This window comes from Musca vetustissima, unplaced genomic scaffold (assembly GCF_032173495.1).
Source record: "Musca vetustissima isolate MV318-11 ecotype Yass unplaced genomic scaffold, APGP_CSIRO_Mvet_v1 utg45649, whole genome shotgun sequence".
Lineage (NCBI taxonomy): Eukaryota > Metazoa > Arthropoda > Insecta > Diptera > Muscidae > Musca > Musca vetustissima.
In genome coordinates this window covers 22,905-167,083 of record NW_026876730.1, presented here as the reverse complement: position 1 = coordinate 167,083, position 144,179 = coordinate 22,905, and the positions used below count along the sequence as shown (strand labels likewise).

The window sequence follows — 144,179 nt, the reverse complement described above, 5'->3', positions numbered from 1 at the left end:
AAAAAAGGAGGCTCCATACCCACTTAAATCCTGAAGTGTCATATTGTAGGAAATTTAAAGTTCAGATAAGAAACCGAAAGAAGGTCAACAAATAACTTAAAAATAAGTGATATAGCTATACCGACATTGTTCACCCACTATCTTGATTATGTGAAAGTCCCCGATTGTTGGGATCAAATGTGTTTATCCGAAAAATGATAAGAGTTCATCTAAGGTTCCGTACCCTTTGAGAAAAACAAAGAATAAATAACCGGCAGGGTTGAATATTGAATTATAAAGTCACTTTAATTTAAAAATGTGGCGAGAACGCACATTACTCTATTAATATCACTTCGATTGAAAATGAGCACCACGCAATGGTGTAGGGAAAATCTAATTGTTATTTTAATTATCTCCCATTGCTATACCTATAGTCTTGTGGCTAAAGAGGGAATATACACTTTGCTACGGCAAAAATGTGCCTCATTGAAAAATTGTTTTTTTCTGTGAACCAAATCCGTTTCAGACAATTTGGAGTGGACTTACAAATGTCCATCCTTCCGTCCGTCCGCCTGTCTGACAGGCCGGCTGGTGTGCACGATACTCTTGAAGGAAGTATCCGATTTCTTCCAAACTCTGCACATCGTAATATTTATTCCAAATTCAGTTCGGGTTCGAAGATGGGACCCATTGGTCCACTCCTCACAAATTTTTTAATATTTTTAAAATGTATATTAAGCGAATGGAATTCGAACCAAACGTGGCACAACTTATTATCTTAAGTATGCCCAGACCCAGACCGGAGGTGGGACACATTGGTCAACTCCTTCTGGTAACTTCCCCACAAATAGTCAAAATGTTCACTATTTATAAGAAATATCCGATTTGAACAAAACGTTGCAGGATCTTTTATCTTTACAAACCCTAGATCAGGTCCTCCCCAAAAAGGGGCAATATTTTATAAACTTGTAAATTTTATTAAATTAAAGCAAATTTGACTGATTTGATCAACATTAAATCTGAAACGTCTTTGAAATATACCTAATATAAAGCGAATAATAAAACCTGTGTGTAATTCCGAAGAGGGTATATATCTGTCGGCAACATAGACTGACACTTTTTACTTGTCACTTTACAAACCAATTGTAATTTTTGGAAACATTGAAGGTCAGGGTGTCCTAGTACCTCAATTGAACATTAGGCTATAAAAGCCGCGATATTCAATTCGAAATTAGCCAAACACATCGTGAACGAGTAAAATTGGCCGGGCCGAACTTTTTATCCACTATATGGTGAGTATTTAAAATAAATTAAATTGGTCCGGAGCATACTGAATATGCACTGAAAAAATTTAACAACAATTTGGACACCCTGGGAAGGAAATTCAAAATTTGTTGAATGAAAACTTTTTAATGCACTTGCTATAGCAGTGACGAGCAAAAGTCTGCGTATTTTGAGAAATTCCTTCATTTAACCGTTACAAAATCTTTAATGTAAATGTTTCTTATTTATTATAATACATTTTAAATATAAAATATTAAAAAATACAATACTTTAGGAATATAATTAAAATGAACAAGTGAAAAAAGCGATAAGTTCTGTCGGCCCGAACCTTACTTGAACTGAAAATATAGGGAACATACCAAAAAGTAGACCTATACCGACAATTCTAAAAATCGATTTATGTAAACCATAATATACACCAAATAAAAATTTCAGCAATTTTTAAATGGGATTTTTCCTAAATATTTCAAAACCCCAAAACGTAGACCGATATTGATAACGCGTGATAGGGAGGAACATGTGTACAAAATCCTCAAAATACTGAAGACAAACTTATATGAGCGAGACCAATATTAATTGCATCGTATAGGAATTAGCGAATATTTGGGGTCATTAACGACCGATATAGCTCAGTTTTTAAACCTAATATTTTAGTTTTGTATCTAAATATTAAAAATAACGAAAATCGGGATTTATCGGTTAGGTTCGAGTGTTTTATCTCTATATCCTCTGCGTATATGGGGACAACCCAATCACAGAGAACAAATCAGTTATATAAATGCAACTGAAGATAGATGAATTTGGCATTGGGATCTACGAATAGTCCAATCGCTAGCATGTTTATTTATCGCCTTTGCAACTTCTTCATAAAACTTCAATATGTCGAGCATCTGCGTCTGTTAACAATATTGAGTGACTAGATGTCAAATATTTCGAGGATAGATTTCGCCTTTTTCGAACAAATGGTCCAATTATGGACTATTTCTTAAATATTTATATTTCCTTAAAGTACACACAATGTCAATATCTAACAAAAACTCAATAAATTGTTCGAGTTACCATTTTTCGATCGCTTAAGATAATAAGAGTTGTAATTGTTATTTTTATTATTTTGTATATAATTCAACAAATATTGAATAAACATTTCAATTTTCGTTGAAATATCTCAGTAAAAAATTACCAATATTCATAAACTTTTGCACGCCACTGTATATGTCATATTCAGTTCCCATAACCATTCAACAATTCCATCACCAAACATCCCTCAGGATTCACAAAATTTCCCCCCGAACTATAATCTATCTAATCGATAAAATAATATCCTTTCGCCAAAAATCGAACAAATCATTAAAATATTGAAAATTTCATTTCATTTGGCGATATCGTATTTGTTTGTAAACATTTTTTATGACTCTTTCGGTCGAAGGGCAACAAAAATTTCTCTTTTAAAATAAATAATTTATTAAATAAGGTCGCAAAACACAATTGACATTGTTTTATGGTTAAACATTTTATGAGCATTGGTGATGGTGATGGTGACGGCGGCAACAGCGGCGGTTTTTTAAAAGCCATCAAAATAACCAAAATAGAAACATTCATTCAATGTGAAAATAAAAATACATCAGAGAGAATAAACCGATGTATGTCTTTGTCTTCTTGGGTTGGCATTTTTGCAATGCTTTTTTATGAGCCACCAACAACAAAACAGTCAAACTCTCCCAAGGATTGACAGGAGTATTTGTGAAGGACTTAAGTTTACGACTTAAACGTGTGTGTTGCTTAAGGTGAGAATTCACTCCCACTACTGTTACATTTAATATCAACACATGCACACATATACATGAATACATTACATATATTTATCTGAAGGTGTGCGTGTGTGTTTTTGTGGTAGTCATACATGTCTGATGAATTCTATTCACCAATAACAATACCATTTCACCCACAAATTCATTGCCCTGCTGCACAGCATTCAATTATATTAAAGGGGAACGAGTGATGGGTGTTGGAATAATATCAAATCGAATAAAATGCGCTGTTAACCTTTGTGGAGTTCAAAATGTTCACATGTTGATTTATGACATTGTAAAATAAAATAAAAACATATCCATTTGGATATAAATGCAAGGAGATGCCCTAGGTGAATGGACGAATGTTAAGGTGTTTCTTTTTTATATCCTACACCTAATTGTAAACTGTCATGGATTTGTACATATGGTTGAAACATTCAATGGGATTATTACATAGATATTTAAAGAAAAAATATAATAATTTTATACCCAACCAAATTAAACCATATAAAAATACGTATACCTCCTTAGATATCAATAGATATGATATCATGTATTCCGGCATTGAACATATACACAATCTTTGGTCCATTTGATTATGATGAAAAGGGTCATTCTAGTCCGGTAGCAAGATCCCCTTCTATATGTACAATTTCGTGACATATGGGTCATAATTGTGACTTTTTGAAAAATATATACAATAATAAAGTTTTCGGGCAATTGCATATCCAAAATATCATCTCATCACCATCGAAAACTATAGTTGTCGTACTTGACAATAACAGAAACTTCATGCTAAATTTTATAGATACCACCGCGACATTTCCGCCTCCATTGGCTAGCATTCTTGGTTAGAGCGATAGTATAAAAATTTGTTTTTGTCCATTTCATGCCCTATGTATTAACCGATCATTATCAAAAATAATAGGGGTATTCGTTGACTAGAATCGGACTTACATGAAAAATGTCATTGTGATTGGCCCATAACTATTTCATATACTTTGTTTACAAATTATAATGGACAGACGATATATGTCATTACATCGCATAATGTGGGATTTTAGGGATTTTTGCATTTTATGAAGGCAATTCATAAAATAGAGAAAGTGAAAAACAACTTTCGGAGGAAAACCTTTGTTTTTGTAAAAAAAGAGAAAGATAGAGAGGACAAAATTTTTCTGTGAAAGTCAATACATGGTTGCACGTCTAAGATTTTCTGCAACTATGCATTTCACACTCCAGGAACTACCAAAAATGAGACACGATTTCTTCTGCAAAGTGGGTTTTCATCTTCCATGCACTCAGAATACCAAGTTACAGTTACTTCCTCGAGAAAATGCGGCTAAACCTTTTTAAATTCTCGAAATTTCATTTAGGGACTTTTATATGTCAAACCCTGTATTAAACTCGAAAACCATTTCCGCCTTAAAAAAATCCATATTGTCGAATTACAGCCATATCGGTGAGGAAATGCGGCACAATCCTTCTAAACAAGGAACATTGCGAAAAGTTTCTGCAAATCCGTTAATGTGTTAAAATTGATAAAGATCGCAATATTTAATATAGAGTTTTCTGCATTTTATGGACTTTTTGTTCGCATCAACACATGTCTGATAAATTGTGCTTTGGATTTATATCGAAATAATTTGGATAATGCATATGCGAATTTTGTAATATTTTCTTGGGATGAATACATTTGCTTTTACCAAAAAAAGAGAGAAAGACGGAGGAGAAATGAGAGAAAATAGTTTTACATTTTTTGGGATTCAAAGCGAGGTACATTAGTTTTGACTGAAATTATAAAATAATCATTAAACATTTATAACGGATTCTTTGCCGAACATTCAATACAAGGAGCTATAGTGTGGCATTCCGAGTTCTTGAAGATTGAAAAACATCCCTGTAGAAAATTTTCTATACAGATCTATATATTCTATCCATACAAATATACCACTCTATTTTAGATATTTTAATAAATATAAACGGTTTGACTGTAATTTGGCGTTCCAGCTTCTTCGAGGGCGAGACTGGCAAGAAAAGCTACATCAAGACTAAGGTCTTCAAAAAATATCTATAATTATGTGGGGACTATTCTTGAAGGGATGTCTGTCTTCTACCATTTAGGAACTGCGGGGGTCAGAGTCGATGTGTCGGGGTCGAGAAATTGTCCATTTCTTCGCCTTATTTAAAATAGACAAATAAATTACTATTTTTCACACTGAAAGAAAAATATATCAGATAAGGATGATGCCTTTATCTAGGATTCCGCCTTATGAGATTAATGAAGTTTCATATTGTTTACCATTTTTGGGAGAAGACATAGGAAGAAATGGATCAAAGGTTTCATGTTTTGTACGCACCTAGGTTTGGCGTGTAAATAAAGCTTCACATGAGATATATAAGGTTTCAAACTAAGGAGGCAACTAAAGGTGCGGTCTGAGAGGCCTAACTTCTTTGGATTTTAATGCTCCATTCTGGAGTTATGGTGAAATGTTGAACTTTCGCCATAAGAAAGCTAAACCCCAGAATTCAGATGCATTGAAAATGCTGCAAAAGCCTTCGAAATATCTAGCTTTGGCATAGGTAAATTAAAAAAAAATAGATCGTTATTAAATATTTATTGTGAGGAGTTTTCTACTCATTGAAAATCGGATACGCCAATATAAAGCCACTTCAGATAAAAAATGCGACAAGGAACTTAAAATTGTCCAAAAATGTATGCTACCGTTATTTGGAAAAATTTGGATCAATAACAAAAACTTCATGCGAGGGTGACTTTTTCTCCATATGTATCATCCACTCCGATTAAAACTTCAAATAATCTAAAATCGGGATGCACAATTATGTGCGGGATATTCTGTGGAAATTTGGTAATACCTAAAGATATACCGATGAGGCCCACCAAATGTCGAATATTTTATTTGGTCTAATAATCACTTTTCAACTTATCACAAAATCTCACATTCGCTGTACTTTTATCCTCAATTACTCACCTTCATCACAACTGTCCTTCGCTCATAGTGTCCATAATGATCTTATCATTTAATTGAAGCTAATAAATATGATAAACAAGATTTTGTCATTCATCCATCCGTTCCATTGTCAAAAAATCATCAACATAATTTATGATGAAATCTCTTTTTGCTAAGCCCAAATGCAAACAGCTCAGGTGAATTCATTATTTGGTAAACTGGACAATATTTGTCGAAGAAATTGACAGAAATATTTTGTTACTCGTCAGGATAAACAAACAAAGATTACGAACAAATAATTTGGCTAGGTATACAGATTTATGAAATTATGTTTGACCGTGGAGGAAAATATTCAGGAAATATTAGGAATGTGATTATGGGTGAGTGCAGTGAAATATTGGAATGAATTAGGAAGAAATTATATTACGATGAAAAAAAAACTTGTACAGTACTCCAAGCCAAATTCCGAGTTCTTGGAGGGTTTATGGCATTTGCAGAAATGTTCATAATTCTCACATAATCCAATCTCATACATTTGTCAATTTTGAAATATTAACTCAAACCAAACACCTCTTTATGAATTACATACTATTATTATCTTAAATACAATACGACAATAAACACTTAATTATTTTTGATTCATTTGATAGTGTGTCTGTGTGTGCGTATGTATGTATTTGTCTCTGCATGTTATCTTTTTGTCAAATTGAAGAATGATTTACTGCCACAATTTCCATTCAAATCTACAAATCTATCTTTAATAATGAACATCTTGATTCTCATTTGCAAAAACCAAAAACCTTAAGACAATTTATCTCAATTTTTTCTTCTTCTTCTGTTGTACACAAAGTCACAATTCCTCATACCTGCTAGCCAGACAGACATGTTGCATGCAACAGAGTCAAATATACAGATAGATATGTATATGAAGACTTATGATGATGTGTGACTATTGTTAAAAATCCTTATGATGATTATATATCACTAATCAAAATGACACACTGACAACCACACATACATGTGTATACGTAGGACATGTAAGCTAACACGCATCCTGCCGCACACACACACAAACACCATGCAAAATTTGTTGTTCATAGAATATTTTGTTGACAAATGACAAAATAAAATTGTGTTTAACATTTTCTAGATGTAAGACAAGATAATGCCATACATCACACATACACAGACATAGCACACAACAACATACAGCATCACATGCAAAAATATAAATGTAAGGGATTCTAAGGTAAGGTGTAATAGATGTGTTTTTTTTTTAATTTAAGGAAAGAGCTTTCTAAAATAATATTCGGAATATAAAAAATTAAAAAAATATTTTTAAAAAAATCCACGCCTAGAAAAAATGTTTCTTAAAAAATCCACGCCTAGAAAAATATTTTAAAACCAGTAAGGAAAGTAGTAAAGTCGTACGGGGCCGACTATACGATACCCTTCACCATTTTGGGTATATCCAACAGATGGAATCCTAACAGACGTCGCATTTTTGAAGGACCATAATTTTAAAGCAAAATATCGAAATCTAAACCGATTTCATCGAAACTTTTTGGCTACACTTATTTCAGGATGTTTTTGCATTCGGCCACATTTTGAGTTCTTCATAAAACACATCTTTGTAGACTTAATTCAGAATGTTATGTCAAATTTCGTGCAAATCGAAGGATATATAGGGACTTTGGTGCCCCATTTACCTTAAATCGGACGAAAATATATATGGGAGCTATATCTAAATCTGAACCGATTTTTCCCAATTTCAATAGGGTTCGTCCTTCAGCCATATAAGCGAACTGTGCCAAATTTCATCCAAATCGGATCACAAATGCGACCTGTACTTTGTTAACAAAAATACATGGACGGGCAGACGGGCGGACAGACAGACATGCATAAATAGAAACCAGTAAGGAAAGTAGTAAAGTCGGACGGGGCCGACTATATGATACCCTTCACCACTTTGGGTATATTCAACAGATGAATCCTAACAGACGTCGCATTTTAAAAGGACCATCAAAATGAAATTGGATCCATAAAAATGTCATTCTGCAACCTATACTAATTTTTTCATTTGGTCAGATATAGAAACTATATCTAAATCTGAACCGATTTCAAGAAATTTAACATACATCATTCTAGACCTAATTCATAACGCTGTGCCAAATTTCGTGCAAACCGAAAGATATTAAGGGACTTTGGTACACCATTTACCTTAAATTGGACGAAAATATATATGGGAGCTATATCTAAATCTGAACCGATTTTCACGAAACTTAGCACACATCATTCTAGACTTAATTGAATACGATATGCTAAATTTCGTGCAAATCGAAAGATATATAGGGACTTTGGTGGACCATTTACATTAAATCGGACGAAAATATATATGGGAGCTATATCTAAATCTGAACCGATTTTAATCAAACTCAGCACACATCATTCTACGCCTAATTCATTACGTTGTGCCAAATTTCGTGCAAATCGAATGATATATAGGGACTTTGGTGCACCATTTACATTAAATCGGACGAATATATATATATATATATATATATATATGGGAGTTATATCTAAATCTGAACCGATTTTCACCAAACTCAGCACACATCATTCTAGGCCTAATTCATTACGCTGTGCCAAATTTCGTGCAAATCGAAAGATATATAGGGACTTTGGTGGACCATTTACATAAAATCGGACGAAACTATATATGGGAGCTATATCTAAATCTGAACCGATTTTAATGAAACTCAGCACAAATCATTCTAGACTTAATTGAATACGATATGCTTAATTTCGTGCAAATCTAAAGATATATAGGGACTTTGGTGGACCATTTACATAAAATCGGACGAAACTATATATGGGAGCTATATCTCAATCTGAACCGATTTTAATGAAACTCAGCACAGATCATTCTAGACCTAATTCATTACGCTGTGCCAAATTTCGTGCAAATCGAATGATATATAGGGACTTTGGTGCACCATTTACCTTAAATCGGACGAAACTATATATATCGGAGCTATATCTAAATCTGAACCGATTTTCTCGAAACTTGGCACACATCATTCCGCACCTAATTTAGTACTCTGTGCCGAATTTCGTGCAAATCGAAAGATATAGAGGGACTTTGGTGCCCCATTTACCTTAAATCGGACGAAAATATATATGGGAGCTATATCTAAATCTGAACCGATTTTTCCCAATTTCAATAGGGTTCGTCCTTGGGCCAAATAAGTGACTTGTGCCAAATTTCATCCAAATCGGATCATAAATGCGACCTGTACTTTGTTAACAAAAATACATGGACGGACGGACAGACGGACATGCATAAATCGACTCAGAAAGTGATTCTATGCATATTCCCAAAAGGAACCATGGGTCTGTCTCGATTATTTTTGCCTGTTACAAACATATGCACAAAGACATAATACCCTGTACCACAGTGTGGTGAAGGGTATAAAAATCCAAAAAATCCAAAACCATAAATCGAAAAAATCCACGCCTAGAACAAATATTTTTTAAAAAATCAATGCCTAGAAAAAATATTTTTTAAAAAATACATGCCTAAAAAAATATTTTTTAAAAAATCCACGCCTAGAAAAAATATTTTTTTTAATATATCCACGCCTAGAAAAATATTTTTTAAAAAATCCACGCCTAGAAAAAATATTTTTTAAAAAATCCACGTCTAGAAAAAATATTTTTTTTAATATATCCACGCCTAGAAAAAATATTTTTTAAAAAATCCACGCCTAGAAAAAATATTTTTTAAAAAATCCACGTCTAGAAAAAATGTTTTTTAAGAAATCCACGCCTAGGAAAATATTTTTTAAAAAATCCACGCCTAGAAAAAATATTTTTTTAAAAAATCCACGCCTAGAAAAAATATTTTTTTAAAAAATCCACGCCTAGAAAAAATATTTTATTAAAATTCACGCCTAGAAAAAATCCACGCCTACAAAAAAATATTTTTTTAAAAATCCACGCCTAGAAAAAATATTTTTTTAAATCGACGCCTAAGAAAAATATTTTTTAAAAAATCCACGCCTACTACTAGTCACTGAAAAAATATTTTTTTTTAAAAATCGACGCCTAGAAAAAATATTTTTTTTCAAAAAATCCACGCCTAGAAAAAAATATTTTTTAAAAAATCCACGCCTTGAAAAAATATTTTTTTAGAAAACCTACGCCTAGAAAAAATATTTTTTAAAAAACCCACGCCTAGAAAAAATATTTTTTAAAAAATCCACGCCTTGAAAAAATATTTTTTTAGAAATATCCATGCCTAGAAAAAATATTTTTTAAAAAATCCACGCCTAGAAAAATATGTTTAAAAAAATCCACTCCTAAATCCAGGGGTTGAAAATATTTGAGAAAAAAACACACCTATTATCTAAAGATAAATGAATCCATATAACATTCTACCGCACACTTATCTTATATAACCAAGCAACCTGGGGTTGAGGGAAGGATGGCTAACTGAATAAAGAAATTAACATAAGCAAAGTCAAGGTATTAAATTGATTTATTATTTGACAAAACATGTTTAAAACCGACAAAAACCCCACAGCAATAACATATTCATCAACAACAGCAACAACAATAAGATTTGCCAAATCTTTAGCTGCGACAACATAAATTACCCTCTTGCTTGTATTCTGACAGACGAACGGACGGACAGACCCCCGAAAATCCAAACTAATTCTTCTACTCTTGGAGAATATATAAATATGTCACCTGCTTCTGCTCGTTGCTACCAGTACTCCGGGGGGTATAGATCAATATTTTAAGGCAGCCCCTTCCCCCTTTCTCGGCTTGTGTGATGGGTACTCCAAATAGCAAAGGTGAATTATTTTTAATACGAAAATGGAATATGCGTTTTAATATTTTAAACACGTTTTTATGCAAAGACATGGGATTTTAGAGCAAAATATGAAAATATACATAAACATTGTGGTCATAATTATGAGAGTATATTGTATGGTTTTGAACTATGTGGGATATTTTTGTTCGGCGAAATAAAAAAATATTTAAAAATAGGTTATAGGCGGAATAATTATCATTAATACCATGGGAATGTGGGAGTTGTTACATCGACATAACTTATACAGAAGTTGGTCAATGTTGAAAAAATTTAAATGTTACGAGAATACGCTCTTAAAGCCTTGCTGTATGTGTCACAATGGATATTGATAAAATTTTGCAATTTTAAAAATTATAGTTCCGTTCCAGAAAAATAAATTTACATTATTACAAGATTTGCAACTCTATTATTAACCAGTAAGGAAAGTTCAAAAGTCGGACGGAGCCGACTATATGGTACCCTTCACCACTATGGGTACATGCAAGACATGTTAATATCTACAATATCCTGTAGTTATAGAAATTTCGCATACATCAGTCGGGACCTAATTCAGTACTCTGTGCAAAATTTTTTCTCAATCGGATAAATATTGGCAGTATGGAGCTTCATTTACATAAAATGGGACGAAACTATATATAGCAGCTATATCTAAATCTGAACCGATTCCAACAAAATTTCACATACATCAATCGGGACCTAATTCAGTACTCTGTGCAATATTTTGTTTTAGTCGGACCACTATTGGGAATTTGGTGCACTATTTACATTAAATCGGAAACTATAAATCGGAGCTATATCTAAATCTGAACCTATTTCATCAAAACTTGGCATATAACTATCTAGACCTAATTCAATACTCTGTGCAAAATTTTGTTTCAATCGGATCACTATTGGCAGTTTGGTGCATCAATAAGTTAAAATCGGACGAAAATATATATGGGAGCCATATATAAATCTGAACCGATTTTCTCCAATTTCAATAGGGTTCGTCCTTGAGCCTATTAAGTGATCTGTGCCAAATTTCATCCAAATAGGATCATAAATGGAACCCGTACTTTGTTAACAAAAATACATGGACGGACAGACGGACGGACATGCATAAATCGACTCAGAAAGTGATTCTATGCATATTCTCAAAGGAACCATGGGTCTATTTCAATTTTTTTCCTGTTACAAACATATACACAAAGACACAATACGCTGTACCACAGTGTGGTGAAGGGTATAAAAAGGGAGTTATATGTGGACAAAATAAGTGGAGAATATTAATAATTTTTGGGAGGGAGATTTGTTACCATATACGACTACAAAAAATCAAATTACAAAGAATTTGGTTGAAAAACGCGCTCAAGAACCCCAAAATACCGAAAATTGGGGGGTACCCTTATATGGGGGCTACCCACAAAAATGGACCTATATTTATAATTTATAGTGGAGAGATTTGCTACCTAATAAGAACTCGACGTATTGAATTACAGGCAATTCGGTCGAAAAATACGATCAGAACCCCCAAAATACCAAAAATTTGGGGGTAGCGTTATATGGGCGCTACAGAAAAACTGTACCTATATTTATAATTTGGAGTGGAGTAAGAACCCAATAAGAACCCAATGTACAAAATTTCAGAAAATTCAGTTATAAAACGAGCTCAAGAACCCCAAAATACCGACATTTGGGGGTACCCTTATATGAGGACTATCCGAAAAAATTAACCTTTATTTATAATTTTTAGTAGGAAGATTTGTTACCCAATAAGAACCCAAAATACCAAATTTCAGCGAATGCAGCTAAAAAACGCGCTAAATAACCTCAAAATACCGAAAATTGGGGGGTACCCTTATATGGGAGCTATGCCTAAACGTGGACCGATTTTCTCCAATTCAATCAATAGGGTTCGTCCTTGGGCCAATTAAGTGACTTGCGCCAAATTTCATCCAAATCGGTTCATAAATGCGGCCTGTACTTTGTTAACAAAAATACATGGACGGACGGACGGACAGACGGACATGCATAAATCGACTCAGAAAGTGATTCTATGCTTATTCTCAAAAGGAACCATGGGTCTATCTCGATTATTTTTGCCTGTTACAAACATATGCACAAAGACATAATACCCTGCACCACAGTGTGGTGAAGGGTATAAATATATACGGAATGAACCACGATATTTCTTAAAACCAAATTTTGGTGACCTAATGGTCTTGGGAGCATTTTATAGCGACGGAATGCTTGACTTTGCATTTCCTATTTGTCGGATGAGTTCAATGGAGTACCTTCAAGTCTTGGAAGACAAGTTATTGCCATTTTGGGAAAGCAGCAACAATGAAGAACTCGTTTCTCAGCAGGACAACGTGTCAGTTCATAAAAATCGCAATACTCAAAATGGTTACAATCAAAAATCAGTAAGGAAAGTAGTAAAGTCGGACTGGGCGGACTATATGATACCCTTCAACACTTTGTGTATATTGTACATATGTATTCTTACAATTGTATGTCAATGTTCCCTCGAAAGAACATACCCATATCTTTCTGCTACCTATGACAAATTTAATTTCATTCGGGCTGATTTAGAGTCGTCTGCGTATCATGGGACAAATTTATGAAAAACGATTTATAGCAAAATTGATACACGCTACTCGGTACGCCGCAGTGTTAAATATATATGGAAGCTATGGCTGCATCTGCACCAATTTCAATAAAATGCAATAACGTCGTTTAAGTCTCAATTCGATACGTTGTGCTAATCGTGTTAATCGGACAAATATTAGGAGTTTGGTGCACCAATTATGTAAAATCGGACGAATATATATGTATATGTGGGAGCTACATCGAAATCTGAACCGATTTTACGCAAGTTAGCACTCATCATTCTATACTCAATTCAGTACGCCATACCGATTTTCGTGCGAATTTGGTGCACTATTTACCTAAAATCGGACGAATATATATATATATATATATATATATTGGAGCTATATCTAAATCTGAACAGATTTTTACTAAATTTGACACAAATCGTTTTAGACTTAATTCAGCACGGTATGCAAAATTTCGTGCAAATCGAAAGATATATAGGGACTTTAGTGCAATATTTACCTAAAATCGAACGTAAATATGTATGGGAACTATATCTATATCTGAACAGATTTTCACGAAATTTAACACGAATCGTTCTACACTCAATTCAGTACGCTGTGCCAAATTTCGTGCAAATCGAATGATATATAGGGACATTGGTGCATCATTTATATAAAATCGGACGAAAATATATATGGGAGCTATATCTAAATCTGAACCGATTTTCGCGAAACTTCACACACATCATTCCAGACTCAATTCAGTTCGCTATACCAAATTTCATGCAAATCGAATGATATATAGGGACAATGGTGCACCATTTACATAAAATCGGACGAAAATATATATGGGAGCTATATCTAAACCGATTTTCTCCAATTTCAATAGGGTTCATCCTTGTGCCAATTAAGTGACCTGTGCCAAATTTCATCCAATTCGGATCATAAATGCGACCTGTACTTTGTTAAAAAAATACATGGACGGACGGACAGACGGACATGCATAAATCAACTCAGGAAGTGATTCTATGCATATTCTCAAAAGGAGCCATGGGTCTATCTCGATTCTTTTTGCCTGTTACAAACATATCCACAAAGTCATAATACCCTGTACCACAGTGCGGTGAAGGGTATAAAAATAATCACGCCATATCTCCAGACTTTGACCTATGGAGAATTTTTCCTTCTGGAGTTTTTGTATACTTACCAAGGCCGTTCGTGCCCGATAGGAATTTTTCATTCCCCAAAATCTGGTTGCACAGTGTAATCCAAACCCATAGCACAACTTTTTTCAGAAAAAGTACCTTTTTTAGATCCCTGCTTAGAACTTTTCTTTAGAAATATTATTATAAAAATATATTTCGACAAATAAAATTCTTTGACATACATGTAAATGAAGTATTTACATAAATTTACTCTCAATTTCTTAAAAACGTATCTACGAATCGGAGGCTATAATAAAAATAAAATAATCAGATTGTTAGGCTGTACCCTCAACTAACCTTCGAACCTTATGCATGATTTCATCTTCTACAATCTATGTCTAATGGAAATTTGGTTGTAAAGAACAAACAGCAACACGATTGAGGCCTAAAGGTTAACAAGGGGGAGTTGCAATATGGAGTGGGGGTGGCAGAAAATCGACGGCATAAAGAAAAAAGCAACAAGAAAAACATTTTACCATACTGACGAAAAAAAAGAAAATCTTCCATTTTTCTGGGATGGAAAATTATACCAAAAAAAAAAGAAAATGTTCTTTTATCAGATAAATGGTATTTTTCCAGCTATGGCAATATTTGTCGTTTATATAAAACAAAGGGAAGTTTTACGCACACATACATACGTGCGTGTGTGTGTGACTATAATTGTGGGTATGTATGTAAGGGGAGGTTGTAGTTAAAGTATTTCTCGCACCCACTTTTTATACCACATTAAGCCACTAGAAAACACTTTTGATACGCAACATATGTAATGTTGTTGTTTCGGTTTTTATGTGCGTGTGTGTGCGTGCGCGTTTGTGTGTGGTGGAACAAGGAAACGGAAATGTAGAAAAAGTGTGTAACACCAGGCAGCCTGTTGTGAACGTTGGATGAATAGATGGATATGCATGTGTGGGAGTAAGTAATGTCTAGAAAATTTGATAATTTATAGTATGTTGATGTGCGAGTAATTTAAAAAACGTGCGTAAAAACGTTGAACATCCATAGCAAACAAAAGGCCTAAAGTGATAGACAGATTAGACAAGTCGAGCGGACATGACTTTATGTTCGGTATTGGCTTTGATGTTACAAAACTGTAGTCGAAAGGAATTTTTGAACGTTGAGCATTTTGTCTTTAAGCAAAACTGGGAATCTAAATCAATTATTGTTGTCTTGAAGAGAACAATTAATCAAATTGTTATCAGGATATCAGGGATATTAAGGAATATGTGACCGAAGTGTATGTTTGGTATAAAAGTGGAAAGACAAAAAATCGATTTCTAGAATATCTGAGCCTAACAAACAAACAGCATAATGTTAAATACAAGGTATATAAGTATATTTATATTATAATTGACAGTCCAACGTTGCTTAAGCGGAACAGACACCATAACACCCGTCTGCCGAAAAACAGGCAATCATTTACTTCGAAGTGTTTCCACCACAAAATAATTTTACTTAATTTGGTCATATTCGAAGACCCACAAGCTTGATTACGGGTTTTTTCCTTTTTAGATGCCTTTCCTGTTTCATATAATTTTTTAAAAATGTGTTGCTCTAAATCCCGTTTGCATTGTTGGAAAAATGCATGTTTAAGCGCCATAAAATAATAATGCCAACCTCTCTTTCTTACCAACACATACCTTCGCACATTTTGAGTTGTGTGTGTGTGGGAGACATAAGCAACTCAAAATGTGCGAATATGTGAAAATATTTACGATGACAACTGATAATGGATCGAATTATATGAACGGAAAACATGTTTTCAAAATGGCAAAATAACATTTCGTGATGTATGAAAACAAAAATAAGAAGAACAAAAAATTTACTTATCCACTCTCACCATATTCAAATATATTGCCATATTATATTTACACGAACGAACGAAATGGAGGCATTAACAAGAGACAACTTCGATGAAAATTTTAAGAAAAACTAAATTCTTTAAGACGTGCTGAAACTAGCGAACCCAGTAGAATGTTTTAAGAAATTTTTTTCTAACAGTTTTTTTACAAAAAAAAATCTGTACGGATCCATGGTTATAAATTAGCGTTTACACATCTAAATGCTTAAACAAAAATTTACATTACAAATTTTTTTTATTGTCATTGCAAAATCGAATAGAAGGTAGATTGATGCTACGTAAATGTTATCATTTCCTTGCTTCAGTTAAACAGTGCAAGGTTCCCGTGTTAACCCGATGTGTATATTAGCTTTAATTATTCTTTCCATCAGATCCAGAGATGCAATTTCACTTCGATGGATGTTTACCTGGATGTCCTCTGTCAATAGTCCTCCAGTAAACGATCCTCTTGGAAGTTGGTTAACTTCTCCTCGGCTCCCTCACTCCTGATCCTGGGTGTTTTTTAGCCGCCGGTACTGTGTTATTTAGACTCTGCACCTTAACTTTATCTATATTTCCCTACTATGTTTTTTTATACCCTTCACCACACTGTGGTACAGGGAATTATGTCTTTGTGCATATGTTTGTAACAGGCAAAAGGAATCGAGATAGACCCACAATTCCTTTTGAGAATATGCATAGAATCACTTTCTGAGTCGATTTATGCATGTCCTTCCGTCTGTCCATGTTAAATTGTAAACAAAGTACAGGTCGCATTTATGATCCGAATTGGATGAAATTTGGCACAAGTCACTTATTTGGCGCAAGGACGAACCCTATTGAAATTGGAGAAAATCGGTTCAGATTTAGATATAGCTCCCATATATATTTTCGTCCAATATAGGCATCTAAGTCCGTATATATCTCTCGAAATTTGGTATAGAGTAGTGAATTATGCCCAGAATGATGTGTGCTAAGTTTCGTGAAAATCGGTTCAGATTTAAATATAGCTCCCATATATAGTTTCGCCCGATTTTAGGTAAATGGTGCACCAAAGCCCCTATATTTCATTTACGCGAATTTTGACATAGCGTACTGAATTAATTCTAGAATGACGTGTGCTAAGTTTCGTGAAAATCGGTTCAGATTTAGATATAGCTCCCATATATATTTTCGTCCGATGTTATGTAATTGGTGCACTAATGTCCCTATATATCTTCCGATTTTCACGAAATTTGGCATAGCTTACTGACTTGAGTCTATAATGATGTATATAAATTTTCTTGAAAATCGGTTCAGAGTTCAATATAGCTCCCATATATATTTTCGACCGATTTAATTTAAATGGTGGACCAAAGTTCCTATATTTCTTTTGATTTGCACATCATTTGGCAAAATGTATGGGAGCTATATGTAAGCTCCCATACATTTTTGCCCGATTTAATTTTAATTTTGAACGAAATTTTACATAGCGTTCTGAATTGAGTCTAGAATGATGTGTGTAAAATTTCCTGAAAATTGTCATATTTTAAAACCCAAAGTAAGGCAGTTTGCCACACAATTTTTGTTGAAATCCGTCCAAATTTAGATATAGCTCCCATATTGTTTCATCCGATTTTAAGTAGGACACAAAATATGTCCATTAGGAACAAAATTAGTCTGAATTAGTTTATGATCTATGTCGATTCACATTTAGATAAAGGTCACATATTTTAGTTCGTCCAATTTCATGTTAATTGAATTTTTTGTAATTGAGGAAGGTCCCTTTTCCTCACCAGCTTAAGTTTGGTTTTCTCCTTTATTGGGACAATATCTGTCACTAGTTTTTTTTCAGTGATTTTATGACTCAAACTCTAGCATTAGATAGCCCCCCTTCAAACTGCAGCTGTCAAGATATATGGGATCGATCCCTTGCGTAGGCTCTCCAATATCTTATTGTTGACCATGCGGTCCATCTCCTTTTAGTTTTCCAACAGTGCTCGTCTCTGTTGTGGCTCCTGGTAACCTTTGCATAAGATGGCGGCTCCTTACCATTCCTTGCCACTGTCTTTTTCTTTCGTTATTTCTGGTTAGTCATTTTGGAGTAACCGGAATTCATGGAAGATTTGTATGCAGCGTTCGTCTATTGATACTAGAGCATCGTCCGCCTCAGTCAGTGGATGTTGTCAGCCTAACTTGATTTCGGGTAGGCAATGCCTTGGTATCAGCCAATGGGAAGCTCGTTTTCGAATTTGGCAATGTCCTTGCTCATTTCCTCAGCCATCTTAGCAGTCTTTACGCTCCTTCAGCTTTCTAGAACAGTTGTATTAAACGTGTCTTCACATTCAGACTCAGCATTTGAGTCCACTCCTGTCTCTAAAGGTTGGGTATAGGTGATCTTCCCCTGTAGCTCTTAAACTTATATAAAGTTTTGCTCATTGGCTGCGTGATTGTAGCGATACCCTCGACAACAAATGCCAAGGCACCCACACTTGTTGGAGATGTTTCCCCACGATTGGGGCTTGACTCCTGGGCAGAACAACGACACTCGTCGGTACTGAGTTATTTAGACTATTCACCTTAACTTTATCTACCTTCTTGATTTTCATACTATGTTTTTTTAGTTTTAGGGGAACACCCCTATATATACTTTTATATCAAAATATATTCTTGTCAAATTCATGCTTCAAAATTAAATAAATAAATTCTATTATTCATTAAATTATATATTTCTGAACATCCAAATGGTCGCTGGGTTATCACATTATAGTCCACATTATACATTCCCTACAATGCTATATAATACAATTACCATACTCAGAACTTAAACACAAGAAAAAATAGAACTTTTGGCATTTGACACCAAATACGAAATGAGTACAAGAATCCAGCAGAAGAGCAGTTGTCGTTCACATAAAAAAGTGGAAAATACTTTTTAAACAAATCCATCCATAAAACACATGCATTTCTCTATCACTCTCGAACATCAAGAAAACGGAACACAAATGAAAATGCAGAAAATTGTGGAACATATCCTTCCATTAAAAATCCAAGACAATTGTTGTAGCAGTACACGAATAAAAAAAGAAAAAATTGCGATGAAGAATGAAAAAAAGAAATTGCCAAGCCTTCCGGTAAACAGTAGTACTAGCAGCAGCAGCAGCGACACATCATCATAGGAATATTTTATGTTAAGGCTAAAAGACGTCGAAACCTAAGAAATGTGTTGAATGGAAATTCTTTAAGGCCTAATACAGATGCCAATGATGTTGTCTCTTGAATTCAAATGCTGACACTGGCTGGCGACTTGCAAAGGGATAAGCTGAACATGGTGTAAGGCATTGAGCCTCCTACAGATGATTACGATTTCCAACAGCCTTCATTCAACATTCTTCGCATCTTCTGACACAAAATAACGGCAACAACAAAGTTCAAATCACGTATGATAAAATACCAAAAAGAAAAAATTAAAAACAAAAATGAAAATGGTAGAAAATTTATAAATGATGTACGAAAAAGAATTTTTCCTCTTTATTTTCTTACAGCCCTACGGGATGTCAAGCATTTACATGTAGTCGATGGGAAAATTGAAGGAACTGGCGAAGAAACTTCACCAACATATGTCCATATGTCGCATGGATTTAAGAATGACAAAATGCAAGGGCCGTAAAAGAAAATAAATGGGTTCTATGATCAAGTCAAAGAGGAAACAATGGAAGCATTAAATATTTAAAAAATTTTTGTTTAAAAATCAATCATCAACGCTTATGATATTTTTTCAAAAATACTTCTGTGATAGTTTCTGAAAATTATATTTTTATAAATCCACGCTTGTGATAGTCTCTGAATTTTTTTTTATAAATCCACGCTTGTGATAGTCGCTGCAAATTATTTTTTATAAATCCACGATTGCGATAAATTTTCAAAAATATTTTTATATAAATCCACGCTTGTGATATTTTGTGATAGTCTCTGAAAAAAAACTTTTTTTATAAATCCGCGCTTGGAATAGTTTATCAAAAATTTATTTCTTATAAATCCACGCTGTGATAGTCTCTAGTCTCACATTTTTTATAATTCCACACTTGTGGTAGTCTCTGAAAAATAATTTGTAAAAATCCACGCTTGTGATAGCCTCTGAAAAGCAATATTTTAAAAATGTACTTTTGTGGTAGTCTCTCAAAAATATTGGTTTCATAAATTTATTTATTTTTTTTTAATTCCACGCTTGTGATAGTCTTCTAAAAAATTTTTAATAATTCCTCGCTTGTGATAGTCTTCTAAATATATATTTTTATAAATCCTAAAAATATATATTTTTATAAATCCATGCTAGTAATAGTTACCTAAAAACGTACTTGCTTACTTAGCTGGCTTGTTACAGAACGGCTGTTCCATAAGCCGAGCTTAAAAAAGATTCCCAAGCGCGTCGGTCTTGTGCGCATGTGCGTTGTGTTCTACTTGGTCTTTTCATCTAATTCGTGGCCTTCCTCTTCTGCGTGAACCATCAGTAAGCTCGTTTTTATATGCCTTTTGAGCTGGGGCATTCGTATTCGCTGCAGCTCAATACGACGCCGATATTCACCGTTGATGCAGATCGGCTCGTAGATCTTTAGGATAATTTTTCTCTCAAACACTCCAAGAGCTGCCTTATCAGCTTGCACGTGTACCTATGCTTCAGATCCATTTAACAGCACGGGTAATATCAGCGTCTTGTAAATTGTGAGTTTGGTCTGGCGGAAGGGGGCCTTGTTTCTAAACTGCTTACTTAGACCATAGTAGCATCTGTTGGTTATTACTATCCTTCTCCGTTGGGTCAGAGTGAAAATCTGGTCAATGGTGGATTTTCCAGGTCTGAAGCCGCATTGGTATATTCCCATAATGTCATTGACCAAGGCATATAAAAACGAGCCTACTGATGGTTCCCGTAGAAGGGGAAGGCCACGAATTAGATGGAAAGACCAAGTAGAAAACAACATCTTGGAACGTGGTCTTCCAAAATGGTGGACTTGCGCACAAGACCGACGCACTTGGAAAACTTTTTTAAGCTCGGCTTATGGAACAGCCGTTCTGTAACAAGCCAGCTAAGTAAGTAAGTAAGTCATTGACCATTGGCTTCAGTCGTCCACACAGCACACTGGATAACACTTTATATGCGATGGAAAGAAGACTAATTCCTCTATAATTGGCACATATCGTCTTGACTCCTTTTTTGTGCACGGAACACAGGATGCTGATGTTCCAATCATTGGGCATGGATTCCTTTAGCCAAATTGTACTAATCAGCTGGTGCATGCTCCTTACCAGCATCTGACCACCAGTCTTGAATAGTTCGGCCTGTAACCCATCGGCACCTGCTTTACTATTCTTCAGCCGATTAATTGCTATTCTGACCTCATCTTGGCTAGGTGGTATACATTCTATACCGTCATCTCTTATTGGTTCTGGGGAATCTTCTTCACCGCCACTATTTGATACCAGAAGCTTTTCAAAATGCTCCTTCCAGATCGTGAACACGCTGTCTGTATCTGTTGCCAGGTTTCCTTCTTCATATTTACAGGAAGATTTGCCTGCACTAAAGACTTCGGGTTGGTGTTTTACTCGTTGGTAAAATTTGCGGACTTCATTCCGACACCTGTACATCTCGATTTGCTCACGCTCACGTTTTTCTTGTTCTTTTTTCTGAAAATATGGTTCTCCTCTCCTACTGTCTGCAGGGTTGCCCTATACGCTGCCTTTTTCACATCGGTAGCATTACGACACTCCTTATCGTACCATGGGTTTCTTGGTGGTGCTTTTTGGTATCCAAGTGCTGCTTTTGCTGCAGTTTGTAGTTCTTTGTCATTGTGCTTCTATACTATTATCGGGACGAGAAGTGCTTTCGTCAAGCAGGTGGGTAAGTTGAGCGGAGTAGGCTTCTGCTAACTGTTGTGTTTGCAGTTCTTCGACGTCGAGTTTCCGTGTTGTATTAGATCGCACATATGCTGCTACATTTACACGAGTGAGAACCTTGGCTGCTACAAGGTGGTGGTCCGAATCGATATTCGTTCCTCTGATCCATCGAATGACTAATACACTGGATGAATGCCTTCCGTCTATCACAACATGGTCAATTTGATTTCTCGTTGCCATGTTTTTTGCTGCGGCGAAGTCAATCAACCTCATGCCATTGTCGGATGTTTCTTCATGGAGGCTGAATTTTCCGACGGTGGGGCCAAAAACATTTTCCCTTCCGAGCAGAATTTTAATTTCATGGCCAATGCAGCGGTCATATGCTATTTCTAGGGGCTCGTAAAATATGTCTTAGGTCTGCTCATCTTTGTCTTCGTTCGGACAATGGGCGGCTTTGTACTTCAAAGCGAAAACTGCGCCTGTTCTGTACAACGTGCGAACATTCCAAGCGCAGATTCGCAAATCGTCGTCAACATTAGGGGGGTTTGGTTTTTTTCTTAGCTTTTTCATAGTAGGTTGGGTTTTCCTAAAAGTCTAAATATCCACTTTTTGGTCAGTGGCAAAAATTGAAAAGTCTACAAGTCGACTTTTACGCTCAACTACATATCCCTATGTGTCCTCACTCAATTTCTGTAAAAGTCAAAAGGATTTATTGAAAATTAAATTTCATTTCATTTAAAATGCTGTGATGACAGTCACTACGAAGAGGAACACGATGTTTTCACAAGGATAACAACAAAGATAAACAACTGTCATTCGTTGACAGTTCAGTTAAAACCAAACGATATTTGTAGACAACCAAACTAATGATTTTTTCTTCTTCAATGTGCAACTCAAACCCGACAGTGGCAGGAGCAGCAGCAACAATTGTTATTGCCACATTACAAGTGATGTAGTGGCAGGAAGAGGTGCGGAAGGGTAGCAGAACAAGTCAATGGTATAAAATGAATTTTAAATTGTAGTTAACCTGTGCTAAGATGTTGAATGGATAATAAATCCTTTTTTTCGGAAAATTTTCAAGGAAAGGGATAAAAATTGTTTAATAGGGAGAGGGTGGAAGAGTGTGTGTAAGAAAGGATTCTGTTTCCAGTAATGTACAGGTGCTGTTCTCCCATATGAATTGCCTTTCAACATGCATATGTTTTGCCAAAAAAAACACATTTTAGATCCTTTCACATTTCGCATTCCGCTCAATGGCAATTGTCCCCAAACGCCGACGATGTCATGTAGCTTTCGCTGCTATTTGAGGAGGTTTTTTCGTATGTTTTCTTGGATTAGTAGTGAAATCCTTGGTATATTTCATGGAATAGGTAATGACAGAGATCATATATCTTATTTAACAGCAGCACCTAATGTTATGCAGCGACAGCCGCAGAGTGAGTGAGGCCCAAAGTGAGAGGTAACAGGTGAAAGCATTACAACAAGGCTGCCAACCAAACATGATGCCTCTGAGCTCACGAAAAATACATGAAGAAGCCAAAATTTTGGCAAAGGAGTTTTTCAAAAAACATTACAATCCCATTTTGCCTCATGGACCCATTTCCAAAACTGTACGGAAGACTTCTTGGCACTCGTACACATGCCAAGATGCTGACATGTCGTTACATTGTTCGAATTGTGAAAAACTTATGTTTTCCAATGTAGATATCGTCATCGTCGATGTTGTGGAAGTGGGGGTGATGGGTAGGACAATAATACAAATTACTTTAACGACAGTGCACAAATGCAATTTACTGAGGCCAGGCAATAACGAAGAAATATATTACACTCACCCACACTTTCGATGCATTCCATGCGCAGCATCCACAGAGAGGGAATGAGGGAGACAGTGAAATATTCGCATAAAAATAATGTCCTTCGTATTGTAATGTGCCTTTCGTTTATAGACGCAACACTTCTTCGTGTTCGTATAACTATATGAGCCTTAGATTTTCGCATTGCCATTCAACTCCTTCGATTTTCTTTTTCTCTCATCATCAATTCATTGAAAGGAATATTATTTCTTACTGCTTCTTTTTTTTTAAGGAGACTATATTCGACTGAAGAATATATTCGCAGATGTACCATGGTGTCAGTCAGTCAGCCTTATGGCTTTAGCATTTATAATGATGACTTTGCCCAAATGCCATATGTTGACAGTTGTAAGTTATGTGTCCATCGCAAATGCCACAGTAATAGATTGTTACTGCAAATCAGGATTTTTTATCATGGCTATTATTTTTCGTTTTCACATACATACATATTATCAAAAGGACAATGACAGGTAATTTTTTGCTAATGGGTTATTGTTCGATTATATTGAGGGATATTTAAAAGAAATTGTAATTATTTGAGGATATTTTTTAAGGGCGACAGAGTTTAGGTCTTTTTTATAGCCTGAAGACCTTCCCAAAGTCTTGTACAGCTGGGCGAGCTTTAAGGGACATGTATGAAACCAAAGTCCTTTAGAAGCCTTGTATTTCCAGAAGAGGTATTTTAAAAGCAGATGCCCTAGCAGGTTGTGTTTCCAGTGAACAGACTTTTTATACATTTTCTCAGTCAGAGTCTTTTATAAATCGTGTACTTCCAGGTGATTTATTTAGGGGTTTGTGATAGTTTGTCAAAAATATTTTTTTTTATAAATTCTTGTTTGTGATACTTTCCCAAAAATATTCTTTTAAAAATACACGCATCTAATAGTTTATCAAAATATTGTTTGTCAATCCGCGCTTGTGATAGTTTGGCAATAATGATTTTTTATAAACACAGGCTTGTGATATTTTGCCGAAAATAATGATATTCTATGAAAAATATTATTTTTATAAATACACGTTTGTAATAGTCTCTGGAAATATTTTTTATAAATCCAAGCTTGTGATGGCCTCTGAAATTTTTTTACTCCACACTTGTGATAGTCTCTCAAAAATATTTTTTGTTTTTATACCCTCCACCATAGGTATGGAGGGTATATTAATTTTGTTTTTCCGTTTGTAACTCATCGAAATAATCATCTCCGACCCTATAAAGTATATATATTCTTGATCAGCGTAAAATTCTATGACGATATAACCATGTCCGTCTGTCCGTCTGTCTGTTGTAATCACTCTAGCGTCTAAACGAATGGAGATAGATCGCCAAAATTTTGCATAGAGTCGTCTTTTGTCTGCAGGCAGGTCAAGTTTGAAGATGGGCTTTATCGGTCCATGTTTAGGCATAGCTCCCATATAACAGTACCCCCCAATTTTCGGTATTTTGGGGTTCTTGAGCGTGGTTTTCAACCGAATACGCTGAAATTTGGTACATTGAGTTCTTTTTGGGTACTAAATGTCTCCACAAAAAATTATAAATATAGGTCCACTTTTTCTGGTAGCCCCCATATAACGGTACCTCCTAATTTACAGTATTTTGGGGATTTTGATCGTATTTTTGTGCAGAATTAGCTGTAATTTAGTATTTTGAGTTCTTAATAGGTCCCAAAACTCTCCACAAAAATTATGAATATAGGTCCATTTTTCGGATAGCCCCCATATAAGGGTACCCCCAATTTTCCGTATTTTGGGGTTCTTGAGCGCGTTTTTCAACCGAATTTGTTGCAAATTGGTATTTTGTAGTCGTATATGGTACCGAATCTCCCTACCAAAAATGATTAATATTCGCCCCCATTTTGGGGTAGTCCCCATATATCCCCCTTTTTTATATTAAAATGGTTATCTGATTTGTTCCGCGTTTTGAGTTTGGTTCTAAGACTCTGATGTAATCATTTCACCTGCGGAGGATATCGAGATAAAAAAGTAGAACGTAAGGTTCGATAATGAACTATAACCCGGAGGTTCCAGACAAAGTGGATCGATCTTCGAATTTGAACTAAGATTGAAAGAAATAATAAGATGAACAAAGTTTGGATGAAATCTAAATTTTTTGAAGCGGATTTGGTCCAAAGAAACATGGTGTCTAGAATCGATATTTCAATTAGCCACCGTGTATAATTATCCATTAAAAATTACTGAATTTTTTATTATGGTTTAAATAATCCCTTTTTAGAAATGTCGGTATAGGTCCACTTTTTGGTATGTTCTCCATATTTTCATTTCTAGTACCTGTCGGTATATCTATGGTGGAGGGTATCCAAAGTTCGGCCCGGCCGAACTTAATGCTTTTTCACTTGTTTTATTTTAAAGGAATTTTTTAATTTCTTGTGCGTTAAGAGATATTCTATTGACAGCACAGGTTTTTGGTTCTTCTATAGACAGACAACGATTCCAAAGTTTTATAAGGCTAGGAAGCTTTCAGAGGCATTTTGGAGACAAAACTCCTTTTTAGAATAATTGTATTTCCAGAAGAGGCATTTTAAAATCAGATGCCCTAGCAGGTTGTGGTTTTAGTGGACAGACTTTTTTGCATATCTTCTCAATCAGAGTCAGAAGCCCATTTTTGTGACAAAACTCTTTCAGGGCCAGTAGTCCTAACATTCTTGTATTTCCAGGGGCTGGAGCCAAACTCTAAATCCCTTTCAAAGAAACTGAAAAAGAGCTTTCAGAGATGTTTTAAAGAGAATTTTAATTTTAACGGCCTTCTATTTGAAGGAAACATTTCACAGTTTATCAAGATCTATTTCAAAGGCAGAATTTTTATTGGGGCCAATGATCTTTCAAAAATCATCAATAAGAGCGAGAGAGAATTCCTACGACCAGAAGATTTTCAGACGTATATTTAGAGGTTTTAGTTAGTCTGTGCTATTTTCAGCCTTCTATATCTTCTAAATTTAGAATACTATTCATAAGAGGAACTATCCAACATTGATCATTCAGAAGCTTTTTTGGTACACTTTATTGCTTAAAACCTTTCTACGATAATCTTTCACAATATTGATGTTGTTATTTTATAGACCATTTACAACTTGCAATTTTTTTTGAAAGTCATCAACAACCGTTCAAAAGTTTCCTATACTTTGAAGACTTTTTAGAGGTCATAGAAAGTCAGAGCTATTTATAGAGGTAAATGCGTAACAATGACAATTTTTGGCGAGCAGACATTTTTATACCCTTCAACACTCTGTGGTACAGGGTATTATGTGTTTGTGCATATGTTTGTAATAGGCAAAAGGAATCGAGATAGACCCATGGTTCCTTCTAAGAATTTGCATAGAATCACTTTCTGAGTCAATTTATGCATGTCCGTCCATGTATTTTTGTGAACAAAGTACAGGTCGCATTTAAGATCCGATTTTGAAATTTGGCATATGTCACTTATTTGGATAAAATCGGTTCAGATTTAGATTTATCTCTAAATATAGTTTCGTCCGATTTTCTGTAAATGTTGCACAAAACTCCCAATATTTGTCCGATTAAGACAACATTTTGCACAGAGTACTAAATGAGGTCTAGATTGATATATGCCAAGTTTTGCTGAAATCGGTTCAGATTTAGATATAGCTCCCATATATAGTTTCGTCCGATTTTATGTAAATGGAGCACCATACTAAATTAGGCCTTTATTGATATATGCCAAAGTTTTGTTGAAATCGGTTCAGATTTACATATAGCTCCCATATATAGTTTCGTCCGATCTTATGTAAATGGAGCACCATACTGCCAATATTGGCCCGATTTAGACAAAATTTTGCACAGAGTAATAACTTAGGTCTAGATTGATATATGTCAAGTTTTGTTAAAAGCGGTTCAGATTTAGTTATAGTTTCCATATATAGTTTCGTCCGATTTGATGAATTTGGAGCAAAATACTGCCAATATTGGTCCGATTTTGACAAAATTTTACACAGACTACTGAATAAGGTCCAGACTGATGTAGGCGAAGTTTTGTTGGAAACGGTTCAAATTTAGATATAGTTTCCATATATAGTTTCGTCCAATTTTACGTAAATGCTACACCAAACTCCCAATATTGGTCCGATTTAGGCAGAGAAAGTCAGAATAGCAATCAATCGGCTGAAGAATAATATAACAGCAGGTGCCGATGGGTTACAAGCCGAACTATTCAAGACTGGTGGTCAGATGCTGGTAAGGAGCATGCACCAGCTGATTAGTACAATTTGGCTAGAAAAATGCATGCCCAATGATTGGAAGCTCAGCATCCTGTGTCCCGTGCACAAACAAGGAGACAAGACAAGATATGCGCCAACTATAGAGGAATAAGGCTCCTTCCCATCGCATATAAAGTGCTATCCAGCGTACTGTGTGAACGACTGAAGCCAATGGTCAATGACATTATTGGACCATACCAATGCGGCTTCAGACCTGGCAAATCCACCATTGACCAGATTTTCACTCTGCGAATAATCCTATTCGAAAAATCCACATTCGACAGCCCTATCCGCTCAGATGGCGAGAAGACCAAGCTGATGGCATCAACGCGCAAGACGTCCAGTAGACTCGGACCAACTGCGAAACTTGAGAACTACAGCTTCGAGGTATGGATCTGAAGCATGGGTACTTACTTAATTTCCTCGAAAGATCTATGGGCAGATCTGCGTTGACGGTGAATATCGCCGTCGAATGAACCAGCTATTCTCGGACACAGACATTGTAAGACGTATTGAGTTGCAGCGACTACGTTGGCTAGATCATGTTGTGAGAATGGATAAAGATGCCCCAGCCCAGAAGGCATATAAAAGCGAACCAGCTGATAGTTCACGCAGATGGGGAAGGTCACGAATAAGATGGAAAGATCAAGTGGAAGACAACATTGCCGAAAATGGTCTTTCAAATTGGAAAAACTGCGCAAAAGACCGACGCGCCTGGAAATCTTTTTAAGCTCGGCTTATGGTACGAAAGTTTTGTCAAAAGCCAGCTAAGTAAGTAAGTATTGAATTGATCTTTTGATCTTTCCTTACTGGTTTTAAAGATAATCTATGAGGAAACAATATAAACTTAATTGCATAATAGCTGATAGCGAATTCCAAACGTTCCATGCAGGTATTTACCTTTCCTACCTATATTACATCTTCTTATATTCAGATGATATAGATTTTTCTTGTAGAAAGAAATTTAAAGTGTCAGGGGAAAAAAGTTCGATAGGGGTTCGCCATAGGCTACTAAATATTCCAGCATTAATGACCCTATTATTCCCCGGACCATTATATGACAACTTATTTCAGAAAAATTCAAACTTTTGGCCTTTTCAAATAACATATTAAAACGTTTTGTTTTCCATTTTGAAAAAAAGTATTGTCAACTAATTTGAATGTATTTTCCTTGAAATGAAAGCCAGTATAAATAAAAAACATTTTAATTATACACAAACTATTTACAACAATATATGACAATTTGCCAATGATACCATATGCATGTTCTTCCCCTTTGTTGTCTTCAAAATGTATATATATTTTTATATATGAGATTCCAAAAATGAACAAAACAAGAAGCCAAAACAAATATGGCCAAGTATATTTTCTTTTCATCTTCTTGTGAATAATAAAGCCTTAAGGCAAATATTGGCTTTGATACAAAGAACAAAAAAGACAGGCAAACTAGTCACGGAAAATAAAGAACTCGGAGTGCATGGCGTACAAAGTCCATATCCTTTTAGTCAAGCCTCTAGCCTGATTTCAACGCCAACTCACTCCTCGAGAAATGAGCCCCGGCAGCTAGGGATGTGGCTTTCCAAGGATGTGCATGTGGGTGTGTTTGTGTATGTTTACCGCATGCACACATATGCTATTTAAAAATTTTTCGTATGCAAAAAGGACATTCAGTCCTTGATTTTTTTCTTTTGCTTTCATTCTTCATTTTCGTTTCAAATTCTTTGGTTGTTTGTTTTTCTTGGCTTAGAGGATGCTTTTTCGTTTGGTTCGTTGGGTTTTCGAAGAGAGAAAGAAAAGGAACTTCTGTGCCTTGGCCATTTTAACTGCTAATTCAAAGAAGAAGGCAATTTATCATAGAAAAATATTTGACAATAAAGACAAGTAAAGATAATGATGTTATATAAACTACTCATACTTAAGGTTTGCGGGAGATAAAGGGGAGGAGGAGAACACTTGCCAGGCGGCTTATATGTCTTGGCAGCAAGAAAAAGGACAGATTTCCTATATATGAACACTAACAAGAAACAACCATTAGAAAAGGATGTTTATTTTTGTCCAACACACACACAAACACATATACTAATACACAAACACACATGTATCTCTTGCACACGCACATTTCGTTCCTTGTCCAAGTCTCCTTTTTTCTTGTAGACGGCAAGAAGCTTATTTTACGCTTCAAATACCATATGTAAGCATAAACATCATCAGCAGTAGCAGCATCAACATCTCGTTTCTCATATATAAGAATGCAATCTGGACGGAAGTGCAGCTGGGAATATAAATAATAATGAAGCTGCCATCATCACCACCACCACCACTACGACGACGACGATTTGGACAAATCCAATGCAATGAGCGATGAGCACGCTGCCATAAAAAGGACATTTCTAACGATGACATCAGCCAGCCAAAGCTCATTTGGGAACAGAAAACTGAAGAAAACAAATAACCTCTGAAAGATTTTGAGATGATTTCTGTTGGTGTTGTTGTAATTTTTTTCGGTACGGTTGCCAAATCATAATGATGCATAACCGGCTAAGAAGCGAAAATAGCAAATGTAACCATTTTTGAAGGAGGTTGACAGGAGGGTATCTATGACAATCAAGGCCGTGATTTCTTTCTATACAGATAATTGCAAATTATTTAAAGCGGGACTCAATAGGCAAAGAAACACACAAAATAACCAATTTTTGGAAACAGGAAGGAGAGAACGTATTACACTCCGGACCGTAAAAAAATTATCTACATATAATTTGTGTTCGGCTAAAATCCTTGTCCGAAAAAATAGGCCGGGTCTAGTTGACTCTTAAGCAGAAATATTCAGCATTCATATGAGTCTAACCGTTAAATTAAAATCGGTACTAAAGTTGGGTATATTAACTGAAAATCCCGTTTTCCGGATTCGCCATTCAGATTTATTTCCCGCTTTCAAATCCATTTGGCGTCTTTAGCATATATATATTAAATACTTCAAATGCGACGGTTTTTGATAATGTACAATTTTGTAGAAATTTATTAGTCTTTGCAGATATAAGATTTTTGAGCAAGGTTCGGGTTAAAGTGGAAATGGATGATGAAAAAATGCGAATATCGATTTATTGTCATTGCTCTTGAGCGATATTTTATATAATATTTGGAGGTGAAAAATGGATACCATTCTCCCAGTGGTGTCCATTCAAATCTCCTTAAATTGATCGGAAACGTAATATGAAAATTATATTATTACATTGTGCAATTGTAGGATGCTTATGCTCTGGAATGTTCTGAATAACTTCTGGAAAGACATTTTTTATTCACCACTTCGGTATGAAATTCTACTAAAAACTTCAAATTATCGAAAAATACACGAAAATTGTTGGGGATTTTGAACATATTCTTCAACCGAATTGGATGCAATTTCCTATTGATATTTTCAGGTTAGCCCCCATATAACTTATAAAAAACAAAATTTATTTTTCTTCGGACTGTATAATGAATTCATGATATCAAGCTGTATAAATTTTGTTATATTACGGGAAAGAAAATAAGTAAGATTTCGAATATGAGCAAAATAAAAAATCGGTTAAAAATGGATGACACACCCATTTTGTATTTTAACTTCTTAGTTCCTTATTGAGAAATATACTAAAATAAGTGAAATATGCATTTTTATATAAAAATTAACAAAGTGACCCAAAAAAACCAAAGGAATTTTCGTGGTCCAGGGACCCCAACTAAAACCCCCGGATTTTTTTTTTTTTTTTTTTTTGTCACAGTGTTATTATTAGTGACCCATGTCGGTATTTTAGGAATTTTGACGCGTTTTTCAACTGAATTGGCTGTAATTTGGAAATTTGTATTTTCGTTGGCTGTCAAATCTCACTACTAAAAATGTTTAATATCGATTACCGTATCGGTGTAGCATTTTTTAACGGTAGCTCCTCTATTAGGTATTTTGAGAATTTAAATACTATGTTCCTCACGACTTTTCTGTATGTGCAATGTCCTATCATAACACGAGGAGCTCCCATTTGTTTCATATATTTTGAATTCTCCAGATTCATTCTCCATTCGTTCACAACCTATTAACCAGTAAGGAAAGTAGTCAAGTCGGACGGGGCCGACTATATGATACCCTTCACCACTTTGGGTATATCCAACAGAATATACCAAATTATGTGCAAATCGAAAGATATATAGGGACTTTGGTGCACTATTTACCTAAAATCGAAGGAAATGTATGGGAGCTATATCTAATTTGAACCGATTTTCATGAAACTTGGCAGACATCACATCAGGCTCAATTAAGTACGTTATGCCAAATTTCGTGCAAATCGAAAGATATATAGGGACTTTGCTGCACCATTTGCATAAAATCGGACGAAACTATATATGGGAGCTATATCTAAATCTGGACCGATTTTCACGAAACTTGGCAGACATCACACTAGGCTCTATTCAGTACGTTATGCCAAATTTCGTGCAAATCGAATAATATTTAGGGACTTTGATACACCATTTACCTTAAATCGGACGAAAATATATATGGGAGTTATATCTAAATCTGAACCGATTTTTCCCAATTTCAATAGGGTTCGTCCTTGGGCCAAATAAGTGACCTGTGCCAAATTTCATCCAATTCGGATCATAAATGCTACAGGTCGCATTTGTTTACAATTTAACATGGACAGACAGACGGACGGACGGACATGCATAAATCGACTTAGAAAGTGATTCTATGCATATTCTCAAAAGGAACCATGTGTCTATCTCGTTTCCTTTTGCCTGTTACAAACATATGCACAAAGACATAATACCCTGTACCACAGTGTGGTGAAGGGTATAAAAACTGAAGTAGCTATTTTTCGAAACTGATACCATTCCTAAGGCCAGGTGCACTAAATTTATTCCAATTTAGTACACCAACCAAGCTATAGCGATTCCCTCATCTATGTTTAAGATTCAAGCTAAACTACTAAATGTATCCATTTTTCGTTATCTTTATTACAAATAACCGCACACGCCAATAAAATTTTCACCAATTCTGTTCTATTAATTCGTAATGTACTAAATATACTTCTCCTACACCTTTAGCACGAATCTCTAAAATCGCCTTCCTACTATAAGCGTACCCTCAAAACAGTACACCGCATACAATCTTCGACATTTATTCCAATACCAATGGTAGCTGCTTTAGTGCAATTCATACACATTGAGTACGAGTTTCTGCATATCGTTTGGGCTTTAAGATCATATATCTTTCATGGACCTATATTGTAATTTATCCGTAAGAGGGATATTAATCCTCTGATAAAATGAAATAGCAAATTACAAACACAATGTTGGAAAATGCGACTAAGACTTTAAACATATAAAATATGGGACAGGACTTTAATGTGGATGCTATGCCAAAACATGGACCTATAGAACTGTTTTTGTTCAGAAGTTTTTCTTTTTTAAAACTTCATGTGAAACACATTAATGTGTCTAGGACCACAAAACCTTTCTATGGGGGCTATGTCAAAACACGGGCCTATATCAATGTTTCACATTGCAGTTAATACCTTCAAAATACCGAAAATGAGGTTTTTTCACAGATCATGAGGTTAGATCACACATTGAAAACTCTTTGCCAAGAGGTCTTTAATCCTCTGAAACCCCGAAATTTGCAAAGAATGGGACTCTAATAAGGATGGGCTAAGTCTGAACATGGTTCTTTATTGAATTGGACTAAAACCACGCGGCACAGAGCGTGGACCAAATGGTGAGCCACGGATATGGCTAAACCGTCCCTTATTCTGATACTTTTTGGGTCTTTGATGCAAATTATGCGATATTTGAAATGAAATGACAAATTAAAAAAACCCTCCGTAAGATGGATGTTAGAAACATGCGCAACCATCCCGATTAGTCCCAATAAAATATAATACACACTAAGAGCCTCAAGATATTAACCCTATTCGAAATTGTGCACTGATGCGCCTGACAACAAAGTACACTTCTTATCACCCTGCAAGTGTCGTTGTTTTCGATACTCTGTAGGTTAAAAAATAATTTTGAATTTTTATTATATAGAAAAGCTCCTGTAACATAAGGCCTTCGATTAGACACTGCTTAAATTCCGATGCTAACATCCCTGTCCACTGTAATGTAAGAAAAAAACTAAATCTCTGACAACAGCCATGGTTAACAAACCGTAAAAAATATAATCTTACACAAACACCTACCCTCCAATCAATTACCAAAATAACTCAATTTCTTCTAGTTGTTGTTGTTCTCCTTACACAATAAGTAGTATATTTAATTTCAAAATAATTTAATATAAATTTAAGACACATAAAAAAAGAAAAACTAAAAAATAATAAAAAAAACTCTTCTTAATACAAATAATGCCAAATTAACCAAATGGCAAAAACGGCACCCAATACCAAATCCATTGGTAGCGAGAATTTCCCCCGTTGGGATTCTTCGATGCGGGCATTTTCGAATATTTTACGGGCACAACGTAGCCATTGTGTTACCGATATGGCTTCGGGGGCAGAGAATTCATATTCCTCTTTAATGGAATTATCACGGGAACTTTTACCACTACCGCTACTACTACTGCCCGTGGATGGTGTCGGACTACCACCATTGGAGCCAGCTCCATGTGTAGATTTCATTAGGAGTGATACACTTTTTGAAGAATTCAATTTCAGTTCTATGCTACCCCAGGAGTAGTGATTGCGATAGGCAAGGCGACGTTTGCGTATCTCTACACAAAGTAAAAACTGATCGAAAAGGAATACTTTGGCTTTGAATTTTTTGCGTGATCGACAACTGTACGCTTCGAATTCGGTGGAGCGGCGGAAGGCACCAAAGTGGCCGATTGTGAGCTGTAAATAAAAAATATTAATTTACGAAAAATAAATTGAATGTATTTAACATTTTTCTCTTACCTCAGATGGCAATTCCTCTATGTTGAGAACTTCTTCGGATTGATTCACTACTTCAAGTAGCCGGCGCATGCGTGTCTCCAATTTACACACTGAAACCAATACTGGTTTACAATTTATACCACTTTTATAGAATTCCTGGAACAAGGGAGGATGAGTTGGAATTAGTAAACATTTAATTGAAAAGGTATGTGTGTGTGTTCTACTCACCGATATAAATTGTGATAGTAGTAGCGGATATCTAGTCAGTCTTTGTATGGGTTGTACCAGAAAACTATCAATGCCCAGCCGATCATTGATTTCATTTTGATAGTTCTGTAAAAGAAAATGAGAACAACAACAATCAAAAATCAATGTATAAAAGAAATTGAAAGTATCGGAGACGTCCCCCGTGTATAGATGACACTCAAAATGTCTTCAGGGTATGGAAGACCCTCAAACGGTTATTAATGTAATGATAACCTTCAGAAGGTCTTCTATTTAAAGAAGAGCCTTGCAAGGTTTTATACCTTAGAAGTATTTCTATGTAAAGAAGAGCTTCAGATGGTCTACAAACCCTCAAAAGATCTTATTTGTATGGGAGGCCGTCAGAAGTTGTTCTATGTATATACGGACCTCAGATATATGATACCATCAGAATGTCATCCATAATATGTTTCATATATAGCAAATTCGACATAGGGGTTCCCTTGTGCAAAAGGCCCACAGAACACCTTCTATGTTTGGAAGTCTTCTTCTCAGCGTTCTATGTATAGAATACCTCTTGCGGCGGATCTGACAAAAATCATGGGTGTAATCTATTCATTTTCAGTTTGGAAGTCTGAAGTAATATGCAATACCAACTTGCATACACTTCGGTTGAAAAATTAGCCTATGCCCTATGTTATATCCAAATGTTGACCACTATTGAAAAATATTCATCATCAATATGTCTTCTAGCGATAGAAGACCATCCGAATGACTCCCAGACATATTTCGATTTTATATATAAAGAAAATATACACAGGGTGTTCAGGGCAAGATATGTAGAAGACCCACAGAAGGCTTCTATACAGCGAAGAGAGCATAATCTGCAATTTCAACATATCTGTTGGAAATGAGGCTGCGACCCTCAAAATATATAAAATGAGGTCGGGGCCGTTATACATTACAGCCACATTAGCTGGAGAATGCAGCTGGGTTCTTTAAAAGATATTGACCTTTATAGAGGAGATTTGTCAAAATATGGACTTATATTGATATTTTTCTTATCCTTTTGACAATGACAACTAAAATTTACGGCCCTTTATATGGATGTGTAACCGAATTGAAACCTATATTGAAGATCTTGGACCTAGGAGTATGTAAATGCTCTAAGAACCGTAAATTCCATATTACGACCACGTTTTTTTAAAAACTGCGGCCAGAATGTTAAAAATATTTCAAATCGTGCAGATCTGTGGCCATTAATGTGATCTATTTTTAAAATGACAGGGGGTATTTTGTCCTCTTTAAACCCCAACTGCTAAATTACAGACTGTTTTATCCTCATAGAAACCCAAATACCAATTATGGACATTTCGTTTGTAAAATCTGTAGAACCGTTTAATATACCAAAATTAAACAGTCTCGTATATATTAATTACGTCTAGACAAAAACCCGTATAGAATTTTTTCCTTGATGCCAAATACCTAATTACAGGCACTACGGCTGAAAAATAGTTCTTGTACCTTCAAAATATTTGAAAAGGAGTGGGACTCTTATAAGGACCAGCTAAGTCTGAACATGTACCTATTTTGGAAATTTTCTTCCAGGGAATATTTTATCCTTGGACATACCTCATATGCCAAATTAGAACAACTTCGGCTGTAAAATGCACCTTTAACCTTCCAAGTACTTAAAATGGGGACTATGACAAAACTTGGACCTATATTGAAATTAGTTTGCCTTGAGTAATTTTATCCTCAAAAAACAGTAATGCGATCTTATAGCCAAGGTTTATCTTCTAAAGAGCTAAAATGTCTAATTACAGCCACCTAGGTTGAAATATACTGCTGGACTTTCAAAATATTTGAAAAGAAGTGGTGGGGGCTACATTTTAACATACGCTCGTATGCTGTGAATTTCGGGAGGTATTTTATATTATGACCACATCAATTTCAGTTATGTGAAATTATTAAAACATCTGTTGGAAAATGCGATTAAAACCCTTGAACTGGATGAAATGTTAATAATAATCTCCTTAGAATCCGAAGTTCCCAATTTCATTGAATACAGCTGTTAAGATCTTCGAAATACCAAAGTGGGCGGGGCTATGACCACAGATAGACAATTTATTTGTACTACACTTTGAGAATCCGAAATGTCACTTTGGTTGGAAATACTACTATAACCTCTCCCCCTATCGTGGGACTTTAAAAAAAAACGATGAGGTCAAGCATAACATTAACATTTTTCAGGAAGGAAAATGTGAATCATCTCAGGATCCTAAATGTAAACAGTGATTTCGTTTGAAAATTCGGTTCCGACCTCGTAAATAACTAACATTTGCCCAGCACGTATCTGGCGCTGTCAAAATATGATATGACATGAATCGATATGATAATATACTAGGAAACGATATTTTAACCTCTGAGTGCAATAGAGGTCGAATTACTGGTACATCTTATGGAAAATGGACCATAAACCTGTAAAATACCAACAATGGTATGGGTTTCGTTATATGGAACCATTTCCAAAAGTGAACTGATCTATTCCTTTTTTTCAAAAATCCAAACTGTCTTGAGATTTCAACAGCCAGATGGAAGTAGAAGACGCAGTGGTCAATGGAATTATCTTTTTATGCCCATAACCACATTGTGGTTCAATGTGGTGATGGGTGGAATGTTTGTAACATCCGGAAGGAAATGAGATGGACCCATGTTTTTTTTTTTGTGTTTGTCCGTCCGTTCATTTATATTTGTGAGCAAAGTGCAAATCGCAAGGACGAACCCTATTGAAATCGAAGAAAATCGGTTCAGATTATATATATCTTCCATGCTATGTCTTTGCTATCTACATATATACCATGGAATATTTCTGGATTTAATATAAATTTTTGTTATGGCAATGGAGTTAACTTCCGATTTTTCCAAATATAAACTTTAAATGATTAAATTTTTAATCTTCCCATTGATAGCCATGTTGGACCGAGAGAACTGTCCTGAAATGATAACGTTAACAAGTTGCTCTTTTAACAGTGATCTGTAGCATTAACAGCGCTGTGTTAAGATCACAGATGTATATACAACTTATCCCATCAAACATGATGCTGGAGTCAGTTTGTCAACCCTTTAACTGATTGATGTTGTTCCTCTAATCAGATATTTTCCTAAATAAATATGAAATTTATCTTCAAGGACATTGGAAACGCTAAAATAATGAACATTTATTTAATAATTACCTGAAACCATTCGCGATTATCCTTTCGTAATTGCATTGATGTCTGTTTATGCATCGTAAACGTCACATAACAATAAAATTGATTTTTCTGTAAAACAAAGAAGAGGATAACAGAAATATTAGTAAAATTATTATTATTATTTTTATAAAATATTATACTTTTATTTTACATCAATGTAGGAATTAAAAAAATAAAAATAATATTATAGAGACCCTACCTTAATATACAGTTTTTTTTTAAATTTATTATGGACATAATATCTCAGGCAATCGAGGAATTCAATTTAATGAATATGTGAATATATGTAGGACTCTATGGATATAAAACTTATTGAAGATACAAAGAGTAAAATAATCTCCTTCATTATTTATTGTTCTATTTATAAATAATAACCCCCTTATCCTTAATCTCCCATCCAACTTAATATTCACATCGATATTTCGAGAAATGTCCCTGAAATATTAGGCTTTATTAAAAAAACACCTTCATTGCCAAATATTGAAATTCATAAAACGTGTACTATTTTATTGTAGAAAAATCCATATGTCATTTAAGTTGTCATGTCATGGAACTATGCATAGCTGTCACAAAACAGGGCTCATCATAAATTTCATATATATATATATATATATATATGCAAAAATAAAAAAATATATTTAAATTTGTAAATATTTATTACTGAAACTTCAGACAATCAACAAAGCTTTAAAAATTCCAATCACATCGAAGAGGAGTGCTGCTGCTATTCACAAAAAAATCTGGGAAAATTTGTAAAACAAAAAAAAAATTAACACAATAACTATGAGTATCCGCCGAAGGCACACACACATAAGTAAATACATAATATTTATGAGTTTTGATTAAACTAACATTTCCCATACAAAGTAAAGATTACAAAAGAGAACAAGTAAAAATGGAGAGGAGAGGATCAAAGGCTGAAGAAAAACTTCAAAATAGCATGGGATGGGATTTTGTTTAGCTCGAAATCGAAATCTGATTATAATTCATTATGGTCTGAAGGTGACTATTTTAAATCCAATCTCCCTCATACCTGGATACCGGTACATAAATAATGTGTGTTCATACATGTATGCGTGATTACACATTAATCGAGTTAATTAAAAAACAGAATTTTAAAAAAATAAACACACAGACAAAAGCTTCATTGAAAAGCAACAATTTGCTTCATTATCTGTCCATAGGTATAAGAGAATACAATAGCCCCAACAATGGTCCCTCATGACTTTCCCATGTCAAATTTTCCCTTAGTCGCCAATATTCAGCAAAACGTAAAAAACATCATCACATGTTTATATTACATCATTGTTGGCATGGCGTTTTAAAATAAAAACGTTACAATTTTTACGTACGTTTTTTTTTGAAAAAATACAAATTTGAATTTGAAAGTCACTGCAAAATGTGTGTGTTTGTAAGTTTTGTGTGCCATAAATTTGCCCTCAACTAACTGTTGATGCCTGTGGAATTTCAATTACCCAGTAAACATAAAAAATGTTTGCATACGAATTTTGTTGTAACAAAATAAAAACACTAGGCAAATGATGACGATATTATCGTGGGAGTGTTTAACAATCAATTTGCCTTATTTTTCAGAGTTTTCAACCATTTTGGATTTTTTGATAATATTTACACGTGCAAAATTTAAACATTGCCGAGTACTCAAGGTGACACAATTAATGTTAAGGTGGTTACACTATCGGATTGCTAGCTAGTGACCTCAATTAAGTTCAGACTATATAAGTGGGATATTAGTTCAATATTATGGAAGGACTTCAGTTGGCCTAAGTAAACCCAACAGAGCAGTCGGAATTTTATAAATATAATGGAAATTTTGGTTCAAGATATTTAACAATTTGTTCAATAAATTCCAGCCACCAATATTGAATAGCTTTGTCAGCCAATAGATAAAAGTTTCCACGACAGAGGAGTCTGCGATCCGAAACTAGTCTTACTCGATCAATATGTGTTACCGCAGGCCGTTGTGTAAAGGCAGTATAGCTACTAAACAACTTAAACTTCTATAAGACATCTGCAAATAAAAGTGCTCCCAAACTTCTTCCGATCAAATTTTTTTTATTATTTTATATATTCCCCAAAATTGTTTCCTGGGTTATTCCCTTTATCAGTTATTCGTTATTATTCGTGCTGCAGGCAACAATGCATTCCATTTTACCATTTTTTTTTACATTTTCCATCATTATTACCGTAGTAGCTTAATACAGTTATATTATTGTCATAATGTCATTTTTTAAATAACACAAATACACATCTACACATATTTACAAATATAACCCAGTAGTTCGAGTAACTGGTTATGAACTGATTATTTTACTAATTACCTGTAACTACCACTAGTTACCTCTTCATGCCCTAGACTGGTGAATTTAACATGGGTATGTCATTGGGGAAGTCAATTGTCCCCTGCCTGCGTTACCAGTATACAGTCATTTCGGTAGTAAAAAATTGTTGTATATTTGACTAGTTACTTATGTATAGAAAATTCGATGTATAACAGTTTGAAAAATTACAATTTATTCTGTACAAAAATATTTGTTATAACATAGTATTGTATACATATATATTGTTTGATCCATCTGAAAGTCACTAGTTCACGATTCTTTTGTCGGCGGGGGCTTTGCAAATATGTCTCCCTGGCTAAATTGATTTATCTGAAAAAGACGATTAGACGATAGAAACAGTTGAAGTTAGAAGTCCTACATAAAGTTTTTATGTTATAGAAAACTTACCTATAGAAAATCAGCATTTCGTGATGCGTTGAGGACCTCTATGGAGCGACACCTCTTCGTGTATCGCTATTAAATGTTCACAGAAGGCATGTCAATACTCCTTTAGGAATATATTTAATTTGAAGAATCTGTTAATCTGTGGGGACTTCTGAAATCTGGAAATGAAGCCTGTAGAAGGATTACATTGGTATATATTGTGTTACAAAAAACTTACCTCCGATTTATCATCTGTATTTTATTTGAATATTGAAATTATATTTTTGCGGAAAACACATTTCTATTCGATTTTTGCTTTTAAAATTCCGAAAATTTCTAAAATGTCTAAACAAAATGACAAAACAATTGTTCTGTTTTGTTTTGTATTCATACTCGATTCATTACCCTTTGCATTACCAGTAACTACTGAATTGGAATGATATACCTAGACAACTTTTTCAATCGACAAATAAATCCAACAGTCAATTTTGTGTCCCTTTTTGGGGTATAAAGTAACTAGATCTCCAAGTAACTAGTTATATAACTATATATCAGCAGACAATTGATATTTTTTGAACAACTGGGAATTTACAACATTCCAGAACAAGTGAGGGAGAACACACATTATAACTGGGTGGGGTGAAACTCGTTGTGGACATATTACACGAATTTATTAAAAAAAATTTGTGTATTTTTAACACCAATATTAGCATAATTTGTAATTACTACCGAAGTAAGACATTACATATAGATATACATGTCTGTCTGAACATACATAGGTTGACAGAGTGTTTAATGGAAAATAATTTTAATATTTTTAACATTATTTATCAGCAATTATAATCGGGTCTGAATCGCCAAGTTTTAAAAAATTATAACTCACCCAACCAAAAAATGTATTTAAATGTATTTCAAAATTGTATTTTATTATCAAAATACGTCCTCTGTTAAGAATGTTCAAATTCTGTTCATTCATTTGGAGTGAAGATCACCCAGAAGCATTGCAAAACCTATCAATACCCCAAAAAAGTTCACAGATTGGTGCGGTTTATGGGCTAGTGGAATTATTGAACCGTACCTCTTCAAAGATGCTGCCAAAATTGGGTTAAGCGGATGAACTATTTTGAGATGCAGTCGTGATCAACATTTGCACGAAAAAATCTTCAAACATTTATTTAAATTATATGGACCGTCGAACTATCGATTAAATTTTTGTTTGCTCTTAACAAACCACCTTGTAAATGAATGTCCCAGTTTCTTTTGCGGAGACCCCAAAAGCGTGGAAGTTTTTTAATAATTTTTGGAGGACCAATAAAGGACCCGAAGACGTAATTTTTTTAAATCATTTTTTGAACACAATAAAGGCCCAATGGCGTGGATTTTTTAAATAATTTTTTGAACACCAATAAAGGCCCAAATGTGTGATTTTTTTCAATAAATTTCTGAGCACCAATAAATAATTTTTTGAACATCAGTAAATATCAGAAGGAGTGGATTTTTTAAATAGTTTTTGAGCACCAATTAATGCCCGAAGGCGTGGATTTTTCAAATAATTTTTTGAGCACCAATTAATGCCCGAAGGCGTGGATTTTTCAAATAATTTTTTGAGCACCAATAAAGGCCCGATTTTTATGCCCGAAGGCGTGGATTTTTCAAATAATTTTTTGAGCACCAATTAATGCCCGAAGGCGTGGATTTTTCAAACAATTTTTTGAGCACCAATTAATGCCCGAAGGCGTGGATTTTTCAAATAATTTTTTGAGCACCAATTAATGCCCGAAGGCGTGGATTTTTCAAATAATTTTTTGAGCACCAATTAATGCCCGAAGGCGTGGATTTTTCAAATAATTTTTTGAGCACCAATTAATGCCCGAAGGCGTGGATTTTTCAAATAATTTTTTGAGCACCAATTAATGCCCGAAGGCGTGGATTTTTCAAATAATTTTTTGAGCACCAATAAAGGCCCGATTTTTATGTTCAAAAGAATTTTATATAATTCTGAAAATAACCAAATCTCAAAAATGGCACCCAATTTTATATCCATTGGCAATGAGAATTTCCCCCCAATATGACTATTCACTTCGGATGATTTTGAATATTTGACGGCAACATTGTAGCAACTATGTTTCAGATATGGCTTCGGATATTTGACGGCAACATCGTAGCCACTGTATTTCATATACTTCTTGATGGTGTGGAATTGTGGAATACCCTACACAACTATGTTTTAAGGGTAGTTTATGCCCAAGAGTTTCCAACGCCAAAATATATTGGCCCTAGTCCCATATTTTAGTTACCGATCGCTATATCTGTACTATCATAACTGATCTGGATATGTATGTGTGCCCGTATGTTACTTATAATTTCAAATCAAAACACAGGACGCAGATAATATGGTCCAATTGGAACTAAATTTTGCATGCAGATTGGTTCTAGCCAAACATGAAACCTATTTATTATACCCTACGCAACTATGTTGTCGGGGTATTACAGTTTTTTGCATCCCCAAAAGTTTGTAAACACGATACAGGCTTCAGTTATGGACCAATCTTCACAAAATTTTGCATGTAGGATGGGTTCTGACCAATGAAGACCCCATCTTTGGTAAAGATCGGTTAATATTTAGGGGTGAAATGGACCAAAAACTTTGTTTTTGTCTGGTCGCTCCAGCGGCCGCAATTATGGCTCAAACATCGCGAGAAGGAGAAGGGAATCGGGCTAAAGAATCAACATTCCTGTTTTGATAAAAATCGGTCAATACTTAGCGGGTCAAATGGACCCTGACTTTTGTGTGAAAAATGGCAAATTTTATATTCTATGAAGTATATTTTTACTCCTGAAGGACATAGAACTCGAGAAGTTGAAAGTGTATCAAAGTGGAGTTGTTGACATTTAAATTGGTACCAATTATGTTGTTGTATGTACTAGTATGTGGGAGCTATGTGTTAATATACAGGGGTCTACATATTCTTATATTGATTAGCTTTACCATTACCACACTAGAGGCCGGAAATGTAGCGCGTATGGCTTGGAAACTTTGCATATGGTTCAAGGACGTCAGAATATAAGGTCCGGAAATTTTTAACACATTTTGAAGGCACTAAGTGGAACTAAACTACTTACCCTACATAGCTCTGTTTTCAGGGTAGTATAAATTTGTGTATCCCCAAGAGTTTGCAACGCCAGAATATATTGGTCCTAGTTCCATAGAATCGATGTGGATACGTATGTGTGCTCGTCTTTTCCTTACAATTTCTTATCTTATTTTGCATGTAGGTTGGTTCTGGCCGAAGATGAAACCTATTTATTTTTGTCTGTTTTCATGGTCGCTATAAGATATTTCCATATTATGGCCAATATGTTCACTTTGAGCAGACATGATCCGTATGTCAGGGTATGGAAGCCGGAATATTTATCTATAATATTGTGTAAATTCTATTGATGTTAAAGGACGGTTATGGTAAATACACAAACATTTGTAGAGTGGTCTACATATAACAATATGGTTTAATATGACCATTAGCACACACGGGAATGTGAATATAGTGAAGTTTTGCTAAGCTCCCAATTTAGCTCTTAGCTTTTCTTTAAATAATATATGTTTTTTCTCATTGTCTTCCAAAATACAATCTGCTGTTTTATGATATTGCCAAATCACATGTCTCAAGTCAACCCGCACTCTTAATTGACCTCAAAATAGAGGAGGGCATTGTCATCGTTGTCATAAATAAAACTTTATAATAATAACAACACAACTTTGTTATACGAGAATAATTTATTAATTTTAATTTTTGTTTATTCTACACATGGCTGGCTGGTTGGGCTCTATTCGAATATTCCTGAACGTGATAATTGTTAAAAAAAAGCGAAACTAAGTGACAAAGTACACACAACAGCTATCACAGCGATAATAGCTACAACAATCAAAACTAATAATAATAAAATTAAAATTATGACACTGATGACGTTGTACAATGTTATCTACACATCTTTGTTTTCTTTGAAGAGATTTTCGAAAAAATTCATTTTTTTTGAAAAATAATTTCTTACAGCCAAAAAAATTGGTTTGCCATTAAAAATAATTACCACCAAATATTGAAATTAATATTTATTTTTCTTATTACCAGCACTTAGCATAAAAAGAAATATAAAGAATATTTCTGTTTTTGGTTTCTTTAAAACGCCAGATACTTTTTTGTGAATTTGCTTTTTTCAAATATGGACTTAATGCTTTTTCCACTTTATATGGTTGTACAATATTATTACGTTCCATTACTAACCTAATAACATGGTCGTCTGCGTCTGGCATGGTGTGATTAGGGGGGCCATATCTTAATATTAAAGTTTGTTTTTTTATTACCGATATTGTTGTTGTTGCTGCTAGTGTTGTTGTTCTACAACAAATAGTACTACATCACTCTCAGTTTGTCATTTCAATTAGCGCCGTTCTTTTTTTACGATATTCGTTGTTCCCCCCATGTCTGACGTCATTTTTGTTTTGTGTGGCTCAGTCAAAGCCAAAGAAAAACCCTCAAAATTTCGAGATTGTATTTTTTTCATTTTTATCAACAGCAATTTGTTTAATGATCGGTTTTCATTAGCATTGTGTTGTAGTTGTTGTTTGTTTTGAAAACAGAAACCGGAATGCCATTCTGTTTTGCATTGAAATTAGTTTTTTTTTGTTTTGATAGGGAATGAAATGGATATCATTGATACATAGATTGGATTATATTAAGGGTTAAGAGAACTGAGGTCATTCGAAGTTTCCATACAATCCTCACATGCAATAAAAAACTAATTAAGAATTAATAACCAGTGTTGGATACTTAGACCCTTAGACTATAACATTTAATCTGTATTTTTGTACTCCGTGATACCCTTCATAACTTTAAACATATACAAGAAATTATCTTATGATCCGATATTCACGAAACTTAGTACACATCATTCTAGATTCAATTCAGCACGCCAAATTTCGTACAAATCGAAAGGTGTGTCGGGTCTGATGACAATATATATTGGAGCTTTATATAAATCTGAACCGATATTCACCAAATCGAATAATATATAGGGACTTTGGTGGACCATTTACATAAAATCGGACAAAAATATATATGGGAGCCATATCAAATTCTGAACCGATTTTTCGCAATTTCAAAGGGGGACGATATTGGCGATTTTTTTATACCTAGCCATAAGGCTAATGAGGGTATTTACTCCTTGATACGACAAAAATGTGCCTCATCGAAATGTTGGTTATAGGCAACATGTTTCTTTGGGTCAAATCAGTTTATACAGTTTGGATTCAGTTTACGCATGTCCATCCGTCTCTCTGTCCAGCCAGTTGGTGCGCACGTTAACTCTCGAAAGGATTTCGATTTCAACCAAACTTTTGATATCGTAATATTTCTCCCAATCTTAGTTCAAATTCGAAAATGGGGAATATTGTTTCACTCCGACGGGTACCTCCCCCACAAATGGTCAACAAGCAAATGGAATGTCCGATTTGAACCAAACTTTGCACAGCCTATTATCTTTACCAAGCCTAGATCAAGTCTGGTGGGACCCGTCGGCCCTCTCCTTCTGGTACCTCCCTCACAAAAGGGTCAATATTTTATAAACTTGTAAATTTAATTTGAAGCAGATTGATAAAAACATATGCCTCATATAAAGCGAATAATAAAATCTCCGCAAACCATAGGTTATATATAGGGTGTATATCTGTCGGCAACACTGACTGACACATTTTTACTTGTTTTACTGATAAATATTCGCATTTTCATCATTAGGTCAGTAATATATTTAGAAGCGCTCGTTTGAATTGTGTAAGTTTTCGAAATATGGACCCCTTATGGGGGAGTAGTAGAAGGATGGCATCATTCTTGATTTGGGCTTGAATGCTTGAACAGATTCGGTAATCTCCAAACACTTAATTAAATCCGTAAAAACAGTAAAATCTCAAAAAAAAGTAAGGTAAGTCCAAAAGTCGGACGGGGCCGACTATATGATACCCTTCACCACTATGGGTACATGCAAGACATGTTAATATCTACAATATCCTGTAGATATAGAAATTTCACATACATCAGTCGGGACTTAATTCAAAATTTTGCTTCAATCGGACCAATATTGGGAGTTTGGTGCACAATTTACTTTAAATCGGACGAAACTATATATGGGAGCTATATCTAAATCTGAACCGATTTCAACAAAACTTCGCATTCATCAATGACCTAATTTAGTACGCTGTGCTAAATTTTTAAATCGGACGATACTATATATGGGAGTTATATCTAAATCTGACCCGATTTCAACAAAACTTCGCATTCATTAATCATGACCTAATTTAGTACGCTGTGCAAAATTTTGTCTCAATCGGATAAATATTGGCAGTATGTTGATCCATTTACATAAAATCGGACGAAACTATAATAGCATATTTAGATATAAATCTGAACCGATTCCAACAAAATTTCTCATGCCTAATTCAGTACTCTGTGCAAAATGTTGCTTTAGTCGGACCACTATTGGGAGTTTGGTGCACTATTTACATTAAATCGAACAAAACTATACATCGGAGATATATCTAAATCGGAACCGATTTCAACAAACCTTGGCATATAACTATCTAGACCTAATTCAATACTCTGTGCAAAATTTTGTCTCAATCGGACCACAATTGGGAGTTTCATGCATCAATAAGTTAAAATGGGACGAAATATATATATATATATATGGGACCTATATCTAAATCTGAACCGATTTTCTCCAATAGGGTTCGTCCTTGGGCCAATTAAGTGACCTGTGCCAAATTTATAAGGGGACTACCCCTAGAAGGGGGCGAATATTAATAATTTTTGGGAGGGAGGTTTGTTACTATATACGACTACAAAAAAAAAACGGAATTACAAAGAATTTGGTTGAAAAACACGTTCAAGAACCCCAAAATACTGAAGGGGGGTACCCTTATATGGGGGCTACATTTATATATTTATAATTTTTAGTGGAGTAATTTGGTACACAATAAGAACCCAATGTACAAAATTTCAGAGAATTCAGTTATAAAAAGAGCCCAAGAATCCCAAAATACCGAAAACTGGGGGTACCCTTATATGGGGGCTACCCAAAAAAATTGACCTATATTTATAATTTTTAGTAGGGAGATTTGCAAACCAATAAGAACTCAAAGTACCAAAATACCGCAAAATTGGAGGTACCCTTATATGGGAGCTATCCGAAAATATGGACCCATATTTATAATTTCACGTGGAGAGATTTGCTACCTAATAAGAACTCAAAATACCAAATTTCAGCGAATTCAGTCAAACATATGCACAAAGACATAATACCCTGTACCAAAGTGCGGTGAAGGGTATAAAAATTGGACGGTACAGTTAAAAGTGAGGTACGTCTACATTAAGACCGATATAGCCAATATTCTAAATCTTAGAGTTTCAGTTCTTATATAAAGGTCGTCAATACGATCAGATCTCTGGCGAAGATATATCTTTGTAACAATAGTTTTCAGTAGCATTCTCCAAAGAATTACTTTATACTTATTATTTTAATTTTTTTTTAACGATCCAAATATTTGAAATGCTTGCCGTTTTTTTAACATTGACATCATTTTAAATAAAAAAATTCCAGGAAATTAAATTTTTAGTCGAAATTTTATCTGCTGAAATTTTCTACAATGGCAAACAAATTGGTGGATGTTTAAGTCATTTGACTTTTGTGCCGCAGACAGATAATAAATAATACACAAAATTGAGGATCATATTTAAAGCATGTTATGCGGCACAGTGGGAGCAATAAATACAAATATAAACATATTTTTATATAAATGCATTTGAAATTGGGATAACATAATTTAACAAATTTTAAATAATTTTGGAATCGTAGATAGATCCCACAAAAAATAATAAAAATAATTTCTCAATGTACACCGGAATTCGATACCATTAGTATCAATGAAGCAGTTTCTGTTAGGTATGGAATGTCTCATATAGCAGTATATAGTAATAGAAGGTATTGTATTGCTCCACTGTCAATTTAAAATACCTTTAATTTTCAATAACTTTTGCGGATTACCTTCAACGCTATTGTATTTCAGGTAATATTCCTTTGAGGGTGTTTGGATAAGCCAATTCGTTCTTGTTGTTTGCATGTATTGAAGTAGTCCGCGATGACTTCATGCAAGAGCTGTAGGAAGTATTTTAAAGATATAATGAACTCAATATTTTAATGATAAAGGAAGAATTTTATATGACATTCGATACTAACAAGTATTTATGGTCGAGCAGGAGATATTCTTTATAGACGAGCTGGACGGAGTCTATATAGACGAAATCTGAAGAGAGTCTTAATAGAGGAGAGGAGGGGGAGGGAGATTTTATAGAGCAGGAGCAGAAAGGAATATTTATAAACCAGCTGGAATGAGTCTTTATAAACCAGCTGAATGGAGTCTTTATAGACCGGTTGGAGGGGGTCTTTATAGACCGGCTGGAGGGAGCTTTTTTAGACTAGGTGGATGTAGTCGTCATAGACCAGCAGTCGTGGTTTTTTAAAGGAATAACTTTTCAAAGGACCATCCATACAAGGTGTGGACTTTTTTAAAGGAATCATTTTTCAAAGGACCACCCATACAAGGCGTGGATTTTTTTAATGGAATCATTTTTCAAAGGACCATACATCCATACAAGGCGTGGATTTTTTTAAAGGAATCCTTTTTCAAAGGACCATCCATACAAGGCGTGGATTTTTTAAAGGAATAATTGTTCAAAGGACCATCCATACAAGGCGTGGATTTTTTTAATGAATCATTTTTCAAAGGACCATTCATACAAGGCGTGGATTTTTAAAGGAATAATTTTCAAAAGACCATCCATACAAGGTGTGGATTTTTTTAAAGGACTAATTTTTCAAAGGACCATCCATACAAGGCGTGGATTTTTTAAAGGAATCATTTTTCAAAAGTCCATCCATAAAAGGCGTGGATTTTTTTAAAGGAATCATTTTTCAAAAGTCCACCCATAAAAGGCGTTGATTTTTAAAGGATCTTCCATACATGGCGCTGATTTTTAAAGGAATAATTTTCAAAGCGCCATCCATACTAGGCATGGATTAACGGTAGTTAGGCATTCAAAACGAGTCGAAGGCAGTCTTTACAGACTTCAAAGACAATGTGTAGGAAGTCTTTATGGACGAATTCGAATGTGTCTTTATACACGAGTTGTACGAGAGAGGTTCAAAACGAGCTAAAATGAGCCTTTATAGACGAGCTGATAGAAATTTTTATTCACGAGCTATATGTAGTCTCCAAAGTCAAACAGGAGGGACCTGAATTGGGTTTATATATATATATATATATATATATATAGAGTCTCTAGGGAGTCTTTATAGAACAGCTGGTAGTCTATGTAGAAAATCTCGAGAGATCTTGATTGAGGAACTGAATATTTGGAAATGTATACTTAGATTTAAACTCGTCCCTCCCTAATACACATATACCAAAAACAATTATCTGTATAAATATTTTGTTTTCACAACATACCCACCCTCATATCTTCACGTTTGATCTCAAAGCCAACAACGTAACCAAACGTCAACATGTCACAGAATAATACGTCGACACACAAACACGCACACACTGTTTGGGTGTGTGTTTTTTGTAGATTAATTTATAAAAATGACTATAAATTGCTTAAATTTGCCAAAACGAAAAAGAAACAAAACAAAAAATACAACAACACTCAAAAAAATATTTAAGAATGCCATTTATCAAAATTATAGCCTACCGGCAGCAAAAACGTCGGCGGCGACAGAGGCAACCACTAAACCAAAGAACACTTCAGGCATCAGCGTTCATTTGCCCCGACAATTGTTGTTAGCATAAGCAATTTTGTTTGAAATGTGCCATTGATATGAGTCATATGAAAAGAACGAAAGTGGCTGAAAGACAACAACAACAACAAAAAAAACCAAATCACAAACTTGGTCAAAAACGTATAGGCAACAACAACAGCCACAAATTGACGTTTCAAACATACACAACGTTTTTTTCTGGGAGAAAGAATAACAACTCGCATCAACAAATTGTTATTAATAAATCATTTGTTTAATAGTTGGTGTAAAACAAATAAAAGGGAAAAGTGGACTTTTAAGAATAAATAAATAAAAATTATGAAAACTATTTTGAAAAGTAAACAATTACAAAAAAAAAACAAAAAAAAAAATAACAAAAATATAATATATTTTAAAAAAGTAAATATTAAAAAAAAATTAAAAAAAAAAACTCCATTCTACACGAACTGAATGGAGTCTTTATAGACGAGCTGAAGCAGGGAGTCTTTATAGACGAGCTGAAGCAGGGAGTCTTTATAGACGAGCTGAAGCAGGGAGTCTTTATAGACGAGCTGAAGCAGGGAGTCTTTATAGACGAGCTGAAGCTGGGAGCTTTATAGACGAGCTGAAGCAGGGAGTCTTTATAGACGAGCTGAAGCTGGGAGTCTTTATAGACGAGCTGAAGCTGGGAGTCTTTATAGACGAGCTGAAGCTGGAAGTCTTTATAGACGAGCTGAAGCTGGGAGTCTTTATAGACGAGCTGAAGCTGGGAGTCTTTATAAACGAGCTGAAGCTGGGAGTCTTTATAGACGAGCTGAAGCTGGGAGTCTTTATAGACGAGCTGAAGCTGGGAGTCTTTATAGACGTGCTGAAGCTGGGAGTCTTTATAGAGGAGCTGAAGCTGGGAGTCTTTATAGACGAGCTGAAGCAGGGTGTCTTTATAGACGAGCTGAAGGAAGTATTTGAGACGAACTGAAGAGAGTATTTGAGACGAGATGAACTGACTGTATATAGACGAACTGCAAGGAGTCATTGTAGACGAGCTGAAGGGGGTCTCTACAGACGAGCCGAAGGGGGATTCTTCATAAAGTAAGGATTCTTCATAGACGAGCTGAAAGGGGAGCTGAACTGGAGCTGAAACAGGGTGTCTTTATTGACGAAATGGAGGCAATCTTTGTAAACGATCCTTTATAGGGAAGCTGAAGGGAGTCTTTATAGATAAACTGAAGGGAGCCTTGATAGACCAGCTGAAGGAAGTCTTTATGAAGTGGAATCTTTATAGACGACATAAAGCCAGAACTTTTGTATACAAATTAAATATAAATTTTTGACATAAAAAATCAAAAATTATTTGTTGTTATACCCTTCACCACACTGTGGTACAGGGTATTATGTCTTTGTGCATATGTTTGTAACAGGCAAAGGGAATCGAGATAGACCCATGGTTCCTTCTGAGAATATGCATAGACTCACTTTCTTAGTCGATTTACGCATGTCCGTCTGTCCGTCCGTCCATGTATATTTGTGAACAAAGTACAGGTCGCATTTATGATCCAATTTAAATGAAATTTGGCATATGTCACTTATTTGGCCCAAGGACGAACCCTATTGAAATTGGTTCAGCTTTAGATATAGCTCCCATGTATAATTTCGTCCGATTTTAGGTAAATGGTGCACCAAACTCCCAATATTTGTCCCATTGAGACAAAATTTTTCACAGAGTACTGTATTAGGCCCAGATTGATATATGCCAAATTTTGTTGGAATCGGTTCAGATTTAGATATAGCTCCCATATATAGTTTCATCCGATTTTATGTAAATGGAACACCAAACTTCCAATATGTGTCCGGTTGAGAAAACATTTTGCACAGAGTACTGAATTAGTTCTAGATTGATACATGCCGAGTTTTATTGAAATCGGTTCAGATTTAGATATAGCTCCCATATATATAATTTCGTCCGATTTTAGGTAAATGATGCACCAAACTCCCAATATTGGTTCGATTGAGACAAAATTTTGCACAGAGTTCTGAATTAGGTGCAGATTAATGGATATCAAGTTTTGTTGAAATTTTTTAGATTTAGATATAGCTTCCATATACAGTTTCGTCCTATTTTATGTAAATGGAGCACCAAAGAGTCAAATTTAGGCCGATTGGAACTTACTGAAGTAAGTCCAAATGTATGTAAGCGAAGTTTTGTTGTAATCTGTTTAGATTTAGATATAGCTTCCATATATAGTTTCCTCCGATTTTAGCTAAATGGTGTACCATACTTTAGAGGTTTGTCCGATTGAGACAAAATTTTGCACGGAGTACTGAATTAGGTCTTGGATATTGTGTCGAGAAAAATTTTGGATAGCGCACTGTGTTCATTTATATATAGAACTTTTGCATATTTTGCTCGATGATTGACATTCAATTTTTCATAAATTTCAGATTGGTACCCAAAGTGGTGAAGGGTATCATATAGTCGGCCCGTCCGACTTTTGAACTTTCCTTACTGTTTTTTTATGATTTATCACCCACTCCTTGAGACAAACGAACGAACCTCTGCCTAATTTGCTACACTCAATTAAATAATCCATTAATTCTTCCTCTTTAATTTTTTTAGCTTTTGTTTTCAAAATATGTCTAAAAAATTTGATGAATTTTTGGTCGCACCTTAAAAAAGCAACAATGCAAACAAACAAAAAACGAGAAATACACAAAATTACAAAAACCACATCGCGGAAAGGCATTGACTTTTTATATTAAGGTGTGATTTATTCTTGTCTAGCTAGCGAGACTTATGCGAATTGCTTTGATTGTTATTTGCTAGCTGTCAGTTGGTGTTGATAAATTGATTGTTAGCTGAAATTTATTTAAAACATCAAATGGCCTTAGTTCGGCATATAGGTCATGTGTAACTATTTGGCCTGAATATTTTTAAAATACGATTTGTTTTGAATTTTTAATTGGAAATTGGTATTTATTGTGGATAGTTGTTGATTGGAATTGTTTAATTGTACGCTTAATTTTTTTTCTACTTGGAAGTTGCCATAAAATTTCAATTATTGGATTTTAAGTGATATTAAACACCTGCAAGAATTTCAAAATATTGTTCATAGAAATCTAGTACACGGGTGAGTGAGGAAATAATAGGGAAAATGTTTGAAATTTGAATAACGTGACCATTGTATCAATCTTTTGTTAGGGGAATTCTTTCAGATTTTTTCCACAAAATATTTTTGAATAAAAACACTAATATTTGCGCATTTAAAATCTCTAATCAGTACGTTTATAGACCCTCCCTGCTTCAGATCGTCTATAGCGACTCGCTATAGACGTCTATAGAGACTCGCTTTAGCACGTCTATAAAGACTCCCTTCAGATCGTCTATAAAGACTCCCTTCAGGTCGTCTATAAAGACTCCCTTCAGGTCGTCTATAAAGACTCCCTTCAGGTCGTCTATAAAGACTCCCTTTAGCTCGTTTATTAAAGACTCCCTCTAGCTCGTCTATGAAAGACTCCCTCTAGCTCGTCTATGAAAGACTCCCTTTAGGCTGTCTATGAAAGACTCCCTTTAGCTCGTCTATAAAGACTCCCTTTAGCTCGTCTATAAAGACTCCCATCAGCTCGTCTATAAAGACTCCCATCAGCTCGTCTATAAAGACTCCCATCAGCTCGTCTATAAAGACTCCCATCAGCTCGTCTATAAAGACTCCCTTCAGCTCGTCTATAAAGACTCCCTTCAGCTCCATTTTCAATTCTGAATCATAAAGACCCCTGAATCAGCTTGCCTATAGAAACCCCTATTTCTGCTCGTCTACAGAGACTCCCTTCAGCTCGCCTATAAAGACTCCCTTTAGATCGTCGATAGAGACTTCCTTCAGCTCCATTTTCAATTCTGAATCACCTTCATCAAATAGTTCTGTATATAAATAAAATCAATTACCCATTAATGCTTACCATTGATATGTGTAACTAGAATGAATGACGTACCCCCATCGAACCCCATTTTTATTTACTTAAATAAATGCTAAGCTTACCCGCTGATCCCTATAATTCCCTAAACTCACATATAATGGCATTTCGTCATTTTCCTTTTTTTAGCTAAACACTCAACAGAAAGCGTCATTACCGTTTTATGACGATAATATTCCATACGCCCGTCAGTCCGACCAACCGACTGATAGCCATCCCCGATGATAACAGCTACAACAAACAGTAGATTCCCGTAATTTAGCGTGATAATATAATTAATATTCATTAGCTGATGTTCTCGAAGGCGATGACAATAGAAGCAGAAAATACAAAAATACTACACAAACACAATAAATGTCATTTTAATGATTTCTTAATAGAGAGAATTCAATTGTTCAGCCAGTGAGACCGATAAAGGAAATCAAGAAGCGGTGACTGCATATCATAAAAATTGTGGCAAAAAGAGAATGATTTCAATTGAAATAACATTATAATGATCATTCAGTCTTTGGTGGTGGGGTGATTGAAAATATATATATTTGCATGGTACCTAATACGGGATTTCTATGAGAAATAATATAACAAGTTTGTGAAGATAAAAATGGTCGGTTTTTGTATACTATTTGTTATGATATAATTAGAAGAAATCGCAAAAAAGGAAGCCAAAATTGCACTTCTTCTTGGATTTTTGGTAGTGGAAAGAAGAATATATCGATCCAAGTTTTGAAGAAAAAAATCTTTAAATAACATCAGTGTCCATTTTATTTAAAAAATGTAGCCGCATGTTTCATCTTTAGTGGCTGTAATTGGGTTTTAAAAGCCAATACACAGAAAAAAAATAATACGTATATTATATGAATAGTGTTGCCAATGTCCGCAATGTCTACATTTTATGAATACAATTCATAAAACTTAAAATACTGGTTTTTTGTCAGAGAGAGTTGTCTTGTTAGAGTTGTGTTTGGTGGAGGTGGCACAAAATCTCACGTTAGTACAAAATGAAATAATTCGCTGTTGCAAGAATTAAGGTGGGGAAGGCCCGGGCCGCCCCCCCCCCTACATACGTCCCTGTACTGAACCATGTTTGAGTGTAGCCCCCATATAACGGTACCACCACACCTCTTTACTAAAAATGATTTCCCCACCCATTTTGGTAGAGCCCCATAAAACGCTAGCCCCCCTATTAGGTAATCATATTTTCCTCACATATTTTTCGGTATATTCACGGTCCTATCATAAAATGAGTTTTCTCCGAGGAACCCCCATTAATTTCACATACAGTGAATTATCAATAATGTGAACATTCAAACTCTTATTAAAGTATTGAAAAAAACAGTAAGGAAAGTTGTTCTTGGATTTTTGGTAGTGGAAAGGAGAATATATCGATCCAAGTTTTGAAGAAAAAAATCTTTAAATAACATCAGTGTCCATTTTATTTAAAAAATGTAGCCGCATGTTTCATCTTTAGTGGCTGTAATTGGGTTTTAAAAGCCAATACACAGAAAAAAAATAATACGTATATTATATGAATAGTGTTGCCAATGTCCGCAATGTCTACATTTTATGAATACAATTCATAAAACTTAAAATACTGGTTTTTTGTCAGAGAGAGTTGTCTTGTTAGAGTTGTGTTTGGTGGAGGTGGCACAAAATCTCACGTTAGTACAAAATGAAATAATTCGCTGTTGCAAGAACTAAGGTGGGGAAGGCCCGGGCCGCCCCCCCTACATACGTCCCTGTACTGAACCATGTTTGAGTGTAGCCCCCATATAACGGTACCACCACACCTCTTTACTAAAAATGATTTCCCCACCCATTTTGGTAGAGCCCCATTAAACGCTAGCCCCCCTATTAGGTAATCATATTTTCCTCACATATTTTTCGGTATATTCACGGTCCTATCATAAAATGAGTTTTCTCCGAGGAACCCCCATTAATTTCACATACAGTGAATTATCAATAATGTGAACATTCAAACTCTTATTAAAGTATTGAAAAAAACAGTAAGGAAAGTTGTAAAGTCGGGCGGGGCCGACTATATAATACCCTTCACCACTTTGGGTATATTCACAGATGAATCCTAACATTGTAAATCAATTTAAAGCAAATATCAATCGGACACCCGTTGATTATTTAGAATCATCATCATTTACTTAAAATCGGGAGTAAATATATATGGGAGCTATATCCAAATCTGAACCAATTTTCATGAAACTTGGCACACATCATTCTCGGCCTAATTCATTACGCTGTGCCAAATTTCGTGCAAATTGAAAGATATATAGGGACCGTTTACATTAAATCGGACAAATATATATATATATATATATATATATGGGAGCTATAACTAATTTTGAACCGGTTTTTCCCAATTTCAATAGGGTTCGTCCTTGGGCCGAATAAGTGACCCATGCCAAATTTCATCCAATTCGGATCATAAATGCGACCTGTACTTTGTTATACCCTACACAACTATGTTGTCAGGGTATTATAGCTTTGTGCAGCCCCAAAAGTTTGTAACGCCGCGAAATATTGATCCTAGACCCACCTTTAAGTATACCGATCATCATATCTCGACAAGGTGAGTCTATCTAGACATGTGTGTCCGTCCGTCCGTCTGTCCATTATAATTTGTAAACACGTTACAGGCCACAGTTATGCTCCAATCTTTGCGAAATTTTGCATGTAGGATGGGTTCTGGCCAATGAAGACCCCTATTGTTTTTGGAAAAGATCGGTTAATATTTAGGGGATGAAATGGACCAAAAACTTTATTTTTGTCGGTTTTTCTAATCGCTCCAGAGGCCGCAATTATGGATGTTTTGATAAAGATCGGTCAATATTTAGCGGGTCAAATGGACCCTGACTTTTGTGGGAAAAATGACAAAATTTGTATTCTATAGCGTATATATTTACCTCTGGCGGACATAGATCCGAGAAATTAATAGTATATCCAAGAGGAATGGTTGACCTTTAAATTAATACCAATTATATGGTCGTATGTACTCAGATGTGGGAGTTACACTTAAATATTTACAGGTGATTACGTACTGAGATATTATTTAGTAACCCATTACCACACTGGAGGGCGGAAATATAGAGATGATCGCTTTGAAATGTTCCATGAGGTTCCAGATATGGCCAAGGACAACGCCTATAATTTTCGGTGATGATCAGATAATAGTTTTGAGATGAAGTGGACCGAACATCACAACACAACCAAACATCACAACACAACCCACGGTTAAGGGAATCTGGACAAGTAATTAGAAGGACTGTACTGAATATTAGAAATATTCGGAAAGTATGTCAGTGTAAGGAAGAGGTGCTGTTGACCTCTAATCGGGCAAGAGAGTGCAACTATCACGAAATATTGCCAGGCTCGGAATAAAAATCCACAGAAAGTTAGATTTCCGTGATAGTTGTGTAGAGTATCGTATGGTCGGCCCCGTCCGACTATACTGCTCCGCTCACTGGTTTACAATTTAACATGGGCAGACAGAAAGACAGACGGACGGACATGCATAAATCAACTTAGAAAGTTATTCTATGCATATTCTCAGAAGGAACCATGTGTCTATCTCGTTTCCTTTTGTCTGTTACAAACATATTCACAAAGACATAATACCCTGTACCACAATGTGGTGAAGGGTATAATCAGGAAATTAGCGGTAAATAAGCTGGTCGAATAGAAAATGTGAACAAATTCGAAAATATGAACTACCCCGACATTGTTGGTTCCCAGCCCATTTTCTAATATAAGTAGCTGTATTTTCCTTTTTGGTTCTACGATGATAAAAATATAGGCTCTAATTTGTCATTTAAGGGGCTTGGAGACTGACATACATCTACGAAGAAAAACAATACCAATTTTATCCGCATCTTCCAACCAAAAACGCTCTTATTTGGGGGTTTTGGAGGCTAGCATACGTGTGCGCGTTCTCCCAGGTTCTTGGTAGAGAAAATACAGAAAATTTTCAATATAGGTCAATGTTTGTAAATATACACAGAGGTTCCGCTTAATTATACCCTCCACCATACATATCGAACCTAATAGAAGTCTAGTAAAGTCTAGTAATCAGTTTCAGCTTCCCTATATATATATATATTCGTCCAGTTCAGGTAAATGATGCAAACATTTGTCCGATTGAAAATAAATTTGAATATTTCCTAATAAAATTATTTGCAGAATTTGTATTATATTTTCAATGACAACTCCATTTCAATTGCATAACTTATGCATCTTCTAACTAAATTTTTCCGAAGCAACAACAATAAATTATAAAAATATACATATTATTCATATTCAAATAATTTAACGACACGAAACATATATGTACATATTTTTTCAAGAATGTTTTGTTTTTTTCTTCACACGTTTTGTTAAATGGCTAGAGGAACTTATTAACAGGTGTTCAACACACCAACAAACATAGATACCCGTTTGTATATAGCAAACAAAATATAAATACATTAGTTAAATAATAACAAAAAAAAATAATATTTATTCTAATATAAACATCCACATCGAAGTTTAAACAAAAACCAATGTAAATAATATTTTCTTAAAAAAACTGAAATAAAAAACTAAACAAACAAAGCAACAAACTTACATCGATATATGATGTCATCTCATCGAACATTGTCTTCAAATCCCGTTGATTACCCAGCATCAGCGGTAGAATTTGTTTCTCATGCAAATCCAATATCTCCTTAATATTACCCAACAATTGTTGTTGTTTATCAGCGCCCCGTAGGGAATCGGGTAGTTTATCATATTTATCCAAGTTGCCATAGTTTTGTAGACCCTTCTTTAGATTGTTGATATAATTGCCTTCAGTTTGTAGCAGCTCATCAATGATATAACTAATTTTTCGCGATGAATAAATTTCGGTGTGATCACAAGGTAAGAGATTTTCCAGAGATATCGTGTCCTCATCTTCGTGACTGTAGAATGGAACGGAATGGAGGGAAAACAAAATGTTAGGTTATGATAATATAAAGATGATATATAATGGTGCTTATGCTGGAAAAATAAGGTGACCAAACTTTAATTTATAAGGGAGAAATATTAAACGACAGCTATTCAAAAAATAAAGACCTAAAATGTCTGCGATGAAAAAAGTATGTCGTTTTAAAAGTATGACCTACAACATATTACAAAATATATCTAAATCACCATTTTATTAAAGAACTTGAAAAATAACCGTCAAACTCAAAACATGGAACTCAACAGGCTTCCTATTCTTACATTTTAAGATTAGATCCTGCTTAGATGTCATATTTGTCAGGGTAAAGCTTAAGAGATGGAATTATTATATCAAATGGGATATATTGGTTCACGTTACTATATAGCCGCCCCATTTTCGACATTTTGATGGTTTTAGCCTTATTTTCTCGCTGAAGTGGTGAAAACCATTCTTTTAAAATGTTTTCTATATAGGTACATGTTTTGACATTGCCCCCATATAAAGTTCCCCACGCATTTTGGAAATTTTGAAGATATTGCCACCAAAATGACTGTAATTTCACACTTCGAATTCCTTATGAAAAATAAACTTCTTCCCAAAAAATGTCCATATATGTTCTTGTTCTAACACATATCCCATATAGAAGTTCCGTCCCAATTTAGGTATTTTGGTTTGACATTCCGGGTTCTTGAAGGGTTAAAAACTTCTTCGAGTAAACACAATAAAGTATTAAAACAAACCACTGATTCCTCACTAATCTGGGGTCTAAAATTGTTTCTATAGAAGTATTCCTCAAATATAGAAGTCGGATTATTTTATATAGAAAAAAAGTCCTCCGATGCAGAGGCTTGATTGTTCAAGGCCGTATTTTAGATATTATCTCTGAGAGAACGTAGTGGCAATTATTTTGTAAAATGTGGCTAGGGTATTCAAAACACTAAAAATCGGTAGAACCCGAAATCCTGATAACCCGAAATGTCAAATTACATCTACTTCTGCTGTAAATTTCTCGCAGGACCTTCAAAATATCTATAGTAGGTTGGAGATAGAGAAACCTTAAAGTTCGCAGATATGTTCCGTTTTGTATGGTATTGAAGACGAGACATAGACATTCCAAGAAGTATTGTCAATGCATGTGCAAATTTTCAAAGGCAAATACAGTAATTTGAGCGGATCGGTGCCGTCAGAGGACATTCACAACATGAAGATTATAACCCTATATATATTACCTATTCGAATAATAAAAATGCCTTAATATTTCCAACCTTTTGAAGGACCTTTAAAATTACTAAATTATGGATGGGACACTTATATGGGGACTACAACCTGTATTGAGCATATTCCAGCTTGAGGTATTTGATATTCCCAGCTAGGTCTAAATATGAACCTATACTAAACATTTATATGTTGGGACCTTTCAAATTTCTAAAAAAAGCTAGGACAATTATTTCTAAAGCTGGTCCAATATTGAAGTTTTTCTGCGAGGAAGTTTTTAGGCACCAAGAACCGGAATTTTGTGGGCCGTCAGATGACATACCCTAACATATCCTAATGGATCCGTTGATGTCAAGTGGTCTTTCATCAAACAATTTTTGAGACGACCTATGACAGGATATTTTTTATTTATAGGATCTACGTTTTCCGACAGCAATAAAATAAAAGAGAGGGAGAGAGAGAGTGCTATAAATATCATACGAAGCAGTATAATCGGACGGATCCGATTTCGATATTTACACTCTCTTGACCGATTAGAGGTCAACAATTAATTTTTCTTGACCCGAACATTTAAGTCAAATTTATATATATATATATATAATTTTCGAAAAAGTCATTCTCAATAGTAGACCAGATCCCCTTCCACGTGTAAAATTTGCAATGTTCGGCTTATAATTATTTCCTGTAGACCTCAAAATCCAAGAAAAATTAAATTTTCGGTCTATTTCGTGCCCTATATATCATCTGATCACTACCTTGACCCGAACCGAAACTTCATGTAAAATTCCATAGCGATCAGCGCTATAATTCTGCCCTCTAATGTGGTAATTTATTACTAAATAATATCAGAATACATAGACGCCTGTAAATATTTATGTGTAACTCCCACATCCAAGTAGATACATTACTATAATTGGTATCAATTTTGGACAGCTATCAATTTATCTGGTCTATGTCCCCCAGACGCCTTAGAGTGCAAATTTTAGCATATTTCACACAAAAGACTCCATTTTAATCGCTAGACCGATTATCATGAAAAGAGCCAAGCTTGTTCCCTTTGATCAGATCCCTTTCTCCGTGTAAAATTTCGTCGCCAAAATTTACCATACCACTATACCATTTCTATAAATTTTTATTACATTATTATTCTATGATATTATATGGGTTAAGCCTTAAACCTATGAAGCGGCCCATTTTTAATCTCACATTTTTGTCTTTGTGTGAGTCAATGGGTTTTCAGTTGCTGCAATGATATGTGTCAAAGGATGTGTGTGGTGATATATACGCTTATCTACTCAAATACACGTGTGCGGTTAAATGTCGCATCCTGATTTAAACTTTTGCTATCAATTCCGCGTAGTAATATAAAAAGTGAGTAGCACAACAATATAATTCAATATTCTATTAGTCATTACATCTTTCTTTATATCTTAAATATTATATATTTTTATCAGTCAATAAATATGGTCACCTTATTTTCGTTTTTTCATGCAATAAATAAACGCATAAGTTATTTAATAAAAACTATAAATTTAAGCCATTTTAAATGCATAAATACAACAACAACAAGAATAATTAAAATGATATACATACATAAAATAAAAATAAATATAAAATAAAAAAATTAAAAATGCAAACTTACTATTCATCACTCAAATTATCGGGGTAACAGGACGTGATGGCTGTGGCAAAATTTGGCAATGAATATCCGGTATTGCCATTGAAGAGATTACCCATTGAATGGCGTATCGATAATGTTGGCGGTGTCTGTGATGATGACGATGTCGCAGACGCAGACGATGTGGTTGGGGACGAAGACGATGAAGATGCAGAAAATGGTGACGATGCATTTGGTATTGTAGACGTTGAAGAAAAATATGAAAGGCTGTGTGTGTGAAAGACATAGTTAAACAGGTGAGCATGCAAGCGGCGATCATTCCCAAACGAAAAAAACGAATAGAATAAACAAAGAAGAAGAACAACAAATAAACAAAAATGTTTAATGCAAATTATTATCGCATTTTAATGGGGTTTTAATAAAATATTCAAAATTAATAAACATAATAAAAAACGAAATTTGTGTTGTTTTACGAGGTTGAAGCTGGTCACGATTATCTAACAATACGGTGCTACTTTTTGTTAGTATTTATTTCTTCAAAGTGGACGCTAAAGTGGAATTCTCAAGATTTTATAATTATTTTTTTTAAGAGTTTAATGGAAGATTGGGAATTTTGTCTTCGTTTCTCAGGTTTTGCGAGATAAAGGATAAATAAATTTGCTAAATTTGTGGTTGATTTTGAAAAAAATCTGGCAAAGTCGAACGGTGTCAACTGTGATACCCTACACCACATAGAGTATATGCAAAATATATTCTAAAGTATCTTAATTTATATGTATATGTCTGAAGTGATTTGACCAAAAGTTAAAAATGTTCTTCTATACTGATTGGGTATTGTATTTCTACAATATTCTGCCGATTGGAGTGCACTATTACAATGAAATCGGACGTTATTAAATATACATATATCGTTATATGAACCAACTCCAATCAAACATTATTCGCTTGTAGAATATGATATTATATGTATATGGGAACAATATCTAAAACTCGACGGCACTGAAACGCTTATCTATCCTTTAGAAGCCTTTCGAGTTGACCAGGAAATCATAGTCCGGGTCAGCCACATGCCACAGAATTGTTTGAAAAACTAATCCAGACAAGATGGATATATGTATTTTCACCAATAAGACAAAATGTAAACCAGAAAGGAAAGTTCAAAAGTCGACTATATGATACCCTTCACCACTTGAGATGATCATATCTACTAAAGAATATTGTACATATGAGCATCTCTTGATAGAATAGACATAGCATCTTTGGAGGACGATTTGGTAGGTTGTGCACTAATTCGTCCTAAGCGGACAAACTTTAGTTATTTGCTACATCATTTTGATGAAATCGGATGAAAATATGTATGGAAGCTATATGTAAACTAAATACTAAATTACTGCCAAGTTTTAGTAGCAAGATGCGTTTCCGGACGAAAACTCAACGTACCAAATTATAGTCAAATTGGCTGAAAACCGTATTCAAACTCCCCAAAATACCGAATAATGTGGAGTACAGTTACATGCAAAATTGCAAAGCTATATTTATTTCAACAGACTGAGGGGCATGCCTAAATCGACATAGACATTTTTCCCAATCAAAAATATAGAGATCGAGGTATTGAAAATGAATGACAAATTTAATATACAGTTCACCTTATGGTGGAGGGTTTAATTGAAAGACCACATACAGTAATGGGTCAACAAAACCCACATATGCTGGTCTCTCTGCAGAAGAGTCGATAACTCATATTACCCAGATGTTCGATTTTTAGAGGAGTTTCGATACGCTTTTCAACAGAGTTGGGGCCATTTTGAATTCCCACTGGATACCAAATATCCCTACCAAAAATTATTAATATTAGTCTATTTTTCAGTTTTGACTATTTTGAGCAGATTTTTGAGCTGAATTTGTGTAATTTGATTTTTTCGTGTTCTTATCAGATCAATATCGGTCACGTTTAGGCATATCCTCCATATTAAGTAGTCTCAATTTTGGGGTTTTTGGCGTCATTAAGCGCATTTTCAACCGTTTTTGGTAGTTTGGGGAGGTTTTTCAACAGATAATATTGATTTTGGGGTATCTCACATACAACGGTGCCCCCCAAACATTTGGATTTTGAGGATATTGCAGAAGTTTTTAAACCGAATTCGTTCATATTTTCGGGTACCATCCATATAAGGGTACCCCCCTATTTCCGGTATTTTACGTTTCTTGAGCGCTTTTTTCAACCGAATTCGCTGTAATTTGTTATTTTTAAGGCAATAAGTATCCCTCCCAAAAATTATTAATATTCGCCCCCTTTTAGGGGTAGTCCCCATATAACCCCCTTTTTAACCCTTTGTGCCCCGAATTTATATCCGTAACAATAGAATTATTTTCTATGCACACATTTAATTTAACTATCCTAAATAGGATATGAACAAAATTTGACGTCGCTACATCCTTGCATTCGGGAGACAGTACCTTCTTTCCGAAAAATAAAAGTACAATATCCACAAACACAAATGCGATATCGACGGAAAAATATTTGTAATTATTTTTAAGTTCTTTTTTTAAAGATTCAACAACAATTTGGAGGGTACAATTCGTACATTTCGAATACGAAGCGATTTAAAAACTTTGGACTGTATACACATATTGGTACTGTACATATTTTTGCACCCATCTATTTATTGAAAAGCGTATAACTTGACCAAAGATTTGAAATTTAATCAGCTCTTGACATATACAATCCAAAAAATATATACATTTACTACCCGCGTATTAAATATAAGCTCTAAAACATTTTGTTGCTTGTGGGCAACATTGGGCCACAAAGGGTTAAGGGTATTAAGTCTTTGTGCATATGTTTGTAACAGACAAAAGGAAGCGAGGTAGACACATGGTTCCTTTAGAGAATACAGTCTATCCCTCCGTCTATATAGTTTCGTCCGATTTCTAGTAAATGGTACACCAAAGACCCAACGTTAAGCCGATTTGCACAACCTTTTTCACAACTTACTAAAGTTACTATTGGTCTTTTCCCGTACTGCAAGAATCTACTAATTTTTACTATTTTTATCCGACAACATAAAGAAAAAAATTTTATCGTAGTAAAAAATTGTACATTCTTGTATGTTCTGGAAAAGACCATATAACATAACATGTGTCAAGTTTTGTTAAAATCGGTTCAGATTTTGATATACTTCCATATCTAGTTTCGTCCAATTTTAAGTAAATGGTGCACCAAAGACACAAAGTTAAGCGATTGCCAAAAAAAGTGCACATCGGAAGTTTCGTTCGAATCGGTCCATATAGATCCTCGGTAGATATAGCTCCAATATACAATTTTGTCCGATTTCAAGTAAATGATGCACCAAAGACCCAAAATATGGCCGATAGTCACAAAACGTACTGAAGTTAGTTTAACCTATCCTATGACAAGTTTCGTTGAAATCAGTTCAGATTTGAATATAGCTTCCATAGATATTTTCGTCCTATTTCAAAAAAATGGTGAATCACACTCCTCATATTTATCAAATTGAGACAAAATTTGGCACAACGTATGATTTTGGGGAAGATTTTAGACACGTTTTCCAGCCTACTATTGGTTATCAATATTGGTCCATCGAGTTTTGAGATTATTCAAAATATTCCCAATAATATCACTTTGAAAAATACACTGTATAGGTCAATTTTTTGGTATACCCCCTGTGTTATAATCCCGTCTATTATTCATTACCATATGGTGAAAATTTTACATTAAACGTGGCTGCAATGTGGTATTTCTCCAGTCTCCAGTAGTTTCCAAGATATCAGTGGAAAACGTTGTTTGCATAGATTTACTTATTTTTAATATTCCCTATATGAAGATGCCACTTCATTATACCCTTCACCACACTGTGGTACAGGGCAAAAAATAATCGAGATAGACCCATGGTTCCTTTTGAGAATATGCATAGAATCACTTCTGAGTCGATTTAGTCCGTCCATGTATTTTTGTTAACAAAGTACAGGTCGCATTTATGATCCGATTTGGATGAAATTTGGCATGGGTCACTTATTTGGCCCAAGGACGAACCCTATTGAAATTGGGAAAATCGGTTCAGATTTAGATATAGCTCCAATATATATTTTCGTCCGATTAATGGTAAATGAGGTACCAAAGTCCCTATATATCTTTCGATTTGCACGAAATTTGGTATAGCCTATTGAATTAGGTCTAGAATGATGTGTGTTAAGTTTCCTGAAAATCGGCTCAGATTTAGATATAGCTCCCATATATAGTTTCGCTCGATCTTAGGTAAATGGTGCACCAAAGTCCCTGAAAATTATTTGATTTGCACGAATTTTGGTATAGCGTATTGAATTAAGTCTGGAATGATGTGTACACCTCCTATATATATTTTCGTCCGATTTTAAGTAAATTGTGCACTAAAGATCCACAACTAGGCCGATTGACACAACGTATTGAAATTAGTATAAATTAATCTCTGGCAAGTTTGCTTCAAATCGGTTCAGATATAGATATATCGTAGCTTCCATATATAATTTCGACTTATTTATTGAGATTAAATTTTAAACAGTGCAGCATACCGAATAGCGTGTGTCAAGTTTGCTTTAAATCGATTTACACAAATCTGTCCCACTCTGCGAAAACGACTCTAAACATGCCCAAATGAAATGAAATTTAGCATAGGTTCCAGAAAGATATAAAAATCACATATTTCAATTTCATGTCAAAATTCCTTCAAATTCCTATAGTCGGCCCAGTCCGACTTTACTACTTTCCTTACTGGTTTTTGATTAAATCAGAGGCTTTAACCGAACTTTCCAAACCCATTCTATGTAGAATAGTTCAACGTTGGATTTAACCACCACTTTCCCACAAATGGTCAACATTTTATATATCCTTTAAAATTGGAAACAAATCCCCAATTTGTGTCACACTTTTCACATCACATTAAACACTACCAATATACCACTCTTCAAAATTATGAAGAATCATAAAATTTTAAATTATTTTCTATTTTACTATAATTCGAATAAAAAGTAATTGTTGTCCCCGAAATATAAATAGTAACACATATCTCACTCTTCACGGGTGTATTAAAATTCTAAAAGCCGCAATCCATTTTAGTCGTATCATATTATTAGCAGTAGCACCGTGTAAATGATAAATAACAATAGCAAAAAACCGAAAACAGAAAACAAAAATATTCAAATTGTCACACAAGTTTTGAAAACCAGTTTGTTTTTGAATGTTTTCAATATCAAATAAATAAAAACAAAAACGAAACGCAAAACAATTCCCCATAACAAAAAAATTTCAAGCATGCAATAGAATAGACGTAACGTGACAACAGCAGAAAAAATTCACATTTCCAAAAAAATGCTTAGAACTTCTTATCTCAAAACAGATGTTTTCAATTAACCAACCAACAACAACAACATCACAAAACGAAAAATTCAATTTCTAATTCCCAATTTTGATAAAATTCATTTCACACATACTTTTCAGATTGTTCACTTTGTTGTTTTTGTAATTTGCCATTTTTGGGAAGGGTGGTGGCGGCGGTATGGGACACGGTCACCGCCGCTGTAGTTGTTGTCACCGGGGATGATGGTGATCTTTTATGCAAAATAAGAGGCGTCGTCGCCTCACCATTTCCCAGCTCTGTCACATTTTCATTTATTTTTAACAATTTTGTCACATTTTCATCAACACTTTTTCGCTGCTGGCAATTATCCGGCGAATCGACGCTACCCTTTTCCTTTAGGGACCACAGGGCATTTAAAATTTGCACTGCCACCAAGACGGTAAAGGTAAAACCGACAGTGACTAAATCGAAATAAGTCACTTCAACTAAACCGTAAAACATTTTCAAAGCTATTATTTGTCGTTATCTTTGAGGAAGATATTTTTCTATAATTTTATTGTATATTTTTTAATGAACTTTATGATTCAAAAATTGTTGTGTTGTTGTCAAATCATATTATCTATTTTTGTTATTTTCATTATTTGTCATAAAATAAATTGTAATTATTTTATGATATTTTGCCATTAACAATAATTTATTTTAATTTCAATTATTTTTTTTATATTTTTGATTATCATCACAAATTTGTTGTTAATATTTTTAGTTGTTGTTATTATTTATCTTCAATTATTTGTTTAACACCCGCGCCATGTTATGCTTCTCAACCGGAATCGCAATATCAACTGAACTGAGCTAAACGATCAAAACATTTGATTTCCGAAAGCTTTTTGGTTGGTTACCCGGCAAAGCGCTCTCGGAATCTAACCATTGGCGTTTGTTTTGTTTTGATGTTACGGAGAATTGAATTTTGGGGAGATTGAGAATAACAGCAAGTGTGAGAGAGTGGGTTGCCACACACTTCACAAAAGTTTAGGTGACTTTTTTGGGAGACTAGGTTAACTCTTTGTACAAAACGTCCACCATAAGTGGAGAGAATATAAAGTTTGATATTCCGCTTGATATTCCTTGGATACACCAAAAGTTTATTTTTTCTTGAAACTAAAATAAAAATTGCAATATATCAGATAGAGGTTCAAAATTTTGTACATACATTGCTACTACTCTTCGGATGTTTGGCATTTAAAATGAAATGCCTAATTACAAACTCTCCTGGGCGGGACATTTATATTTGGGGCTGTGTTAAAAAATGGTCCTATAATCATAATTTTCCGCGCAGAACCCCAAATGCCAAATTACAGCTATGTTAAAATTGAACCTATAGTGATATTTTTCTATGCAGATATACATACATATGTCAACCTACAAAATCCAGAAATGCCAATCGACAAAATACCAAAAATTGGACGGGACCGTTTTATGTGGGGCTATGTCAAAATATGGACTTACAATGCGGAGATATGGACTTACAATGCGGAGATTTCTTCTGCGGAGATTTCTGACAGCTTCCAAAGCCTGGAAATATCATATTATTCCTTGTTCGGGTAGAAAATGTGGCTACAAGCCTCAAAATATCGACAAATGGGAAGGATTATATGAAAACTACTTCAAATTATCGACTTATTGGGTTCATTTTCTGTGCAGATGCATGTTACCTTCCAAAAGCTCGAAGTAGCAAATTACAACCTTTTGTGGTTGGAAATGCGGCTAATACCCTCAACATATTAAATTTTTGGGCATATGTATGTCAAAATATGGACCCGTATCGATAATTTTTTGCATAAATATATGTCAGCCTACAAAAACCCGAAATGAGACTAATACCTTGAAAATATCGAAAATTTGGCGGTAACGTTATATAGCTTTCATATATACAAAACGTGGACCGATATATTTCATTTACCATACCAAATATTCTAGAAGAAATATCAGATTCAGTGCAGAATTTCAAAGCTCTATCTGAATTATTGCGGCGTCTACCGTGATTATTTCTTTAATTTGGACCATGGCGGATTTGTATACCCTGTACAACGTGGTGTGAATTCAAAATACCTTAAATCATGGACGAAATGAAGTTTTTCTCGCAGTAAATTTGTGTTTGCAACAGCGAATTTTTTAATTTTGTACTAATTTTCTCCAAAAATGTATTTTACACTCTAACATCCTTGAATCCCAAATTACAACCACTACAATGGGAAATCCAGCTACAATTATATGAGGACTATGTGAAAATATGGGCGTATATTTATCCTTTTCTGTATAAATGTGTGTCAGCTTTCAAGAACCATTTATACCAAATTATAGCTATATCGGTGGGAAATGCGGCTAAAGCCTTCAAAAGACCACAAATTTGTCGGTACCGTTATATGGGCGCGATCCCGAAACACGGTGTGAGAGGAGTAAACCATAATCCTCTGACTGTATCCGATCACTTTCTGTAAAGCAATATCTACTGATCTTCCTTTGACATAGACATGTAGCGATTTACAGATCCTGTTCAGATCAATATCGCAGACAAGATCAACTGGTTTTTCTGGTTGGTATAATACCAACTGATCCTGGAGATTTAAATTATTGAAATCTACATATTTTTGACATTTATATTGAAATAATTTGGAAAATACATATGCGAATTTTATAACACCAATGCAGAGGTCGGTAAATGTGTCTGAAATACAGAAACAATGGAATGCCAAACTAGCCATAATTGAGTGAGTGGAGATAACGGGTTTGTAAACAAGAGAAACAATTGACAAACAACCACCAAGTGAGAGGAGAGACAGATGACGATATCAAAACAAAACACTGCCGAACAATGAGAGGAATACATTTATTTTTGTCAAAGGGAGAGAGAGAGCGCAAATTGTGGTAAAGTAGAACGAAGTATGAAAATAGTTTTGATATTAATGAAATGTTTACATCTTATGGGAAAAATAGGGGCTTTCTAATTATTATAAGAAACTTTATGAGTGGTTATTGTCGACACAATGTTTGACATTTAAGGCTATATTTTCTAGCGGCGGACGTTGACGTCTCAATGCCACATACACCATAGCTTTTTCCTATCGCATTTTTGGCAATACATGCATGTTTGGTCTTACATATGTAATTTCGAACCATATTAAAGGATTATTTTTTTTTTAAGACAAACTCAAAAACATCATAATGAAATAATATAGCTCTATCTGTATATAGCCGAATGTACCCCACTTTAAAATGCTGAAGTATCGATCAAACAATTTCAGATTTATGCTCTTTGGAAGGGTGACATTTCGCAGTAAAAAAAATATTTTGCTGTTTATACCCTTCACCACACTGTGGTACAGGGTATTATGTCTTTGTGCATATGTTTGTAACAGGCAAAAATAATCGAGATAGACCCATGGTTCCTTTTGAGAATATGCATAGAATCACTTTCTGAGTCGATTTATGCATGTCCGTCTGTCCGTCCGTCCATGTATTTTTGTTAACAAAGTACAGGTCGCATTTTTGATCCGATTTGAATGAAATTTGGCACAGGTCACTTAATTGGCCCAAGAACGAACCCTATTGAAATTGGAGAAAAACGGTCCACGTTTAGGCATAGCTCCCATATAAGGGTACCCCCAAAATGTCGGTATTTTGAGGTTCACCACACTGTGGTACAGGGTATTATGTCTTTGTGCATATGTTTGTAACAGGCAAAAGGAAATGAGATAGACACATGGTTCCTTTTGAGAATATGCATAGAATCACTTTTTAAGTCGATCCGTCTGTCCGTCCGTCCATGTATTTTTGTTAACAAAGTACAGGTCTCATTTGTGATCCGATTTGGATAAAATTTGGCACAGTTCACTTATTTGGCCCAAGAACGAACCCTATTGAAATAGGGAAAAATCGGTTAAGATTTAGATATAGCTCCCATATATATTTTCGTACGATTTGCACAAAATTTGGCATAGAATTCGGAATAAAGCCTAGAAAGACGTAAGTTAAATTTCGTGAAAATCGGTTCAGATTTATATATAGCTCCCATATATATTTTCGTCCGATTTTATGTAAAGTGCCTATATAACCTTCGATTTGCACGAAATTTGGCATATGATTCTGAATTAAGCCTAGAACGATGTGTGTTAAAAGTCGTGAAAATCGGTTTACATTTAGATAGAGCTCCCATATATATTTTTGTCCTATTTTATGTAAATGGTGCACCAAATTCCCTATATATCCTTCTATTTGCACGAAATTTGGAAAATTAATTTATCACATAATTTTGTCCCATTGTAAGAAGCAACTCTATATCTGACCAAAATTTAGTATAGGTTGCCGAATGACATGTTCAATTTCATGTTAATGGTCCTTCAAAAATGCGACGTCTGTTAGCATCACATCTATTGAATATACCCAAAGTGGTGAAGGGTATCATATAGTCGGCCCCGTCCGACTTTAGTACTTTCCTTACTGGTTTTTGTTTGGTGCAATTCAGTTGTATGTTACTAGGTCACACACATCTACAGTGACTCGCCAGAAACTTCGGGAGCTTGGCTGGGAAGTATTAATGCGTCCGCCATATAGTCCGGACTTGGCACCAAGCGATAATTATATTTTTCTTGAGTTGCGAAATTTCTTTAATGATAAAAAATTGGTATCTAGGGAGGATTGTGAAAATCGACTACTAGAGTTTTTTTGCAAATAGAGAGCAGGACTTCTATGAGAGAGGCATTATGAAGTTACCTTTAAAATGGCAACAAATCATACAACAAAATGGTGCATATTTGGCCCAAATCAGACATTCTGAAGCATGTTAAATAAAGTCCTATCAAATTGAATAATGTACTATAATATACAAATAATGACTTTGTTTTTCCCCAACCTAATATTTTAATTTTTTTTTATAAGAATATACATTGTAATTAACGATTATATCTATTGCTACAATTACAGATCATCGGTACCAATATTGTAAGCATCGGCTTGCCACCATGGAGTTAGGGGTTTCTATATTCACCAAGATTTATTCCGAGATGGCAACAAAAATACTTCTATTTGAATTTTTAATACAGATACAAATCTCTTATAACGACTGCCAAGGGACCGACGAATGTGTTCGATTGTCCTATTGAGACAAAATTTAGCACAGCGTACTGAATTGGGTCCAGATAGATGTATGTGAAGTTTTGTTGAAAACGGTTAATTTTTTGATATGGCTCCCATACATAGTTTCGTCCGATTTTACGTAAATGATGCACCAAACTCACAATTTTTGCCCGATTGATACACAATTTAGCACAACCTATTTAATTAGGTCCAGATTGATGTATGCGAAGTTTTGTTGAATTCGGTTGACGTATTCAAAAATGACATGAGGAAATGGACCGATGGGTCCAATCTAATGCGATCATGATCTCGATTCTGATTATTAATTGGGTTAGGATGACAATTGCAACTTTTGACCCTTTGGGGGGTTGGCATAGGAGTATAGGATGAATGGATATATACGTCTCATCTTCAGACATGTAATAGGTAAATCGGTATGTATGGTAAAAATTTTAAACTTTTCAATCTAAATGAGAGATGGTGGCATTTATGTACATATAAAGTAGACCTAGTATGCCAAAAATCACAATTTCCCATATATTTTTTTATTAATAATTGTTTAATTGTGGACAAATATTCCTTACAGAAATATTTATCGATCAAGATATGAAAAATGTCCAACATTCTTGCAATGACATGTAACAACATTACAGTAACATACAGTATCGCAATGAAATCAGTGCTGATAAAAAATTTTCTTATCGTACAACAAAATTTGCTGATATCATAAAATGGGAATAAACGAAGACAAACTTTCTATGAATGAATTCGTGTGTGTCAATCATCAGGCAGATATCCTGGGCAAGTGGCCAACCTTTTTTATCAATGTCCCCTACTATGTAGCTGTAACACCTCTTCTAACACTTTCAAATGGCAAATCGATTAACACATCGTTATTGGGTTTCATTCATTCATTAAAATTCACTACACATTCTGCAAAAAAAAAATCGAAGCACATCCCAATTGAAATGATTTTGAAATATAAAGACAGCAACCACAAAAGCTAAGCACCCACAAAATTCCCAATAATTGTGCGCTTAAATTACAAATCAAATACGAAAACAAAAAATCTAAATAAATAAACAAATTTTTCAAAATCATATTGAAATGCTAACGAGTTGCAGGCAGACGGTGTTTGGACATAGCGAGAGATCAGAGGGAGCTGCAGTGTTTTCCCGCCACTATAAAAATTCATATCTAATAATGATGATGATGGCTGTGGCGATCAATTCTAATTACCCGCAATAATTTTCGCACTTGAATCTCTCTTTTTTATTGGCACCCTCAAGATACATCCCCCACTTTTCCCCCACACACTAAGTATTTGCTGTGCACATGATTTTTGTTGTATGGCGGTCAGTCGAACACATATCATCAGTGTCAACAAACGAACAACCAGACATATGGACATTGCTTGTAATTATTTCTTTTTGTATTTGTTAAACAATTTTTGTGTTTTTATAAAGAAATAAACATTTTCATTTATTTTTATAAATTTTCTGCCATGCTGTCTCAAAAAGAAATGATGTCACACCCATCCAATGTCGCTAATCTCTTGAAACGAATGGTTGGGAATGGTTGGATGGATGATTGCAATGGGTATTCAAATGAATATTACAAATAAAAACAACATTTAAATTTACCATTTTGTTTTTTTCTTCTTCTTCTTTTATATAAACAATTATCTATTTTTAAGATCACGAATGCAAATATTCTTTAACATACGTAATCATGCGATGTTGCAGATAAATTTTTCTTTTGAATATCGCTGATCTAATTTAATAAATGTTTATTGACGATGTTGAAATGATTGTAATTAATCAGGTGTCAAGCTAGCTGTAAAATGAGATCCGTTATATTTGAAAAGAAAAGTGTCATTGTAAATAACAGTGTTTTATCGTCATAAATTATTATACAGGGTGTTTCAATATTTAGTATTCAAAGATATTTTCATTATAATGGCCTCCAAGAGTTTGCTTACCGGACCATATCATTTTCATAGAATTCTGCTTAACGAAAATCCTCGATACCTTCACGCATTCTATAATTAAGGGCTTGAATCGTCACTGGGTTGTAGGCTGTAGACCCAAGTCTTTATTACACCCTTCACCACACTGTGGTACATGGTATTATGTTTTTGTACATATGTTTGTAACAGGCAAAAGGGAACGAAATAGACACATGGTTCCTTTTGAGAATATGCATAGAATCACTTTTTATGTCAATTTTTGCATGTCCGCCCGTCTGTCCATGTTAAATTGTAAACAAAGTACAGGTCGCATTTTTGATTCGAATTGGATAAAATTTGGCACATCTCATTTATTTGGCCCAAGGGCGAACCCTATTGAAAAATCGGTACAGATTTAGATATAGCTCCCATATATATTTTCCTCCGATTTAATGTAAAAATTTTGCACAGAGTACTGAATTAGGTCTAGAATGGTGTGTGATAAGTTTCTCGAAAATCGGTTCAGATTTAGATATAGCTCCCATATATATTTTCGTCCGATTTAAGGCAAATGGTGTACTAAAGTCCCTATATATCTTTCGATTTGCACGAAATTTGGAATATCGTACTGAAAGAAGTCTAGAATGATGTGTGTAAAGATTCCTGAAAATCAGTTCAGATATAGATATAGCTCCCATATATATGTTCGCCCGATTTAATGTAAATGGTATACCAAAGTCCCTATATATCCTTCGATTTGGACGAAATTTGGCATAGCGTACTGGATTGAGTCTAGAATGATGTGTGTAAAATTACTTGAAAATCGGTTAAGATTTAGATATAACTTCCATATCTATTTTCATCTGATTTTAAGTAAATGGTGCACCAAACTCCTCATATGTTTAATTTTGACATGAAATTTTGAACAATGAATAAAAGTAAAAGTTCAGATATTGTCCATATATATTTCCGGTCGAGTTCGTGTTTATGGATTGATCTAAGTCGGTTCACATTTAGATAAAGGTCTGTTAGGATGCATCTCTTTAATATGCCCATAGTGGTGAAGGGTATCATATAGTCGGCCCGACCGACTTTACTACCTTTCCTACTGGTTATTTATACCTTTTTCACTAGTATTATTCACATCACTAACTAATTTGTTAGTTTGCTTAAAATCGGTTCAGATTTAGATATTGATACAAAATATATTTTCGATGGATTTATCTAAATGGCGCACCAAATACCCATCGTTATTCCGATTAAACAAATTTTTGCGCAGCTGGAGCGTAGAATGACTTTTTTCAGTTTCGTACGTACGCACCAGCCGGCCGAACAAACAGACAGGCGGACACGCGGATATTTGCAATTCGACTCCAAAACTGCCTGAAACGGGGTTGGTCCAAAGAAACATGGGGTCTAAAACCAATATTTCGATGAGGCACATTTGTACCTATCAATGTGTATATAACCTCATTAGCCATAAGGCTGAGAATATATAAAGGGAAAAATTATATGGACGGCATCCAAAATTCCCGAAAAAAATCTCAAATATATTTTTGTTTCCGATTTGCATGGTATTTTAATTTGATAGTTAATCGACCGCCTAACGTTAATTTCCTTAACTAACGTGTTGTTAAGCTTTCATAAACTGATTATGCTAGCGCCATCTATTGACAGCTTTTATAGAACAACATAAACGGTGTCTGTTAAATAAAATTTCCCAATTTAGCAGTAACGGAATATGTTAATAACAGATTTCTTATGTCTAACATTTACTGGGGGAAAATAAATATTTGGGAAAATTATTCCTTCTTCGTTATTATGGAATTATTTTCTACAAAAAATAACTGAACTCTGAAAGATTTTTTCAAAAAATATAACTAAGTATTTGGCAATTTTTTCTATAAAAACGTAATGTAAATAAACATTAGTAAGGCAAGTTCAAAAGTCGGACGGATCTGAATATATGATACCCTTCACCACTTTGGGTGTATTCCTGAATGTTCATATTTTCAATTTCCTGTAGATAGAACAGACATAGCATATTTAGAGGACCTTTGAAATGGAATCGGATGAAATTAAATTCGTGTAAAAATCGAGCAAGATTATGTAAATCGGGACCTAATTGAGTAACAGTGGGGCTCCATATGCGCTCTCCACAATTTTATCTCGATAGGAGAAACCTTTATTATTTGGTGAAAAAATTGCATGAACTCAGACGAAAATTTATAGGAGTAATATCTACATCTGTATATATTTCAAAAAATCGTCCCAATTGGAGAAACTTCAGTTATTTAGCTCACTATTTAGATAAAATATATTAGGAAACTGTATCTAACCTTAACTGATTTCAACAAATTTTGATATGGGAGCTATATCTTAATCTGAACCGATTTTAACAAAATAATACGCTAAACACAATATCGTGCAAATGAAACAGGATATAATAACATAAAATCGAACTAAAGTGTGTATGGGATCCAGGGACGTACGTATTTTCTCCAAGGATAGTATAGGAATAGATAGGAAACTATTTATGTAGTCTTAGGCCACAACCGAGGTAGGCCTATTGAGGTAGGTGTATGGTCAATATTTCGTGACGTTACAAACTATTGATGCCACCAAAAACTAATAATAAAGTCGTTAAGTTCGGCCGTTTCAAACTTTTTATATCCTCCACCATGGGCATTCAAAAGACCTACAATCTGCCGGAACCAATCCAATATATCAAATATGGGTGCGGAAATTCACGTTTTCCAACCGAATTGGCTGTAATAATTAATTTTTCAGGTTATCGTGGGGTGTCAAATCTTCCTACCAAATATTATCAAATCGGTTTATGTTTTGGTATAGCTCCCATATAACAGTACCGTCCCGATTTAGGACATTTGGCTATTGTGTATTCTTAAATCATACATATGAACAGAAATTTAGTGAGTGTAAAGGGCTAAGCACAGCATTCCTCTTAGCCTTTAATTTGAGATTGCGGGATATTGGAGGGTAAATTAATTTTTTAAGGAAAATTGTCATATAGTGCATGTTTTGATATAGCTCTCGTGACTACATTTTCTACTCCTTTTGGATAATAAATTGGAATAAATGTATGACTATATTTGAGTTCTTTAATAAATTGTGAGGACCATTGACTTGAGCTTGGAGGCCCCATTACGTATTTTTTAAATTGCGATCATTGCCGAATGACTTATACCAGACCCCTTGGAAATTGCATGTGAAGAACAGTATATATTCAATTTTTAACGATATTTTTCTCATTTTTATGTAAAAGTGGTTTTTAATAAATATGTTCTATTGTATTAAAATCATCTAATAATTTATTTATATTTCATAATAAGATATTTGTACATATTTTATAATACATATCCCGATATACTTAAATATGTATCCACGAATATATATATATATATGAATAACTTATATCTAATTATTACTAATACCACTATCCACACTAAAACGATTTGAATCACGGAATAATGATAAATTAAGTGGACGTCGTCGTTCCCGGTGCACCACATCGGGATTGTGTAACTCTTTCAAACGGGCCCGTTCCTCTACAGCATAGGCATTAATGATGGCACGAATTAAATCCTGCCATTGTCTTACCAATGCCGGATCTCCAACAAATTCACATTCTTGCTGCCTTAGCCGGTCATAGTACAAACTAAAGGATTTATTCTGTATCGTCATACCCAAATGTTCACGAGGATAACGACCACGAAATACTAGTTGCTTCCGTTTAACCTCCGTATAAATAATACATTTCTCATAAATAAATAATTTTGAGCGATAATTTCGTTTAAGGGTGTAGTCGTGACAACTGAATTCGGCAACATCACGAAATTTACCCTGATAGAAAATGTTGAACTGAAATTTGTAATTAAAAAATAGACATTAAAAAAGTACAATGTGGCAACTCCCTGTATGGATGTTGAATTGTAAACAAACCTCATGCGTTTCACTAATACAATCAACATCATTGATAACTTCCGATTTGTTAATGGCATTCAATAGGATTTGTAATTTCCTATCCAAACGGCAACATGAATACAGTATGGGTTTCATTGGATAATTATCGAAAAGTTTCTGAAAAAATAGAAAGGAGAACAATTTAAAAATTAGAAAAAATACATTAATATATTGTTAATCGTGTTTTGATAAGTAATTATCGAATACTTTTATTAACAATTGAAAACGGCGTTAAGCTCTGTCTGGAGGGTCTTTCTTTAGCTTTCAACATAAGGTGCTCAAAACAAGCACCTACACAGCAAATTGTCCACGCGGAGGGTTCATCGCACCTATAAATGTTACTCTAGTTGGAAAAATCATTTAGGGCCATAAACATACAAAACGGGGCCTCCGCTTTTTAAATGGGCGATATGACAAAACTTGACCTGCATAGAAAATTTTCTGGAAGAATTTTTTGCCACACAAAGAATGATATATTACAACCACTTCGAAAATGCGCGTAAAACCTTAAAAATTCATAAAAATGGGAGGGACCAACATATAGAGATGACATTGATAACGAAAATACACAAAGAAGCCTTTATATGGAAGCCAAAACGAAACATGGACCTATATTGAACATTTTCTGGATATATGTATTAAATATAATTGTTTAGATATTACCTTTATGAACTCCTTTAGCAACAACGAATATCTGGGTACACGTTGTATTGGCTGTAGCAGGAAGCTATTGATACCCAAATTATCCGAACATTTCGCTTGTACTATCTGCAATTAAATATATATTAAATAAATATTGTAATTGTTGCTTATTTTTATAATCATACCTTGAAAAACTTCTTATAGTCATTGCTTAGTTCCAGAGACCTTTGGTTGTTCATGGCATACAGGACATAAGCATAAAAATAGTCTTCCTGGAATTAAAAAAAAATATAAATAAAAATTTTAATTATTTTAAAAGTTTAAAGGCACATCATAGGATATATATTCTAACGACCCGTAATCGCCTGCCCCACCAATACTTATAATGGAAAAATTCAATGTAGAGAAGAATCGTGGGGAGATATACCTATGATATTTGGCATAGGTTACCTATTTGGCCCAATGACAACCCCTTTTGAAATTGGGAAAAATCGGTTCAGATTTAGATATAGCTCCCATATAATTTTCGTCAGATTTAATGTAAACGGTCTCCATATATCTTTCGATTTGGATAGAATTTGGCACAGCCTAATAATTTAGGTCTAGAATGATGTGTGTTAAGTTTCCTGAAAATCGGTTCAAATTTAGATGTAGCTCCCATATATATTTTCGCCTTATTTGAGGTAAATGGCGTACCAAAGTCCCTATATATCTTTCGATTTGCACGAAATTTTGCATAGCGTACTGAATTGAGTCTAGAATAATGTGTGTTAAGTTTCGTGAAAATTGGTTTAGATTTATATATAGATCCATACACTAAATTTTTTTCCAATCAAATCAAATTGTACACTGTGGTACAGGGTATAATGTCTTTGTGCATATTCTTGTAACAGGCAAAAGAAAACGAGATAGACACATGGTTCCTTTTGAGAATATGCATAGAATCACTTTTTAAGTCGATTTATGCATGTCCGTCCGTCCGTCCGTCCGTCTGTCTGTCCATGTTAAATTGTAAACAAAGTACAGGTCGCATTTATTATCCCATTTGGATGAAATTTGGCACAGCTCACTTATTTGGCCCAAAGACGAACCCTATTGAAATTGGGAAAAATCGGTTCAGATTTAGTTATAGCTCCCATATATATTTTCGTCCGATTTAATGTAAACTGTGTACTGGAGTACCTATACATTAGGTCTAAAAAGATGTGTGTGAAGTTTCCTGAAAATCGGTCCAGATATAGATATAGCTCCCATATATATTTTCGTCCGATTTAATGAAAATGGTGTACCAAAGTCCTCATATATCTTTCGATTTGCAAGAAATTTGGCACAGCGTAATGAATTAGGTCTAGAATGGTGTGTATTAAGTTTCCTGAAAATCGGTCCAGATTTAGATATACCTCCCATATATAATTTCGTCCGATTGTATGTAAATGGTGTGCCAAAGCCACTATATATCTTTCGATTTGCACGAAATTTGGTATAGCGTAATGAATTAGGTCTAGAATGGTGTGTATTAAGTTTCCTGAAAATCGGTCCAGATTTAGATATACCTCCCATATATAATTTCGTCCGATTGTATGTAAATGGTGTGCCTAAGTCACTATATATCTTTCGATTTGCACGAAATTTGGTATAGCGTAATGAATTAGGTCTAGAATGATGTGTGTAAAGTGTCTTGAAAATCGGTTCAGGTTTAGATATAGCTCCTCTATAGTTTTTCTTCCGAGTGTATGTAAATTGTGCACTAAAGACCCAAAGTTTGTCTGATTGCCACACAATTTGGTACAATGAACTGTAGTTTATATAAGTGAATCTCTGACAAGTCTCATTGAAATAGCTTCACGTTATATATATATATATATATACTTTATCTATAGCAACTGTATATCGGACCAAATGAAAAATTTAGTATAGGTTGCAGAATGACATGTTTATGGATCCATTTTCGTGTTTATAGTCCTTCAACGTCTGTTAGGAGTCTTCTGTTGAATATACCAAAAGTGGTGAAGGGTATCATATAGTCGGCCCCGTCCGACTTTACTGCTTTCTTTACTGGTTTTAAATTGGTGCAGATGCAGACATAGCTTCCAATTGTACGCAAACGACTCTAAATCTGCCCGAATGAAACGAAATTTAGCATATGATGCAGAAAGACATGTGTATGGATTGATGTTAATCGGTTCACTTATAGATAAAGATCGCATATTTAAATTCCTTTCCTCGTAGGAATATTGACATGAAATTGTGAGGATACATATGTTGAATATACCCAAAGTGGTAAAGGGTATCATATAGTCGGCCCGGCTTTACTACTTTCCTTACTGGTTTAAGTTGCAATCATTATTGAAGTCCTCTTTCCAGTAGAAATGTAAGATATCATATTTCCTATATTTGGTTAGATTCGATATATTTGAATTTTTCTGGGAATATCTAGGGGTCCTCTTATGGAGAAATTGTTAAATTGGCTATTCAATTCGATTCAAATTAAATTTACAAGTTCATAAAATATTGACCCAGAAGGAGATAGCCGATGGGTCCAACCTTCAGACTTGATATAGGCTTATTAAAGATGCAAAGTCTGGTTCAAATCTGATATTCAACTTGTCTGATATTGAATTTATAAATATTAAACATTTTAACATGAAATCGGTTACTCCCTTAGACGGACGGACATTTGTAAATCGACGCTAAATTATCTGAAACGAATTTGGTCCAAAGAAATTGACGGTGGACCCTCAATTTTCAATTCTTTAATCGGTTTAACTAAGTTTTACCCGTTTTTTGTATACCAATTCGAGGACTTACCTCAATATAACGTTGAAATTCATCAAACAGCTGCTTTAAATTATTACGATTTCTCAACAGCATTGGCAGAAATTCATCTCTGTGAAATTCGGCAATTTGTTCAATATTTCCAAGCAGCACATATTTTTTACCCTTCAAACCTTTGACTAAATCACGTTGTTCAAATATTTTGCCATAGTTATTTAAACCCTGCCACAGACTATCCACGTACGATTCTTCGGTTTTAATTAATTCCTCCAAAATGTTTTGGATGTGTTCCATTCCCTTGGGGCAGATTTCGGTAGGTAACTGATTTTCACTGGGACTGGAAGAAATGTCAATAGATTATAAAAATTATCAAAAAATATTTTAAGATTTGCTTACCCCGAATCTGGTTTAAGGGAATAGTATTTGTGGACAGTGGGATCGACAATTTGATAGGTACCATTTTTGATAATCACCAAGGACTTGTTATGCCTGAAAAAAATATTATATTATTATATATATTTCACTGTGGAACAAGATTTTGGCGGTTGAATATTCCTTATGGGGATGAAAGTCCTTGGCGAGTATATTAGAACCTTGATGCGCAAATTCGCATTGGGCAAGTTTTTGATATATGTCGGGATGATTTTTTCTATGTAACTCATAAGTTCATGAAAACAAAGTTCTATATTTTTGCGTCTATTGTTTTTGAGATGACAAGTCTTCAGTCAAATCGAATGAGGAATATTTTTCTAAAACATATCATCCTATATGTCAAGCCCCTATGCGCCTTTTTCGTCCTTATTTTTTTTCTTGTGTGTGTTTTAATATACTCTCCAAGGGCTTTCATCCTCCCTATAGAAATTTCCGTCGCAGACTATGAGCTCGACTTTGTTGCATAGTATTATTTATTTATATTTGATTTTTGAAGAAAATCTAACCTTGAAATATCTTCAGGAATTGTCTCTACAGCGTCACTCCGCTCCTTCACCTGTTCGGAATTTAACACAATACTTTGATCGTCTCTGCTTTGTTGTCTGTTGAATAAAGTAATTTAAAATAAAATTTTAAGTCTCTAAATTATTCTTGATTAACCTGCTAAGATGTCTGTGTCTGGGCCTCTTAACGACTTCTGTTCCCAAGTCTTCTGATTTCGCTTTGATTTCTGCTTCATTAGGGGTTAATTTTTTACTAATTACCATGGGAACATCCGTCCTCGAAGAAATTGCATTGGTTCTCTTGTCATCCAAAGCATCAGAATCACGACGACGTTGGGGCTCTGCTTCAAATGAAACACCTTGCCTAAAATAGGATTTATTTTGAGTTAATAGAGGGAGGAATTTAATTACAAATCCCGACACCTTACCTTGTCAACTCCTTACCCCTTGTCTTTGAAATAGCTCCATTTTCATTGAGGCTCTCATTTCTTCTAATATCTCTGCTAGGTTGGGAACTATAACAGATTTTTTAATATAACATAAATTTAGTTTCAAATTATTTTCCAAAAATGTTATTTATTCACCTTGCAATGGTCTTCGGTCTTTTCCTTCGTTTTATTTCCTTTCGTCGCTCCAAACGTTCTGGCAATAAAAGTTCTTTCGTTGGACTACTTACTGCATTATCGCTTTCTTTTGTAGGGGATTCTGGAACAGCAGTAGTAATTTCAATCTCCTTTATTGGCTCCTCGAATTTAATACTTGTTCGTATTTCTTTCGGCGGTTCATCTGTTGCATTGGCTTCCTCCTTATCCTCAGGTGTATCCTTGGAACTACAAAATAAAGAAAAGAAAATTAGAGTTAAATTTGGAAAAGAAAAAAATAAATAAGCCAGAAAAACAAAATTACCAACCCCCTGAGTCCATACAAGCTTGCGACATCGAGTTAGTAGATATTTCGGTAGCCATAATTATAAGTTCTTTTAAGGCAAATAACTTATTATTTTCATTATTTTTCGGAATAAGTTAACATTTTTTAGAGATCCATTACATTGTTTACCCCTCTTCACCTATCGTTTAATGATGGTTAGGCTCGGATTAGGATAAAGCCTAGGGTCAGCTGATTTTACAGCTGTTTCTCAAGCATTCTGTCAAAATACATTAGGTGTGTTCGTTTACATTTCCAGAAAAAAATTTACTCGATAACTTCTGCTGCATAAATTTGTCAATCCGTTTTAAATACATAGAAGTATTCGTCAGAGACCCCATAATGTGTATATTCTTCAATAGAATTCTAAGTCGATTTAATGATCCATAGGTATTGAAAATTAGAAATATCGGTTCACATTTTAGTAGAGCGTCCCTTTTAACGGTATTTTTGTGTTTATAAGGGTGTACTCATACCCACGCGAATACTTCACGTGTTTAACCCGCAAAGAATGACCATAGATGACTTTTTCCAACCGGTGTGGCTGTAATAAGAGGATAAAAATCATCTCCGACTATGTGCGGTGATACAGCCTCCATATAAACGGAGAAACCGATATAGCTCTCATATAATGGTAACGCTCAATTTTCCCTATTTTGAAAGTTTAAACCGAATTTTCTATCCGAAATGGCTCTGATTCGGGATGATCAATATAGATCCGTGACATAGCCTCCACATAAACGCCCCGCCTCAGTTCCGGTATTTTTAATGTTTTAGTGTAATCTTTCCTTCTTTAGTGTAATTTTTTCAGAACATTTTCTATATAGGTCCAAATTTTGATATAGCTCCCATGAAAACTTTCCGCCTCTGTTATGGTATTTTTAAGGTTAAATCCCATTTACCAACTAAAGTAGCAGTAATTTGGCTTTCCGGGTTCTTAGAGGGTGTAGAACATTTTTTAGACAATTTTTAATAGCAATAGCCCTCATATAACAGACCCATCCCATTTACGGTTTTTGAATGTTTAAGCCGTACTTTACGAAATGCAGTGGCTATATCTTGGTATTCCCGGTTCGTGGAGGGTGGAAAACATTTTTTCGTACAATTTTCAAAATAATTGCATTTTTATATTTTTATTTTAAAGTTACTGTAATTTGGCATCAGGGTATCAATATCCCCCACCCATGTTCGGTGGTTTGAAGGTTTCCGCCAAATTTACCCACTGAAATGACTTTGTTTTTTATATTTTTAAGGGTTTATCCACATTTTTTGCCGAAGTGGCAGTAGTTCGGCATTCCAGATTTTTGGTGAATGAATAACTTCAAATTAAATTTTTCAATATATATATACAATTTTATGTAAATGGTGCGCCAAACTAGTGGGATTTTGCACAGCATACTGAATTAAGTACATGTTGTCTTATCTAAAGTTTTGTGGAAATTGGTTCGGATTTATATTCAGCACCAAACTCTGAATTATCTAATTGAGACACATTTTTTGCATAGAGTTTTGAATTAAGTACATATTGACTCGTATGAAGTAATGTTAAAATCGATTTAGATATAGCTTCCGTTTCTCTTGTATGTACCCGAAATGTTGAAGGGTTTCATAAAGTCAGTCAGTTCAGGTTTCATATGTTGAGGTTTCTAGACCAGTGGAGGGTATATAAAGTTCGATTTGGTAGAATTTAACCACGTTTTTATTTTTTTATGTAGATAGAAGAAGGGGAGCTTGAACTGTGTGCGATTTTGAACCTCCATGTTCTAAATATATTCGTCAAGGGCTTTCATCACCATAATGAATTTTCCAGTGTATAATGGGCCCCATCCGACTTGTGTGCTTTCCTTACTGGTTTGAATTATAACAGAATTTTCGATGAATCATAACAATTGTTTCCGAATATTCATTCAAAACTTTTTCCGAAATGTTCAGAATATTTGATCAATTATTCGGAAATCATCATATTTCTGAGCATTTAAACTTTGTTCTTAACTGTTTTATTTTAATTTTAAACAAAAAATCAAATTCACTAGATTTTCACTAATTGTCGATTAATACTTTTAATATTCGTTCTGATTTTATCCTACGAAACTATCTGATTGAGTAGATCAAATTAAGGACAAAGGAGTCCTCTGCTAGAATTTTTCAAAAAAAAATCCATTCAAATGCTGATTGAGTATTTCACAGTATATATAAAATATATATTTGTATTCATAACTAAGTACTTATTAATGCACCTTGCTGTAGAATTCCTTCTTATCTTTATCTTTGACTTATTACCGTAAATTGATAGAATATAAATTTGAAATCATACTTGAGCACATATTGAGATATCTTACAATAGAGCCCTTTTTAATTCTTGCCTGAGTACTTATAAGGGTCCCTTCGTATTATTGTGATATTTTGCTTTAGAATCCTCTAATATCTTTGCTAGAGTACTTACTAAAATATGTTGTAGTAAGGCCCACTATTATCCTCTGACTACTTAATAATGTCTCTTTTAGTAGAATCCTTTCGTTTGCCTAAATTCTCTTCATGGCTTTGCTTGATTCTTACTAAGGTCTGGTGCTATAGAATTACTTCATATCCTGGCTACTAATTTTAATATCTTGATTTGAGGCTTCTCAGTAAAATCTTCTCATATTTTTGCTTAAGTAACTATTAAGGTCTTAAATAGTAAACTACTTTTCGTATTCTGGTTTATAGGATCACTGGTGCCAAAATTTCAGTGTATGATGTATTATGGTCCCATTTATATATATATATATATATATTGTACATAAAGTATTCTGTATTTAACTCACCTAACATGTGTCTCCACTTCCCTTTCTTCTTGTTTCGTGACAACTTCCCCAGCCTGTTTTAAATGATCGCCATGCTTATCATCCGTCTCAGATTCTTCATCCAAGCCCATAAATTTAATAAATGCTGGCGTCAAGAATTTTTTATTTCGTATTTCTTCTGGTACCTTCGGCACAGTTATGGGATAGAGGAAATTGTTTTGAACGGACTTTTCCCCATGCAGCTTATTAGGTGATATAATTAGGCCATTTGAGACATCAATACTAAAACAGAGAAAATAATTCATTAAAGGCATAATTCCAATACCATTCAGATATGTTACCTTCCAAAGTCCTTATTTGTTGTATCAGCATCCAATTCATTGGCTTCCGTTTTGGTACTATCAACTTGGTTGTCAGCATCTTCTCCAACAGACACAGTCTTTGGGGATGTTGGTGTTAATATGGAATTATAGTCAAAAATGCTTGATTGTGTATCATATTTGTTATTGATGGTACTCTTAGGGTCCTCCTTAGGTGTGGGAAGGTTATATATTGGCGAAAGTACGGGAGTGGGTATTACTGGTAACGAGTATAATTCTGGCTGCGGTAATGGGGATGAATTTTGTGATTTTGAAGTAGCTTTCTTCGTCACAACAGCACCATCAGTGGAATCACTAAAAATCAAAAAATAGTTTTTTTTATTTAATATTAAATCATTTTTATGTAATAATGGACCCACACAATCTTATAATACCCTCACAATATATTTGTATAGTATATAATTACTTACTTTGGAAATTGTCCATCTTTAACATCCATTGATCCATCGATTGTCTTTTCATCCTCCCTTGAAATAGATTTTCTAAGAATAAAGATTTTAAAATTACATATCTCAAACTTCTAATTAGGCGCCATTTTCTACTTACCCTACATACTTTATCAAATCAATTTCTGTTAATAGCTTTTTGGCAAATTCACTTCTATTCCCAATGGGTTCGGACTTGGTAAAAACCTCATCCTCCTCCTTTTTAGTAGCAACCATATCATTGACTTCAGGTTCACTAAGACTACTTTCATCATTTCTGAAATTATATTCTCCACTATCACTTGATTCTTCATCATCTGTTTCGGGTTCCTCAATACTACTCTGGGTACGAGTATATTTTAATTGTGTTGAGGTTCTGGAATTTTGTTCATCGGCAACGTAAATTTTACTAAAATAAAACGAGAGACGTATAAGAATTATTAGAACTCTCCCGCTCTTTCTCTCTTATAGAGAAGACTTGGAGATCGACTTACTTCAAAAATTCTATTGATTTGGCTTTTGCTGTAAACGGATCAACTTCAATATCGGGCTTTACAATATTATCATATCCAAGATTATGTGAGGAATCGGTCACCTTGACTTCAAATCCCTCATTGGTATTAGAAACCGCCTTGGCTTTTTGGATATAACTTTGATTGTTTTCCTCCATTCGACCATTGGCACTGGATCCATTTGTGACTTTCGAAATAGAAATCTCCTGATTTTTATATTCATAACGCGACTTTTCTTCCTTCCTGCTCTCAAAGGAATTTATATGGAAAGTAGATTTCGATTTTGGTCTCTCCTTAGCTACCATCCTTTCGTTCTCTTCAGCTCCACTTTCTGTATTCAAATAAAACGACGATGTCGACTTTTCCGAATGTTTTGCCGTTGGATTAATTTCCCATTTGGAAATAAATTTCTTTAAATTTGTTCCTGTGGCATTTCCCTTATTTTTTACTGCCGTAAAACTTATCCAGGCATCCGATTTTAATTTCTTTTCAAACAGAATAAGTTTTTCCTTAACACCCAGCAGGGAAGGTTCTGGTGTTTTGGGAGTGGCACAACTCTTCTCAAGCATAGGGGAGCTGCTTGATAAATGTTTACTATCAATTGACAGTGGTTTTAAACGCATTTCTGTTGAATCTTCCATTATTGATGTTTTCGATATATCTAGATTTGAGGAAGTTATATTTTCTTGGATGTTGGAATCATTTATATAAAATTCTGATTTAGAATAGTTCTCATTTAGGGCACTCCAACGTCGTTTTTCATATTTAGCAAAGGTGCGATTACGTTGAAAATTTTTACGACTATTTAGTTCATCCATGGCTGGTGATATGAGTTAGGGAATAAATATCTAAGGATAAAAATATACAAAATTAATTAACATTAATATAAAATGATTTTTGACGGCCACTAAATCTTTACCTAAGCTCTAAACCCAAAATAAGACATATTCACAAACAGACTACTATAGAACCATTTGAGGGGACCCACACCCATTCACGGTTTCAAGAATTTCATTATTTTTAACTTAAGGGAACCCCACCCATTCTCGATTTTAATTTTTCAAGATTTCCAATGGGCTGGTAAATGAATACAAATGCTTGTTAAGGTTTGTAACTTTGCATATATATATATATTTGAAGATTTAAAAGAGAAGAAAAATAATTTACAAAAAATGTTTGTTATTGTTTTGTTGTTGTTTTTTGTAATTAAAGAAAAGTCCTTATTTTTGATGGCGGGCATGATAACTCCTCACTGGAACATCGGAATTCGAAAATTATGAAAATTATGAAAAATTATGAACTAGGATTATTGACTTCGCTCTAAAATTAACAAAATGGTGGACCTTTGAAAAAATATTTTTGGAAAATCGCCGATTTTTTACCAAAAACCAAGTTAAAAAATAAGGAAGATCTTTACCGATTGGCTTTATCCTTGTTCATACGAGAGCTATACACTCCCAGAGAAACGTTGCAAAATTTGGAACCGATTGGATTATTAGTTTTTGAGTTATCGTGCCCGCCATTCGCAAAAAAATGTTTAGAGAAAAACGCGTTTAAAGTTTGAGAAGCCCTTCAGCCGTCACTTGATGGTGACACAATAAATCGGCTATATCTTCAAGAGTTCTTGAGATTTTCACTTGAAATTTTGTAGAGACATTCTTTAATCAGTGTAGATTCGAATTATACCAACAAAAATTTTGACCCCGAGAATGGGGGGGTCCCCTTAATTTGAACCTAGACAAATTTAAGAATGCCTCTTTAAAGTCTCATGTAAAAATTTCATGAGCTTTACGATTGGCGGGCCCGATAACTCAAAAACTATTAATCCAATCGGTTCCAAATTTTACACTTTATTTTCTGTACCCACATACCAAGCGATGAAAATATTTCTTATTTTCCAACTCGGTTTGTAGTAAAAAATAGACACTTTTCCAAAAATAGACACTTTTCTTATGTCCCGCATTATGATAATTTTTTAACGAAGTCATAATCAGAGTTCATACCAGAGCCAGATAGGTATGAAATATTGGGTTTCGGATGTTCCAGTGATCGGAAATCATGTCCGTAGTAGATTTTTATTTAATTATATCATTTGCCAGTCGGTTGAAATCATCTAAATTTGAAATCGATAATGGGAGATCCACTTAAAACGTAATATTAACATGAAAATATTTATTTATTTTTAGACGGAAACCAAAACTCAATCATACCAAAAGTACGCCATGTGGGTCCAAGGCAAAATGTTTGCTAATCAGAATATTTTTGACCTATTCCTGTACGACTAGGTCTTCTGTACAGGGCTACATCTGTTGTTCAACTGCAAATGACCGAATATAAGAATTTTGCTAATTTTTTACTTCAAATGCAGGGACACCGCGTAACAAAAAACTTTGTCAGGGATCGTATAGTCAATAGGGAATATTAAATGCAAGCTATGTACAATTTTTTTTTACAAAAAAACATCTAAACCATCCTCAAAGTACTAAGTACATACTAAAATGGGAACCGATATTGATCATTTGTAGTTGTGAGATTTGGCGCCCAATATGAATCCAACATTCCCAAAATACGGAATTTTTGGGGGGTACATCATATGGGGGCTAACCCGAAACTTGAGCCAATATTAATAGTTTGGGGTAGGGAGTTTGGCTATATATTGACAGTCCAAAATACCAATTCCGATAAAAACGTACATAATGTCCTCAAAATACCAAATGTTGGGGGTTATGTTATATGGGGGCTACCCCGAAACCTTAATCAATATTAATAATCTTTAACAGGAAGGTTCACTATACATTAGAAATCCAAAATAAAGAATTTCAACCACATCGGTTGCCCAACACCCAAAATACTTAATATTATGGAGGCTTCTCTTAACCGTAGATCCATATTCATAATTTTTAGTTGGGGGTTAGCTATTGAGAACCCAAACTACAACGAATTCGGTTGAAAGCCATGCCCAACATCCCCAAAATACCGAAATATGTGGAATACCGTTACATAGGGGCTATATGAAAACATGGACTGTCAAACATCCTAGAAGTACTAACAATGTCTGTGCAAATTTTCACAACTCTATCAAAGTATTGCTATCTTTATCATGATTTCAACAGTCGGAGAATTTTATTCTGATCAAGAATATACATATCTACTTTATGGGGGTTTCGATGATTATTTCGAGGTGTTTCAAACGGAATACCAAATGTAATGTATACTAATATAAAAAAAAATATTAAAAAAACAGTGAGCGGAGCAGTATAGTCGGACGGGCCCTGTCCTACCCTATACAACTACCACTGAACTTAAACATTCTACGGGTCTATATTTTTTAGCCTAAACATTTGCACCTTCTCGACAGAGTAGAGGCGAAAAACTGTTCTTTCTTACCTTGAACATTTAAATCATAATATTCAATTTTTTTCACACCTCTAAATATTGACCGTTTAAAACAGCCATTCTCAATAGTAGAACAGATTCCCCATATCATCCGATTTCTACCTTAAACCCAACAGGAACTTCATGTAATCAGCACTATATTTCGACCCTCTAGTGGGTTTCTAAATAATATCAAAATACATAGACTTCTGTAAATATTTAAGTATAACTCCCATACATCATTATAATTGGAATCAATTTAAAGGTCAACAACTCCTTTTGAAAATACTATAAATTTATCAGGTCTATGTCCTTCAGTATTAACTATATGCGCCACAGAATGCAAATTTAGTAATTTTTTACTCAAATGTATGGGTTTATTTGAACCGCTAAATATTGAACGATTGTTTTGGTCAGATCCCTTTCTCTGTATAAAATTTCGTGATATTCGGGTCATAATTGTGGCCTCTAGAGCAGTAAAGAAAAAAAAGACAAAAATAAGGTTATTGGTCCACTTGGTGACCTAAACAAGTCAAGATACGACGATGGGTATACTAAAAGGTGGGTCTAGACCAGCAGTGCCTAAAATAGGTCCCATGGGCTGTGTCAAATTGCTCACACGTACAATTCCTTTTTGTTTTCATACACTAACCGAAAAAATTGGGACATTTTTGGCAAACATTAGTTCGGAACAAGTCGAAATATGTGACCAATGTTATGGCGGGAGGGTTAAACTGAAACAAATACATCTTTATATGGGAAAATGTATCATCAACAACCATATTTGCATTGAATACACCTTTTTTCCTTAAAATTTGAAAATAATATTTTTACAAAATTTCTCACAGTATATGACATAGAAATAGAACTTTTAAAAATTTTGTATTTCAAACAAATACAATCAAAAAACTTCAATGTATTAGTGTGGACAGCCCTGGTCTAGACCAATATTTCGTGGCGTTATAAACTCCTGTGGTTCCACAAAGCTATTACAACATAGTTGTGTAAAGTATAAATACATACCAAAATACCGTCCTGTGGGATCTACTCCAAACATGGTCCAATATGGATAATTTTTGTTAAGAAGAGTTTATCCCAGTGAGAACCCAACAACTTTTTTTCCAGTTCACGCAGGAATTAAAGACTATAGGTAGTGTTACTACAAATTATAGACCTGAATGCATAAAAACCTCTCGCAACAGGCCTAGAACAGAGGTCATGGGCATAAAACAAAGAGCTCATTCACGTTGGAACGTTTTTATGCCCCTATCCACCATGTGCCAACCCTTGAAGCTAATTTTGAAAAATTATTCTATTCAATGCCTTAACGGACTCGACAAAAAGTATACATATTGTAGAACTATATGGAGACTAATCTCAAGCTTTCTTTTTCTCAGAGCCGTCTTTCAATTGTCTGAAAACCTGTTGGACATTGAAATATTGTTAGATAGTCATAAATATATGAGTGGATGTAAAAAATCTTTAGGACCGGACTGAAAATCTCCAGATCGAAGCGTTCGAGCAAGTTGTAGTGATTTGTCCGTTAGATTGTCGTCATTTAAAATTGATGCTGGTTTTAGGCGTTCAACCGATACCATTTTTTGCTTCCCATTTATTTGTTGACCAAAGAGAGTTTCTTTGGATATAACATGGAATGGACCGCTTTAGGAAGGTTGCAATGCAGGCCGTACAGCATCTGATGAAAACAAAACATTGTTGTTTTGATGCTTCGTAAATGGTTCGAAAACTTTAGAATTGCTATGATTGTGCACCATCGCTGATTTTATTCGTTTCAACTTTAAATTTTGTAATCCACTTTGAAGTTATTTTCGTGTATGTTGAATCCGTAAAAAAATAACCAGGCAATGTTAACTTCATACCCTAAACTGAAACTGCAGGTGAAACATTCAAATCCTGGTTAATAGATACATGTCATCCTAATATTACAATCGGCAAGACCCATTTTCAAACCCATTACAAATACATTATTCCCTAAAATGTATTTTCCAAGTGGATCTAAATTGGCATTAAGATTACTGTTGGAGCGTAGGGTTGAGAAATGTAGAATGTTTTGGAAGTGCAATAAATGACACTAAATTTGAAAGAAATCAAATTCGGAAATCTGGAAATATGATTTATATTGGAATGCTGAGGTAGGTAGATATTAACATTTATATTAATCTGCACTAAATTTGGTAAAATTTGTATTTAGGTCAACCTATAGAGCTCGAATCATGAAATGTGGATATAGTTTTGGAAATAAGTACTACAAGAGTGCAAAAGTCAATGGTACCAAATTTAGTAAAGAGCTAGATTTCTGTTGCGGCCAGAGTTGGTGTGTAGTGTTGAGACATGTAGGTAGATTTGAAAATACGCACTATAAGATCGATATTGGTGTATAGGTTGATTAACTCTTCTGGCATATGTAGTAATAGTTAATCATTCCAACGTTCGCCAACGAAGTAGCGGACATATGCTAGTTATTATAATATTTTTAAAACAATCTTAAGGTGTTTAATATATCAGTCAATTGAAATCTAAGTACTGATCGTCAAGTCCATTCGCAAAGAAATTTGCAATTGTTATATCTATATCTGTATAAAGGTATTTGATTAATATAAAATGAAATAAAAAACCGCCATAATGACGATTGTCATCGTCATATTTAATACAACAATTATAATAACGAATGATAGCGGCACATCGTTTATTTATTATTTTGTTCTTGTCTACGAACAAAACAGCAAAAATATGTAATCGACATCAATCTAATTAAATTGTCGACTATCTCTACGTTTTATCGCATTATATCTTTTTGATGTTGTTTTCGATGTCGAGAAAAATATATATTTTTTCCTGCAACACCTTTTATTACCACACATAGAACATTTTTTATTTTCTTTAGGAGGAAAATGCTAAGAATATGTTTATGATTTTTCAAAGATTAACACAAATAATAACGATCAAGGTAGAGGTCAAATTCGTCCGATTTAATGTGAATTATGTATATTCGATTTACACGATATTTAGCGTAATTAAGGGAGGCTAGCATACGGTACCATTTTTTTTTTTTTTTTAATTTCAGTCCAATTTTTGTCCATTCGGAAGTCCCCTAAACTTTATTTTGCTTCTCATTCGTTTAGTTGTTTAAATTTCCGAGAATTTCGGGGAATGTTCTTATCGATTTTAACTCATTCATCTCCATGGCATGAATATGCGATATAATTTATGGCTTCTGCGTTTTTTTTTTTTTTTTTTTGTCTTCCAAGAACATTCTGAATATTTTATTTACCAAAGGTGAACTGCTAAACCCAAAAGGTGTTTTAAAATTAAAAAAAAAACATTCTCTCACACCCCATAGACACACAAATAAATAATTTTGGTATTTATTTCAATTCAATTTTATTATTGAACACTTATCACACTTTATTTCCAAAGGGGGAATTTTGTCACTACCTTTCTCCCCTCCCCTGTCTATAAATATTTCCACAAAATGACATCGATTTCATTAATGAGCTTCGTTGGAAGTTCTTCAAATAATAATATTTTTTCCAAAAAACAATTATTTTTTTCTTCACTCATTCCATTTTTATTTATTATTATTATTTCATAATCACTTTTATTGACACACACCTATCGCTTCGTTTTATGAGTTAAATACTTTTGCTTTAATGAATTATAAAATATAGCTTTTTTGTAAAATTTAAAATATAAACACACACACACAGAAATAATTTTTCTTTTGCACCGATTTCCTTGGCGACGTTATCCAGCGTCAACACACAGCTGGGAAATAATAATATTCAAGTACTTAACGCAAAACTTCTTTATCGCTCGAATTCTTAAATACAACTAATCAAAAAGGTAACAAAAATTCGATTGCGTTTACCCACTCCGTCTTACTCCTCCCCCTGCTGCTGCTGAAATTTCGCCAATATTCCATATCATTTTATTTATTTTCTTATCTTGGTCAATGTTATTGGCTATTTGGAAACATTGATATAAATAGTATCGGCAAATACCCTACAGGTTGAGACAGTGGACCTTTGATTTTATTTGCACGGCTAACATGTGAAGACCCCTTAATGTTTATAATCTAAATCAGCAATAAATTACAATATACTATAAAATGGAATTGAAATTCTTTTTGAGCTTTAATAAGTACCCAAAAGAAAATTCCCCATGGGCCAAGTTATGTCATGTCTATGCTACAACATAAACCTACATTAATTTGTTGTGATCTCGGATATATATACTTTATGGGACTTCCGGTGAATACTTGCACCATAAGGATGTGTTGTACCATTGTCGAAGCACTTTTTTCACACCGATTGAGACACATCCAAAACATGGGTCTTGAACGCCTCAAGAGCATCTTCTGTATGAAACAGAAGTCATTGGATGTCAAGTCAGTGCCAATTACGGCTTATGACCCATCAATTCCACGAATATCCACTTGGTGTAAGACTTGATTTTGTGAACGTTGTTGCGTTTCAAGATCTCAGGACTACGGCAAGTTTAGAAAATGTTAAGAGACTATCGAAAGTGACAGCTAGTGTTTTTGGGTTCTGTAAAGTTGGAATAGTCCCGACCCTTTTACTTGTTAAGAGAAAAATTGTTGCAGTAGAATTTAAAAGATTTAAAAATTTGGCAATTGAGGCTAATTTGGTGTTGATTTTGCTTTCGAGGTTGACGAATTAAAATCCACAGACTTGGATTGTGCAAACATCGGCATATGAGAAGTGTTGGATTATCTCTGGATCAACAGTGTTTAGTGATGTAGGAATTAAACATAGAGTAACTTCCGGTAATGTGGACCACCATTTTCTTTTTTTGATATTGTGGTAAGCGGTAAAAACTGAAAACAAATTGTTTTCACAACATAGTAGATTTGTTGGCTAAATATATTCCAGGTCAAAAATTATATATATTTGTCTATAAAAATGTTATTGCATTATATTTCAAAAAACTCTAAACTGCGAATAAAATTAACTTGGCGGGTAATGTGGACCAGTATGTGTGGGTAATGAGGATCAGTAAGTTAAAGGTAGGTTGTGGTTTGGTTGTGATAAATTTCAATTTATTACACTCTTGGGTAACAATGAATTCAAAAATATATGGGTTCATGTTTTGGAATAGCCCCCATTTAAAGGTATCGTCCCATTTGCGGTATTTTGAAGGTCCTTGCTTCATTATCCAACCGAAGCACCTGTAATTTAGCATATCGAGTTTTCAGAGGATAGAATACCTCATCGCATATTAAATTCACCCACGTTTCGAACTCGTCCTCAAGAAAAGGTCCCACTTTTTTATAGTGGTCCACATTACCCGACATTGAATATTTTTATTTAGAAATAATTATCGGCTTCAAAAATGAATAAAAATTAAAAATCGCCGATTGAATTTGAAACTAAACGTATATTTTTGTTAAAGAAAACAAGAAAAACCACATAACTTATTTATATTCGAGATAAACAAAGTGTTCGACTATTTTGCAAAAACGTTCGACTATTGTGCCAAAAAATGTTCAAATCACACTTTTACAATCAGAGCTACATTTTCTACTACTACATTTTCAACATTGCAATTATTTATTAAAAACCAATTTGGATGTTTGTTTTCACTAATAAGGAAAATATTTATCAAGGCGGCATTGACATATTTCAAGCATTTTCTTAGATATGGGGGGGTAGTCCACATTTGACGCATGGTCCACATTACCCGAAGTTACTCTAGTACGGCTCATCGACGACTTCTGACCTTTGCAACCTACATATGCCTGCCTGACACAAAACCATCTTCGCAACGGACAACACAACAATCAACAAAACTGCCCTCACGACAGCCTTCATGAAAACACACGACGCAACAGCCACCGGCAGCATCGCCAACCGCCACCACCACTCGGTGGAACTAACGAGCCTCCTGCTTCACGAGCAAAACTACTTAAACAACAAAGGATCCGATTGTCTTCAAGAACCATATTAAAATCCCACCCATCCCTCCATTCGCTATACCCATTTCCGCTAAATCTCTTATGTCTCCATAGGAACAACATTCCCTCAGTATATGCTTCCAGTCTTCTGTCACCCACACCCACATAAATCTGTCTGGGACAGGCCTCTTTTATGACGAAAATCATTCAAACAACCAAGTTCTGTCAGTACGAAACCAGTACCTAATTCGAAGCGAAAGTCTGGCCGTTCCAGTACAAACGTAGCGTCACGAATAAATTTGTATTTGCCACTGTCCCTTCACCTAGTCCTCCACCTATCAACAACACACTGCCTAAAGATAGTACTGTACCGCCTACTATTCCCATCCACCACAACAGAAGGCCTGAGCTAACCATCTTCATCCAACTGCATGCCACGTTTAAACTTACTCTTAATAGCCCTTCAATTCATCCCAAGATTAAGCTGTACGGCGCCTAGCAGCACTTGCAACGACTCTTTTGAACAGTTCGACACACTGGCCAACATACTACCATGACGACCCGCTGCCACGAATGGAGCTTCTTCTGTCTTCTTCTGGTGAATCATAAGTTGCACAGGCAATAAACAACCCAATCTCTAATCTGTCCGCAAAACACGTTTGATGGTCCCTACGACCATTGTCAACTTCTCCTTCAACCGATCAAAGTGAGCAAGGATATTCAACTTCTCAGACACCATTATTCAGAGATATTTATCAGCACTTGAATACCTTGTGCCGCCTTCGAAAGATGGTATTCGGATACCAGCTCGGAAAGATCTACCATATGGACTACCTTGGACAGATCTAAGGCTGCCACAATGGGCGCTGAATAAGGCCATTATAAATTTTGGAAGTAGTTTTGCGAAAAGCCGTTGTTGTGCAATATATTTCCCTGAACAATGTTGGTGTAGCTGGGAAGAACTGCTGTTTCAGGGACGGATGCAATATGGACTCTAAAACCTTGGCTATTGGTGAAAGAAAAAAAATCGAGCGGAGGAATTCCCCATTAGTAGTGGGCAACGTTCCAAATATCACTGTGAAATAGAAAATTCGAGAATTTTCTTTAACCCTACGATCAATAATGGAGTTATTTGGATCCAATGTTTTCTAGGGTTACTCAAATTTACAAAGGGTTTAGGGAACACCTTTAAATTAAAAAAAAAAACTTTACTCATTCTGAAACTATATTGTTTTAGATAGATTATCATGGAGCATACATTTTAATATATATTCCTTTAATGTATATATAATTTTGAGTTCAGCGTAAAATTCTATGACGATATAGCCATGTCCGTCTGTCCGAATCGCCAACATTTTGCATAGCGTCGTCTTTTGCCTGCAGGCAGGTCAAATTCGAAGATGGGCTTTATCGGTCCCCGTTTAGGCATATTTTCTTGAGCGCGTTTTTCAACCGAAAATTTTGGTACAATGGGCTCCTATTGGGTACCAAATATCTCCACTAAAATTATAAATATAAGTCCACTTTTTCTGGTAGCTCCCATAGCGTACCCCCAAATTTCGGTATTTTGAGGTTTCCGAGCGCGTTTTTCAACCGAATTCACTAAAATTTTGTATTTTGTAGTCGTATATGGTAACAAATCTCACTACCAAAATTATTAATATTCACACCCGTTTAGAGGTAGTCCCCATTAAACCCCTTTTTATACCCTTCACCACATTGTGGTACAGGGTATTATGTCTTTGTGCATATGTTTGTAACATGCAAAAGGAAACAAGATAGACCCATGTTTCCTTTTGAGTATATGCATAGAATCACTTTCTGAATCATTTATTTGGCCCAAGGACGAACCCTATTGAAATTGGGAAAAATCGTTCAGATTTAGATATAGCTTCCATATATAATTTCGTCCGATTTGAGGTAAATGATGCACCAAAGTCCCTATATATCTTTCGATTTGCACGAAATTTGGCACAGCGTACTGAATTATGCCTGGAATGATGTGTGCTAAGTTTCGTGGAAATCGGTTCAGATTTAAATATATCTCCCATACATATATTTGTCCGATTTAATGTAAATGGTGAACAAATGTCCCTATATTTCTTCCGATTTGTACGAAATTTGGCATAGTGTACTGAATTGAGTCTAGAATAACGTGTATCAAGTTTGGAGAAAATCGGGTCAGATTTAGATAAAGCTCCCATATACACTTTCGTCCGATTTAAGGTAAATGGTGCGCCAAAGTCCCTAAATATCTTTCGATATGCACGAAATTTGGTATAGCATATTGAATTAGGTCTAGAATGATGTGTGCTTAGTTTTGTAAAAATCGGTCTAGATTTAGATATAACTTCCATATATAGTTTTGCCCGATTTTAGGTAAATGGTGCACAAAGTCCCTGCTAATCATTTGATTGGCATGAATTTTGGTATAGCGTACTAAATTAAGTCTAGAATGATGTGTGCTAAGTTTCGTAAAAATCGGTTCAGATTTAGATATAGCTTCTGTATATAGTTTCGTCCGATTTTAGGTCTCTGAAAATCATTCGATTTGCACGAATTTTGGCATAGCGTATTGAATTAAGTCTGGAATGATGTGTACATCTCCTATAATTTGTATAAATCCTAATTTCTTCTTCCATTTCCTGTCAACGCAAATGAGATATAAAAATATTGAAAAGAAACCAAAAGAATTTTCCACAACAAGTATTTACATTAAATAAACAAAAACAACGAATAGCCACAACAAATAGCAACAAATTGTGCACTAAAGATCCACAGCTAGGCCGATTGACACAACGTATTGAAATTAATATAAATTAATATCAGCTTCCATATATAATTTCGACTTATTTATTGAGATTCAATTTTAAATAGTGCAGCATACCGAATATCGTGTGTCAAGTTAGCTTTAAATCGATTTACACAAATCTGTCCCACTGTGCGCAAACGACTCTAAACTTGCCCAAATAAAACGAGATTCAGCATAGGTTCCAGAAAGACATAAAAATCACATATTTAAGTTCGTTCAATTTCATGTCCAAATTCCTTCAAAAAGGCGACGTCGTTTCGGATAAATATGTACCCAAAGTGGTGAAGGGTATCATATAGACGGCCCAGTCCGACTTTACTACTTTCCTTACTGGTTTTTCAATAAATTAGCGCATCTTTGTTCAAATTAGTTTATATACACCCATCACAGATGTGTCTTCTTTATTATTTTTATTTTTTTTATTATTATTTATTTTTTTAATTTTAGTTTTCCTTATTATGTTTATAAAATAGATATCGTTGTTTTCCTTAGTATTCTTATAAAATGGAATATTTGGCATTTTGTTGTTTTGTTTTTTTTTCTACTAATTTGTGACATACATTAAATAATATAATAACAATATTTTCACATAGATAAAATGTTAATTAGGCCTTAAAACTAAAATACTCAAAAAGCAAAATGAATATTAAAAAATATATATTGTATAACAAATAGTTACAAATACTTAACAAATAATAATGGCTATTATTTTAATTTTATAAAAAAACAAATGTCTTTATTTTATTGAGCGTTGTGGTTCACCAGGAATCACAATTGGTATTCTTGAAAACACCTACGTTGTTGCATACCATGTGGCACGACTTGAAGAACTTTCATCACTTTCCGGTTTTGGCAATATCCACATATTACCAATACCACTATCGGTGCTAAAACGATTCGAATCACGGAATAGTGACAAATTTGCCGGTTTCGGATGCATATGATCTTCACCATGATCCAAAGCACGCATTTCTTTAAATTTCTTACGCTCCTCCTCAGCATAGGAGCTAATCATTTCACGAATTAAATCTAACCATTGTTCGACGAGTGCAGCATCAGCTATAAAATCACATTCCTGCTTCTTACGATGTTCATAGTAGAGGGTAAATTGTTTAGTTTTCGCCGTAATACCAATATGTTCGCATGGATAGCGGCCATGGAATATCAACTGTTTACCCTTTATTTCCGTATAGATAATACATTTATCGAAAATGAACACTTTGCCACGATATGTCCGCTTCAATGTGTGATCGGCAATATTGAATTCGCTGACTTTGCGGAATTTACCCTGATAGAAGGTATTGAACTATAACGGGAAAAGGAAATGTATTAGAATTTTATTCGCGAATGATTAAAAATGGATTCTGTACTAACCTCATGTGTTTCACTCAAGCAGACAATATCATTTATGACCTCCGATTCATTTGTGGTCGTCAGCAGGGTTCTTAGTCGTTTCTCCAGACGGCAACAAGATTCAATAACTGGCTTCATAACATAATCACGATTTTTGAAGAGGGTCTGTAAAGAGACAAAGTATTAGAGTGGGTCAATTGTTAGTCCTTGTTGCTCAAACTTATTGAAAGCCGACGTTTATTAGTATAAACTTACCGTTATAAATTGTGTCAACAGTAGCGGATATCGGGCCATTCTTTGAATGGGTTGTACTAGAAAACTATTAATGCCCAATTTATCATCCAATTCGGTTTGGATAAGCTGTAAAAGTATGAAAAATAGATTTTTAGTTTCTGAAACTTGGAGGGGAAGTATCGGAATCACTTACCTTAAAATAATTTTTATAAGTATCACATAATTTCAAGGAACGTTGTTTGTTCATTGTATACAAGACATAACCATAAAAACAATGTTGCTGTAATATAAAATAGAGACAAATTATTAATATTTGTAAGGATCACAAAATGTAAAAAAATCTTAGTAGTCAGACGTAAATATATATGGGAACTATATCGAATTCTCAATCGATTTGGAACAATTCAACACGGGCTATGGCAATTTTTGTATCAATCTGACAGATGACCGAAAAAATTATTTGATCTTAATTTAAATCTGAACGGCTTCAAATAAAACTCAACATACGTAATTTTAGTCTCCAGTAGGAAGGTTGCCTAAAATTTCGTGCCGCTTAGACTAACGTAGTGCCTCTCCTGCGGTATTTCCATGACATCGGACTACATTCGATATAGAAGCTATATCTAAATCTGAACCCGAAAAATCACTTACCTCTATATAATGTTGAAATTCATCAAATAATCTCTTCAAATCGTGTTTATTACGATGTAACATTGGCAGGAATTCATCACGATGAAATTCGGCTAATTGTTCAACATTACCGAATAGAACATATTTTTTACCCCGCAAGCCCATTGGTAAATCTTTACGTTCAAACATATTGCCATAATTGCTGATGCCTGTCCAAAGATTTTCCACATAGGTTTCTTCGGTCTTTATCAGCTCATCGAGTATTGGTTGAATGCAACCGTAACCCTTATCGCGCATTTCAATTTGTTCCTCATCTTCGGGATCACTGCAAGAGGAGATAAGGAACGAATTTTTATTTATTCATGATTGTATACCAGATGAATTACTCACCATATAACCTGGCGCAATGAAGTATATTTCTCACCACGCAGACGAACCGTTTGTGAGCCACCAATTTCAGTTAAGGGTCGCGATCGATAGTTTCTGGAAAAAGGAAGGTGAAATTATGAAATTTGATTCGTATGACAGGGAAAGCCTAGAATTGATAAGTCCTGTTCATGAATCTGTTTGTCATTCATAAAAAGATCTAGATGAACGATTGAATCAAAGGAACTAGATGATCGAGAACAAACATTAAATACTATAACAAGGGAACAGAATAAACGATAGAACCGAGCCTATTGCCCTTTGGGGAATAATATCTTTGAAGTAGTTCATTCCGGAAAGATACAACTCTACCTTCACGTCCGAACCTCATTATAATGTAGATATTTTAACGGCTCTGATTGGCTTTAACATTGCGAGGTCCAGGCTTAGCTTGGTCCCTCTTTCATCTCAATTGTGGACACTGACCTCCCCTAATGTTGACGACCCCCGCAAACGTATAAGGACCACGATCTGCGAATCTGCATTTGGAATGTTCGCACCTTGTACAGAACAGGCGCAGTTTTCGCTTTGGCGGAAGTACTAAAGAAATACAAAACCGATATTATTGCCTTACAGGAAATAGGCATACGTAAATCAGACGATTACGCACTGCCATGAAAAGAAACATGAATTTGGCTGCGGATTTGTGGTTAACAGGTTCACTCCAGTAGATGAACGAATTGCTATAATTCGTATAAAAGCGAAGTTCTTCTACATCAGTCTCATTTGCGCCCATGCTCCGACCGAAGACAAAGATGACATATATTACGAGCGCCTAGAAACAGTATATGACCGCTGCCCTGGCCATGACATTAAAATTCTGCTAGGAGATTTTAATGCAAAAATCGGAAGGGAAATTATTTTTGGCCCCACCGTCGGAAAATTCAGCCTCCATGAAGAAACATCCGACAACGGCAAAAAACATGGTAAAAAAACATTAGCAGCGCCAGGTTCAAGCATCTCGATATACACAAGGTCACCTGGATTTCCCCTGATCAAACAACGAGAAATCAAATTGATCATGTTGTGATAGGCGGAAGGCATTCATCCCGTTCGATCGATCCGAGGAGGGATATCGAATCGGACCACCAAGGTTCGCACTCGTCTTAATGTAGCAGCAAAGGCGCGATCTAACCCAATACGGAAACTCGACGTCGAAAAACTGCAAACACAACAGATAGGTGAAGTATACTCCACTCAACTTACCCACCTGCTTGACGCAAGCACTTCTTGTATCCATAATAACAAAAGCAACACAAACTGCAGCAAAAGCAACACTTGGGTACCAAAAACCACCATCAAGAAACCCATGGTGCGATCAGGAGTGTCGTAATGCTACCGATGTGAAAAACGCAGCGTACAGGGCAACCCTGTAGACAGCAGCAACACGTAGTGCGATGGTGAATTATCGGGAGAAAAGGAGAGAGGAGAAACGTATTTTCAGAAAACGAATCAAGAACAAGAAAAACGTGAGCGTGAGCAAATCGAGATGTACAGGAGTCAGAATGAAGACCAGATATTTTACCAACGAATAAAACACCAACCGAAGGCTTTGGTACAGGTACATCTTCCTGTAGATATGAAGAATCTGGGATCTGAAAGGATCATTTTGAAAAGCTTCTGGTATCTAATAGTGACGGTGAAGAATATACTCCAGAACCAATAAGAGATGACTGTATAGAATGTGTACCACCTAGCCAAGATGAGGTTTACCAGCCGAACTATTCAAGACTGGTGGTCAGATGCTGGTCAGGAGCACCAGCTGATTAGTACAATTGGGCTAGGGGAATGCATGCCCAATGATTGGAACCTCAGCATCCTGTGTCCCGTGCACAAAAAAGGAGACAAAACGATATGTGCCAACTATAGAGGAATAAGTCTCATTCCCATCTCATATAAAGTGCTATCCAGTGTGCTGTATGAACGACTGAAGCCAATGACCAATGACACCATTGGACAAATACCAATGCGTCTTCAGACCTGGCAAATCCACCATTGACCAGATTTTCACTCTGCGCCAAATCCTGGAAAAGACCCACGAAAAACACATCGACACATACCACCTATTTGTCGACTAAGGCCGCATTTGACAGCCCTATCCGTTCAGAGGTGTTTAAAGCCATGTCTACGTTCGGCATTCCTGCAAAATTAATACGGCTATGCAGGATAACTTTAAGTGGCACAAGGTCAGCAGTTAAAAGAGGAAAGGATCTATCGGAGCCCTTCAATACCGAACGAGGATTCAGACAACGTGAATCGTGTGATCTTTTTAACATCCAGCTGGAAAAGGATATACGAGACGCAAAGGTGAACAGAAATGACACTCTGTACACCAAGCAACACATGTTACTCGCCTACACAGATGAAATAGATATAATGGGTCGAACATTGCGATCGGTAACAGCCACCTTTGAATAAATTGAAAATTAGTCTGCCAAAGTGGGTCTGGCAGTAAACGGCGAGAAGACCATGCTGATAGTATCAACGCGCAAGACGTTCATTAGACTCGTACCAACTGTGGAACTTGAGAACTACAGCTTCGAGGTATTTGGAGACTTTATATACCTTGGTACCGCCATAAATAAAACGAATACCATCAGTTTCGAAATTCGGAGAAGGATTGTGATGGCCAACAGATGCTACTATGGTCTAAGTAAGCAGTTTAGAAACAAAGCCACCTCCCGCCAGACCAAACTCACACTTTACACGACGCTGATACTACCCCCGCTATTATATGGATCTGAAGCATGGATACTTTCGCAAGCAGATGAGACAGCTCTTGGAATGTTTGAAAGAAAATTTCTCCGAAAGATCTACGGGTCGATCTGCGTCGACGGTGAATATCGGCGTCGAATGAACCATAAGCTTTACAATTTGTACGCGGACATCGACATAGTCAGTCGTATTGAGCTGCAGCGACTACGGTGGCTAGGCCATGTTGTGCGAATGAATGATAATGCCCCAACAAAAGGCATATAAAAGCGAAGGCCACGAATTAGATGGAAAGAAAACAACATTTTGGAACGTGGTCTTCCAAATTGGTGGATTTGTGCACAAGACCGACGCGCTTGGAAATATTTTCTAAGCTCGGCTTATGGAACAGCCGTGCTATAACAAATAAGTAAGTATCTGGAAAATTTTCGGTGTAAAAAGTAACTACCCGGTTATTAAATAGAAGAATGGTTCCCAAATATTATAATGGCTTCACTTTTGGACTTCAAAACTTTAATTAAAAATCTTCAAAGTTCATTCAATTGAAAGTACTCCCAAATTCGTAAGGACTATAAAATTTAGGAGCCAATATTTCAATTGTTTCCCATTGAATTTTTTTTTAACTTTGAAGATTTTTTTCTATTTACAAACCAATATTTCTATTCTTATCATATCTCTCTTACACCAAGATAGATAGGCATTGAAAGTCCTGATTCATAAAATTCAATAGCAAAAAAAAAATCGAAACGGGGAAGTATTTTTATATTTGCAAAAATACACTTGTGTTTGTGTATTTTACCATATGACAGTAAATACAAAACCCTTATCTAATATTTTTTTAGAATTTCCGAAATGGGGATTTACCAGCCATTATCTATGTTAACAACAAAATATTTAACGATCTATCAATAAAATCATAAACTAATCCCAACCTGTTAACGAATTGAATAAAATAGTAAAATAATTTATGGGTCTAGGGCACCAGAGTATTGAAACAAAATAGGGTTTGGAACCTCAAAAGCGATCTTTTCACAAACAAAAATTCAATCCTGATATGTGCCCACCCGGATTTAATGAAATTGTTTAAAGCTTACCTTGGAAAATCTTTGGATTTCGTTTTACCCAGGGCTTCCGCACTCTGATTTGAAGTATTCTCCTGTTTAGAACCTTCATCCTTCGCTGTGGGTTCATGACTTTTTGAATGTGTTAGCATTGGTGCTAATAACGTTGTATTTGTAGTCTCAACTACTGGTTCGACATTTTCTTCTGGAAGTGCCTTATGATTTTCTGTACATTCAACCTCAGCTACCTCATCTTCAATGGCATCAACTTCATCCTCCGTGTGTTCTTCATCGATAATCTGATGAAACGAAGAATGTCGATTGGCATTGTGTTTATTTGTGGCCTCCAAATTCATGACTAACACCCGTCCCGGTGGAGCCACGTAATATGATCCGGAATTCGATGAGATGGATGATGAAGTCAATGTGGGCGATGATACCTTATGCCATACCGGCTGTGATCGTTCACTTGAAAGCAGTGACTGTGTAGATTTCGATGTAAATTTTGATGTTTTCAAATTATCGCTGGCATGGAATTTTTCAAAAATAATACGTTTCTGTTGTACACCCAACCAGGCAGGATCTGGTGTAACGGGTGTATTGACGGCTGATGACTGATTTTCATCGTTGTTTTGTTCTTCTGTGGGGGTATTAACCGGTGGCGAGTTATTACTTATCAGTCCATCTTGACTTGTGCTAAATTCATATGAGCGTAACTTTCTTATTGGTTTTGTGGGTCGGTGGTTAATTGCACTCTCCGATGTATCTGAATTAACAGAATAAGCTATATTCATCGAAGAACTGGAACTTGTGGTTGTGCTGTTACTGGCAATTGAGGGGGTAGCAGGTTGTGAGATATTATTGGTTACACTATTATCATCTATATTGATTTCATGCAGCATTCGGGGTTCTATGGAAGAGTGACTTTCGGTGCTCTGGCGTCTGTGATTCGAACCGCGTTTATTAAAATTACGATTACTTAAATTTCGTTCACGACGAAACGGACGAGGACTATCGATATCAGACATGGTGTTAATTAGTATATCTATCAATGAGGGGGAGTCTTGAAATATGTGCTGGCCTTTGTTTGAGCTGTAAAGAGATTGGAAATAAAGAAAATTAGTTAAAATATTTATGCTATTAATAATCTGTGTTACAAAGTCCATTCCCCATAAGCTTCTATCATGTTCTGAGTAATGTTTGTATAACTAAAATTGTTGGCATATAAAATATTTTACAAAACAATGAAAGTATTTGTTTACATCTGTTTTAAGGTTAACTATTTCGAAAAACAAACATCTCCAGACAAAGACAATAGATTTTTGTTTTATTACATTCACTGACTAATTTCATACCGATGGAATCAGTCGCGATCACGTGATTCAGAAACGAAGTAGAGGAGAATTCAAACGGGGCTAAATAGAACAAAGCCGTATTTATCACAAGTTTAGTATATGTAAATAAAATATTGATGGCATGGGTTAGCCACATGCTAAGGAACAGATAGATAAGCTATAGTATATAGGGGAGACACTAACATTGTCAAGGTAGAACAGGGGATACCACAAGGAAGAATTTTATCACCACTACATCACAAAGATCACCTTCGGGATTTTAAACGAGAAGGAAGTTAAATAAGTCAGTTATGTAGATGATAGCATTGATCAATTGCTTTCCTAAAGCAGTTCGATCTTATTTGGTTCGAGGTAATTCATTTATTTAGTCCTTTCACTTCAATCGATCATTCATATTCGTCAGTTACTTCGGTCCATAAACGGAAATATCTAAATGAACGATTGTATCGAAATAAACTAGTTTAAAGAATTCACCGGACTTAGTACCCATCATTCCTTTTGTTGAAATTTTCCTTTAAACTAGTTCATTTCGGAACGATCCAACTGTAGTAGATGACGTTATAATACTACGCTAATCACCAAGTATAGATGAATAAGTCTCCTTCCCATCGCATATAACGACTGGTCAATGGTCAATGACATTTTAGGACCATATCAATGCGGCTTCAGGCCTGGCAAATCCTCCATTGACCAGATTTTCACTCTGCGCCAAATGCTGGAAAAGACCCACGAAAAACACATTGACACATTCAACCTATTCGCCGACTATAAAGCCGCATTCGACAGCCCTATTCGCTCTGAGGTCCATGTCCGGCATTCCTGCGGAATTAATACGGCTATGCAGAATAATATTAACTGGCACATAGTCAACAGTTAAAGTCGGAATGGACCTCTTGGAGCCTTTCAATAGTGAACGAAGTTACAGAAAAGAAGAGAGCCTCTCGTGTGACCTTTTTAAAATACATCTGGAAAAGGTCATACGAGATGAACAGAAATGACACTTTGTTCACCAAACAACACATGCTACTCGCCTACGCCGATGACATCGACATAATGGGTCGAATATAGTGAGCGGTAACGGCCACCTTTGAACAAATTGAGAAGGAGCCTACCAAAATTGGTCTGACAGTAAATTGCGAGAAGACCAAGCTGATGATATCAACTTGCTAGACGTCCAGTATTCTCGTATCAACTGTGGAACTTGAATATTACAGCTTCGAGGTAGTTAAAGATTAATGCCATCAGTTTTGAAATTCGGAGAAGGATATTGTTGGCCAACATATGCTAAACAGTTTAGAAACAAAACCACCTTCCGCCAGACCAAACTCACACTCTACAAGACGCTGATACTACCCGTTCTGGTGTGTGGAACTGAAGCATGGGTACTTGAGCAAGCAGATGAGGCAGCTCTTGAAGTCTGAGAGAAAAATTCTTCGAAAAATCTATAGGCCGATCTGCGTCGACGGTGAATGTCGGCGTCGAATGAACCACGAGCTTTATCATCTATACACGGACATCGACATAGTCAGTCGTATCGATCTACGAATGGATGATCGAGTGCGAATGGATGAGGATGCCCCACTTGAAAAAGCATATAAAAGTGAGCAAATTGATGGTTCACGCAGAAGGGGAAGGCCACGAATTCGATGAACAAATCAAGTGAAGGACGACATATCAAAGCCTAATCATTCAGATCGACGGGCCTGAAAATCTTTTTATTTTGACTTATGGAACAGATGTTCTGTCTCGATCCTGCTAAGTAAATAACTAAAGGTTCGTACCCCATGTTGAAATATTAAAATTTCAGTTTCAAATCTCCCAAAAAATGGTTCAAATTAATTTTTTGATACAGTTTTGACGAGTCAGTAAGATAAGCTTTACTTTTTACGTTTTTTGCCACCGAGATAGATGCAATTTGTAATTCCGGATGCTTGGAGGATGAATGAATGACAAAATTCTTCACCAAAAGTCCCGACCCATTTCCGATATTTTGAAGGTATTTTCCCACCGAAGTGGAGGAATTGAAGAATTTTTATGACATGTCTTGCCATTGTCCCCATATATATGGCACGCCTTATTGTTTGGTACTTTGAAGGATTTTGCCGCCGAAATATCTATTATTTATCATTTTGGCTTCATTTTTACACAATTTTCGATGAACACGTAGGTTTACATAGACCGCATAAATAATTTGTAATTTTGCATTCCGCATCTGAGTAGAAATTTTGTAATTTTTTGACATTAAACCATATAAAGGTCTCGACTTTGATAGTTATCGTTATTGATATTCTGGGTTCTTGGAGGATGACAAATATCGGAAGAGAACATGTTGATATATGTCCACATTTTAACGTAACACCATACAAAGGTTTCGCCTTATTTTCGGTATTGTGAATATATTAATTTGGGGAATAAGAAATCCTTTATTTTTGTATGAACTGTAGGACTTTATTTAACATGCTTCGGAATGTCCGATTTGGGCCAAATATGCACAGTTTTGTTGCATGATTTGTTGCCATTTTAAAGGTAACTTCACAATGCCTTTCTCATAGAAGTTCTGTTCTCTATTTGCAAAAAACTCTAGTAGTCGATTTTCCCAATCCTTCCTAGATACCAATTTGTTATCATTAAAGACATTTTGCAATGCACGAAAAAGATGATAATCGCTTGGTACCAAGTCCGGACTGTATAGCAGATGCATTGAAACTTCACAACCAAGCTCCCGAAGTTGCTGACAAGTCACTGTAGATGTTTTTGGCCTAGCGTTGTCTTGGTAGAACACGACACCTCTCCTGTTGGCCTATTCAATGGTTTAAAATTGTAAATGGTTTAAAAACAGTTTTATGGTCGATTTTTTAGCTCCTGGGCGATGTTACGACTGCTAACATGCCAGTCAACTTCGATCATTTCTCCGATTTAATCGACATTTTTTCCTTTTTTTCCTGCGAAATGTCACCCTTCCAACGAGCTATAATTTGAAATTGTTTGATCGACACTTTACGAGAAATCTATCGGTACAGCCATCTGCCGAAAAAATTATGGATTTCTTTTTTTCCTAACCTAATAGTTTACACATTTTATAACCGCGATCCTATTTAATAAACCAGTAAGGAAAGTAGTAAAGTCGGACGGGGCCGACTATATGATACCATTCACCACTATGGGTATATTAAACAGGACTATAACAAAAAATTGGATGAAAAAAAATGTGATATTTATCTAAATGTGAATCTACCTAGATCTATCCATAAAGTATGTCAATCGACTTCAAACAAATATAAATAGGTCATCCGTTGGGATATGTCTGCACTTCTAGAAAACGCAACTAGGTAATTCTATGCTCAATTTTGTAAGTTGTGCAAAATTTGATGTGAATCTGACTAACATGAGGAGTTTGATGCCCAATTTATTTGAAATCGGGCGAAAATATATATGGAAGCTCTATCCAAATATTGAGCGATGTCAAACAAACTTGTCACAGGTTAGGTTATACTAATTTCAGAACGTTTTGTTCCTATTGATTCCTTAGTACATCAATTACTTAAAATTAATCTATAATAAAAGGGAGCTATATCTAAATCTGGACCGATTTTCACGAAACTTGGCAGACATCATTCTAGGCTCAATTCGGTACGTTATGCCAAATTTCGTGCAAATCGAAGGATATATAGGGACTTTGGTGCACCATTTACATGAAATCGGACGAAACTATATATGGGAGCTATATCTAAATCTTGACCTATTTTCACGAAACTTGGCAGACATCATTCTAGACCTAAATGATTAGGCTGTACCAAATTTCGTGCAAATCGAAAGATATATAGGGACTTTGGGGCACCATTTACATGAAATCGGACGAAACTATATATGGGATATATATCTAAATCTGGACCGATTTTCACGAAACTTGGCAGACATCATTCTAGACCTAAATGATTAGGCTGTACCAAATTTCGTGCAAATCGAAAGATATATAGGGACCGTTTACACTAAATCGGTTAAATATATATATGGGAGCTATATCTAAATCTGAACCGATTTTTCCCAATTTCAATAGGGTTCGTCCTTGGGCCGAATAAGTCCCCTATGCCAAATTTCATCCAATTCGGATCATAAATGCGACCTGTACTTTGTTTACAATTTTACATGGACAGACAGACGGACGGACGGACATGCATAAATCGACTTAGAAAGTTATTCTATGCATATTCTCAAAAGGAACCATGTGTCTATCTCGTTTCCTTTTGTCTGTTACAAACATATGCACAAAGACATAATACCCTGTACCAAGGGTACACTTCTTCTCTAATATTTTTTTTATTTATACCCTACACAACTATGTTGTCAGGGTATTATAGCTTTGTGCAGCCCCAAATGTTTGTAACGCCGCGAAATATTGGTCCTAGACCCACCTTTAAGTATACCGATCGTCATATCTCGACTAGCTGAGTCGATCTAGACATGTGTGTCCGTCCGTCCGTCCGTCCGTCCGTCTGTCCATTATATTTTGTAAACACGATACAGGCCACAGTTATGGACCAATCTTCATGAAATTTTGCATGTAGGATGGGTCCTGGCCAATGAAGACCCCTATTGTTTTTGGAAAAGATCAGTTAATATTTAGGGGATGAAATGGACCAAATACTAAATTTTTGTCGGTTTTTCTGGTCGCTCCAGAGGCCGCAATTATGGCCCAAACACCGCGAATTTTTGCATGGAGAAGGGGATCGGGCCAGAGAATAAGCATGCATGTTTTGATAAAGATCGGTCAATATTTAGCGGGTCAAATGGACCCTGACTTTTGTGTGAAAAATGACAAAATTTGTATTCTATGGCATATATATTTACTCCTGGAGGATGTAGACCCCAGGAGTTGATAGCATATCCAAGAGGAGTGGTTGGCCTTTAAATTGATACCAAATATAGTGATGTATCTACTCAGATGTGGGAGTTACAGTCAAATATTCAGATATTATTTAGTAACCCATTACCACATTAGAGGGAGAAATATCGCGCTGATGGCTTTGAAATTTTTCATGAAGTTCCAGTTATGGTCAAGAACAACGCCTACAATTTTCGGTGATGATCAGATTAAAATTTTGGGATGAAATGGACCGAAAACATAATTTTTTGTGTGTTTTCGAGTAGAGTATAATCCGAAAATCACAACACAACCCACCGTGAAGGTAATCTGGACAAGTAATTAGAAGGACGGTACTGAATATTCGAAAAAAGTAAGGAAGAGGTGTTGTTAACCTCTAATCGGACAAGAGGGGGCAAATATCACGAAATATTACTCAGACTCGGAATAAACATCCTCAGAAAGTTAGAGTTCGTGGTAGTTGTGTAGGGTATCGCATGGTCGGCCCCGTCCGACTATACTGCTCCGCTCACTGGTTTTATATAGATTTATTTTAGACCCCAGATTATTTTCGGTATTTGGAAGTTCCTACTCAGTGAGTATTTGTAATTTTATAAAAAGTTCGGATAGGCCCAGATTAACGAACATTTCATTTGTAAAGATTTTATCTAAATTTGTTAACGAATATTTATGTTCTCCATTTTTTAGTTTTTTTAAGCCATAGATAATTTCAATATTTATTTTATTCCTTCAAAAAAAATTTTTTAGAAAATTCACAGTTTCTTTAAATTTCACTTCTATTATTTTTTCCGAACATAAAAGTGCTATTTAAAAAATTGCCATTTAATAGCTTTAATAGTTCTTCAAAAAAATAATTTTCAAATATTTAATTTAAGATTTAACCACATCTTCCAAACGAATGATTCAAATTCACTTCTCCATAAATAATTTCAATATTATTGTAATCAGTATTCTCGTTAATTATTTTTGTTTATTTTTATTTATTTATTATTTTTTTATATTTTTATAGTATTTTTTTTTTATTAAAAATTCACTACAATTCCCAACCGGAAACATATTCAAGATAGTAGTATCTGACATTTCCTCATATATCCGTTACAATAGCACATAATATTACACACACAAAAAATTCTGTTTCGTTTTATGAAAAAAAGCACACACTTGCCTTTTATAAAAAAAAAACTTTATAAAACAAAAATATACTATTATTGTTTAGTTTTTTTTTTTATTATTTCAAAACACACACTAAATAGCTTTGCTATTATTTTCTAATTTTTATTAATTTATTTTTTATTTTTTGAAATGCATATTTGTTTTTGATATTTTACATTTATTTATAGAAATATTGACATCACAGTTTCACATGACGAATTCTGTTAAAAATATTTGAATATTTATTTCAAAATATTGAAATTGTCGTTGTTGTTTATTTAATGTTAGGTACGCATTATTTAATTGAATTTATTTGTCACATTTGCAAATTAATTAAATTTATTTGTCACATTTGCAAAATGATCAAAGTTTAATTTTTGTCTTTCTTTCTTTCTCTTTGTCGTTTAAATTTTCGTTTTAGAACAAAAACAACACAGGTATTTATTTCTTAATTTTTGTTTTTGTTGTCACTTGACTAGCAGCGTACCTAACCCCACGAAATTTTCAACAACACTAATTACAAAAAATTTTGTTTTAGCACCATTAACTCACGAGCTAACTACAAACAATTTCTCACAATAAAATTAAATGTTTGTTATCTGTGAGGCAGACACACACCGACCAACGGAGAGTTTACAAAGAGCCTACGAGGGAGGGCATGGTAAACAAACACTCACGTTCAAAATACTGCTAGAGAAACACACAAAAATTAAACAAAACACAAAAATAAATTAATAATATAAACAGTGATGTGTAGAATTTTAGCTAAACTGAACTAAGGGGAACCTCTTGGTGATGCGATACTAAGGCGGACATTGTGGGAGTCGCTGTGTTGGGGTACTCCAATAGACAATATTTCATTGGAAACAAATTGTTAATGCCTACATAAACAAATGTGAAAGTATTAAAAATTGTTCGCATTTTCGAATAGTTCGGGTATAGCCAGAGAGAAGTGACCATAATTTGGCATTTCAATTACTTCATGTTTAAAAGACTTCGTCATAAAAAATTGATAATATATGTCTGTATTTTGAATTAGAAATTGCAATATTTAAGATTGAGCCTAGGTTTTTGCTATGATATATTGGTTCACCTTTTTGATATAGACCTCATATAACAATACCTCTAATATTCGATATTTTGAGTACATTTTTTTAACGAATTGGCGGTAAGTTTGCATTTTGGGTTATTTTGCGTTTTAATTCTTCCTACTAAAAATGAAGGAAAAAGGAAATATTGGTCCACTTTTTTGGGTAGCCCCCATATAACGCTACATTTTGTTATTTTGAGGAGACTAGGCACCTTTTTCAACCAAATTAGCGGTATTTTTTGTATTTTGAATTATTAATCTGTAAAAAATCTCCCTCTCATAAGCCCCCATTTAATAGTTCCAACCCTAATTCGATATTTCGGAAGTCTTGGGTACGTTTTTCAGCCAAGTTTACTATAATATGATTTTTCAAGTTCTCATGGTGTGGAAAATCTTCGTACCTAAAATTGTACATACTGACTTATGTTTTGTGATATATGGGGGCTTATATGGACACAAACCATTATTCGATTTTTGAAAACATTGGGTACGTTATTCAGCCGACTTGGCTCTAATATGATATTTTGGGTTCTGATTGAATGTCAAATCTTTCTATTAAAAATTACAAGTGTTCAAAATGCTACCGTATAACGGAATCGCCCTCATTTTCGGTATTTTGAACGTTTCAGATGCATTTTCCACCGATGTTGATGTAATTGGCATTACGGGTTCTTGAAGGCTGGCATAAAGAAATAAAAAGAATAGTCAGTATAGGTTCACGTACCGGCATTGCCCTCATATAAATGCATATATTTCAGGTTCTTGGAGGGTGAAAAATATAGTTGAAGAAAATTTTCCATATATGTTGCTGTTTTGACAAAGCCCTCATATAAAGATCCAGTCCCAAATTTCGGACAAAAATATATTAAAAATTTATATATTAAAAATATACATTAAAAATTTTAACGTAATTCTCCTAAATTATTATCTTGAAAATGGACTGAATTTGTTTTTCGGTCCAAATTTTTTCTGAAATGTCCCCAACTGCAAAACTGATAAAAACATAGTTGAGCTAAATTTTCCCCATAGCCCCATGTTATTAAATAGTCCCCATATATATTTCCATCGTGATTTTCGATATTTTTATACCGTCCACCATAGTATGGAGGGTATATTAACTGTGTTTTTCGGGTTGTAACTTAGATTCGATTTCGCCACAATATTCTACATAAATACAACATATCAAGTAACGACATTTGTAAGCCAAATTGCCCAATATGCCTGATGAGCCGCTTAACCAGCGGCGAAACGCGTCGCATAATGGTGGGAATGTAGTATCTCTCTGGCTTTCCTTTTCATTGCAACTTCGATCATGTAGTTCATCTCAAAAGAGAAGCTGCCAAGATATGTTTGATAAGGACAAAATTTAGCAGAGCGTACTGATTCGAGTCTAGAATGATATTTGTTAAGATTCGTTGAAATCGGTTCAGATTTAGATATAGCTCCCATATATATTCGTCCGATTTTATTTATATTTCTTTCGATTTACTCGAAATTGTGCATAACTTCTTAAATTGAAAATGTAATGATGTGTGCTAAGTTTCGTTGAAATCGGTCCATGAAAATTGGTTCAGATTTTGATATAGCTCTCATATATATATATATATATATATATATATATATACTAGCGGGCCCGGCAAACGTTGTCTTGCCTAGCAATATTGTAGATGCATAATTTTCGGCGTTCTAGGTTTGTTTTTATACCCTCCACCATAAGGTGGATTGTACAAATTTTTGTAATACCTTGGTATTTATCAGATCACACTTAAAGTAACATTACAGTACTGAAAATCTACAATTTGAGGTTAATGAGCGAGTTATTTTGCTTGTAAAATTTGTAAAATTTCGGTGGATAAAAGTTTATGAATTATTGAATTCGTGGAAAGTAAATTTAAATGCACATATAAGTTTGACTCTCGAATATAATTCATTTTTCCCAATATATTTATAAGACTTCCATATAACGTTAGCGCAATATAAAGCTAGTTTTTTTAAACCTCCACGATTTAAGATACAACTTAAAAATTTGCACATATATTTCTACTACTTATATGATAGTTGATATTGAAAATGTTAAATTTTGGTTCCCTTTTAAAGGTAGCCTCCTTATAAAGGTATCCCCAATATTCAACAGAATTGCTTCTAATTTAATAGTAGGTATACTCTCCCTAATTAATATTTTCAATATTGACCCAAATATTCGGATAGGTCCCATATAACGGTATATATTAATATTCGGTATTTGGCTGAAATTTTTTATTCGCCCAAGCTTCCAAATATCCCTCATATAATTGTTAAATCTAATCGGCTGTAATTTGGTGTTTGATTGTTTTAATTGGTAGAATGAATCGTACTAAAAGTATCTATATTGGTCCACTCTTTGAGGTAGCTCCCATATAACGGTACCCAATCATAGAGATGGCCTAACGTATTAAAAAGGCGCCATACATATTTGAAGTTCTTACCCCCTTTTTCCAACCTGAGTGTCTGTACATTATTTTTAAAGAGCATGGGCAACCTACTATCACATAGTGTTGTAACATTGTTCCCATATAAATTACCCGACCGATTTAAAGAATGTACATATTAGGAGATATGAAAAGTTAGATTTATGTTTAAGTTTAGTTGATATATTAAGGTATTTGCAATTTTATAGTCACAGGTTCAATGCGAATAGGTAACATCACTTTTTTTATATCAACTTAATGAATTTTGCACAGAAAATGGCATCGTATATTAGTTTTCTGCGATACACATTTGTCGTATCGGATATATGAGAGGTGTTGTGTTTATAAGTTCAAAGGCATTGACCACCGATTATGCAAATAACCACCATATAATGTTACCACCTGATTTGATATTTCCCGTGCCATAGCAACATTTTAAATACTTTAAAGAACAACGTGTCCTTATGGAACTATTACTATTCTTATTTTAAGAAAAATGATCTAGAGAATGGATCATAGAATCAAAACTATTGCGAATATCTTCTGATTTTCATCCCTGCATTTGTCCCAAAATGTACGTGCATTCTAGGGACAACGTGTACATACAATTATCGCGTGTACATTCAATGATATATTCTCAATCATTTTTTGAATTTTCACAAAAAAAATTAAATGAAAATGAAAAAAATCAAAATTTTCAATAATTGACAAATGAAGGCTTAAAGGATTGATACGCTATCAATTTTTGCCCAAATATCTCAAAATAACAACTCCGACGTGGGGCAACCATAATAGCTCGATACTAAATTCGTGGAAATGCAAATATGCTTCATAGTATTTTTTCATAATATTATATTTTTTGCAACATTTTCGCGGATTTTTCTTAAAATGTTCTTTTATTAAAACATTTCCCCTTCAATTACAGACTACTAACAGAAACTTTAAGCCAAATCGGTCTAGCCGTTTCTTTAAAATAATTTTTGCAAGATTTTCGCGGATTTTTCTCAAAATTTTCTTTCATAAAAACCTTCCCACTGTAATTACCGACAACTGAAAACAATTTTGAGTCAAATCGGTCCAGCCGTTCTCAATTGATGCGTTAGTATACATTTTTTTTGCTCCATTTTTTATATATAGATATATTTGTCCGATTTCATCAAAAATTGAATTTTTTACATAGCTGGGTTTATATCGGTATATATCTTAAAGTACCCTGCAATAAGAATCTTGGGATCATCTCTTGTATAAAAAAATTGGTGAAGAGTATCATATATTGGGCTCGTCCGACTTTTGAACATTCCTTACTGGCTTTCCTTGTGAGGTAACAGTAATATTATTAGAATAGACCCCTCTTCAAATTTAAGTATAACTTCCATATTCATCCTTTACACCATCACATGTCCAATATTAGCCATATTAGCAATATTATTACTTAAGCCGCTAAGTGGTCATCTTTGGACTTGATTGTTCTAATCTTTTTGTGAAGTTCTTAAGTTTTTTGGACAGTGGCACAGGAAACATTCTAACATTTCGCTGTCTTTTCCACACGCTCTACACCGCAGGCTGTTGTGTCCTTGTAAGAAAGCGCCGATAGTTAAACGTGTATTATTCTTTCGTCCATTGTTTTTGATTCTTAATTCTCAGTTACACTGGTCTAGGCGGAATTTCCAAACAGTTGAGCCCACACAAGGTTATACAAACCCATTGTTTTCAAATATCTAGTATTTATTAAAAATATTCACAAAATATTAAACAAATCTCTAATGAATAATATATAAGAAACCCGATTTTTATTATATTATTTTTATATAATAACAAATTTAATAATACCTGTGAAATAAAATTTTGGAGATAATACTTGAAATTCGCACCGATGTATTTTTAAATAATCAATACTAAAATTAATAATCAATGAAATTAATGAAAATCCACTACGGCTAAAAATATGTTTATATTTTATGCCCTTCACATGTTAAAATCTCTGTCATTATTTAAACCCTGTATAGCCCTGATATTCATTATAATTTCTCATATAAAATTAAAACAAACAAAAAATATCCATTTAAATATTTCTTAAGACCTAATATAATAAATATAATTTTCTAACAGATTTATTAGGTTGCATCAGCTTACGGTACCACATGATCGACCCCACCTAATATAAAATTTCTTTGGTATATCTCAATTTGTCTTTCCATTTCTCTTGCTATCATATAAAAACTCTCACTCTCTCTCTCCCATTTTTAACAGAGAAATAATTTCCCCACAAGTTATGGGCCACAACAACCTGTTGCTCTCTATTCTACTTTAGAATTTTGTCTCTGAGTAATGTTTATTTTGTGTTGTGTACAAAAAATCTGTTTATCATTGCCATGCTCTCATTATTTTATTTTATTGCAAACCTCAAAACGCTAATAAATGTCAACAACAATAAGTTTGTAGGTAAATAAAAGTGTGTTTGGTTAATAATTTGTTATCTGGCGACGGGCAACATTAACTAATTTTTTACTTTTTTTGTTAGGTAAACATTTGTTTTGGCGCTTGAGATTGGTAGTTCTAAGTGAAAGAGAGTTTAGGAAAAAAATTCTCTTTTCTTTTTTATGGACTTTATTATTAGAAAAAAATAATTTGTCCTTGATTAAAAAAATATATATTTATTTTTAAACATTTTTTATGTGAATTTTATTTTTCATTCAGTGGTTTCATTTAAAATGGTTTTATTAATTTTCGGACAGCTCGTTTGGGATTTATTGTTCTTTTCTTACTTTTTGTTTTATTGTTTTTTTTTTTAATTTTTCTTTTTATTGTTTTTTTACGTAGATATATCATTTTTTATTATTTTTTAAAATAGCATGCGTAGTAGCACTGATATCAACTAATGACTCATACTGGGAAAAAAGAGTATTCAGCACTTTTTATTTTATTTATTTGTTTTTTTTTTGTGTTATAAATATACCTATGTAAAAAATTGTAACTGCAAGTAATTTCATTGAATAAATTATTGTATCTATTGTTATTGCAATTATTTGTAAATGAATTGAAATCAAATCAAATTAAAATTACGTTTTAAATTACATTGCTACCATCAAGGTTGGAAACTTAACACTCCCTCGCATTTTAATGTGAAATGTAAATTGAAATAATAATGATTGCAAATTTCAAATATGGGGAAGTGAAATTTTCGGTAGATGATAAGAGGGGAAATGAATAATAACAATATTGGATATATACAGTAGACCGATATTGAAAATGTTTAGTAGGAGTGCTATCGTATCAAAGATAGATATATATAATTTAAAATATCAAATTACAACAACTTCGATTGAAAAACTGGCCCAAACTTCACAAAATACCGAATTTTTAGGGGTACCTGAAAAAGTGCACAGATATGGATAATTGTTAGTTTGGAAATTTGGTACTCAATAGGAACACGATGTGCCGAATTACAGCAAATTTGGTTGAAAAACGCACTCAAGAACCCCAAACTACCGAAAATTGGGGTGTACCCTCATATGCGGACTACCCGAAACAATGTACCTATATTTATAATTTTAGTGAGATTAGAGAGCGGTTGCTATCAAAACTTAAAATTGGGATGTACAGTTATATGGGGATTACCAGAAAAAGTGGACCAATGTTTATAATTTTTAATGGAGAAATTTGGTACCCAATAGGAACCTAGTGTCAGCGAATTCGGTTGAAAAACGCGCTCAAGAACCCCAAAATATGGGAGCCCCTTATATGGGATCGACAAGCTCTACCATGGCGACTCTAAAGGAAAATCACTGTATCAATTCAAGCGAGAGATCTAACGACAAATATCAAACCCACCTCAACGCCTGAGGTAATGAAAAGAATGAGATCGACGGAGGAACACCAGCTTCCAAGAAAACCTTTTTGACAAGCTCGGAGTACTTCGATAGAAGCCAAATAGAATGGTGGGAATGCTGTCGTTGGGAAAACAAAAGTCAAGTTCAAGTCTTTACAGTAACCTTCAGAGTCTACTCCAAAGACTGTTTTGATCGTAGCCAAAGACAATAGGAAGGCTGCCACGAGGAAGAAAAAAAGTCGAACCTTTTGCTAAGTTTACACAGCAACCATCTAGGTGTCCGGCGACGATTAAAAGGACAACTTAGCGGATGGTACCAGAGAGTACCAACGAGGCTGACCCTGATATTGCCAAGTCTTCACATGAACCTTTAGAGTCTACTGCAAAGGTTCTTTTAATCGGAGCCAAGAAGGACAGTTGAAAGGCTGTCACGGGGAAGACAAAAGTCGGATCTATTGGTAAAATTCTAAAGCAACCATCGAGGTCACCTGCAACGATTAAAACGACAACTCAGCGAATGGATCAGAGAGTACTAACGAGGCTGATGGAAGGATTACTGTGAGGCATTGCTCGTTTTGCGCCCGTCATCTAAAGAGCATCATCCTATCGTGAGGGTAGCCTGTATAAAGCAACCCAGGGTTCTCAACCGTGGAAATAAGGAGTGATTATCTTATTGAGACAGTTAATGACCTTGAACCCCTCTAGTAGGCTGAATCCATGAATGTAGAAAGTCGTCTGTATCTTGGAATTGTAGAAATACGAAGTATTGTCGAGAAACAGTACCACGTTCCTCATATGTGTAATCGGCGCAAGCCGTCGGAGTGTTCCGCTAGTAGTGAAGAAGAATGGTGGGAAGATTGTCATTGGTAATACGCAAGTCGGAACTATTGTCAGGCATTTACTGGAACCATTAGGGTCTACTCCTAAGGTTGAAGGACAGTAGGAAGGCTGCCACTGAAAAGACAAAAGTCGGACCTTTTGGTAAGTCTTCACAGCAACTATCTAGGTCTTCTGAGACGATTAAAACGTCAACTTAGTGGAGAGTCATTGGTCATCTGAAAATCATCATCCTAACGCAAGATTACCCTGTATAAAGGGACCAGGTTCCTCAACTGTGGAAATAAGGCGTCTGCTTACTACCTTATTGAGGTATTGAAAAGGGGTCCATGAATGAGATCCCATACCGAATGGAGGTGACCTCGTTCTCTCTTGCAATTATAGAAAATTAAGGCAATTGTCGAGAAACAGAACGGCGATCTTCAGATGTGTAATTTGCGCAAGCCGTCGGAGTGTTCCGATAGTAGTCAAGAAGAATGGTGGGAAGATTGTCATTGGGAAACGTAAGTCGGAACTATTGTCAAGTCTTCACAGCGACCTTCAGCGTCTACTCCAAAGGTGGCCACAAAGGACAGTGGCTGCTACGGAGAAGACGAAAGTGGGACCTTTTTGTAAGTCTTCGCAACCATCGAGGTCTTCTGTGATATTAAATCGATAACACAACGAATGATCCCAGATTACAAGAGAGTAGCCATCATTGGCAAGGCTGACCCCGATGGTCCTACCACAACTCAGCGGATGGACCCAGATGACAAAAAATAGTATCTGCCATTGACGAGGCTGACCCTGGTGGAAGGATCGCTGAGAGTCACTATTCGCTTCGCGACCGTCATCGAAGGTCATCTGCGGAAATAAGGAGTCTGCTTACCTATCTTACTGAGGGAGGGTAGTCAGCTATCAACTATATCCATGAATGAGATCCCTTGATTTGCTACAACAATCTTCGAATATGTTTCACATATTATTTACATATTTCCATTTTTCTTCCATCTTCAAAAGATCATTATCACTTCGAAAAAAAAGTGAAACCCCGTTCAGCTACCGGTGTTACCAAAAAAATCAAAATATGTTTCATACATGGCATGAGAATTTTGAAAATTCACTGCCTAATAGCGGTTATTGCTGTGTCAGCAGCCATGCTCCCGTGTTGGATATTTTAATTTACAGCAATGCTGCTTAATTAGCACATTATTTTTGTTTTAGAAATCCTATACCAACGAATGAAAAAAAAACGCTAGCAATAAATTAAAACTACTAGCCGGAGAAAAAAATTGCTTGTAATTTAGCAAAACAAAAAAAAAATAAAAATTCTGTGAAAAATAATTAACGTTAATAAAACAACCACGTTGCGGCAGACAGAAAAATATATGCTAGTAATGTGTGCAAATAAGAAAGGAGAGATTTTCCACCATATTTAATGTGTTTTTTATCACTAAACTGATATCGGAACTGATAAGGGACCAAGAGAGGTCTGGCAAAGCTACTAGTGTGGCGCTTCAATTGGCAGGAAATGAAAAAAGTGATTTTTTTACTTTTTTAAGTAAAACGAAAATTAAAAAAAAATTGTTTAATTAATAAGTAATGAATCTTTAAAAAATATTATAAATTGTTAATTAAATACCCATTTGTATACCCCAATTGTGTCATCATTTTACAAATACCTGAATTTCTCTTTTTATTCTTTTGTGTGGGGTTTTTTTGAGAAAAAATTCAAAACGTTACTGTTTTTGGTCAACAATGACATTCCGGTATTAATTTTTTATGGAGACAAAGTTATTGTTTTTTTGTCTTAAAGAACAATAAATAATATTTGTTTATCTTTAGTCCAAAAATGCAATGCCGACATGCATTGATAATCGCTTCAAGCTACCTGTGTCGACAAAGAGATTACCAAAAAAATTTAACCGATTCCGAAAATAAAGTGAAAAAGATAAGTGGCATTCTTGAAGGTAGGAAGTTATTTTTAACCAAAAAATAAAAAAGTCTTCAGAGTAAATATCTATTTAAGAAAATCCGCAACTGGTGGTGAGGTGTAAAAAAGATTAAAAGTTGTTTATCATTTAAATATTTAAATCAAGATTTCACAAACGTACGGGTTCTTTTGCAAAAGTAAATAAAAATATTTCAAAATTTTACTGCATTCTTCAGTGTAACAAGTGTGAGTTTGGTCTGGCGATAGGTGGCCATGTTTCTATATTGATTACTTAGACCATATTAGCATATGTTGGACATCAGTATACTTCTTCGTAGTTCAAAATTTATGCCATTTTTTATGACGGCACCTAGGCAGATGAAATCTCTGACTACCTCAAAGCTGTAATTTTGAAGTTCCACAGTTAATCCGCGTCTACTGGACGTCTTTCGCGTTAATACCAAGTCTACTGGACGTCTTGCTCGTTGATACCGTCAGCTTAATCTTCTCGCCATTTACTGCTAGTCCCACTTTGGTAGGATCATTCTAAATTCGTCCAATGGTGGCTGTTACCGCTCGCAGTGTTCGACCCAATATGTCGATTTCAACGGCGTATGCGAGTAACATGAGCTGTTTGCTTCACAGAGTGCCATTTCTGTTCACCTTTGCATTTCGTATGACCTTTTCCAGGAGGATGTTAAAAAGTACACACGACAAACTGTCACCTTGTCTGAATCCTCGTTCGGTATTGAAGGGCTCCAAGAGGGCCTATCCGACTGACCTTGTGTCCTTGTGTTTGGCAGGAATGCCAAACGCAGACATAGCTTTAAACACCTCTGAGCGAATTGAGCTGTCGAATGCGGCTTTATAGTCGACGAATAGGTGGAATGTGTCGATGTGTTTTTCGTGGGTCTTCTACAGGATTTGGCGCAGTGTGAAAATCTGGTCTATGGTGGATTTACAAGGTGTGAAGCCGCATTGGTTCAATTATGCCATTGACCATTGGCTTCAGTCTCTCACACTGTACGCTGGATAGCACTTTATATGCGATGGGAAGGAGACTAATTCCGCTATAGTCGAAACATATCCTCTTTTTTGTGCACGGGACAAAGGATGCTGAAATTCCAACTATTGCGCATGCGTTGCTCTAGCCAAATTGTCTAATCAGTTGGTGGTTTATTATTCTTCAGCCCATTAATTGCTACTACTGACCTATTCTTGCCTATTTGGTATACTATCTATACCGTCATATTTTATTGGTCCTGGGGTATCATATTCAGCGCTACTATTTGATACCAGAAGCTTTACAAAATGCACCTTTGGACAGCGTAGAACCTTTCTGACACTTCTGAGTTGGAAGTTCATACGCCATATTCTAGCAATCGTTGTCGTTTACACAGATAGCTGTAATTAGGGCGGACAATTTGAATAGGCTGTCGAATCCTTCGAAAATATTGTGGTATTTTTTTACGTTTGAGTTTCTCTAGATAATGAAGACCCTTCCAGAAACGTTGGGAGTTTAAATGATCTATATAAGAATTTTGTCTGTGTGGCATGTACTGCCGGCGATCGACTTAATGATGTTGATTCTGGATATAAGAGTATGAATAATTAAAACCCTCTGTCCATATAGGCAGATGCAGTATAAATATAAGAAGTAAATTTCCGATTCTGATGACGAATTCGTATGAAAATCGGAACTAAATTATTTAAAGTTGCCCACGCGTTCGATTCGTTTCGAAAAAACTCGGAATACTTTCGAATGTTTATACCCTACACAACTATGTTGTCAGGGTATTAAAGCTTTGTGCAGTCCCACTCGTCATATTTCTACTAGCTGAGTCGATCTAGACATGTGTGTCCGTCCTTCCGTATGTCCATTATAATTTGTAAACACGATACAGGCCACATTTATGGACCAATATTCCCTAAATTTTGCATGTAGGATGGGTTCTGCCCAATGATGACGCCTATTTGTTTTGGTAAAGATCGGCTAACATTTAGGGGATGAAATGGACCAAAAACTTGATTTTTGTCGGTTTTTCTGGTCGCTCCAGAGGCCGGAATTATTGCCCAAACATCGCAATTATTGCCCAAAAGGGGATCGGGCCAAATAATAAGCATGCCTATTTTGATAAAGATTGATCAATATTTAGCGGGTCAAATTGACCCTGATTTTTGTGTGGAAAATGACAAAGACCGGATTTAGATTTTCGTGGAAGTTGTGTAAGGTATCATATGGTCGGCCCCGCCCGAATCTACTGCTCCGCTCACTGATTTTCTGTATATATGTATGATAGTCTTCAAGAACCCTTTATACAAAATTACAGCTTCATCGATGGAAAAATTATAGTAAAGCCTTCAACAATACCGAAAACAACTCGGTACTGCTTATTGGAGATCTATCATATCAAATACCGAATTATATGGGGACTACCCGGCAACTTGGGACAATATTTAGCATTTTTGGTAGGGAGGTAATCCGATCTTTGCGGTGTGACGTTATTTGGGGGCTTCCCTTAAAAGTGGATCAATGTTGATAAATTTTAATAGGAAGATTTACTACCATACCACAACCCAAAATAACAAATTACAACGAATTTGTTAGAAATCTGTACCCAAAATAATATAAAATACCGAATATTGGGGGCTACCCCGTTATATGTGGGCTATACCAATACGTGACCAATGTACTCCATTTGCAATACCAATCGTCCTAGAAGTAATATCAATGTCAGTGCAAATTTTCAAAGCTCCATCCTCTCCAGTGACAAATTTAATATACACTCTACTCAACATGAAAAATAAAATCTATAATCATCAATGCCCATCACGAACCTGTAAAGGTTGGAAAATGCGACTAAAATGGTTAAGCCCCTTTGTATACATAGGCAAGGCTTTAAACGAAGGAATGTGGCGTCACCAGTACTGTGCCAGCAATTCTACCACTAAGAACCTCAGAAAACTCACTGCAAGGTTTTGGATTTCGATTTTGCGGCCATTGAAGCTAATGGACTGGAAAATCCTACCACTCACTTGTCTGCTATATAGGTGGGACCATGGGACCGAAATGCCTATGATTTTAAATTTTAAATTGATCATAACGTTTAAAAGACGCGTTTATAAATTTTACAGGAATCGGATCACTAAGTTACTTCTTCTGCACAGTATGAACATGTCTTGAACTCGGGCGAGATCTCGTAATTCACTATTAACGAACGTTCGTCCCCATATTGTCATTACATTCATACAGTTTGTGGAACAGCATTCACAACACTCATTATATTTAAGTATCAACAATTTTGTTTATACTGCCGTGATATTTTTTTAGTATTTATGTTCTCTAAACAGCAAACGTAATTTCGACATTATACGTGTTATTTTTCAATATTCAATATTTTCTTTACAATTCAGAAATGTCTATATATTAAACTTGATATTTGAATTTCGATGACAATTTTTCGACGCCACACTAACACTCTCTTTCAATATTTAATTTAGCGCTGCGGAAATAAATGTTCTATGAAAAAAAAAACAACAACAAAAAAAATATTTTTGTGATGATAATTTTCTAATACCCGCTAAAGTTGATTTTTAATACCACTAATGAATCACAAATCAGCCATATTTAATTCCCCTCGGTGTTTAAGGTGTAGCACACGTCAATGATAAGACTAACAAATTATTTTTTTTTATTTCATATCACACAGAACATTTCTTTTTTTTTAATTATTAAATTACACTACTCTCTTTTTTGTTTCTGATGGATGGCATTGAAATGGAGACAGAACACAAGCGCAAAAAAACACACACATAGATACACACTCACTCACATTTATCTTAATCGGAGAAATTTGATGCTCTCTGTTGTCAATTTAGCTGTTTTGCTTTACTTTTCTGTTATAACACCTGATGTCAGCTTCTTTTTATTTTTTTATCTAGAATTATCTAAACAATTTTATCTGATCATTCACCTTACGTCACATGAAAAAGTTTAAATCGGTTTGTTTGTATGTGTGTTGTTTATTTTGTAACGGATATAAACGTATTGTGACGTATGTAATTAAACCGAGTACCGAGTGCTACAAACGACTATGGGAGCAAGTACGAACGAGTGAGTATGCGAGTACTACTAACCACCACCGTATGCGAACGCGAACTCATTACTGTGCTTGATCGCAAAACAACATCGACCGACCTCCATGCGCTGTTACTGCTGCTTCTTCTCCGTCTAATTTTGTTTGTTTTTATTGCCGCTATCATGGGCGGTAAGGTATACTAAGTTGAATATTTGGTTTGTAACTGAGGGGAAAATAATCGGAAGGTATACTGGTACACCTCATATTCGATATTTTACGTATAAAACATCTCCACGTTAATTGCCAATAAAACAGGCCCCACGTTGGGCGCCAATAAAACGTGGAATAAAAATAGAATTGATCCGTTTCAAATACGCTTTTGAAGCGAGTTGTCTGTAATTTGGTTGTTGTTGTTGTTGTAGCAGCCTTACTGTTTCTACACCATGGACTGAGTAAAGGGCTAAGCTGAATGCTCGCGTTGAGCCATCCGTCGCGTTATGTGTTATCGAAAATACAATAACCACAAGGAAACGATAACACCAACGCTTGAGTTTGATGTGCGCTGCGCTTCGGAGTTAAATATATTTTAACTTTTTTCGTGCGTTAACGCGATAAAAAAAACGCTCAACGCGAACATTCTGCTTAGCCCTTAAGACTCGGGTCGTTTCGGATCGTATACCTCAAAGTCGTGTTTAAATTTGTATTTGGGGTTCTCATTGAGTAGAAAATCTTCCAACATACAACTATTAAAATTGGCCCACTTTTTATGGTAGCCACAATTTAACAGTATCTCCTAAATTTCGGTAGTTTGCGGAGTTTGGACTCCTTTTTGAACCATATTGGGTGTAATTTTATATTTTGGATTATTATAGGATTGTCCTTACCAAAAACTATGGATATTGGACATTCATCCAAATTGGACGTTATTTCATATTTTGGATTGTCATTGGGTTGAAAATATTGGTACTTCGTACTATTTTTAGCGTATTGGGCTCACTTTTCAACCATATTGGCTCAAATTGGGGTTCCTATTTGGTACCAAAACTTCAATATCGAAAAATTATAAGTCGGTCCACATTCTGGTAAATGTGTACTAACACTTTTAAGATTTCGAACACCTTTCAACCGCATTGACTATAAATGTATATTTTTGAAGATATAGTTCATATGTAATGGCACCGGAAAAAAGTTCAGTCTCTTTATAGATATGTTGATGGTCCCAAAAACATTTTCCAACCAAAATGACTATATTTTAAAATTACGAAGTGGTCGTAATATCAAATTCCCAGGCTTGCCTTATATGGATTTGGTTTCTGTTTGTTCAGGGTCCTAGCTCAATTTTCCAACCTGAGTGTCGATAGTTTGGTATTTGTTTTGAAATCATGGCTTCCAAGACGCCATACAAGACACACCAACATTGATTTATGAAATATGACATATTTAGTCCAATAAATGGCGCAAGTAATACGATATTGAGTGCTTACGATTTGGGTTAGTTTTCATAAATTTCCAGATATCCATATTTTGGGTGTGATTGAAAGTCCAGCTGAAAAAAACTATCATATTTTATATTCGCAACAATATCAGAAACAAGAAATGAAATCAACTTTGTAAAATTTGGCAATGTTTTAGCTGCCGCCCTGAATCAATTAAGGGGACCCCCCCATTCACGGGATCAAAATTTTTGTTGATATAATTCGAATCTACACTGATTAAAGAGTGTCTCTACAAAATTTCAAGTGAAAATCTCAAGACCTCTTGAAGATATAGCCGATTTATTGTGTCAGCATCAAATGACGGCTGAAGGGCTTCTCAAACTTTAAATGCATTTTTCTCTAAACATTTTTTTGCGAATGGCGGGCACGATAACTCAAAAACTAATAATCCAATCGGTTCCAAATTTTGCAACGTTTCTCTGGGAGTGTATAGCTCTCGTATGAACTAGGATAAAACCAATCGGTGAAATTCTTCCTTATTTTTTAACTTGGTTTTTGGTAAAAAATCGGCGATTTTCCAAAAATATTTTTTCAAAGGTCCACCATTTTTTTAATTTTAGAGCGTAGTCAATAATCCTAGTTCATACGAGAGCCAGACATGTACTCTTTCTAACACCGTTGGAATTTTCAGATTCCGATGTTCCAGTGAGGAGTTATCATGCCCGCCATCAAAAATAAGGATTTTTCTTTAATTACAAAAAACAACAACAAGACAATAACAAAAAATTTTTGTAAATTATTTTTCTTCTCTTTTAAATCTTCAATTATATATGTGCAAAGATACAAACCTTAACAAGCATTTGTATTCATTTACCAGCCCATTGAAAATCTTGAAAAATTAAAATCGAGAATGGGTGGGGTTCCCTTAATTGGTCAGCATCTCTTGAAATAAAATGCCTTACGGGTGGGGTGATACAATATCTTACAAAATGGAATTGGTGCGATACAAGTGAAGAAATAAAGGCCTCACTAATATTTTTGGTCGGAGGTATCTAAAAAATCATCATTTCGTATCATATGATGACACTTTTCCAGATTTCCATCTCTAGAGTAAAACAATAACCTCATAGGAACCCTAGGACCGTTGACTATATATGTCGATAGACAGGCGGTCCTTAAGGCACTAAAGTCCTGTACTATAGATTCAAAATCAGTTCTTGACTGTAAAAGTGCTACACATGACATTTTTTTTTTTGGGTTCCAAGACATAATAGATGGGAATAAAATAGCTGACGAGCTTTCTTGAGGAAGTTCGCAGACGTCCAGTCTACCGATCTGCATCAATTCCTATTGACGATTTCATTGGCAAAATACGGAAGAGCTACTGCGAGAAAGCCGGCAGCAGATGGTCAGCGGATCCTGCAGGATGCAGGATTTCAAAACTATATGGCCTGAGTTCTCACGTCGTAGAACTACTTCGTATCTGTCACATAGTGAGATAGAGTTAAAAATCACTGATGTGATCACATCAAAATGGGACATATATGAGGTGGATTAATGCCGTTTGTGTGAGGATGAGTAACAGCTGAAAATAATTGAACATGTACTCTGTACATGTCCATCCCTAAGCAGCAGAAGACATCGACTGGCAAATATGAAGTTGACACTCCATCATTCTTCTCCGGAATAGATCCCAAAACCCATTTTTAGCCCTGTTTTATGTTTAAATAACCAACTTCTATTAATTGAGCAAATATATTACCAGGATTACGAATAAAAGAACTCATTATCTGTAACGAACAGTAGACGGTTGCCCCTAAGGATAACGGCGACGTTCCCTCCAGCGGCGATGAGGGCTAGGCATCAAGAAGAATGACATACACGCAAAAAGAGGTTATTGTCGTCTGAGTCAAGGGAAAATATGTCTACGAGTTCAAACCTGGAAGTCTGGGAATTCGGTAATGAACAACTAGGCTGCACAAAAGAGGAGGGTGGCAACACGGGCCGGTATAGTTGATCGGCCCACGAGTAAGGTTTCTCAGTCATCCAACATTCGTGATCAAATATCGGCTACAGATGTGACTGTCATTTATGCCTAGCCGACAAAACCTTCTTAGAAGGTCGAAGGAGGATTATATGAACCGATGATACAAAAAGGCGGGGAGGAAATTTGTGCGGAGCAGACGAATGTCCCGTCGTTCAATACAAAGTGAAAGCTAAGTCCATAACTCTCTTTTGACAAAAACAAATGTATTCCTACCACAACCACTAGTCATTGTTCGGCTGGGTTTTGTTTTGGTATCGTCATCTGTCTCTTCCCTCATTTTGGTTATTAATTTTCCAAACGTTTGTTTGTCTACCGCGGTCTCTCCACTCACTCGATTGTGGCTAGCTTTAAATTTCATTGTTTCTTTATTTCAGTCGCCGTTACCGATCACTGATGTTATAAAATTCGCATATGTATTTTCCAAATTATTTCGATATAAATGCCAAATACAATATAACAAATAGGTGTTGATACAAGTAATTAGCTCAACCCAAAGTTTAACATAGTATTGGATTGTTGTAATGACGAAAAATATGAAACATCTAAGAAATAAGAGAAATCGAAGCAAGACAAAACAAAGACGAAAATATAAAATCAAAACGACAAATATTTTCTGACAGAATCATGGGACCCAAAAATCTTAATTGAAATCAAAATATCAAAATATACATTATACCATACAAAAATTGCCTAATCGAAATTGGCACATTTTGGGACCAAATCCATTTCAGACAATTTGTGGTCTATTTACAAATTTCGACCGAAAATTTTCGATTCAAATTTTTCGTTTCGTAATATTAAAACCAGTAAGGAAAGTAGTAAAGTCGGACGGGGCCGACTGTATGATACCCTTCACCACTATGGGTATATTAAACAGGACTATTAACATGAAAGTGGATGAACTAAAATATGTGATATTATCTAAATGTCAATCGACTTAGCTCAATACATAAACATGTCGTTCGTTTGTTACAATGGGGCAAAAATATGTAAATCGACTTCAAACAAATATCAATAGGACATTTGTTGGGCTATGTATGTATTTCTAGAAAACGCAACTACGTAATTCTATGCCTAATTTTGTACTTTGTGCCAAATTTCATGTCATGATATATATATATATAGATCTGAACCGATTTTCACGAAACTCAGCTCAGCACCATTAACTTAAAATCGGACGAAACTATATATGGGAGCTATATCTAAATCGGGATTTTCTCGAAACGAGTTTTTCATATAGTCAATAGTTCCTGTTTCGATTTGTCTATTATCTCCGGCATTGTAGCAAAATTGTTTCTTTTTGACTTTGACGTTAAATTAAAGTTGGCGCCTCCCCAATTCTCGGTTTCAAAAAATTTAATTTTGTATTTTGATTTAATTCTGAGGACGATATACTTAAAAAAATAAATAAACCGCCCTTGCGATGTATGACTCGAGAAGTTGAAATGGAAATATGGCGCCCAATTGTTTTTTTTTTTTTTGTTTTGTTTTTGTAAAATTCAAAAAGGTTCTGATATTGTGCATTTATCTGAATAGCTCCTTTGAACTAGTTCGCTACAAATAACAATTCTGCAATTTACTGCTATTCTTTTATTTTACAAATATCGTGGATCCACAACTATTGAAAATTAATTTAAATTGTGCTCTTCATAAGCCCAAGACTAATTCAGGTAGAGTATTGAAAATTCGCCTTCATCCCAATCAAACCGATCAGCCTAACTTGTTTCTTATTATGACTGTTAATACTGTCATCGACATTTGTTATTTTTGTTATTGCTTTCTGTGTGTTACCCTCTAATACCTTTAAACAAAAAACAAACTGAGATAACTTTATTCACTAATATTATGATTGTTGTTAGTATTGTTGTGGTTTCGGGTTTCTGGGTTCTATTGTACTACTGTCGATATTTTAGCGTTTTGTTTGTTTGTTGTTAAATTATTTTGTTTTTTTTTTTCTAGCAACCTAAAACCGACTACAACCAGCATCACCTGTATTTGCCATATTTTATTTGTCGAATTGCTAATTTTGTTGTTGCTCTGAGTGTGTGTGTGTGTGTGTTTGTGTTTATTTTTTTCATTTTTCATCTTCCAACGCTTCAAGTCACAACCGTAGCTCAGAACAAATTCACTTTTTATTTCGTCATCTCGCCATCGTTGTAGAATGTCTGTCTGGCTATCTGCCTACAATGATCGCAGTTAAATCGTCATTAGCTACGCTAAACGTTAAGATGCGAACATTGAATATTTAAGTGTTTCTTTATTGTCGGAGATGTGTATTTTAGCGGAAAATTATTTATAATTTTTGTCGTTTTTTTGTATTGCAATACAAGTTTTTGCAAAGATCTTATTTTTCGACTTCGGTATATATGGGGTTCAATGCAAGCAATTAGCTTTGAATAGTTTGTCTGTAGCCAGTAAGTTATGTGTTTTACGGGGTTTTATATTTTTTTGTTCTAAACTTTGTTCATAAAGATTGTGTACGTGCACAATGGGATATTTTTATGCAGTGAGTTGGGTTCTGCGGATGATTTTCATAGGTGTATGTTGAAAAGATCTACGGAAAGTCACGTTCTACACAATTAACGGATGGGAATAATGTTAAATATAATACAAAAACAAATTAAGATTTGTCACATAAATCCTGGCCACATACACTACATGTTTAAGGGCGCAAAGCCACAAACAAAATTAATCCCACTTAACAATATTCATGAAACAAACCCTTAAACTACGTTCAAAATAAATGGGCTAATAGCTGAGTCAATCTAGACATGTGTATCCATCCGTCTTTCCATTATAATTTGTAAACACAATACAGGCCACAGTTATGGATGAAATTTTGCATGAAGGACCGGCTCTGGCAAAAATAAAACTTTATTTTTATCTGTTTTTCTTGTCGCTCTAAAGGCCAAAATTATGACCCGAACATCATGAAATTTTACACAGAGAAAAGGGTCTGACCATGGAAAAAGCATATGGCGTATATATTTAAGCCTTAAGGATATAAACCCGAAAAGTTAATATTATTCAAGAGGAGTGGTTGACCTTTAAATTAATGCTATTATATTGTTGTATGTGCTTGTATATATATCGCGAAGTATTACCATTTTCAAACTAGAGGGCGGAAATATAGGAAATTTTGCATGAGGTTCAGGGTATGGTCAAGGACGACACTTATCATTTTCCAGGATGGTCAAATGATATTTCGGGGATGAAATATACAGAAAATTTGTTTTGTCTGTTTTCTAGTCGCTCTAGACACCACAATTATATGGCGATCATCACAAATTTTTCATGGGGAAGGCGATCTGACCAACTAATTCGAATGGATGTCATGATAATAAAGGTCAATATTTAGCGTTTCAAATGATGCCGTAGAGAAGCTATTGTAATCGGTTAAGAGAGTGCAAATATCGCAAAATATTACCCAGGCACGGAATATATGAGGTTTTTTGTTGAAATCGGTTCAGATTTAGGTATAGATCCCTTATATAGTTTCGTCCGATTTTTCGTAAATGGAGCACCATACTGCCAATATTGATCGGATTGAGACAAAATTTAGTTTCGTCGGATTTTTTGTAAGTGGTGAACCAAATTCCAAATATTGGTTCGATTGAGACAACACTTTGCACAGAGTACTGAATTAGGTCTAGATTGATATATGCCAAGTTTAGTTGAAATCGGTTCAGAACACCTGAAGGAATGGATGGAAACAAAATTTAACATGTGTTCATAACAGAGATGGAAGTTTCCAAAACATTTAACTTTTTATACCCTCCACCATAGTATGGAGGGTATATTAATTTTGTTTTTCCATTTGTAACTCATCGAAATAATCATTTCCAACCCTATAAAGTATATATATTCTTGATCAGCGTAAAATTCTATGACGATATAGCCATGTCCGTCCTTCCGTCTGTCTATTGTAATCACTCTAGCGTCTAAACGAAATGAGAAATTTTGCATAGAGTCGTCTTTTGTCTGCAGGCAGGTCAAGTTCGAAGATGGGCTTTATCGGTCCACGTACCCCCCATTTTCGGTATTTTGAGGTTCTTGAGCGCGTTTTCAACTGAATTCACTGAAATTTGGTACATTGAGTTCTTATTGGGTAGCAAATCTCTCCACTAAAAATTATAAATATGGGTATCCGAAAATATGGATAGCCCCCATATAGGGGGGGTTTGATCGCATTTTTCGACCGAATTCGCTGAAATTCGGTACTTTGAGTTCTTATTAGGTAGTAAATCTTTATACTAAAAATTATAAATATTGGTCAATTTTTTCGTGTAGCTCCCATATAACAGACGGACGGACATGCATAAATCGACTCAGAAAGTGATTCTATGCATATTCTCAAATGGAACCATATGTCTATCTCGATTCTTTTTGCCTGTTACAAACATATGCACAGAGACATAATACCCTGTATCACAGTGTGATGAAATGTATAAAAATTGGTTGTGGGTCGGAAAAATGTTAAACCGAGATTTTATGAGCGCCGTTCAAAGGTGCAGCCATATCCCATGTATAAATAATAATAAATAATGTGTGCTTATCGTCTTGTAGTTGAATGCTGCTCATTTTGTTTACTTTTTCATCCATTACAAAGTAGTTCACTGACACAATAAATATTGAACTATGTCGTCCACTCATTCAATTGAACTAAGTATTTCATGGACTACAGAAGACTAATTCGAAGCATGCATAAAATAGAGTCTGCTTCGGTAATACTATCACGCAAAAGCTACAGATATTCATAAACTAATGCCTCGTGATCATTTGCCGAAAATTTTGGCCCAACACCATAAGTAACATAGAACTATGGAATCTAACGAACCAAGAACCCATACAAAAGCATATTAAAAACCAGTAAGGAAAGTAGTAAAGTCGGACGGGGCCGACTATATGATACCCTTCACCACTTTGGGTATATTTAACAGATGAATCTTAACAAATGTCGCATTTTTAAAGGACCAGTAAAATAAAATGGATCCATAAACATGTCATTCTGCATCCTATACTAACGTTTTCATTTGGTCAGATATAGAAGCTATATCTAAATCTGAACCGATTTCATGAAACTTAACACACATCATCATAGACCTAATTCATTACGTTACTCTAAATTTGGTGTAAACCGAAAGATATTAAGGGACTTTGGTACGCCATTTACCTTAAATCGGACGAAAATATATATGGGAGTCAATTCAGAAAGTGATTCTGTGCATATTTTCAAAAGGAACCATGTGCCTATTTGCCTAAAGGCATAATACCCTGTACAACAGTGTGGTGAAGGGTACAAAAATCGGACGAGAAAACGAAACTATAGCTATATATAAATCTGAATCGATTTCAACAAAACTCGGATCAATCTCGGATTGTTAACAAAAATACATGGACGGACTCAGAAAGTGATTCTATGCATATTCTCAAAAGGAACCATGGGTCTATCCCGATTCTTTTTGCCTGTTACAAACATATGCACAAGGGTATAAAAAGGAGGTTTTATGGGGACTACCCCTTAAAGGGGGCGAATATTATTAATTTTTGGGAGAGAGGTTTGTTGTCATAGACGACTACAAAAACCCAAATTACAAAAAAGAATTTGGTTCAAGAACCCCAAAATACAGAAAATTGGGGGGTACCCTTATATGGGGGCTACCCGAAAAAATTGACCTATATTTATAATTTATAGTGGAGAGATTTGCTACCTAATAAGAACTCGACGTACTAAATTACAGTGAATTCGGTCGAAAAATACGATCAGAACCCCCAAAATACCAAAAATTTGGGGGTACCGTTATATGGGGACTACCAGAAAAACTGGACCTATATTTATAATTTTTAGTGGAGTAATTTGATACCCAATAAGAACCCAATATAAACCCAATATAAAATACCGAAATTTTGGGGGTACCCTTATATGGGAGCTATGCCTAAACGTGAACCGAATTTCAATTTCAATAGGGTTCGTCCTTGGGCCAATTAAGTGACCTGTGCCAAATTTCATCCAAATCGGTTCATAAATGCGACCTGTACTTTGTTAACAAAAATACATGGACGGACGGACAGACGGACATGCGTAAATCGACTCAGAAAGTGATTCTATGCATATTCTCAAAAGGAACCATGGGTCTATCTCGATTATTTTTGCCTGTTACAAGCATATGCACATAGACATAATACCCTGTACCACAGTGTGGTGAAGGGTATAATAGGGTATGTGGTGAAGGGTATATAATAAAACAGAATGGTGATTAAACAGAATACCCATATATCGAAAACGGGACGAAACCTTTACATTAGGTCTATGATACAACTTGGCCCTATTTCGAAGATTATTTACGCTCTCCAAGAAGTGAAAATATCGTTTATGTCTGTCGAATGCCGAAAAAGGGACTGGGTTAATATATCGGATATATATTAACAAAAACACCTCTGTCAAAAATGATTTTCACCCTCTAGGAACAGGCAGGGCCGAACTTTGTATACCCTCCACCATGAGGATGTACCTGTAAACGTTGGGGATCTTCATAAGAAGCGTACTGTCATGGTAAATTTTTGGTAGGACGATCTAACATCCAACGATAAATAAATTAGGACTAATTTGTTTAAAAACTGTCCTAAAATACGGAATAATGGAGTGCCATTATATGGGGGCCATCCTAAAATGTGCACCAATGTCGATGATTTTTAATAGGAAGATTATCTCCCCATTGGGAACTCAAAGTACCAAATTACAGCAAATACGGTTATAATGCCAAATAATGGGAGGTGCCATTATATGATGTATATCTTAATATGTGCACTGATATCTATGGTTTTTGGTAGGGAGAATGGCTATCTAATGAGAATTTTGAAAAACGTACCCTAAATCCCCAAAATAACGAAAAATGTGGAATAACGATGTGGGAGGGCTACCCTATGCAAAGGCCGATATCGACCCGTTTTGGTGGGCAGATTTACTACTCAATGGGAACTAAAACTATCAAATTACATCCAATTCGGTGACAAATGTGCCAAAAATCGTCAAAGGACTGAATAATTGATACCGCTATATAGGGGCTACACCAAATCATGGACCGATAAAGCCCATTTTTAATACCAAACATGCTAGGAGTAATAAAAAATATTTGTGGGACCTACACTGAAAAATGTTTTCAAATATATTTTTCACTCTCCAAGAAGCAGAAAATTGTCTGCGATGATGTCTTTCAACTTCTAAGAACTCATAATGCCAAATTGCAGTATTTATACCCTTCACCACACTGTGGTACAGGGTATTATGTCTTTGTGCTTATGTTTGTAACAGGCAAAAGGAAACGAGATAGAAACATAGTTCCTTTTGAGAATATGCATAGAATCACTTTCTGAGTCGATTTATGCATGTCCGTTCGTCCGTCTGTAGATGTTAAATTGTAAACAAAGTACAGGTCGCATTTATAATCCGATTTGGATGAAATTTGGCACAAGTCGCTTATTTGGCCCAAGGACGAACCCTATTGAAATTGGGAAAATCGGTTCAGATTTAGATATAGCTCCCATATATATTTTCGTCCGATTTAAGGTAAATGAGGCACCAAAGTCCCTCTATATCTTTCGATTTGCATGAAATTTGGCACAGAGTACTGAATTAAGTCCAGAATGATGTGTGCCAAGTTTCGAGAAAATCGGTTCAGATTTAGATATAGCTCCCATATATAGTTTCGTCCGATTTAAGGTAAATGGGGCACCAAAGTCCCTCTATATCTTTCGATTTGCATGAAATTTGGCACAGAGTATTGAATTAGGTCCAGAATGATGTGTGCCAAGTTTCGAGAAAATCGGTTCAGATTTAGATATAGCTCCCATATATAGTTTCGTCCGATTTAAGGTAAATGGGGCACCAAAGTCCCTCTATATCTTTCGATTTGCATGGAATTTGGCACAGAGTACTGAATTAGGTCCAGAATGATGTGTGCCAAGTTTCGAGAAAATCGGTTCAGATTTAGATATAGCTCCCATATATAGTTTCGTCCGATTTAAGGTAAATGGGGCACCAAAAACCCTATATATCAGATCTATATATATTTTTTTTCGTCCCATTTAATTTAAATAATGCGCCACAGTTCTTATGTTCGTAAAAATCAGTAGGGATTTAGATATACCTGATAATTGACGCACCAAGAAACCAATATATGGCTGATAGGAACTAAACGTACCGAAATTAGTGTAACTTAACCTGTGACAAGTTTTGTTGAAATCGTTTCATATTTGGGTATAGCTTCTATATATATTTTCGTCCGATTTGACATCAAATTTTGCACAACGTACAAAATTGAGCCTATAATAACGTAGTTACGTTTTCTATAAGTACAGACATAGCCCAACGGATGACCTATTGATATTTGTTTGAAGTCGATTTTCATACTTTTGTCCCAAACGAATGACATGTTTATGGATAGATCTAGTCCGATTCAAATTTGGATAAATATCACATTTCTTGTTAATAATGCTATATAATATACCCATACTCTTTACTGGTTTCGGTTGGAAATGTGACAAAAATTTACAACATATACAAGAACGTGTCGGAAGCTTTACATGGGGACTATTTCAAAACATTGACCTATGACCTATGTTTTCTACTCTGCAGGAGCCTAAAAACTGGTATTTCGCTTGAAAAATTCCAATATTCAGCAAGAGGTCTCCAAATGCATCCTCTTAACCTATCCTAACTGCAGGATTTTTTCCAATCATCATTCGCACAATAATAAATGAACTCGTTGAACAAACAAATAGAATTGGCTCATTTAAATATTCTAATCACACTTCAGCGGCATACACCTCATCCATAAATAGTACCGATTATAACAGTTAACTTGACTGACTGACATAAAGCAAAACCTGCGGAATATTTGATGTTTTCACGCCTTTTCATTCAGTTTGGTCGTCGAACCTAAATAAGAATTGGCCCACAGTGTGACATTGTCAATGAATATTCCCCCGTTGTTGTAGTTTCGTTTTTTGTTTGATTTTTTGCTTGCTAATGTTGTCACACAATTCCATTTAATATCAGACAATAAGTATTATTTAGCAAAAGCAACAACAAAAAAATTGAACTGCGAATATAAGTACACTACAAAAAAAAAACTAGACAAGGCGTTGAGCTATTCTTAATTAGGCAAATATACCCGAGAAAAAACGTTCAAATGAAATAGAGAAACTAGGCCTCTTTCTTTTTGAAAAAAATGGCGCCCAACGTGCAAAAAAAAATAACCTGCTCCACAATGTAATAGAGAAACAAATGATATTCACCATCACCATGTTCTGCACTTAAAGTATTTGGACTTAGATAAGACTCTGCCAACTGCTGCTGCTGATAAGATTGTGTTGACGACAAAATGTCAACATTGTGTTGCTAAGTTTACTCTTTTACTCAATGTGCCAAATAGTATTTCAGTTTTGCCCAGAAATGAAAATCCCCCACCAAAAATGTCAATAATTGCGTACCGCGGAATAGGTTTACAACCGAATTCTTTATTTGGTTAGGAGCCATAATTTGGGAATTTAGAACAGAGTTTTTGGGGATGATATTATTGATGTTTATATTTATTTATGCCAGTCATATTGAAAATGATAGTTTTTGACATACTTTTGCCGGGGTTATGTGAATACACATATGTATACATAACAGTAATTGTTATCTGTTTAATGACGAATTACACCATTTCCAAATGGAAATTATACAAGTGAAAGAAGCGTTATGTTCGGCCGGACCGAACTTTTGATACCCTCCACCATAGGTATACTGAAAGGTACTTGAAATGAAAATATAGGGAACATACCAAAAAGTGGACCTATACACCAAATACAAATTTCAGCGATTTTTAATGGGGATTCTTCTTAAAATCTTAAAACCTTTAAAGGTGGACTAATAAAACATGTGTATAAAATCCTCAAACTACTGCAATTTAGAGTGCAAATTTATATGAGTCTATGCCTAAATGGGGGCTAATATTGTTTACATAGCTAGGAATTAGCGAATCATTGGGGTTATAATTATATAAGGGGATATGCCTAAATAATAGCCGATATATATCAATTTCGAACCCAATATTTTAGTTTTGTATTTCAATATGCCTACATGCTGGCCGATATATTTCATCATCGTCAGGTTCGAGTTTTTTACCACGATATCCTTAGAAGGCGGAATAATTACAACAGATGGCTAAATTGTCTTAGAAAATTGACAATTTCGAGTAAAGAATATCACCCATACTATGGTAAAATACGCCTATATGGGGATACCCCCCAACATACGGAACAAATCAGATAACTATTTTAATATAAAAAGGGTGTTATATAGGGACTACCCTAAAAAAGGGGACTTTTGTGTGAAAAATTACCTGAAGGATATAGACTTGAGAAATTGATAGTATATCCAAGAGGAGTGGTTGGTCTTTAAATTGATACCAATTATATTGTCCTATGTACTCGGATGTGAGAGTTACACTTAAATATTTACAAATTTTAAATTCCTAACCTCTTGTATATATATTATATGTTTTCTTAACTATTATCTATATTACTCGCAATAAAGAAAGATATTGAAATTGAAAATTGAAATATTTACAAGTGATTACGTATTCATATATTATTTAGTAACCCATTACCACACTAGAGGGCGGAGATATAGCGCTGATCGCTTTGAAATGTTCCAGTTATGGTCAAGAACAACGCCTATAATTTTCGGTGATGATCAGACAATAATATTGGGATGAAGTGGACCGAAAACTTAATTTTTTGCGTTTTTTTTTTCATCTCGATCTATAGGCAACAATTGAACGCCGAACATCACAAAGCCGAACATCCCACGATGAAGGGAATCTGGGAATATTAGTAGTATTTGTTGACCTTTACTCAAGAGGGTGCAAACATAGAACCATAGAATGTTAGAGTTTCGTGGTAGTTGTGTAGGGTCGGTCCTATGCGACTATACTGCTCCGTTCACTGGTTTCTTATATTGATATATTTCAAGGTTTAGGTTTAAGTGGTATTAAATATACCCTACACAACTATGTTGTCAGGGTATTATAGCTCTGTGAAGCCTCAAGAGTTTGTAACGCCGCGAAATATTAGTCCTAGGCCACTATATGTATATCGACCTCGATCATATTTCGACTAGCTAAGTCGATCCAGACATGTGTATCCGTCCGTCTGTCCATGTAGGATGGGTTCTGGCCATTGAATACACCTATTGCTTTTGGTAAAGATCGGTTAATTTTTAGGGGATGAATAGGACCAAAAACTTTAATTTTGTCTGATTTTCTTCGCAAATTTTTACATGGAGAAGGCGATCAGGCCAAAGAATAAGCATGCCTGTTTGATAAAGATCGGTAAATATTTAGCGGGTCAAATTGACAAGTAATTTGAAGGGCTGTACTGAATATTAGTAGTATTTGCAAGGACATTTTTCAACGTACTTACAAAAAAGTTTTTCTTTGACTCCTATGTACTTTGTCATTTCCTTTGCTCGTGATATTCGTCGGAGTTCCCATAGAATGCCAACATAGAATTTTATCCTGTTTAAAAATAGTTATACTATCTCCCTAATATACACACTATGAACGAGGAA

General features: G+C 34.9%; 3 protein-coding genes across 3 annotated transcripts; all 3 read right to left on the bottom strand.

The window, feature by feature from the left end:
- Positions 1-34,820: 34,820 nt before the first annotated feature.
- Positions 34,821-69,018, bottom strand: LOC133321290 (rho guanine nucleotide exchange factor 25-like). Its single transcript, XM_061530384.1, has 8 exons — positions 68,651-69,018; positions 63,188-63,430; positions 59,974-60,307; positions 38,812-38,898; positions 35,600-35,704; positions 35,393-35,527; positions 35,080-35,329; positions 34,821-35,010 (listed from the first exon to the last, which is right to left on the bottom strand). The coding sequence occupies exons 1-8, from the start codon at positions 69,016-69,018 to the stop codon at positions 34,832-34,834; spliced, it is 1,701 nt and encodes a 566-aa protein (XP_061386368.1). The 3' UTR covers positions 34,821-34,831.
- Positions 69,019-101,867: 32,849 nt separating this feature from the next.
- Positions 101,868-103,784, bottom strand: LOC133321289 (pleckstrin homology domain-containing family G member 4B-like). The gene is made up of 6 exons (XM_061530383.1): positions 103,688-103,784; positions 103,319-103,622; positions 102,861-102,947; positions 102,689-102,793; positions 102,455-102,598; positions 101,868-102,386 (listed from the first exon to the last, which is right to left on the bottom strand). Exons 2-6 carry the CDS (start codon positions 103,592-103,594, stop codon positions 101,874-101,876), a joined length of 1,125 nt encoding a protein of 374 aa, XP_061386367.1. The 5' UTR covers positions 103,595-103,622; positions 103,688-103,784; the 3' UTR covers positions 101,868-101,873.
- Positions 103,684-108,524, bottom strand: LOC133321288 (uncharacterized). Its single transcript, XM_061530382.1, has 2 exons — positions 107,530-108,524; positions 103,684-103,780 (listed from the first exon to the last, which is right to left on the bottom strand). The coding sequence occupies exons 1-2, from the start codon at positions 108,522-108,524 to the stop codon at positions 103,684-103,686; spliced, it is 1,092 nt and encodes a 363-aa protein (XP_061386366.1).
- Positions 108,525-144,179: the final 35,655 nt, after the last annotated feature.

Excerpts from the sequence above, each read along its gene's own strand:
- LOC133321290 (XM_061530384.1), bottom strand. The coding sequence starts at position 69,018 with ATGTTTTACGGTTTAGTTGAAGTGACTTATTTCGATTTAGTCACTGTC. Across the intron at positions 35,330-35,392 it reads TAGAGGAATTGCCATCTGAG|CTCACAATCGGCCACTTTGG; the intron begins GTAAGAGAAAAA and ends TTTTATTTACAG. Across the intron at positions 35,011-35,079 it reads AGCTGGCTCCAATGGTGGTA|AGGAATATGAATTCTCTGCC; the intron begins GTCCGACACCAT and ends ATTCCATTAAAG.
- LOC133321289 (XM_061530383.1), bottom strand. The coding sequence starts at position 103,594 with ATGCGCGATAAGGGTTACGGTTGCATTCAACCAATACTCGATGAGCTG. Across the intron at positions 102,794-102,860 it reads CTTATAAAAATTATTTTAAG|CTTATCCAAACCGAATTGGA; the intron begins GTAAGTGATTCC and ends ATACTTTTACAG. Across the intron at positions 102,387-102,454 it reads GCTTGAGTGAAACACATGAG|TTCAATACCTTCTATCAGGG; the intron begins GTTAGTACAGAA and ends TTCCCGTTATAG.
- LOC133321288 (XM_061530382.1), bottom strand. The coding sequence starts at position 108,524 with ATGTCTGATATCGATAGTCCTCGTCCGTTTCGTCGTGAACGAAATTTA. Across the intron at positions 103,781-107,529 it reads AAATCCAAAGATTTTCCAAG|AAACTATCGATCGCGACCCT; the intron begins GTAAGCTTTAAA and ends TCCTTTTTCCAG.